General features: G+C 44.8%; 1 protein-coding gene across 2 annotated transcripts; it reads right to left on the bottom strand.

Moving 5' to 3' along the window:
• Positions 1–47755: 47755 nt before the first annotated feature.
• LOC147722575 (putative thiopurine S-methyltransferase) lies at positions 47756–139469 on the bottom strand. Of its 2 annotated transcripts, XM_086966861.1 has the most exons (8): positions 139215–139441; positions 104096–104188; positions 85440–85572; positions 81889–81941; positions 75038–75109; positions 72188–72273; positions 64751–64795; positions 47764–47947 (listed from the first exon to the last, which is right to left on the bottom strand). In XM_086966861.1, exons 1-8 carry the CDS (start codon positions 139343–139345, stop codon positions 47823–47825), a joined length of 738 nt encoding a protein of 245 aa, XP_086822987.1. In that variant the 5' UTR covers positions 139346–139441; the 3' UTR covers positions 47764–47822. The 2 variants fall into 2 exon arrangements, with proteins under 2 accessions (XP_086822986.1, XP_086822987.1); XM_086966860.1 differs by lacking the exon at positions 104096–104188 and having other exon boundaries at positions 47756–47947; positions 139215–139469.
• Between the last annotated feature and the right edge of the window lie 4710 nt (positions 139470–144179).

Below are 144179 nucleotides of genomic sequence, written 5' to 3'. Positions count from 1 at the left end.
TAGTGTCTATTGAATAAACATGTGCCCTCTATTGTGAGCAGAAAGAAATGCATACTCTTTTTTACACAACTTTATAGGGTATGCTGTTTGAAACACAGGTATTCAAGTGTTTGTATGTTTATTTTCATTTAGCAGGTCACTAGGTAAAAGCATAGACACGTATGCATACCTTCACAAACTTGGTCAGACTTAAAACAGTGATATGCTTAGGATTGCTGTTTTATATTTGGTAGGCCTAACATTCTGAGCAGTCGATTAGTAGTAAACTCTCAAGAGAAAAGTGAGGTTTAAGACATATTCGGAGAAGGATTAGTGATTAGGGTACTTTGTGTGAGTCTGTTGTAAGGTACAGTCAAAGTAGGCCTCTTTCTGCACCCATGTTGGTTCTTTCGGCACATCTCTTGCTTCCTTCTTCACCGTTCTTCCTATTTCTGCACATGTCCTACCTATGTAGGCATAGTTAGAAATTATCATTTAAAAAACCATAGAAATTCCCTGAAAAAACCACAGGTTTCAGGAACGTTATAGTTAGTTGGACATTTCAGTCATACAAAGCCAGGGAAATTCGGCTGTTATAGTTAGTTGAGCTCAAACTCACGCTCCCGCAATGTACTGCTGATGACATCACATATTACATCACTCATGACATGGTCAGTGACATCACTGATGACAACACTGATGGCATCACTGATGGCATCTCAAATGACATCACTGATTACATCATCCATGTGATAGTCTGATGCACCTCCTCACAGCCTAATATAAGCTTTGATAGACCCACTCTAAAATACAGACTGCCATTCTCGAAACCATGGACACACCAATACCAGTTACTAAATACCCACTCACTGATTCCTAGGTCTACACACACATCCACTCCCTCATCCATACAGTCATTCATACATGCAGTCACTCATCAATACAGCCACTATCATATGCATTCATACACCCATACAGATACCCACCACCACCACTCACGCATAGAGTTACTCACGCAGCTAGTCAGTCATGCAAAGAATCAATCACACTGCCATTTACTCACCTACACAGTTATACACACATCACCTCATGCCATTTACTCACCTACACAGTTATACACACACCACCTCACTTATTTATACAGATACTAACACATACTTACTCTCTTATACAATCACTGACAAAAGCACACATTCATCCACACAACCACTCTCACAATCACTCACGCTCACATATAATTATTTATATACTCCAACACTCACATATACTGCCTTTCACATATGTAGTTACTCACAAATGTACCACTGAGACATCCATTCACTCACCAACACAGCCATACACACATTTACCCACCCATACAGTCCCTCACAGATGCACACTTGAACCCATACACCCAGTGAATCACCCACTCACACATCCATGCAGGGAGTCACACACATCCCACCCACCCACACAGACACTCAGGCACCTATTCAGGTACGGAGACAACCAATCAAAAACCCATATAGTCACTCATGTAGCTACTCACCAACCCAAGCAGCCACTTACACACCAACTAACAGACTGCTAAAGACATTCATACAGATTAGTCAGTCACCCATGTATTAGTAAGACACGTTTAATCACTCACTTATACAGTCATTCATTCACCTATTAAATGATCCATTCAGACACTTTGGTTACTGCGCAACAACAACAACAACAAGGGGCGCATTGAGACAATAGCCTAGATATATTGGGATGGACAGTTGGTGTCAGGATGCCAGACCAGGAAGTGGGTGGAGGGAGGGGGGAGGAGTTGGTATAGTTTGCAATATAATTTAAAAGAACACGATGCAACCGCGACCTGCGGTTCTATTACATGTTATATATTAAGGATGCGTCCAATATCTACCATCTGTACTGATTGTTTCTGTTATATTAACTGATGTGATGTGATTTAAATATGTATCAAATTGATATCTGTAAAAACTGGATAACAGGAGGCAAAAATGAAAATACCTTGAGTACTTGCTATGATACATGTACTACTAACTGTGGTTTTCAATAAAGTTTGTTATAAAAAAAATCATCCATTCAGACACTCATACACCCACTCATTCTTCAATACACCTTGGCATATGTATATATATAACACATATTTAAACTTTTTAGAAACACTCAGTCACTGGATGATGTCATCAGTGAGGTCATTTGAGATGTCATCAGTGATGTCACTGACCATGTCATGAATGATGTAATATGTGATGTCATCAGCAGTGCATTGCAGGGGTGCGAGCTATAGTTAGCTCAACTAACTATAATGCCCGAATTTCTCTGGTTTTATACGAGTGAAATGTCCAACTTTCTATAACGTCTCTGAAACCTGCTTTTTTTTCAGTGAAAACATATATATTCTCTCGTTTTCCTCGAGCATTCCTTGCCCCTCCAAACCGAGAGTTGCGTTGTTGCTTGGACTCCTCGAGCCGAGTCTCAATAATAATTGATAATATATATATACACACTGTGGGTAACAGGAAAATTACCCGGCGCTTAACGTTTCTCAGATACTGGTTCCCAACAGTACTTTTTTACATTAGTATTTCAAAAACCATCACTGAGATGTACACACATAAGACATCAATAAAAATCTAATTTTCTTAGTTCATTTCTTTTTGTTGTTATTTATTTTTCTTAAGCAGTCAAAACATAGCTGCAGTCTGTACAAAGCCAACATGTGTTTCGCGCTCCACTGAGCTTCTTCAGGGCTGTTTACAAACATAGAACATTACAATTAGAATCTAAACAAAATACAACTTGAAATTCAGCATAGTAAATCTATTTAACAAAACACATTGATGTGAAATCTATACAAATACATATTATATTTGCCTCCATGTTTTCTATACCTTTTCCTTTAGGAGCTACAGAAACCATTAAACCAATTAAAGGCTTCTGACAGGATTCCCCCAGGTGGCATCTTGCTTCTCTACATTGGAGGGGTATTGTTTGGATTTTTCGCACGCTGCCAGTGGCGTGCTTAAGAGGCCCCGTTCTGTTAAGTGGCGGGAGCATCGCTGGTTCAGTTGACGCTGTTTTCTACTTGCACCGAGGATTTGGTTACTCCAGCCCGCCTCGTAGTACAGACGTGGGATAGGGCTTCTGCCGGGAGCAGCTTGTGACTTCACGAGTTGGCGGGAATCACTATATCCCGCCCTATGGCCCGCCTGTTGTCTGCACGAGGGACTTGAACGTCAGTGGGAACCCAAGGAAGCCTGAGGACATGTCATCCAACACAGGTCCATCCATCTGGACATTGCACACCTTACCCTTACTGTCCAATATGGCTTAAATATTGATCGCAAATTATATACTTTAATCTGATAGAATAGACTGAATTCAGAAGAACACATCTATCAAGGTAATGGTATTCATTCGGATCATGAAAAGTATTCACTATTGAAGTGTATAGATAAGCGCAGGCTTAACAAGCTCACATTCACAATTGAGAAACCAGAAATAGGAGATAGAATGCTCTCCCCTCTAAGAAGACTGAAAGTAAAAGAGTACCTATACTGTTTAAGGAAAGAAATAATCATGTTGAGGGAATTAGCACTAGCCACTAAAGAAGTGAAATGTCTGCATACTATGGGGGTTTGATTCTGAATAATGTAACAAATTAGTAATCACATTATTATTTTCGTTCGTAACACTTTGAATAAAGTTGCAGAACTAAACAATTGAAAAATAACCTAAATGTTTATATAACAAAAAACCAAAGGTTCGCTTTAAAACATCTAAAGATAAATATTACGCCTTATAATTGGGCAATATTTTAGTAATCACTTAGTTCTCATAAAAGATTCTAGCAATTGTGAGAAAAGAAAGTAGCTTAATAGCTTAAGGAAAGTGGTTATCTTTCCAAGTGCTGGGAGTTCGAAACCCTGCAATGCCAGCTATATATTTAAAAAGCATTTTTCTTCTGTTTGAAGATTAGGCACTAGAAGGAGTAATTAACTAATAGGAATTTCGAAATTATAGAATATAGATATTCTGGATACTGTCAACCATCTGAGGAGGAGGTAGCTCAATAGCTTAAGGAACGTGTATACTTATCCAAGTGCCCAGAGTTTGAATCCCAGCCATCAGCCATGCCAGGGTTCGGGAAATAATTTCCTTTTTTTTCTTTTTTGCACCCGAATAGGTGCAGATGATTAAACAATCTATAGGGTATTTAAGGGTAGGAAAGCAAAGAGCTCAGCACGCGCTAGGATTCAGAAGCAAAAGGACAGGAAGGCTTCCAGCCTGAATGGAGGTAAGAGTGCAGGGTGGGGATATAATGTATCCACTATGGGTAGACTGCTACTATTAAAGATAGAGGAACCTAATATATTCTCTAACTTGATTGACTATAACTTTCCTGGGGAGGGAACTGCTGGTTTTAAGGGATGTATAAGTGTGAGGACATAATCTCTGCCTCTAATATAGAGTGTATTAAGGAGATGGTAGAGTGGCTAGTGAATTAACTGTCAAAAGAGTACTGACAGAAATGTAAGGTTAAGGGAATTTATAAGCGTTCTATTTACTCTTCACAAACCTTATCAAGGGAACTTAATACATTAAGAAATACAGCCAATGACGAACTTAGAACTTAGAGATTAAAATCGTTATACGGTGAGAACTATGGAATTACATAATAAAATAAATAAATATTTAAAGAAAACTAGTTGGATTCCTTACTAGAGTTTAAATAATGGAAATATTTTTTCACCAATTTAGAATTGTTTTTGTGGAAGTACAAGTGCTGACTTTGGAAGATGAAAAAAGAATAGCAAAAACAAGAGACTATAAAAGGTATATGAGCTTTTTTTATTTGCTTAAACAAATAGATAAATAGATGTATAGGTATGGTAAAAGAAAAAAGTGTTAGGCTAACTGCTTGTGGAGAAGGAAGATATGTGCTCAATTGATTTCTGAAACTAAGCAGGGTTGAGCCTGGTTAGTACCTGGATGGGAGACCGCCTGGAAATACCAGGGGGCAGATTTATGTTGGGAATGCGCCACGTTTGCGTCACGCAACTGCGGCGTAAATGTGGCGCATCCCTATGACCCATTTACAACGTGACGCATCTAGGCAGATGCGTCACGTTGTAAAGCCCTGCGCCACTTGTGGGCGTTCCGGCGCAGGGTGGGCGTTCCGGGGCAGGTGCGCCTCGCAAAAGTGGCTGAATGAAATCTATAAGATTGCACTCAGTCACTTTCAGGCCAATGCTGCGTCAAAACCCTGCGCCTGCTTGAAGCAGGCGTAGGTCTTGACGCAGCATTGTAAAGATGGGGCACCCCCGAGCCTTGCTGGAGCTGCGTCACGCTTGCGACGCAACTCCAGCAATGCGCCACCTTTACGGCACAGATGTGTCACGCATCTGTTCCGTTTTTGCCCCATGGTGCGCCGCATTGTAAATGCGGCGCACCATGGGTGGCGGAGCAGCGGCGCAAAATAACTGGCGCATCCCTGGGGATGCAGCAGTTATCATAAATCTGCCCCCAGGTGTTGTATGGTTTCTATAATCCCTAAAGGAAAAGGTATATAAAACATGGAGGCAAATTACATTTTTATTTCTATAGATGTGTATAGATTTCACATCAGTGTGTTGTTAAATAGATTTACTATGCGGAATTTCAAGTTGTATTTTGTTTAGATTTGCTTTCCCCAACTACAATTTTTCCATTCATTGGGACTGTGACTACACAAGAAATGGAGAAGTGTGGCTTAATGATTAGAGTGGCAGACCTTGATAAAGACCGCTGGCCAGGGACCAGGGTTCGATTCCCGCCTCGGCGGGATCGGGCTTAAATTCCTCTGACCGGATATTCTCGCCTCAGTGCCGAATCTAAGCATGGGCCCCACGCTGCAACTCTGGGCAATAGCTTGCTTAGTCTCCACAACGGCCCCCGATACACAAGGGATGCCTGGTTTCACCATGGGATGCCCAGGAGTGGACACCTCACAAGGAAAAGCCAGGAGGGGTTCCCTTGTGGTAGGAGTACAAGCGCCGGGATGCTTATGGGTTACTGTTCGCGCTATACTAATACAACACATTTACAAGGAAATGTCACTTACCTAGGGGATGTTATCAAGTTGGATTTGGGACCTCTGTGGCGGGGTGAGGGTGCAGGACAGCCACTTTTTTCCACAGCAAGATTGAGGTGGAGTGGAGAGGAAGCAGTCACCGCCCACTGGGGGAGCACATGCGTTGATTGACTGCTTGACAAGGGACTCAGAGTAGCGGGTTTCTGGACACACCTCCCTCTACCTGCCATGATGCCTCGTCCAATCGTAGCAAGGCATCTGTGTTCCTAATGCGGACACCTGAGAATCCTAATTTCATGGCGGCATTTGAGAAAGTCATTACGACGAAACGCATCATGCCGACGCCTCGATTCTCAATAAAGCGAGTCTCCTGATGCACCCGCGTGGGCTCGTTCTTTTCAAGGAAAGAGAGCATGGTTCTATATATTGTGTGCGGACGGGTATGCTCAGACGTGAGTCCCGTGCTCTCCACGCCACTGGAGTCACGCTATCCTGGCTGATGACGGCTGATAGCAAGAAACCGGTCCTAGGATGCTTGATTTCGGTCCAGGGAAGACATGGCTTGGCAGTTCGGGCTGGACTGTTCCCATGAGGCACAGGGTCAAGACTGATTTGCATATGGCCATGTCTGAACTGGGGTGGTGTGGTGAGCAAAAAAACAATGGATTTAGGCACAGATCTCTGTACTGGGGTGAATGTATGACATTGTTCTGCATTCTGTCCATCAACTGTTGTTTTTGCATTTGTCACCCCGAGTGGGACGGGTATGCTCAGACGTGAGTCCCGTGCTCTCCATTCCACTGGAGTCAAGCTATCGTGGCTGAAGACGGCTGATAGCCAGAAACCAGTCCTAGGATGCTTGATTCCGGTCCAGGGAAGACATGGCTTGGCAGTTTGGGATGGACTGTTCCCATGAGGCACAGGGTCAAGACTGATTTACACATGGCCATGTCTGAACTGGCGTGGTGTGGTGAGCAAAAAAACTATGGATTTAGCCCCAGATCTCTGTACTGGGGTGAATGAAGGACATTGTTCTGCATTCTGTCCATCAACTGTTGTTTTTGCACAGCGCACTTGAGCACCCACCCCAAAAGCAGTTTGGCGGTAAAAGTGGCAGCTTTGTTTTTATTCCTAATGGACTTGGGAACCACCGAACCGCCGCTTTCCCCAGCTACCATTTTTCCATTCATTGGGACTGTGACTACACGAGGAAATGTCACTTACCTAGGTGATGTTATCAAGTTGGATTTGGGACCTCTGAGGCGGGGTGAGGGTGTAGGACAGTCGCTTTTTTCCGCAGCAATATTGAGGTGGACTGGAGAAGAAGCAGTCACCGCCCACTGGGGGAGGAAATGCTTTGGTTGACTGCTTGACAAGGGACTCAGAGTCGCGGGTCTCTGGACAACACCTCCCTTTATCTGCCATGATGCCTCATCCAATCGTAGCAAGGCATCTGTGTTCTTAATGCGGACACCTGGGAATCCTAATTTCATGGCGGCATTTGAGAAAGTCATTAAGAGGAAATGCGTCATGCCGACGCCTCAATTCTAATTAAGGGAAACAAAAGGGGATGATGGACGGAGCGTTTGAGCAAATCAAACACTCACCCCCAGTCAACTGAACTGGGTTTAATCCATCACCATTCTGTAGCTCACTCAGCCACCCCAGTTCAGACATGGCCATATGCAAATCAGTCTGACTCTGTGCCTCATGGGAACAGTCCAGCCCGAACTGCCAAGCCATGTCTTCCTGGACCAGAAACAAGCATCCTGGGACCGGTTTCGGATTCATATTCCTCATCAGTCAGGCTATCTTGAATCCAGTGGCCAAGTGAGCAAGGGACTCACGTCTGAGCATACCCTGCCAACTTAGGGCGAACAAAGCGAACAAAAGCGGATGATAGACGGAGTGTTTGAGCAAATCAAACACTCACCCCCAGTCAACTGATCTGGGTTTAATCCATCACCATTCTTTAGCTCACTCAGCCACCCCAGTTCAGACATGGCCATATGCAAATCAGTCTGACCCTGTGCCTCATGGGAACAGTCCAGCCCGAACTGCCAAGCCATGTCTTCCCTGGACCAGAAACGAGCATCCTGGGACCGGTTTCGGATTCATAATCCTCATCAGCCAGGCTATTTTGAATCCAGTGGCCTAGTGAGCAAGGGACTCACGTCTGAGCATACCCTGCCAACTTAGGGCGAACAAAGCGAAACAAAAGGGGATGATGGAAGGAGCGTTTGAGCAAATCAAACACTCACCCCCAGTCAACTGATCTGGGTTTAATCCATCACCATTCTTTAGCTCACTCAGCCACCCCAGTTCAGACATGGCCATATGCAAATCAGTCTGACCCTGTGCCTCATGGGAACAGTCCAGCCCGAACTGCCAAGCCATGTCTTCCCTGGACCGGAAACAAGCATCCTGGGACCGGTTTCGGATTCATAATCCTCATCAGCCAAGCTATCATGAATCCAGTGGCCAAGTGAGCAAGGGACTCACGTCTGAGCATACCCTGCCAACTTAGGGCGAACAAAGCGAAACAAAAGGGAATGATGGACAGAGCGTTTGAGCAAATCAAACACTCACCCCCAGTCAACTAATCTGGGTTTAATCCATCACCATTCTTTAGCTCACTCAGCCACCCCAGTTCAGACATGGGCATATGCAAATCAGTCTGACCCTGTGCCTCATGGGAACAGTCCAGCCAGATCTGCCAAGCCATGTCTTCCCTGGACTGGAAACAAGCATCCTGGGACCGGTTTCGGATTCATAATCCTCATCAGCCATGTTATCTTGAATCCCGTGGCCAAGTGAGCAAGGGACTCACGTCTGAGCATACCTTGCCAACTTAGGGCGAACAAAGGGAAACAAAAGGGGATGATGGACGGAGCGTTTGAGCAAATCAAACACTCACCCCAGTCAACTGATCCGGGTTTAATCCATCACCATTCTTTAGCTCACTCAGCCACCCCAGTTCAGACATGGCCATATGCAAATCAGTCTGACCCTGTGCCTCATGGGAACAGTCCAGCCCGAACTGCCAAGCCTTGTCTTCCCTGGACCGGAAACAAGCATCCTGGGACCGGTTTCGGATTCATAATCCTCATCAGCCAGGTTATCTTGAATCCAGTGGCCAAGTGAGCAAGGGACTCACGTCTGAGCACACCCTGCCAACTTAGGGCGAACAAAGCGAAACAAAAGGGGATGATGGGCGGAGCGTTTGAGCAAATCAAACACTCACCCCCGTCAACTGATCTGGGTTTAATCCATCACCATTCTTTAGCTCACTCAGCCACCCCAGTTAAGACATGGCCATATGCAAATCAGTCTGACCCTGTGCCTCATGGGAACAGTCCAGCCCGAACTGCCAAGCCATGTCTTCCCTGGACCTGAAACAAGCATCCTGGGACCAGTTTCGGATTCATAATCCTCATCAGCCAGGCTATCTTGAATCCAGTGGCCAAGTGAGCAAGGGACTCACGTCTGAGCATACCCTGCCAACTTAGGGCGAACAAAGCGAAACAAAAGGGGATGATGGACGGAAAGTTTGAGCAAATCAAACACTCACCCCCAGACAACTGATCTGGGTTTAATCCATCACCATTCTTTAGCTCACTCAGCCACCCCAGTTCAGACATGGCCATATGCAAATCAGTCTGACCCTGTGCCTCATGGGAACAGTCCAGCCCAAACTGCCAAGCCATGTCTTCCCTGGACCGGAAACAAGCACACTAATAACCACGCACTTGGTCTCATACTGTGTTAAGAGACTTTCAGATTGGCAGGGTGCCTCTGCCAATTTGGTTCCAGTTTCCTTTTTTCAGATGTTGTGGTTACGAGTGTGGTGAGGGTATGAATGTGTGAGAATGTTGTGACGGACTGTTAGTTACCAGGGGTATAACTATTTGGGTGAATTGACTCTTTTGTATATAGCTATGTATTATGCTTACATTTATGTGTCTTTTTCTTCTTTGTATGAATTATGAAATTGTTCATGAAAAAACTTTTGTAAAAAAAATTTTTTTAAAAGAAAATTTCCCATTTTTAGCAAATATGAGAAAAAATCACTATTAAAAGAAATGATAACTTGGAAACAATGAATAAACCTTTATATTTTTTTAGGAAAGCGAATAAGATTGTTGTGTATTTGTCACCCATATTGCATTAAATATTGGATATATATCTGCATTGAAATATTGTGGCCATTGAGGGAAAATTGTTCTTCCTGCTGTGTTCTTTCATTCCCCTCCTTTCCCTGGCCGAATTTAGTTTTGAGGGGGTCCCATTAAATTTGCTATATTGCAGACTATACCTCACCCCAACGGATATTCTTAAGCCTCTGCGATGGCGTCACATTTAGATGCGTTTCCTGTAAGAAACAAACATCTATGGCATGTCTCACTAAATACGCATTGACTAGTCGCGCCTTCCTGCCATCATTTAAACCTCTGACGTTCCAGGAGATAATGTTCAAAGGTTGCCCTTGAGGCAGCATTACAATAGATTAGCTGTATAGTTCTTACCCAACGTTATGCAACATGGTACTGGTAGCACTACTTTGCCGTGCATAATGATTTGACTTCTCGGCTCAAACAAAAAAACAATCCCGTCCCAATCACGCCCACCACCCACACCAACCCCCCAATTAGGTTGTAGTGTAACCCACCCATGCACAACTTTAAATAACATCAAACAGGTCTTAGGGAACCTTCCCAGGTGGGCAAGGGTAGACCGGCATACTCCCCCACTTTTATTTATTTATTTATTTGCATGTTTGTATGGCGCTGTGAATCACTCCCGAAGGAGTATCTCCGCGCCTCTGGCAGCAACTAAAGAACAGGAACTAGTCATAATTTAGTAAATAGCCCTGAGGCCAGCTAGAAATTAAAGAGGAACGTTTTGAGTTTTTTCCTAAAAGGGAAATGTTCCCTACATACTCTAATTTCCTTCGGGAGTTGGTTCCACAACTTGGGGCCAGCTACAGATAGGGCCCTGCCCCCCTTTCTTGCCTTCATGGCCCTGGGAACACATAGCAATTCCTGATCTCCTGATCTCAGGGATCTGGACGGAACATAAGGGATGAATTTTTCAGTGAGGTAGCCAGGACCTTTTCCAATAAGGCATTTGTGGATGACACAACAGATCTTAAACATCACCCTCTGCCTTACTGGAAGCCAGTGCAGTTTGGCCAGCAACGGTTTTCAGGGAGTACGAGGCGGGACATTTAGAACTAGTCGTGCAGCTGTGATTTGCACAACCTGCAATCTAGCAAAGATACCCTCGTTGGCAGCTAGCATCAAACCATTGCAATAGTCCAGCCACTTTCACAGGGTGACCAGGGTGAAAGCCAGTGCTTGCCACGCAAAAACTATAAAAGCATTTTATAAATATCTCATCCGGTATTAGGGAGAATAAAAACCGAATTCTCATCAGCGAATCACAGCACAACTTATCCAATCTCAAGATAATGCAATGCATGCAATCAAACAACCCTCCAATATCAGCCCTATCAACCATACAGAAATCCAGAACAATCATTGTTTCAATAGCAGTTCAGTCATTGTCACTTAGCCTGCCAGATTGGGAACCACTTTCAGCATTCTTCTTCTTAGACCCCTTTCCAGCAATATGCTTGGCAATTTAAAGTGCAGATTTTGCGTCCGTGAAAACGTGAGTAGGACCATCATGGGACACTTTCAGTTTCGCCGGGTACAACAATGAATATGGAATTTGCGCTTGCAATAGGAGTCGTTTGGCTGGTAGGAACTCCCGTCTTGCCGCCTGCACAATCGGGGTAAAGTCTGGGTAAAACGAGATGGAATTGCCTTGGTGCGTAATCTGGCCTTGTTCTCGCGACAACCGCAGAATGGTGTCTCTATCCTGGTAGTTTAGCAACTTTATTAATATTGGCCGAGGTGTACTTCCCACTGGCGGTTTTGGGCCTAATGTTCTGTGCGCTCTTTCCACAGTAAACACCGCAGAAAGGTGTGGGTCAAACAGCGCATGCAGCATGTCCGTCATGCAAGTTTCCATTTTTGACATGGGTGTCGTCTCCGGTATTCCCGTTACGCACAGGTTACTCCTACGAGAGCGGGCATCTAAGTCATAATTTTTCTCACGTATGACTCCCAGCAGTTTATACATATGCAGGAGCTGCTCCTTGGTTTCCGCCTGAAATTCGTTAAATTCCACCTGTCGGTTCTCCAGACTATCTAGCCTCGTTTCATGCACTGACACTTGGGTTTTCACTGTGTTCAGTCAGCGCGTCTAGTTCTGAATTAATACTCTTGAGACTGGACCGCATTTCTAGCAGCAGGGCCTTTACAACTTCATCTCCCGCTCCAGACTGCATGTCCATGTCTGTGCTGCCCTGCACCTGTTTCGTTCTGCCTAGTCGAGCGTCTGGAGACAAATGTGATCTTTGGCTGTCTTGGAACTTGTTTGCCCATAGTGCCCCCAGATGGGCCCTCGGGTGTCAATTGATGTCACCAGGAGGGGGGTGATGTTTCGTGAATTCAAATGCTGTGTGCGCTCCTGGTATCACCCAAGGTGGTCGCCTAACCGGTGTGGCGTCTCGCAGTAGGCAAGTCTGGAATCAGAGCCCGGACAACTGCACACACTCCCTGCAGTGCGCCTGAATTCAACGGATATATGACGTTACAACGCGTCCTTTTACAACGCATACCATGACCACGGATTTTTTACAACGCAGGTCATGTTACAACGGATCCCTTTACAACGCTATTCACTACAACGCAGGTACTATTACAACGCATACCATTACATCGTAAGTATAATTACAGGTAAGTAAATAAAATTAATATTTAATGTAAATAATTATTAATGTATTATTAATTTTAATTATTTATTATTAAAAAAATAAAACATATATTAATACAATTAATTTTTATTTTTTAAATTGTAAATATATATTAAAAATAACCCTGTACCCCAAAACCCAAACCCAGCCCTAAAACCTAAAAATACCCCTGTACCCCAAAACCCAAACCCAGCCCTAAAACCTAAAAATACCCCTGTACCCCAAAACCAAAACCCAGCCCTAAAACCTAAAAATACCCCTGTACCCCAAAACCCAAACCCAGCCCTAAAACCTAAAAATACCCCTGTACCCCAAAACCCAAACCCAGCCCTAAAACCTAAAAATACCCCTGTACCCCAAAACCCAAACCCAGCCCTAAAACCTAAAAATACCCCTGTACCCCAAAACCCAAACCCAGCCCTAAAACCTAAAAATACCCCTGTACCCCAAAACCCAAACCCAGCCCTAAAACCTAAAAATACCCCTGTACCTCAAAACCCAAACCCAGCCCTAAAACCTAAAAATACCCCTGTACCCCAAAACTCAAACCCAGCCCTAAAACCTAAAAATACCCCTGTACCTCAAAACCCAAACCCAGCCCTAAAACCTAAAAATACCCCTGTACCCCAAAACCCAAACCCAGCCCTAAAACCTAAAAATACCCCTGTACCCCAAAACCCAAACCCAGCCCTAAAACCTAAAAATACCCCTGTACCCCAAAACCCAAACCCAGCCCTAAAACCTAAAAATACCCCTGTACCCCAAAACCCAAACCCAGCCCTGAAACCTAAAAATACCCCTGTACCCCAAAACCCAAACCCAGCCCTAAAACCTAAAAATACCCCTGTACCCCAAAACCCAAACCCAGCCCTAAAACCTAAAAATACCCCTGTACCCCAAAACCCAAACCCAGCCCTAAAACCTAAAAATACCCCTGTACCCCAAAACCCAAACCCAGCCCTAAAACCTAAAAATACCCCTGTACCCCAAAACCCAAACCCAGCCCTAAAACCTAAAAATACCCCTGTACCCCAAAACCCAAACCCAGCCCTAAAACCTAAAAATACCCCTGTACCTCAAAACCCAAACCCAGCCCTAAAACCTAAAAATACCCCTGTACCCCAAAACTCAAACCCAGCCCTAAAACCTAAAAATACCCCTGTACCTCAAAACCCAAACCCAGCCCTAAAACCTAAAAATACCCCTGTACCCCAAAACCCAAACCCAGCCCTAAAACCTAAAAATACCCCTGTACCCCAAAACCCAAACCCAGCCCTAAAACCTAAAAATACCCCTGTACCCCAAAACCCAAACCCAGCCCTAAAACCTAAAAATACCCCTGTACCCCAAAACCCAAACCCAGCCCTAAAACCTAAAAATACCCCTGTACCTCAAAACCCAAACCCAACCCTAAAACCTAAAAATACCCCTGTACCCCAAAACCCAAACCCAGCCCTAAAACTTAAAAATACCCCTGTACCCCAAAACCCAAACCCAGCCCTAAAACCTAAAAATACCCCTGTACCCCAAAACCCAAAACCCAAACCCAGCCCTAAAACCTAAAAATACCCCTGTACCTCAAAACCCAAACCCAGCCCTAAAACCTAAAAACACCCCTGTACCCCAAAATATACCTTTAATAAATGTTTTTAAAAAAAGATAAACTTACCTATAATTATACTTACGATGTAATGGTATTGCGTTGTAATAGTACCTGCGTTGTAGTGAATAGCGTTGTAAAAGGATCCGTTGTAACATGACCTGCTTTGTAAAAAATCCGTGGTCATGGAATCCGTTGTAAAAAATCTGTGGTAACAGTTGTACACCGAATTCAACAATTCAGCAGTGTACACCACCGTTTCTCAGGGTTGCCACCATCTGCAACAGGAGCACCAGCGGAATGTGTGTGCAACAGTTCCCAACCACGTCTTCGGTTTCACAGCTTTCTCATGTAGTGGTGTTGCAAACATTAACCATCAGGGCCCCAGGCAATGAAGGGGTATCACTCCAGCAGTTAGCTTTTAGCTTCTGGCGCCCCAACACTTCTTCCCCGACATGCGCGCACCGTGCTCCAAATCCAACCAGCAGCCGCGGGACGTGCCAGTATCCGTGAGGCGTATTTTATATCCAACCCATATAAACAAAGTATATTATGTGCCCACTGCACATGCAGGGCAGTAGTTAGTGGTGCTCGCCCTTTCACTGACCACCGTCCGGACGAGATCTAGCCAGACGCGCAACTTCGCAATGGCGCGTTACCTCCAGGCAGTCCTAAGCAGGCCAGCCAAGCCCGTCGCTCACAGCTCCTCGTATTCCTGGCTTGTGGCGCTATCCTCAAACCATCCCTAAGGGTTCACAATGAGGGCGGCTTGATTGCAGAAGTGCCATTCACATCAGCGCACTGCTCATCTGCAATCATTAGAAGACTGGTCCGCCGGGCGCCGCCATTTTGTCCAAGTTTGGGCGTATTAAAAAATTGTTTTACATGTACCTTTTCTGCCTTAACTGCAACACTTCACTCAGTTTCCACAGTCAAGTCAAAAGATTTATTGCATAATTAATTAAAATCATTACAATTTCCATGTGATAATTTTATAATACAAAAGACAAAATGCTTGCTAAAAAAAATTGCAAAATGCTTGCTTAAAAATTGGACTACTCGTTTGTTAAAATAATGTAACACAGTTTAAAAAAATAATAATAATAAATAAATAAATAAATTTCGTCCGGGGATACTCCCGCAAGTTTTGGGATCAAAATGTTATTACGTGAGTAGTGCAAAATTTACCAGTTAATGGGATCGATGCAGCTTTGGTGGCCCGCTTCATTAACCCTGTCCTTGTTCCACAAGACTCAGGCATTTTTTCACTTCTGCCAAGAATTTTATTCCCTGGCAAGCAAAAATGATTGAACTCCCTCCCAGCCAACGAGTTACCATTTGCCTGCAGGTGCGGATTTTTAACTCGTTGCAGGTCTGTTTTAAGAATCGACGACGTTGTGCCAGGAGAGCCGGACAAACACACAAAAAGTGAGCCAATGATTCTGTTTTGCATCCACATAGTCTACAACTCTCCGTCTGGTAATTACCTTTCCAGGATGGTGCTAGATCCTTCGAAATGTGCATCCCCATCCTATAGTCTGTGAAGGCTCTTTTTAACTGCACATTGAAGTGAGAGGATAAGTATGCATGCGGTAGGCCAGCTTTAAAGGAGTTAATTATGGTCCAACCATGTCGCCGTTTGAGAAGTGACGCTTTGTCATCTTGAAAAGATTTCATCCTCGCTGCCTTGTTGGCTAATCTACTTATGGTTGCTTTGTCCGTCACGGACTCCCATGTGCCTTCCAACCCCAGCTCTTTTACACAGAATTTCAGATGTTTTCCCCAAGGGCACAGGGTTCCCTTCACTCCTTGATTTTTTATAGCTTCCCAGTTTAACCAATCCATTGAATCCGGATCTGCTGATCTTAACTTATGACACAGTTTTACGAAGCCGCTCATGCTCCTATATTTCTGATTTTGCAGACCAAATTCCAGCCTAACTTGCGAGGCTGAAGCACACTTTGGAAGGTTAAAAACTGCTTTATAGATTTTGGTTTGAAGCTCATTTAGTAGGTCTATTTCCTTGCCGCACCAGGTGACGAGACCGTAAGACAAAGATGGTAAAATTTGTGCCGACATAACCTTTAGGAGGTGATTGTGGTTTGGACAGTCCATTTTTGTTTTTAGCAACCGATAAGCAAATATTAGGCTTTGGGCTTTTTCGCGTACTGCAGTTATATGCTCAGTTTGTTTTGCTCCCTGGGAAATTGTAACTCCAAGGTATTTATACGAACCTTGTTCGTTCACCTTTGTCCAGTTGTACGTCCATGTGTATCTAAGTTTTTTTGGGTCTGCTAGACGGACCACTTTGGTTTTTTCTTTGTTTAGATCCAAACCTTCTTGTTTTAAGTACGCTGATAGTATGTTTAAGGCTCTTTGCAGACCAACTGGGGTTTTGCTCAGCAGGACTATGTCGTCTGCAAATTGCAGGCAGGGAATTCGAGAGTTTGCCAATGAAGGTGGGTGCACTTCATCTGTGTCCAGCACTGTTGCGAAGTCGGAAAGAAAAAGGTTAAAAAGGGTGGGCGCTAAAACGCAGCCTTGTTTTAGGCCCTGGTGTGTTGGTATGTTCCTCGTTGTGTAAGCTCCGTTTCCCAATTTGACCTTTGCCCATGTGTCTTCATGTAAAGCTTTTATTGCCTCTATTAGTTTTGTTGGCGTCCCCCAATGCTGCAATTTACCCCATAGACGCTCTCGGTTTACTCTGTCGAAGGCAGATTTAATATCTACAAAACAGGCATACAATCGTGCGCCCTTTGCTGCTATTCTGTCCATTAATAGTGACAGGCAAGTCAAGTTGGTAATTGTCCCCATGTTCCGCCTAAAGCCTGTCTGAAACCACGGGATTCTGTGAGATTCTTCAATCCAGTCTTGCAGCTTTAGGAGGATACAAGAGGCGTAGAGCTTTGCTTCGACGTCTATCAGCGATATAAGTCTATAGTTTGTTGGGTTGCCGTGGTCGCCATGTTTGAATATTGGATGAATCACGTTGCCCTTCCAAGATGCAGGTACCTGTGTGTCTTGATAGATTTGATTAAAGAGTGGCGTTAGGATTTCTGCCCAGAATTCCGAGTCGTGTTTAAAGATTACGTTGGGCAGCCCGTTTGGGCCTGGCGCTCCTTCAGCCTTTAGCCTTGTGATGACTTTACGGAGTTCCCCTCTGGTGATTAGGTCTGGGATAGTCGTCTCCTCTTTTGAGCTGTCCTTTAACCCCGGTCCTACTGTACCTGTGTTGTACGTTCCCAAGTGGCCATTCTCTACTGGATATGTTACCCGTGTATTGTTCGGGAGGCCTGCTGTTGTTATACTGTAGAGGGATTGCACGTGTTGGGTCCAAGAGTCTGCTCCTACTCCCGCTTCTTGGTGGAGTTTTGGTCCTTTATTTAGGTCATTAATAATACCCCAAAATTCACGACTGTTGGGGTGTTTTCCTGCCCTTAGTAGTTGATGCCAAAGCTTTTCCTTATAGGCGGATTTTGCGATGTTTAATGACTTCCTATAAGCGTTTCTGGCTTCTATCAGGTCCCCCTTATTTGTTTGTAACCCCAGCTTTTTTTGCCGAGCTAAGTGTCGGACCTCCTTCGCTACCCTCCTTTTTTTTGTTCTTAATTCGTTGGAAAACCAGGGCTCCTTTTTAAGGGTAGACTTACTTGGAACACATGAAGTTGCTGGAAATTTGTGAAGAAGGTCCTGAACCAATTGCTCCCAATTTTTTACCAGGTCCTCCTTTTTTTGATGCCTTAACTCGAGTTTCCGAGCTGTTGCGGCGAGCTGGATTTTGTCCAGCATTTCTCCTCGCCATTTTAGTTTCTTTAAATTGAATATAGAGGCTTGGTGTAGTAAACTTGATGTTTTCGGTGCCACGTTGGGCGCAGAGTTTATGGAAGTGATTTGGGGGAAGTGGTCACTTTCTGGCCGTTGGACAATTTTAAAGGTCTCAATGCCCGGAATTAAGTCATCACTTACTATTGTGTAATCTATAGTTGAGTGGACCCTTCCACTCAGGTACGTGATGGCTGCTGGCCAATCCCCCGATGTGTTGCCGTTCAAGATCGTCAGACCCAGGACTCTTAGATCGAGGGCTAACCTGGGGCCTCCTTTGGGCTGTCGCATGGCTCCTTTTGCCTTATTTTTGCCAATTAGGTCGCAGTTGAAGTCCCCTGCGATTAATAGTGGACATCCTAGATATGTTTTTTGCATCGTTTTAATCAGCGACGTCAGGCTAATTTGTTTTTCTTGTTGTAGCTTCCTGTCCGGGTGGATATAAACATTGAGGGTTATGATTTGCCACTGTTTGGGCCCAACTGGCGTCGATTCAGTGATTCTGGTCACTTGTACCCAATTGAGGCCTACATCCAGTACTTCAGATGACCAGTTACATTTTTGAGTTATGTGAGTTGATAGCCCGCCCCGGGGGTGCCCAAAGTTTGAATGTCTTTCTGCCGGGATGTGGTGGGTCTTAAAGCCTGGAATTACGCTTGGTGCTAGTTTCCATGATTCCTGAATCAGGATTATATCTTGCTTGGAAAAAAAGGATTGTGTATCATGGTCCAGCTCCATTTCTTGGAATCCGTGTACGTTCCATGCGCATACTGAGATCTTTGTTGAGGTTGTTTTGGCACTCTGCGTTTCCTCCATCCTACATGGAGACGGTGAGAAATGTTTCTTTATGTTAGGGTCCCTTTTTGCACAGGAACGTGGGAACCCAGGACCAGTCTGTTACATCCCGGCCGTGTAGTCTGCTTGGTTGCTTGGTGTCTGTCACCCTTTCCCCGTCCGCTAAACTTGCAACGGCTGGTGAAGTAGCACGTGCTCCTAATAGACAGGAGAACGGAGGACGCTTTTTTCCATTGCCCTTTAATTCGTTATGGGTGTTTGTTTGCAACGGAAATGGATATCTTGGGCGTTTATTTCGTACGAGCGAGATGCCCCATGTTTCGAAGTGATCATTTTTGGCAAATATCTTGTCGGCGATGGCTTTTGAGGCCCACGTTGTGATGGTGACTTCAGACTCTGTATGATGGGGGCTTCTTTTAAATTCGACTGTCAGGAGGTCCTGTGATGTTATCTCGTTTAGCTCCTCTATTTCCTGGAACAATTTTAGAAGGTTGCCTCTGTTTATGAAATCCTGAGGCCCCTCTGATGGGTATTCCGGGATGAATGTTAGGATGTGGTGTGTAGTTTCCAGATGGTCATTGGAATCTTTAGACTGTTGGGGCTTCGTAAATTCGTTGAGTTTGTGAGTTGTAAAGGGGGGGTCTCGTTCTCGGTCCGTGTTTACTGACATCGTCTGATCAGTTGGACTTTGGTTTAGACCTGGGTTATGATGCTCCTTTAAGGGAGGGTTTTGCCGAGCTTGTAATAGGGCACAGGTCCGCTCATTTTCCGAAATGGTTACACGCATGCGGGTGGATACGATGTTTGGCTGTGGTCCTAGATTTCCTCCTGATTTATTTTTTTGGAGGGATACCGGTATCAGGCGGCTGGACTGTATTCCGATGGAGTTCAGGCTGTTATTGTCGGCCAGTTTTGACGGGCATTGTCCCGCTATATGAGCTCCCGTGTTTTCACTGTTCCTTATTAGCTCTGGTCCTCCCTTTTCGGCAATCCGGGTAAAATTTGGAGTTCCTTCACTGTGAATCTGGACGCTCTTTAATACTGGTGTTTTTTCCTTTGGGCCACTGGCAACTTTCGCTGGTACCAAGTTCATTGTGCAGGATTGGTTGATGGATGTTATTTTCACTTTCTCCCTAGGATTCACCTCCCTTAAGGGAGTTTCGGACTCTTGTTTTACTGGCGGCTGAATTGGACCCTCTTTGCCGTCTTGCGGCATGGTAAGAGAATCGAAGTTGGAGACCTGGGCGGAGTGTGCATTGAAGATCGGAAACAGCTTGCCTGGGTCTATGGTTTGTTGCTGCTTGTACTTTAATCTGGCTTTCCTGGCCTTTTTCTTTTGTCTCTTGGTTGCTAATTTTTCCTCTTTAGAGGCAGTTTTTTCCGCTTCAACTGATATTTGGGGGGGTAATGATGTTTCCTGGTCTTGTGCTGATCTTTCTGGTCGCGCTTCCCTCAGGAAGTGTTCTAGATCCTTTGGGTAGTTACTGGTTAAGTGCTCCTTTATGATAGGCCTGTTGGAGGTGTATGATTCTTCCGGTGAGAGATTTGTGTTTTTTTCAGCTGGATTATGAGGGTGTCTTACCTCCCGTAAGATGTCCATTAGAATAGCCGGCAAGCTTGCTAATTTTTCAATTATTGAGCCACAACCACAACAAAGCTGTTGTTTATTAGAGCCTGTTTGGGCCTCTAATTTCCCCTGATTTTTTAAAAGTGAGGTAAGTACGTCCATTTTTGTGTTTAAGCCTGCAATGTGGCCTGCCACTAGGGTGATGAGATCGATTTGCACCTCCATTTTATTTGATTGAAAGTTCAGAACTTTTATGGCTTGATCTAAAGAGCTTAGTAAGGTCTTAGTCCAATTGGACGACTGATCTCCTTGAGTCATATTTGGAGCTTTAGTATCAATGTCCATCGAACTGCATGACGAGATGGTTATTGGTGCAGTTTGATTTGCGTAAGGATCGTTTATTGTCAAGATGTTACTGTCATTTATAGTAAGGTTTTGATTGATTCTTTTTTCTACTGGCCCACGAGGAGTAGACATCGCCAGACCTATACTTGGGTGTGGATTTTTCGGACTTGGCTCAGATCGTAAGGCCCTCCCTTGAGTTTCTAGGTACATTGATATTCTTTCCGTAAGTTCCTCCAGTTCGAAGTCGTTTGACAAAAACAATGGTTTGTGCCATGGGTCACTATCGCACGGGGAATCTGTGTATAGGTTGCTAAGGCTTGTCGGACCCTCATTGGGTATTATAGGACCTTTAGGATCATTTACTTCCTCCACATCGGTAGGTGTTGTGCTGTCAGGAGTTTTCCGGCTGCAGTCCTTTATGGTGGCGTCCGCCAGGGTATGCTTTCGAATTTCTGCATGGTCGATTTCCCCTACGTTGGGGTTTGGATGGTGTACTTGTGCGGTTATAGTCAGTGTACTTCCCTTGGGTGTGAGGCCCTTAGGTTGTGTGCAGGGCTTTAGCACGTCGCTCATGCTTGGCTTGTTTTTATCCAGAGAGGATAAATCATTTATTGGGGAAATTGGATTTGGTAAGTTGCTGGCTTCTGCTGTTGGCGTGTAGATCGCTGCAATTGGATCTTTTAAATAAAAGAATTTTAGGAGCCCCGACTTTTTTGTGAGATTTGATATCGATTCGGGGGTGGGCGCTGAGACCAACCTCTCCCTTTGGCCGGCTTGAGCCCCCAAAGATGTGTCTGCTACGTTTGGCTTTTTTGAGTTTTTCGGGGGTTTTTTGTTTTCCAACGGTCGTCGAGTTCTTCCTGACCTCATTTTCCCCCAGTTAGGGCTGTCAGCCACTTCTCCGTTCAGCACGACCTTTGGGGACCTCTGCTTCCTTACTTTTGGCTTCAGGCTCGTTTTTTTTTTTGGCATTTATTTATTTATTTATTTTTTAAAGGTAGAGCCACTCAGGAGCAAGACAAGCAGGGCAAGACAGGCAGGCACCCCTTCTGCCGTGGGGCTCAGCTCAGCTCTCACGCCTACCTCCCTCGATTCGACGGCGGCTTGGACTGGCGGGGACTGGCGTTGAACTCTTGTCGCTCTCGGAGCTTTTGGGGTAGCTATGATTGAAGTAGCACTCGCCCCCACCTTTTACCTTTTGCCTTGGGGACTCGTGGGGACTTGTGGCTCGTGGTTTAGGTTCTTACGGCAATTGAGGAGGAGATGGCGGAGGCGGTGTTGTTTTCTCGGTGCACTGCTGCGCTCACACCTGCCTCACACCTGCCTGCAACTCGCCTGCTACTGCGGAGCCTCGCCCTCCTTGACTCATACTCGCCGATTACGTCGCGGTCAGGCTGGCCGTTAGCCCCGGCCCCGGACCCAGGCCCCGGTGCTCTCGCTCCCGCTCCACTGCTTCTCCCCTGATTTCCTTCTTGGGCACAACGGGATGGAAACGGAGACGGCGGACAGCAGACGGCAGCCTGCTCCAGCTGATGGAAGGCGAAAGAGTGGCGAACTGGCGTCTCAGCGTTCAGTAACCCTCTGGCTCCCTCCTGTGGCACCTTGCAGTATCTCATGCACTCTGGCCCGGCAGTTTCCACAGTCGCACATCCCGTTTGGGTTTCTTTGCGGGTTTTTGGCGAGTTTGTGCAGCTTCTGGAAGTCAGCGCCCCTGCGGTCTACATTCAACCATGGCACACCGGACTCGATTTTGGAGGCAGCGCCGCTTCCCTTACTTCTGCGTCCGCAGCTTCGCACGGGCTTGCCACTCGTTCCGCTGAGTCTCTGCAATGCAGCCGCGTCGTTCACCTCCGCTCCACCAGTTTGTGCACAGTTGTCTCCCCCACCGGTTTGGGCGTTTAGCACATCAGCAGTGACTTCGTATACAGGATAATTTTAGGATTATTGCTCCGGTCGGCGGAGCACGCTCAGAAAGCGGCCATCTCGCAGCACATCTAGCCACGCCCCATGAAGATTTCTTACTTAGATTCCGGAACACTACTCCATACACGAAGTGACCTTCGAGAGTAACCACACTGACTCCACACTGCAACGCTGCTCACAATTTACTTTTATTTTCCTCAAGAACCTTTCTGAGGAGATTCAGAAAAGAAACGCTTCTTTTCAGGACAGATTTCACTTGAAGTGTGCAGCACGGACTCCGCGCATGCGCTTTAACAAGAGGCATTGATCTCACAGCCACAACTACTAGACCACGCTCCTTGGTGCAGAACGGTGACAGCCATATTAGAAAGATCTCAAAACACCGGGTTCAGATTTTGCAATATTAACCTTAAGGCTCGTTTCCACAGTGGGCTCATATTGCTCCAAAATGGGTATTTCCTGAATTGGGTAAGATTTGACTAAACAAGTCTTCTTGAAAAAGACCCAGTTGCACACTGAAGCATTCCTGACAGTGCCCTCCTTCAAAGAATAGCCTTCCCCAGTTGGTTTCATGGGGTCGGCCTTATGAAAGGCTTGCACTAATTATGGAGCATGAACATTAGAGTATGGCTCCCAAGATCTTTCCTCAGGAACAAATCCCTTCCAATCGATCAAGTAAAACAATTAGCCTCTTTTCAATTTTGAATCTAGAATTTTATTGACCTCAAAGTCTTCTGTAGACTCAGCTTGAATTGAACCTGGGAGGTGAATTCAAACTCAAATAAGGGGGACTTTTTTTTGGTAATAAAACTTGGAAGACTGGGTGGACCTTTAAGAGAGGAGGTAGATTAAGTGTTATTGCAACTGGACTGATCATCCTATCTACTCTAAAAGTACCCACGTACAGGCCCGGACTGGCCGTTGAGGGCACCGGGCAATCCCCCGGTGGGCCGCATGGTTGGGGGCCGGTTTTGGGCCACTGGGGCCGTTTTTGTTACAGGGCCGTTATGCTGCAAAAACGGCCGAAAACCGGCCCTGTCACAGAGCGCGGTCGCACCTCTCCCCCCTCCCCTCTCCTCCCGGAGGGGGAGAGGGGGGCCGGCCGAGCACTTTGCCAGGGCCGGTTCTGGTTCCCAGTCCGGCCCTGCCCACGTATCTTGGTAGGAAATTCTAATTTCCCTTCAATAGCAAATGTTTAGTTGACAACCTGACCTTATCTCCCTTTTTGAAGGTTGGATTTTCTTTTCTTGTCTGCCTGTGCTTTATAGCAATTCTTAGCTTTTTTTTTTTTTTTTTTTGAACCTTTATTATACCTTCACATAGTTACACAGCAGTTTGCCTACAACCCCGAGGGGCCGGCCGCTAATAAAAGATCAGTGATAGTCATGCATAAAGGAAGTCCACACTGTAGTCACGCTGCTACTGGCAAAAGGCACATCATACGATCAAGTGAAAGGTATATAGTCAATATCTTGTTGCAATTCAAGAATTCTTAGCTTTTATGATATTTTTCTTAGCCAATTGTATGTTTTCCTGAGCTCCTTTAACAAATTCTTCAATAGTGAGGACTGACTTGTTCTCTTTTTGGAAGATTACACGTGGGTGTCTGCTGTAATTTAAATAGAAAGGGGAAAGTATTGTAGAAGAATGCACTGCATTATTATAGACAAATTCTGCTGCCCAAATAAATTCCGACCACACTTGTTTTTGATCTAAGAGGTAGAGACATAAATACTGTTCCAGCTCCTGATTAACTCGTTCCATTTGCCCGTCGGTTTTGGGTGGTAGCTAGTAGAGTAGCGTGTCAATACCCAATTTCTTTGTGAATCTCCTCCAAAAATGGAAAATGAACTATGACACTCTATCTGAGATTATGATATTTGGAATTCTATGTATCTCACTATGTGTTGAGTAATCAACTGCGCTAACTGTCAAGCTTTAGGTATGTTTTTCAAAGGAAAGAAACATGCCATTTAAAAAAATGTGTCTAGCATTACCAACTGGTGTTGTAACGTTGACCAGGAGTCAAGTCTACAATCAAATCCATGGAGACTGTGTGCCAAGGAGGAGGTGGGGTTGGTAGGGGTAAGATCAACACTTGGGGGTTTAGTCTATTGGGCTTTCCCTCCACACAACTCTTGCAAGTGGAAACATACAATCTTATTTGGGAGTCCATGGTTGGCCACCATAAATTTGTTCTTGCTAAGTCCAAAGTTTTCCATACTTATTACCAGCGAGAGGGCTGTCATGACAAGCTTGAAGGGCCTTTTCACAAAGCTCAGCGGAGGGTAAATATAGCTTTCCTTTTTGATAAGGCAAGCCATTCTTGATCTCTCCTCAAGGCATTTTTCTGGACCAGGTCAAAATTGCTTTATCTGACAGGGTTTTTCGAATTTCTGTCTTGAAGTTCGAACTTTGAATTGTCAAAACTAATTTATTCTGGGGAATGATAGGCAATTTTTCTGTTGTTCTGTCAGTGAATTCAGTGTTTATCTGAGACAGAGCATCGGCCTTACCATCGATCACACCTGGTCTGAAAGTAATTACAAAATCAAAATCAGCTCAAAACAATGACCAACGTAATTGTTGTGCTGTTAAAGTTTGTGCTGATTTAAAAACTGTAAGTTTTGGTGATCGGTGTATACCGTGACCTTGTGCTGCGCACCCAACAGATAGTGTCTCCACTCCAAAATGGCAAATAACTCCTTGTCACCAATAGAATAGTCATTTTTTGGAGGAGTTAACTTCCTCGAGTAAAAAGCTACAGGAGGAAGTTGTCCTGTGTCCTTATGTCGTTGCGAAATTGTCCTCCAATGGCCGTATTAGAAGCATCAGCTTCTACAAAAAAGATTCCTCAGTATTTGGATGCAAAAGAATGCGAGCTCTCGTGAAAGATTCCTTCATATACTTAAAAGCTGCATCTGCCTCAGGAGTCCTATCATACTTAACTCCTTTTTCAAAAGGTGAGGTACCGGGTTTTTATGGACCCGGCGGTGCCAGGGAGAACACCCAAAGACCTTGAGTCCTTCCTGTTTCGGACCACAGAAACACAGAGTCTTCTAGGTGATGTCAAAGATCGGATTTATTGGCTGCAACCAGTAACAGGCATCCTAGAAGTACAACGACATGTATGTTCTCAGGAGACTACTCGTTTTTACAGAACCAGCCTTCTCTTTTTATACTAAATAATAGGCTTCAGGCAAGAATTCTTTGTTTTACAGTTGGTCATACAAATATTTCTACTACAAAGAAAAAGCAGAGTCATGATGACAAGCCCACATTTCAGTTTGTCCAGTTCATGATAGATTACCCGGCAAGGCCCAGAACTTTCATCAGATATGGACGGACCCCTAATAAAATCGCGCACCTCCTCCTTGTAAAACAGGTCATATAGAAGAAACAGGGACAGGTGTGTGTGAGATAAAACATAGCTTGTATGCGATGAACGGTTTATGACATGTTGTGCCTTGATACTAATCTCGCTCGGCCACTGGGAAAGGAACTGCCCGAGCAGGTTTTGGCTTAAGGCAGTGGAGTCAACTCGCCCAGGTCACAGAGGAGTCAGCAAAGGTGTACGTGTCCTTTCAGATCGAATTCGGCCTTAGTCAATTGACTATGTAAGGGCAATCACAAAATGGACGCCGCTCACAAAATGGAACCCGAGGGTTCAAGACGAGAACTACGATTTCAGGGTGATTTCGTCACTCAATCATGACGCAAATGTTTATGTATAGTATCCCAATCATTACCGGTCTGCCAATACCAAAATCGTCATGGTACGATGATATTTATGACACGAGTGCAGAGCTTCGGTACCACATAATAGCGGGGTCCAGAATTTTCAGTACCACAGATCCTCCTTTTGCCCTTGCATAGGCAATACCCTACACTCATGCTAATCTGAGTCTAGGTCTGTATTCGCAAAGTCATTGAAATGTTGTTGTAACATCATCCTATTACTTAGTTCGTCTCTTGATACATGTTTCCTTACACATGATGTAGCACAGAGGCCACATATTGCAGGAGCACACTGCACGCACAGACAGAACAGGAAAAGGACGGCTAAGACCATCCCAATGACTATAAGAATCTTCCATCCCCAGGCAGATATCAGTTTCCAGAACCACCCTATTAAGGACCAGTCTCCTTCATCCACGTGAATGGACTCAGAGATCTTATGCAGTTTGGAGATGGCCTGGTATACTGTCGGAGTGTTATCTGGGATGAAGATGCAGCAACTGGATTGGATCACCTTACATACCTCACCACGATCTGCAAGTATGACATCTAGGGCAACCCTGTTCTGAAGAGTCATAAGGCGGTCCGACTGGAGCTCCGCAGTCAAGTTACTAAGGGCAGAAGCCGTTTCGATCACGGCGGATTCAACTACCCTCGTCAATTGGCGAATGTTCCTGCTGTTCACCAACGGCAGAAAACCTTTTGCGAAATCCCCAAACTCCTGTTCCGCAGTGTCGTCTTTACTCACAACACCCCTAACTGTCCTTGTCCTATGGTAATCTGCCGCGGCCGTATAGGTGGGTGGCAACAGGAACGAGATAAAACATGTGCCCGAAAAGTCAGGGAGCAGCCATGTATATGCTCTATCATGGCAGATGAAGTATGTACCCTTAGCTGTTGAGAATGAAGGGGAGGTCTGAGACGAGAAGACATATGTTTCGGTACAGACACTCTTTCCTAACTGAGCTCTGGGGTTTTTGCCATTTCCCTGCAGACATAGGTGACCCTGATGGAGTACTATCCAGATTGGGGAGGACTTTCTTGCTCGCTGGCTCTCACTCAAGGAAATTTCATATTTTGTTACATTCCATCTACTGTAAGCCTTCAATTCGTCTCTGGGAATCGTTCTATACGTGTCGATATCTCTGCTCATATTTGTGATTCCCGCCACTAGCTCCTTGTTGCACGAGTTTCTTCGTGGGGGAATATGGTTCGAGGGCAAATAGGAACATTGTTTGAAATGCCCACAAAGAGCCATGGTAGCTGAATGGCAAGACAAAGTATGGGATACCTTTATCTGTCGTGTGTGGCATAAGTCCACACACCCAACAATTTGTTGTGTTCACTACAACCTGGTGTTGGTGTAGGAGCTGAACGAACAAGTTATTTATAAATTCTAATCTCCTAGAGGACTCATGTTCAGGCAGGGGGTGAAAAGAGTGCGAGGAAACAGTAGGAGGAGGTATGGGCTTTGTAGTGTGCGCAAATGAAACTCGAAAGGTGTATAAAGCATAGCCAATTAAAAACATCATTATACTACACAACATGAAAATGCAGATTATTAAAAATCGTGTTTTTGCCATCACAGTGCATATTCTGGTTTCAAAGTTCGTTGATCTGGCAGGTCTCTCCATCTTGGGAAACTCCATCCTCTCTAATTGCTGACCGCGGTGGGAGGTTGTTTCTGCTAAGGAGTGCTTCTGTCGGTCCAGGGTAACTCCCTTGAACCAGCCAGAACTGTCGACCTAACCGTCTCCAGCCGCACTCCAAAGACTGTGGCAACCGCGGCTCTAGCAGCAGAACCGGATGGCCGTTCAAAAAAACAAAAATGAGCAAGTTTCTTGGATGGGAGAGCTGCACAAATAAAAATAAAAAATAATTTATTTGTCCATAGTCATAGGTCTCGGCCTCGAATTATAACAATTTGTACCGGGTGCCTTTTGGTCCTGAAACAAAAGTTCGGGCTCTGCAGTGTCCAATCGCATTGACGGTGGCACAGATCCTTGCAGAATGTCGTCACTTTCGCGTATAGAGTTTGTTCCTTTTATACGTGCATCGCTAAAAAGTAGGAAACGAGGCACAGTCTCGGCTTCAGAGTCAGCGATTCCCTCCTGGACCCACCGGTCATACGGAAGAGGCAGTGGGACCCTCTTACAATGGTTGCCGTGGACTCAATGTTTCTTTCCCTCCACTCGAACGGCAGATCTTGTCGAGAGGAGGACTAGATGAGGGCCGGTCCACCGGGGCTGGTCATTCTTTGTTTGCTGGAAGTTTTTGACCAGCACGTAGGATCCAGGATCGATCGGATGCCCTGGAGCTTCAGAGGCCTGAGGTAGAGTGTCGTGGACCTGTTGGTGTAAAACACGCAATTTAGCCGTCAATTCATACAGATAGTCAAGCAGTACAGGATGCTCTATTTCACTAAACCTAGTGGGCCTTGGTACTCCCCGTATGTTGGCCGGGCGGCCGAACACAATCTCATGTGGACTAAGTCCCACTCTAGAGTGAACAGTCATTCTTGTTGATAGGAGTGCCAAGGGCAGGGCGTCAGGCCATTTAAGACCCGTGCTCTCTTGAATCTTGGCCAGTTTCAATTTTAACGTGCCGTTGTAGCACTCTACTAATCCAGCTGATTGGGGGTGATTTGCAGCGTGGAACTTCTGTTGTATGCCAAGCCCCTCACACACTTTCTTCATCACTCGACCCACAAATTTACTCCCATTATCACTCCAAACCATTCTAGGCATTCCAAATCTGGGGAAGAATTCTCTGACAAGGGCTTTAGCTGTGGATAAGGCAGTGTTGTCCTTAAGGGGATATGCCCCTCCACCCACCTGGAGAAGGCACAAACAACAACGAGCACATATTTTAAATTGTTGCACCTTTCCATGTGTATTAAATCTAGCTGCAAAACCTCGAACGGATACGTTGGAGGCACAAAATGACCAGCTGGAGTTGGGGTTCCCCTACCAGGGTTGTATTTCAGACACACCATACAATTCTTGACCACATTCTCCGCACACTTAGGGATTCCACTATTTTGCCATACTGGAGCCAACAACTTACAGATCCCTTTCACGCTGATGTGAGCCATTCCATGAGCCATTGTCACCACGGCAAGCACATACGCATCGGGTAACAACCATCTCTGATGCTCTGACAATTCAATCCAACAACCATTCGCATCCAATTTACCCTTACTTTCTCTCCATTCATTCAACTCTTGTTCTGTGGCTTCGGCTTGAATGGACTTCACACTCTCAATCGTATCTTCCCACATACCAACGTCACCAATCCATCTCGCAGGGCCTGCAACATACATTCGGCTCATTACGTTTCTTGCAGTTTCTTTTGCAACTTCATCTGCAAACGCGTTTCCACGACCAACTTCATCCGTCACCTTTTTGTGTGCACTGCATTTCACAATCGCAACTTGTAGCGGCAAGGTCAGTGACTCGAGAAGCTCATTCACCAACTGACCATGCTGGATCTTAACACCATGCGAAGTCAGGAACCCACGTTCTTTCCACAATCGTCCAAAACTATGAGCCACGCCAAAGGCGTATTGGCTGTCCGTGTACACATTCACTCGTTTTCCTTTCGCTAACACACACGCTCTTGTGAGTGCAATCAACTCTGCTGCTTGCACTGAATTGTGGGGAATACGTGCAGCTTCAACAATAGTATGCAAAGTCTTCACAGCATATGCTGCAGTCGTATCACCATTCGGCAACTTGAAACACGAACCATCAACCCACAAAGTACCATCACATTCAGGAAAAGGAGTGTCCCTAAGATCTATTCTCCCTTTCGTCTCTTCTTCTGTCCTAAGACAACAGTCATGTTCTTCGACCTCATCTGTCTCTACTGAAATGGGCAATAACGTGGCTGGGTTCAGTGTATCGCACCTCTTTATGTGTACATGACTCGCTAACAGTGTCAGCTCATAACTTGACAATCGGGCACTAGTTAAGTGCTGTGTCCTTGTTCTGTTTAGCAAAATGTCTACTGCATGTGGGACCATGACAATTAACATATTATTCATTACTAATCCAGCAGACTGTCGAATACAGACAGCTGCTGCCGCAGTGGCTCTTAAGCAACTTGGCAATGCCTTAGCTACCGGATCTAGAGTCACCGAAAAGTACGCGCATGGACGCTGTTTGTCCCCAAAAGACTGTGTCAGAACTGATAATGCACAACCTTCTTTCTCATGGACATACAATGTAAACGGCTTACTGTAGTCGGGGGTACCCAACACAGGAGCCGAACACAATGCATCACGCAATTCGTAAAAACTTTTCTGACACTCTTCAGACCACGGAATGGGTTGCGGTGTATCTTTACAAGTTAATGCCACCAAAGGTTTGGCCAATAAGGAAAAATTCGGTATCCATTGTCTGCAATATGATGTAATGCCCAAGAAAGCATGCACTTCTCTCTGTGTCCTTGGGACAAATTTTGCAATTGCCTGAATTCTTTCTGGGGTCAGTTTCCTTCCCTCCTTCGATAAGAGGTGACCTAAGTAGGTCACTTCTTGTCGACAATATTGCAACTTTGAAAGAGAGACTTTGTGGTGCAGATCACATAAATGACGCAACAACGACAATGTGGCTTCCTTACAAATATCCTCAGTATCTGCAGCTATTAGCAAATCATCGACGTACTGAATAAGAGTAGCGCCATCGGGTAAAACAATCATGTCAAGCTGTGATTTCAAGGCCTGACTGAATATTGATGGACTTTCACAGTAGCCCTGAGGAGCGCATTTGAAGCGGAAACTTCGGCCTCCTAAATTGAAGCCAAAAATATCCCTGCTCTCCTCGGCAATTGGGATGCTGAAGAAAGCATTATTTAAGTCAATCACTGAAAACCAAGTGGCTTAGGCTGGAATCATAGTCAATAGGGCAGTGATATCAGGGACGACTGGAAATTGTGGCACAACAATCTTATTGACCTCTCTAAGATCAATCACAAATCTGTAAACAGGTGGCTGGGAAGGATCAGTACACTTCAGAGCCGGCAGAACAGGACTATTACAGATGTTGCCTCTCGTCTCCTCAATGACATCTTTCTCAATCAGATCATAAATGATTGCTAACAACGCCTTTTCACCTTCACTAGAGATCTTGTATTGGGGAATACGTGGCATTCTAACATTGGCTTTCAATGTTATAACATATGGCGCTATTTCCAAGAGACCCACATCATTAGAGCCAGTAGCCCAAAGTATATCTGGAAAAGAAGACAATTCTGTTGGAAGCTTTTCCCTTGACAGGTACATTGGAGAAACCACTTTCTTACCTAGAGTAAGTTGTACTCCTGAAGGAGAACAGTACAAAGTCGCATATAATCTCTTTAACAGATCCAATCGCAACAAGTTTTCACCACAACCTGTTGTAAGAATGAGGGGTGCTTCTAATTCACATGGCCCAACAGAAAGGGACATAGGACTAGAAATCGGGTTCTTAACCGGGGCACCAGAAAAACCAACTGAAACGTTCATTTCGCCAGACAAAGGTGCGCCAGGGAGTTTTGAGTGCATAATAGAACTCTTTGTAGCACCAGTATCCCACAGAAAATGCTCTGACACGCCGGATGTAATCACCTCAACATAAGGTCCACTCTGATCTACTGGAACTGAAACAACTCCCTCTCTTTGTCTATGGCTGTCCTAGCAATGATTACCTTCCATATTCTCGTTTTCTGCATAGTAGTCATCAGCATAGTACTGAGCTGTCCTAGCAAACGTGTTATTCTGCTGATCAAAACTATTCATGGAATTCTGAGGCGGGATGGAACGAGCGTTCTGGTGGAAATTTCCACAGACCCTACCTCTAGGAGCTTGTTGAACGCCTCAACCTCTCGCACCAGATGCACCATTTGTGCGCTGTAACAAAACCGGACAACTACTCTTGAAATGACCCTCTTCCTTGCAATACGCACACTGATTTGGTCCATACGGTAAACGTTGCTGAGAAGACTCGTTTCTTTGCGAGTTTCTCGAATACTGCTGGGGTCGCTGATAGTCGCGCTGACTAGTAGTGCGAGGTGGATAAGCTTGCTGCAGAAGGACTTTAGTTTTCAATTCCTTAGTCTTTTTGTACGCTTTCTCTAGCTCATCTTTGCGCCTATTTTCATAGTACTGGGCCGTAGCTAAAATCTGTGCTGACGTGGAAACAGCCCAAGCACTCTCAGAATCCTTCAACTTATTACATAATTCCAGAAGCAAATTATGTACAAATTTGCCAACAAACAATCTCTGGCCACCCTCAGTAGCCATATCCTGACCACTATGATCGACAAAGGTCTCTTCGAACCGCGTGAAAAAGTCAGACACAGTCTCATCTTTCTTCTGCTTGCACGCAGACAACTTGTCCCAATTCACACGCAATTCGGGCATTAAAGTCTTCATATACGCAATAATCCTACCAGGGAGTTCTGCTACTAAAGGCTCAGGTTTAGCACCACCCACTTGTCTAGCATCAGCAGCAGCAATATTAACCCATGTGTCACCTAACTCTTGATCATGATCTGTATGACGAATCTTTCCCCATAGAGGCTGTGGAACAACATTTCCAAACAGCATGTCTATATCAGCTAAATTCATAACACAGGAGCTTGCAGTCTGTGATAACTCCTTATAATACTCAGCTGGATTTTTACGGGGATCAGGCAATGTCTGTTTGAGAGCCAAAACTTCAGATCTCTTCCAAGGAACATGTACCCACACACGCTGAAAATGCGGTGGAATGGCTGGAACAGCATTTGCGTCACCTTCCCTCCAAACTGGGGGAACCTCTCTCATGGGATACTGTCGCGCCTTTTTCCTACCTGGTGCGTCACATTCAGATAGTGATCGGGAAGTGCCCCCTTTACTCCGATATGACAACAATATCGCAACCGCTCTTTCAACATCGGCGCCTACAATCATACCTTCCGCAAACTTAAACCGTACACGGCACAACTCAGACAGGTCGTGCTCTGGATCATTTCCCTCCAAATCTTCATGGAGAAGTACACACATTTGCTCGAAAACATATCTCTGTTTCGGTGCTTCCCATTGACGGAAGACTTCTATGATAGACTCTTCATCATATCTTGCAGTATCGATAACCCATTTACGCGCTAACCTATTCAGTAATTCTCTTTCTCGATAGTCAGGCAGCTGACTCCGCAACTGCCTTCGTTCCATGCTAGGGGTCGTATTAGGCGACACAAAGAAAGGTGAGAAGAGACCAGCAACAGTGTTGGCCACTCTCTGTCGAACAGAAGGAGAGACTGACGGAAAGGCAGAAACGCCAGAAAAGACAGGCTGGTGTAAAGCAGAGGTGGGGGCAGTAACAGAGGGAGTATTAGGATAAGCAGTTGGAGCAGTAGGCGAAGTCGTAGGAAAAACAGATGGAGTAGGTAGCAAAGGCGGCGGCCCTTGAGAGGGCTGCGCCGGAGGAGTAGGAACCAGCTGAAGAGGAGCTGGTGGTTGCGGTAGAACCTGTGGACCAACAATGGGATGTTGCACAACCAAAGGTTGCTGTGGTGCTGTAGCACTCTGCGCGTAAGGAGGTGGTGAACTCAGTAAATGAGACATTAGAGGATCCTTATCAAGTTCTTCTTTTGATCCTCGTCCTTTACGTGGCAAAACTGGGTAACATTTGTCTACGCTAACTTCCTAATTCTAAGCATTTGTTCATTCTCTTGCTCTTCCTCATTATCCCTGAACGCAACGGCAGCTTGTACCATTGACATACCTCGTTTATTTTTCTTTGCGAATTTCATTTCTTTCTGTTTGGCTTCTTTGCGCCATAGGCGAAAAGAGTCAAACATCGCCGGCCGGGCTTTCTTCTTAAAAAGTTTAACCTCCAGATTATCTAGGATTTCTGTGTCGAAACTACCATATTGGGGCCACTTTAGAACACCATTGTTTCTGGTGTATCGGACCCATACTTCATTATATGTGATAGGGCCTACACCATGCTTCACATAGAGCTCATATGTTGGAGTTCCAATTGGAGGAACCGGACACGAGTCCTCCAACCGGGAATCCCTATTACAACCAAGACAAAACAAATTTCCAAGTCTGCTAAGACCAGGCATCTTCGCTCTCTAGTCTAGCTTCAAACTTCAAAGGATTATCGAATACGATAGTCTCGTGAATACACGAGTCCTTCGGCTTTGGCGCTTGCAAGTTCCAAATCAAAGCGTATCCCAAAGGATACCAAACTAAGAACCAATCTAAGGACTGGGAGACGCTCCACTTATACTTAACTGAAGTATCGATGATCGATGACGTCACCAGAAGACTCGTCTATCGTTTCGCTCTACCAATCATCAAGGGTCCAAAATAGGGCGATAGTCAGGGCAGCAGTCCTTCGTAACTGTCGGGACGCGGGGAACCTCGCAGCAAAGACCTTCGGAACCACGTCGACATACAGGGGTCGCTGAAGTGGCTGGCCGTCCTCTGGAATTTTCACACGAAGCTCCTCACAAACCTCTGGCTTGCACCGGTACCGCTTGATACCGCCCCGAGTTGGGCGCCAACTAAGGTAACGGGTTTTTATGGACCCGGCGGTGCCAGGGAGAACACCCAAAGACCTCGAGTCCTTCCTGTTTTGGACCACAGAAACACAGAGTCTTCTAGGTGATGTCAAAGATCGGATTTATTGGCTGCAACCAGTAACAGGCGTCCTAGAAGTACAACGACATGTATGTTCTCAGGAGACTGCTCATTTTTACAGAACCAGCCTTCTCTTTTTATACTAAATAATAGGCTTCAGGCAAGAATTCTTTGTTTTACAGTTGGTCATACAAATATTTCTACTACAAAGAAAAAGCAGAGTCATGATGACAAGCCCACATTTCAGTTTGTCCAGTTCATGATAGATTACCCGGCAAGGCCCAGAACTTTCATCAGATATGGACGGACCCCTAATAAAATCGGGCACCTCCTCCTTGTAAAACAGGTCATGAAGAAGAAGCAGGGACAGGTGTGTGTGAGATAAAACATAGCTTGTATGCAATGAACGGTTTATGACATGTTGTGCCTTGATACTAATCTCGCTCGGCCACTGGGAAAGGAACTGCCCGAGCAGGTTTTGGCTTAAGGCAGTGGAGTCAACTCGCCCAGGTCACAGAGGAGTCAGCAAAGGTGTACGTGTCCTTTCAGATCGAATTCGGCCTTAGTCGATTGACTATGTAAGGGCAATCACAAAATGGACGCCGCTCACAAAATGGAACCCGAGGGTTCAAGATGAGAACTACGATTTCAGGGTGATTTCGTCACTCGATCATGACGCAAATGTTTATGTATAGTATCCCAATCATTACCGGTCTGCCAATACCAAAATCGTCATGGTACGATGATATTTATGACACGAGTGCAGAGCTTCGGTACCACACAATAGCGGGGTCCAGAATTTTCAGTACCACAAAGGCGAGTTATTGGACTAACCATCTGTGAAATGTTGGATATGAATCGTCTATAGAAGTTAGCAAATCAAATCAAACTTTGTATTTCTTTCACAGATCTTGGGACTGGACAATTCTGCACTGCTTTTACTTTAGCTGGATCCATACTGATTCCACTAGAAGATACAACATAGTCAAGAATTTCAATTTACTCCACATAAAAAGCACACTTTTTCCAATTTCACTTATAGATGATTCTCTTAATAGCCTTTCAAGAAAGCATCTCACACGTTGAATGTTTTCCTCATAATTGTTTGAGAAGATCAAAATGTCGTTGATATAGACTACTGCACATCGATCAAGGAACTCCCGTAACACGTCATTAACAAAATGTTTGAATGCTGTTGGGGCATTGCAGAGTCTAAACTGCATCACTTTGTATTTGAAAAGATATCGGGTGTGAAATGCTGTCTTCCATTTGTCTCCTTGAGCTACCCCAATCAAACGAAGGGCTCTAAAATCCAATTTCGTGTATATCTTGGCATTCTTTGCTTGATCCAGTAAGACTGAGATTAAAGGTAATGCATATATTCGGATGCAGGGTAACACTCCTCCCGGTTCCAGCTCTATAGTACAATCGTAAGGTCGAGGTGGAGGGAGCATCTCTGCTTCTTTTTTTAAATCAAATACTGCTGACAGATCTTTATATGCGCAGGAATCTCAGTTGTTTCCATGTGCAAATCAAAACTGAATTAGAAGCCAGTCTACTTGCATGGGATTCTTCACATAAATCAGAGTTTTGGCCAAAACAATTTTCTCAACAGTATGCAGAATCCATCAATACTGTTCTTTTACTCCAATCAAAATGTTTTAGGATTATATTCGGTAAGCCAGTGGAGGGTCAGAATTAACTGAAATTGAGGGGTATCTATTACTTGAATACCATTAGCTCCTGATGACCATTCAATTCTGACAATTGAATTTGTTCTGTTTCGTGGGTAATTGGACCAGAAGAGAGGTTTGTGCCATCAGCTCTTCGAGCTGCTTCTACATTAGATTTTTTTACAAATCTAATTCCTGTTCTCCAAGAGTACTTAATGTCACATGAATTACCAGAGTCCATGGATATCTGTATTTCGAAATCTTGCCAACATGGAGACAATGAAATGTGGTTCTGCACACTGCAATGTATTTGCCACTTGTTGTGAAGTTGGAGTTGATTTTTGACTCACTTCCACAAGAGCAAATTCTCCTACTGGTGGAGCCAGACTTTTCCCATCTGATTTACCTCTGGGTTTTTTGGGCAATCTCTCAAAAAATGCCCAGCTAATCCACAATGTAAACAAAAATGGCCAGGTGTACGTTTTTCTTTTTCTTCTTTAAACAGTGGTCCTCGAACTGATCCAATTTGCATGAGTTCTTCTGAATTGTTCTATGCGGCCTTCTGACTCTCAATTCTGACTCGATCATAGCATGGAGAGATTGGGCAAACTTCCCTTCTGTTATCATTCTTTTGCTCACTTAATCAATAAATCGATTTGTAAGACCAGATCATTCAAATCAGAAATGTTTGTAGGTCTCTTAGGAATTTGGGCATAGGCGTCCTTTAACTCATCTTTGAGTCCTCTGTAAAATAATTTGCTGCTCTCTTAGATTCTGGACAGTTTGTCTCCATAATCAGTTTGTTAAAGTGAGCTAAGTATTCGACCAAGTCTCTATTGCCTTGTTTTAGTTCTAACAATTCGTTGTCAGTCGACTGAGTTGCATATCGTCGCTCAAAAATCTGCAGAAATTCAGTTTTAATATTTCTAAATTATATAAAACTGGATCATTTCAGGTAACCAATGACATCAACCAATTGGCAGCATCCTTATTAAGATAAGACAGTATGAATGCCACTTTTAATTGCTCCCCAGAAAAAATAACTGGTCAGCACAAGAAATGCATTGAACCTTGAGTTAAAAAGATCTGTGCCATTTGGGGCTCCCGACTAAACCGTTCTGGAGGGGCTAACTGAATTATCGGGGAAACAGCATGACTAACTTGCGTGGAAACTTCTTAAGGGGAGGCACTAGTCGGTAGATTCTGCGACTCTCTAATCCCTGAACGTGAAACCAACCCTAACACTAATTCATCCAACTTTTATTTATTTAGTAATGATTCCTGATTCGCCATTCTGACCTCCTCAGGATTTTGTTCTCTTCTACAGTATTATTCATTTGTTTCTGCATATCCTCTAAAGGTTGCTAGAGACTTTAATTCAATACCCTCAGCCATCCTGCCCAGGAGGAAATCTAATTTTCCCTAATAAAGGGAGTGTGGCACTTCAATCTGTCAGGATACCAGTGGGTCGATTTCCTCAGGAGCAAATGACTAGTCCTCAGTCCTCTCCACTACTACCTGCAATAACCCAAACGGGTGTATTACATGAACCAGCAGGGGGAAAGAGGAAGTTGATAGAGAAAGAGAGACTGCCTCAGAAGGCTGGTGCTCGTTCTTGAATGTTGGTTGATTGGGAAACACCTTTCTTCTCTCTGGCACCTAAGAACAAGCATTTACAATGCAATGGTCTCGGCAATATTATAGGTAGAGCTATTGGAATTGCTCATTATTTTTTTATCTTTTTTATATCCCTAAATAAATGGCATTGTCATTTGTATTGGCATTAGCTTTGTATTTTGCATATGTGATACCTATTGCATTAGCAGAGAGAGAGTGAGGTAGTGAGATAGAGAGAGCGAGTGAGGTATTGAAATAGATAGAGAGTGAGGTAGTGAGAGAGAGTGAGGTAGATAGAGAGTGAGGTAGTAAAGAGTGAGGTAGTGAGGGAGAGGGATGTTGTGAGGTAGTGAGATATAAGCATAGAGTGATGTTGTGAGGCAGTGAGATAGAGAAAGAGGTAGTGAAAGAGAGTGAAAGTGAGTTAGTGAGATAGAAAGAGTGAGGTAGTGAGATAGAGAGTGATTGAGGCAGTGAGTTAGAGAAAGAGAGTGACGTTGTGAGGTTGTGAGCTAGAGAGTGAGGTAGTGAGAGAGTGAGGTAGTGATGTTTTGAGAGAGAGAAGTTGTGAGATAGTGAGATAGAGTGGAATAGTGAGGTAGAGAGTTATGTAGTGAGAGATAGGTAGATAGAGAGTGAGGTAGTGAGAGACAGAGAAAGTGAGGTAGTGAAAGAGTGAGGTAGAGGGATGTTCTGAGGTAGTGAGATAGAAACAGTGAGTGAGTTTGTGAGGTAGTGAGATAGAGAGAGAGTGAGGTAGTGAAAGAGAGTGAAAGTGACTTAGTGAGATAGAAAGAGAGAGAGTGAGGTAGTGAGAGAGAGTGAGGTAGATAGAGTGAGGTAGTGAGACAGAGAGAGTGAGGTAGTGAAAGAGTGAGTTAGTGATGGAGAGTGATTTTTGGTGGTAGGGAGATAGAAACAATGAGTGATGTTGTGACGTAGTGAGATAGAGAAGGATTGAGGTAGTGTAAGAGAGAGTGAAAGTGACTTAGTGAGATAGAAAGAGAGAGAGTTAGTGAGATAGAGAGTGACGTAGTGAGTTGGAGAGAGAGAGTGAACTTTTGAGCTAGTGAGATAGAGAGTGAGTCAGCGAGAGAGTGTTGTAGTTATTTTTTGAGGGAGTGACTTGTGTTATAGTTAGGGAGTGAGAGTGATATCGAAATAGAGTGATGTTATGGAGAGAGTTAGTGATAGAGAGAGTGAGATAGTTTTATAGATATAATTTGAGTAGTGATGTAGTTATTTTTGTTTTGTGGGAGAGTGAAGTAGATATAGAGTGAGGTAGTGAGAGATAGAGAGAGTAAGGTAGTGAAAGAATGAGGTAGTGAGGGGGAGAGTTGTTGTGCTGTATTGAGATAGAAACAGAGCGATGTCGTGAAGTAGTGCGCTAGAGAGAGAGTGAGGTAGTGTATGAGAGAGTGAAAGTGAGTTAGTGTATTTGAGAGAGAGAGAGAGTGCGGTAGTGAGATAGAGAGAGTGAAGTAGTGAGTTAGAGAGAGAGTGAAGTTGTGGGGTAGTGAGAGAGTGATGTAGTGAACTTTAGAGAGAGTGTGTCGTGATATAGTGAGAGAGAGATAGTGAGATAGAAATAGAGTGAGGTAGTATATAGAGAGAGTGTGAGGTAGTGAGATAGAGAGTGAAGCAGTGAGTTAGAGAGAGAGTGAAGTTGTGAGGTAGTGAGAGAGTGTTGTAGTGAATTTGAGAGCCCTCTCTCCTCCTCCCTTCAAGGGCTTTATTGCCATGGAGATGCCTTATTCTAGCTGTAACATCCACCACTACCTCAGATATAACAGGAACACAGACAATATAAATTATGCACAACCCTCCTGGACGCAGGCTGGCGAGCAATTCTTGGAAATCGAAAAACCAAAACCCTTTTAAAATGGCATAAAATATTAAGTGGTAAGTGCTATCAAGCCAACAATTCAAACAATGCCACAAAAGGCAAAACATGAACAGAAAAAAACACACATAGAACAGCGGCCTCTTATCAGTGTTATTTATGGGCGTGGTGTAGCCATATTTTTTTTTCTGCCAGTCACCTTCTAAAAAGAAAATAGTTTTCACTAGCTTCTCTTATGTCAATTCTAACATCTCTTCCTTGTTACGCTGAAAGCAGTGTGCTCAGACTTGCACTACCAACACTGTGGGCCTGATGCAGGACCTGTCAGCATGTGAAGTTCCTTCCTTCATAAAGAGACATAGCATGGAAGTGTACTATTGGGAGGGTGGCGTCTGCTGTGCAACCATTCCTAGAGCACAGCCCACAAATGCCAGGATTATTAGCGCTGGCAACTGACTCAGGATATAAGAATACTACCATATAGAGAGGGCACAAAATACCCAAGAGTAAACAGTGGCTTGGTACACGTTTGTTAGCGTTAATTTTCTTATAGAAGCACAGCATATGACTTATGCCAAAGGGCGATTGCATTTCCAGGTTGGATGTTTAGTGCACCCACTTGGAGTTAAATATAATTTGACGCACACACTTGCATGAATGGTGTAGATTTACACACACCCCCACACACGTTTCAATGTGCGCACAAAAAGAATTTCAGAACGGTTCAGAGACAAAAATAAACTACGTAATTTCTGTTCACGTGTTGCACCGAACGTTTAAGTCTACACAGAAGCTTAAAAATTAGATATATTCTCATCGTAAAGTCAACACCCGAATCTCTCGATTATGTCTGATCATTTGTCTGTGTCACACGCACGTACAGACCTTTTAGATATTTTGCGAGCTGTGCAATTTCTATTATTTTAAAGCTACACACCTATATGAGCTGTTGGCAGCCGATTAAATAGGGAGGAGTAGTAGAGTCAACCTGCATACATGGGCTAACGGTCAGTTGATGTAGAGTATCAGTGGCTAAAAAAAGAGTTTGCACTTTAAGGTAAACATAACCCAGGGAACACTGTTCGCGGGAACCGAGATTCTAAACGCCTATTGATTAGCGCGTAAACAGCGTTCTCGTTTTAGCGGGTGGGGTCCCCCGTCGCTTGGAAAGTGATCATATGAAGGGGGTCAATTCTCAGAGGGATAGGATTGTCGTATGAAGCGTGACCTGAGCACCCAGGGAGTCCGGATGAAAAGGCTCTTGTAAGAATGTAAAACAATTATTTATCAGCGCTGGAGGAGCTACTGAGGATATTGAGGTCACTAAAAGCCATTAAAGAAGCGAAAAGAAGGGGGTAATGCATGTGGGTATGAAGATGAAATCTTACAAATAAGGAGGAGCAGCCGAGGCGCTCAAATACACGGAGAGCGGGAAACAGACAGGGGGAAGAAGGCACAAACAGACACGGACAGCGAAAATACACGGAGAGGGGAGGGGGGCGGGAAACAGACAGGGGGCGGGAAACAGACAGGGGGAAGAAGGCACGGAGGGAAGCAAACACGGGCTTATCTTCACTGCGAAGGATAGAAAATGGCGGACACAAGCTTCCGGATTTTGAGGATTTGTGGGCGTGGCTTTGCTGTCCTGAGTGAAGGACGACGTCACAGGGCTAAAGAATGCAAAACATCACGCCCCCAAATCCGAAAAAGACGGGGCTTCTTTGGAGGGATGGCTCTCTTCTCCAATGGCTGGCCTCTGTTTAGGAAGCCAGCCAATGGAGGAGAGACAGGGCAGGGAGGCGGGACCTACAGCGCTACTAAGAGTCATTAAATCTCCGGCCACAGACTGCGCAAGCGCAGCTTTTAGGCCTTCGACCTAAAAAGAACATTAACAAATAACACCTCTATCTCAAATGTAAAATTAACTTTATTTTACTGCAGTATAACTCTCCTTTACCCTGTTCTTATCTAAGGGGCAGCTTCTCTCTATTTCATTTAATTGAATTTGTTTGTTTGTAATATTTCTCTTTGGTTTTTCCTTGCACTTGAAGTGATTAGCAGGAGATGACCATTTGCTACTGGCAACTTAAACAAATCTATCAGTTTCTTATAATGGTTGACTATTACATTGTTGATGTGTATATATATATATATCAACAATGAGAGAGAGAGAGAGAGAGAGAGAGAGAGAGAGAGAGAGAGAGAGAGAGAGAGAGAGAGAGAGAGAGAGAGAAGATGATATTGTGTTCTTGCCATAGGTTTTTATCTTTACCCTTTTGGCTAAAGAATTCTTCGTTCTTCTTCTCATATGCAATTTAGTCTCTATTACTCATACACCTTCTTTGAACTATAATACTCAACTCTTACCAACATAGAAGTGGTTTCTGAGACACTAGCCTTTATGGAGAATTCTTACTGGAATTCCGGATCCGGAACAGTTCTCCATACATGAAGTGACTTTCGAGAGTAACGTCACAGACTCCCGATTGCAACGCTGCTGACACTTCACTTTTATTTTCCTCAAGAACCTTTCTGAGGACTGGAGGGGCGGAAAGGACACGCTTCATTTTCAGGATAGATTTAGTTGAAGTGCGCAGCGCGGACCTTGTGCATGCTCATTGACGGGAGGCATTGATCTCACGGCCACAACTACAAGACCACGCTCCCAGGTGCAGAACGGTGACTGACAGCCATATTAGAAACATCGCAAACAGCAGGTTCAGATTGTGCAATATTTACCTTAAAGATTGTTTCAACAGCGGCCTCACATTGCGCCAAAATGGGTGTTTCCTGAATTGGGTAGGTGTTTGACTCCGACAAGTCTTCTTGAAAAAGACACAGTTGCACACTGAAGCTGCTGACTTTTTCCAAGCAACAAGACCGCTTTATCTTCAGTATTCACTACAGGTGATAGAATTGGCACAGGCATTTATTACAATTGCACTGGTGTGTGGTACATTATATATTGTAACGAGTCTGTGGGTGTACCATATTTACCTTTTCACTGGGGCTGCAGGTAGCTAGGATACCTTAATCTTGATACTGTACTAGCAGTGTTGCGATTACCAATGTAGATATGCACAATTATTAGGGGACTAGTTAGGATCTCTCTTTCTATGTATTGTTGGTATTTATGCAGAAGTGTTTATGGCATCGGTTTGATTTGGTCATAGGACATTCGGAACGTGTGGATCGTGCAATTCATTTACTAGACATACCTTGTTTCTCCAGCATTTACAGCCATATTCATCAATCTCCCGTTTTGCGAGGCCCTAATAGCGAATTATAGCGATTCGCTATTAAGGACTCGCAAAACGGGATTCATGTAGGATTAGCAAAAATTATTGCGATTCCTACTGATTCCTTATTTGCGATTAGCAAATTGCTAATCGCAAATAAGGAAAAACTCCCCATTCATTCCTATGGGCCAAAAGGCCCATAGGAATGAATGGGGAGTATTCCTTATTTGCGATTAGCAATTTGCTAATCGCAAATAAGATTGCGATTTGAAGGGTGCCAGGGGTGTCCAAAGGACACCCTGTAGCACCCCTCAAATGCACATTTTAACAGGTGTTGCGCACACACATGTCCAGAGGACATGTGTGTGTGTAACATGCAAAAGAAAAAAATGCACTAAAGTGCTTTTTACTCTTTTTTCGCAATTTACCACGAAGTCAGATTTCGTGGTAAATTGCGACCAAATATTGCGAATTCGCAATTTCAAATAGGGTGATGAATTGGATTTAAGGAATCTCTATTAGAGATTCCTTAAATCCAATTCCTCGCAAATATGCGATTTCGCAAATAGCGATTTTTGCATTTGGGATGATGAATCCCAAATGCAAAAATCGCACTCGCAAATGGCCAGATTCTCAGAATCTGGCCATTTGCGAGCGCAATTCAGGTTGATGAATATGGCTGTAAGTGGGTTATAGTCCAATGCGGATTGAATTCCTTATGACTGCATATGGTCTGTTAGTCTGACTCAAGTTATTTCTGCTTTTTGTTTCAATATGTGCAGGTGTACCAGTAGGATGACTATCAGCCTGATTCATCAAAGACCCGTTTTGCGAGGCTATAATAGCGATTCTTAAGGAATCGCTATCACAGACTCGCAAAACGGGATTCATGTAGGAATCGCAAAAAGAATTGCGATTCCTACACATTCCTTATTTGCGATTAGCAAATTGCTAATCGCAAATAAGGAATAACTCCCCATTCATTCCTATGGGCCAAAAGGCCCATAGGAATGAATGGGGAGTATTCCTTATTTGCGATTAGCAATTAGCTAATCGCAAATAAGATAGCGATTTAAAGGGTGCCAGGAGTGTCCAAAGGACACCCTGTAGCACCCCTTAAATGCAAATTGAAACAGGTGTTGCGCACACACATGTCCAAAGGACATGTGTGTGTGCAACATGCAACTTAGAAAAATGCTTTTAAAAGCATTTTTCTAAGTTTTCGCTATTTACCACGAGGTTTGACCTCGCGGTAAATAGCGGGCTGAAATTGCGAATTCGCAATTTTTAAATGGATGATGAATTGCATTTAAGGAATCTCAAATAGAGATTCCTTAAATGTAATTCCTTGCAAAATAGCGAAATCGCTATTACCGATTTTTGCATTTGGGATGATGAATCCCAAATGCAAAAATAGCGCTCGCAACGGGCCAGATTCTCAGAATCTGGCCCTTTTGCGAGCGCATTTCGCTTGATGAATCTGGCTGATAGTCCTGATGAGACCCTATGGATGGCTTGGTGTCAAAACGTCAACAATTGCCCCAATCAGATTAATGAGTTACGGGACTGTTCCTTCATTTGGACTCCCTTCCTCCCCTGACTGTGCTCTCACAATTTTACAAACATTGGGCTTTGTACAGTGTCTTGTGTATTATATGTTGTAAATATCATTACACTGCGAAGTGTGCACTTTATTCACTTTTATCTCTGTATATTAAATTGTACTGCACATGGATTGTTTTAATACAATTGTGATATAAATCCAAATGTGTTTTCTTTTCTACAATTCAGTTGGAATAGAACTGCATTTTTCATTTGTTTTTGGATTCCTCTTAAGTTCAGGTGAGGTCTCCTTATGCGAATGAGTCCCACATGACTATTTGTTAGTCATATATATGAGGGCAGACAGCTTTATTCAATGTGTGGAAAGTTACTGGTGGTAACTTTACACTCGAAAGTTCAGTCTTCGACTTCTCCAGCCACTCAACTGACAGGGTGGAGATATGCAAGTCTACACTTAGGTATAAATCTACATTAGCAAATGGTGAATGGCAAAAAAGTGTATATTTACACGTGAGTAAAACTACATGTGTAAACTTACCTTTGTGTATAGAGCCGTTATAGTCCAATTACTTGGCATCTTAGCTGCATCATCTCTTGGAGCAGCAGACATATATACCAAGAAGAAAATATATCTTGTGAGTGGCTGCCATAGGAATATAGAACTGAGGTATCAGTTTCTAACATCACCAAAGGTGGAGAAGTGGGTCTGGCATTTGGTGTCCCCCAAAGCTCTAGATCTGGGAATGGGTAAAGATGATACTCATTGTGTATAGATGCCACTGTGTGGACTGAGGGAAACTCCAGAACCTATACCCATGGTAAGACAAATGTCACAAGCTGAGAGATGTACAGTGGGGAGTCACTCCGCACTCTTGTAGAAACTAGAGCACAGATGGGTATGAAGGCTTGTCATTTTCTGATATTCGCTAGACTAACCAGGGTGACACATATTGCATTGGAAACATTCCCTGGTAGATCATATGAACCAGCAGCGCCGCTACAATGTATATCACTGACCTAGGGAGGGTGTCCATTACCCTCTCTATTTACAGAGCGCTCCTCAAGGAGAGGCCAGGTGAAGACCTACCAATAAAAATAAAATGGGAAAGGGCTTGCAGTGTCAGCTTTTGGATGCAAGCTGAGATACAACCCTGGCATACATAAAAGAAGGTGGTAAGTAACACTGGAATATGTACACTCAATTCAAATTCTTCCATAGTACGTATCTTACCCATGCTATTCTACTAGGATACACTTTCACAAAAATGCACATTCAGGGAATTCAATGAAGTTGATGTGTTGCACATGGTCCAATCCTGAGGTCGGAGCATACTGGAGACAGGTGGTGCCCTATCAGGAATGCAGTGAATCGGCTGCTTTACCATCTTCCTAAGCATTCTTTAGTTTCTCATTTTCTTCGGTACTTATACTGGCTCCTAATTGGCAAGCAAGTCCAATTTAAGGCATTGTGCTATATGTTCAAAGCCCTGTCTAATTCGGGACCATTCTACCTTAGGTCACTGGTGTCGACCTATTGCCGCAAGCAGTCACTTTGTGCTTGCTAACTTAATTATGCCTTTGTCCCTAGGATTCCCATGGCGAGGCAAGGTGTCGCTCCTTTTCTTACTTACGCCCCACACTTTAGAACTCTCTGCCTGCCTTGCTTAGGTCCTTTAAGTCTTTGGACAAGTTTAAAACACTCCTGAAGATGCGGCTTTTCTAATCTTTCTTCCATAGTCCCTCCTGTTGCACCAGCACAGGGAAACCCTTCTAGGTTACCATGCACATTACAAATCCACATTATACTAAAAATCTGAAGAGAGTGTTGAAGGTATGCTAGAAATAGATATCCTACATTTTATACTGCTGGCCTTCCCAAACTATCTGAAAAAATGCATGCAATATCGTAATGGGTTTTTGGCCCTCCTAATAGTGAAAATAGCATTACTTCATACAGCATGCAGGACAGAAGCCCTAGGTTTGATGTAAGAAGTAAAGGCCATGGGGAAAAGGTGGGTGCAGATAATCTATGTATGGCTACAGTCCGAACTGATGATAAACTGGTGAAATAACTGTAAGAGAGGAGGAAACTGCTCATGACTTTACACGTTCCACATGCAGAGGAATACTCTAATTGAAAGCTTGTGTTTCCTTTATTGAATATTTTCGGTTAGAGATGGTTGCCTCGTTAAGTTGCGCCCTGCTTGGTGTGAAGAACTTCACAGCTTGATATTCTCAATTACGATTTTATACCGCTTCTATGTTCTCTCTTTTTTTAAACTGTGCTATTCCACAATATATATATTTTTTAAGAATCGATTTTTAAATCCATCCATACATACACCTCAAATATACTTAAAGGCCAAGAGCTCAACAGTATCTCAGTCTCCAGCAAGCACCATTTGTATTTTGTGAGTAACACAGACAATATTCATACACAGATGCACACAGCATTTGCCCTTAAAAAAACCCTTGAGTAGATGAGATTTAGCAACATTATATTTCATACACAAGTATAATTTTTCAATATTTTTTAATACACAGTGTTCTCAAAAATAAAACCAGGATGTTGAACTGCATAGGAGTGCCTTGTCGTTTAGCGAACTCATTCTCACGCAGTATTAGCCTTTAGTGTGAGCAAGTGTATTGTCTCCCAGAAATAATCCAGGCCCCACCCTCTAGTTCGGTCATCGAGTGCATCGACTTTCTCTAGTAACTTGATGTTACAGGATTCACCTAAAAAGCAAAAGAGACTAAGTAAAAGTTTGGAAACAAATCATCAGAATCATAAATACTGAATACAAACCTCAAAATGTTTGACTCAATACCAATGCTAAACAATTGGTACACCGGAATTTAAGTAAGGTAGTTCATGAGGTTTGTTAGCTGCGGATGTAGAAGCTACTGACAATACACAGTCTTCCCAGTTACCTTCAACATTTAGGGAGACCCGATAGACCTCTATCTTAATGACTAGCTCACAAGATCACCTCTCTTCAGAAGACTGAAATCCACGTCAGCTACAGCCACAGATTCTATCCCCTAGATGCATCATTGTAACATTTTGCGATTTCTTAATTGCGAAAATTAAGGAATCGCAATTAAGAAATCGCAAAATGCTATGCATCAAAAAATCGCAAATTATATTGCGATTCGGTAATTTTCCTTAATTGGGATTCACAATTTACGAATCGCAATTAAGGAAAACCCTTCCCATTGATTCCTATGGGCCAAAAGGCCCATAGGAATCAATGGGAAGGCATTCACATTTTGCAAATTTCAAATTGCGATTCGCAGAATGTGAATTCAATTTCAAGAGTGCAGGGGGGGTTCAAAGAACCCCTCCCTGCACCCCTGAAACTGACCTGTAAGTGCAATTTACACACACACATGACCCAAGGACATGTGTGTGTGCAAATTAAAACTTTCAAATATGCAACTAGTGCATGTTTGAAAGTGTTCTATAAATTAGCATGAAGTTCAACTTCATGCTAATTTACCCCTTCCAAATTGCGAATTCTCAATTCTAAAGTAATCATGCATTGCATTTAAGAAATCGCAAAATTGCGATTTCTTAAATGCAATCGCAATGTAAGAAATCGCAACAATATTGCGATTTCAAAAATTGCGAAAATACCAAAATGCTTGATGCATCCCAAAAACTGGATTTGCATTCGCAAACGGCCGAATTTTGCGATTCGCACCGTTTGCGAATGCAAAAACCCTTGATGCATCTAGGCAAAAGTTACTTCACAGTAGCCATTGAGGACATTGAATTGTTGTGAACCTTTTCATAAATGAAAACCTTTCTATAGTATATTCAAGCCACCGTTTCAGGTTGGTGGCCTGAGAGAGCAACATGCCTGTTAGCCAACTTCCTCTGCATGGGTCCCATTGGTTTCCAGTGAAACTTTACTGGCAGTGTGTACCTGCTCTACTATTCTCCTTCAGCCGTTTATCACTATGGGATACCGCTTCTCCGCTGCAAGTTCTCCAATTTCTTCTCAGGAACTATTACCTATGGAGCCTTCCAGCAGAACAGTAAAGGTACCTCTAAATTATGAATTCATTTAAGTAGGCCGAAAAATATGTAATGTATAGATTATGAGGTAGAAGGCAGTGCAGAGGCTTCTTACACCATCACACTACCTGGGTAAAAATGCTTCCACTAAAACTGATATTTACAACAAGGGGTGGTGAGGGACAGAGCCTCTCCCTTTGGTTATCCAACACCGCCGACACCTTAGCACCACTGAAAAAACGTCAACACAAACTTGGAAACAAGAAGGCCTCATGGTTCAACGAGGATCTCAAGAAGTCCAAGAAACTGTGCCGCTCCCTTGAAAAGGCCTGGAAAAAAGACCCATCCGCCAGCAACAAGAACGCCTTCAAAAGCGCCACCCGTACTCACCACCAACTTATCCGTAAAGCCAAGAAAACGGCATTCAAGGATCGACTTGACAACAACGCCCACAACAGCAAGGAACTTTTCAACATCGTCAAGGAATTCTCCAACCCCTCGGCCAACTCCAACGACATCACCCCCTCTCAAATCCTCTGCGACTCCCTAGCCTCTTTTTTCCACAACAAGATTGCTGACATCCACAACAGCTTCGACAACCAATCCGGAAGCCACCCTACCACCCTACCATCTGCTGACCATCTTCCCCCCGCAAACATCCTTAACGCCTGGAACCCAATCTCCACTGAGGACACCATCCGCCTGATGAACTCCATCCACTCTGGATCCCCCACAGACCCATGCCCTCATCACATCTTCAACAAAGCAGACTCCGTTATAGCTCCGCACCTCCGAGACGTCATCAACTGCTCCTTCAACTCTGCTACCTTCCCTGAAGACTGGAAACACGCTGAACTCACCGCCCTTCTGAAAAAACCAACAGCAGACCCCACCGAACTCAAAAACTACCGTCCCATCTCGCTTCTTCCATTCCCGGCCAAAGTCATCGAGAAAGCCGTCAACAACCAGCTCGCCGCCTTCCTCGAAGCCAACAAATCACTCGACCCCTCTCAATCTGGCTTCCGAGCCAAACACAGCACTGAGACCGCCCTCATCGCAGCAACAGACGACATTCGAACTCTACTAGACAATGGAGACACAGTCGCCCTCATCCTCCTCGACCTCTCTGCAGCCTTCGACACAGTATGCCACAGCACCCTTTTACAACGCCTCAGAAACATCGGAATCCAAGGAAAAGCATTGGAATGGATCACCTCGTTCCTCACCGGAAGAACCCAGAAAGTCCGCCTCCCACCATTCAAGTCAGAGGCCACTGAAGTCATCTGCGGTGTACCTCAAGGATCCTCACTCAGTCCCACCCTCTTCAACGTATACATGAGCCCCCTCGCGGCAATTGCCCGCCAACACAACCTCAACATCATCTCTTACGCGGATGACACTCAACTGATCCTCTCTCTCACCAAGGACCCCAGCACCGCCAAAACTAACTTACACGAAGGAATGAAAGAAGTCGCCGAATGGATGAAACAAAGCCGTCTGAAACTGAACTCAGACAAAACAGAAGTCCTCATATTAGGTACATCCCCCTCTGCATGGGACGACTCTTGGTGGCCGGAAGCCCTTGGAAAAGCACCCATCCCGACAGATCACGCACGGAACCTTGGCGTCATCCTGGATTCTTCACTCTCAATGAACAGACAAGTCAACGCCGTATCCTCTTCCTGCTTTAACATTCTTCGCATGCTCAGAAAAACATTTCGCTGGATCCCCACCGAAACAAGGAAAACAGTCACCCACGCTCTAGTCACGAGCCGACTGGATTACGGAAACACCCTCTACGCAGGTACCACCGCTAAACTCCAGAAGAAACTACAACGAATCCAAAACGCCTCAGCCAGGCTCATATTAGACATCCCACGCAACGAACACATCTCTGGTCACCTTAAAGACCTCCACTGGCTACCCGTCAATAAGAGAATCACTTTCCGACTGCTCACCCACGCACACAAATCACTCTACGACATTGGACCAGATAGCCTCAACTCCCGTCTGTCCTTCTACACCCCCTCCCGCCAACTTCGCTCTTCCAGCCAAGCCCTCGCCACTGTACCTCGCATCAACAAGACCACCATGGGAGGCAGATCCTTTTCATACCTGGCTGCCAAAACATGGAACTCACTCCCCGCTTACCTTCGCCTCACCCAGAATCACCTAGCGTTTAGAAAGCAGCTTAAAACATGGATATTTGACAATTGATCCTCCTCCCCTCCTAAGCGCCTTGAAACCCTCTGGGTATGTAGTGCGCTATACAAATCTTGTGACTTGACTTGACTTGAATTAAGCAGAAAGCTTTCACCCAGTCAAGAGATCAGGGCTAGATCCAACACCGTTTTTTAGCTCACTGCACCATCCCAGTTTCAGAACCTGGCTGTATGCAAATTAGTCTGTTCCTGTCCCAGTGCATGATGGGAACAGGGCAAACCAAACTACAAAAGCCAATTCTTACACTGGGAAGGAAACAAGCTCCCGGGGACCGGTTTCTGGCATTACAGCCGTCTTCGGCCCGGTTTGCTTGAATCCTGATGGTGCAATGAGCAAGGGTCTCACATCTGAGAATACCCTTCCACGCTTAGGGTGGGCAAAAATATTTACAACAAGGGGTGGTGAGGGACAGAGTCTCTGAATTAAGCAGAAAGCTCTCACCCAGTCAAGAGATCAGGGCTAGATCCAACACCGTTTTTTAGCTCACTGCACCATCCCAGTTTCAGAACCTGGCTGTATGCAAATTAGTTTGTTCCTGTCCCAGTGCATGATGGGAACAGGGCAAACCAAACTACAAAAGCCAATTCTTACACTGGGAAGGAAACAAGCTCCCGGGGACCGGTTTCTGGCATTACAGCCGTCTTCGGCCCGGTTTGCTTGAATCCTGATGGTGCAATGAGCAAGGGTCTCACATCTGAGAATACCCTTCCACGCTTAGGGTGGGCAAAAATATTTACAACAAGGGGTGTTGAGTCCCTTTCTCACTGCTCCATCAGGATTCAAGCAAGCCGGGCCGAAGAAGGCTGAAATGCCAGAAACCGGTCCCCGGTAGCTTGTCTCCTTTCTGGTGAAGAATTGGCTTGGTAGTTTAGTCTGCCCTGTTCTCATGATGCACTGGGCCAGGGACAGACTGATTTGCATATAGCCAGGTTCTGAGCTGGGATGGGGCAGTGAGATAAATAACGGTGATGGATCAAGCCCTGATCTTTGGACTGGGTAAGAGTGGTCTGTTTAACTCAGACACTCTGTTCATCACCACCCCCTTTTCTAAATCCACTAAAACTGAGTCATCTTGACCAGGAGAGGACAACATGCTATATTCCTCTGTAATAATGAATGCCAACTGAGCTGATTCTGCTATGTGGAAAGGATAATTCATACTAAAGTTAGACCCAAATTTCAGAGAGTTGGCGAATAACACGGCTGGGTCAGTGACCATGGCAATATTTTCTGATGAACACTTTGAGGGCGAGGTGGACAAGTATGTTCAAACTATCACTGTGCTGGAGGCCCAACCCTTTATCCAGACAAGTTTTTTCTAATGGGGATTTTGAAAGGACTCCATCTGTCAAGCCTTCTTGGCAGACCCTCATTGTTTTCAACTGAGCCACAGATTCTTCCTTAAGAGAAAAGTCAACATATTCAATCAAACAATCAATCAGGAGTTTTAGAGCACACTACTCACTCGTGAGGGTCTCAAGGTGCTGGGGGGGCAGGGGTTGCGAGCAGCTCCGTTAATCATTTGAAGAGGCAGGTCTGAACTGGTGCAGTGTCAGGCTTTGTCGGATGCGGGGGTTGGGGGGGGTAGATTGGTCCAGGTTTTGGCTGCAAGGTAGGAGAAGGATCTGCCACCTGCTCAGACGTGTGGATTTAAGGGACTGTGGCTAGGGCAAGGTCAACAGAGCTGAGGTTTCTCTTGGGGGCGTGGAAGGAGATTTGTTTTTTGAGGTATTAGGGTCCGGTGTTATGGAAGGCTTTGTAGGAATGTGTAAGCAGTTTGAAGGGTATTTTCTTTCGACTGGGAGCCAGTGGAGGTCAGGCTGGTGCTGGGTGATGTGGTCATGTCGTCAGATGTCGAGGATAAGTCTGACTGCGGCGTTCTGGGCGATCTGGAGTTTACTGAGGAGTTTTTTGTTGATTCCGGCATAGAAAGCGTTTTCGTAGTCCAGTCTGCTGGTGATAAGTGCGTGCGTGGTGATGAGTCTGCTGGTGGTGCGTGTGTGAATTCCTGGAGTCAATGGGGATCCATTTGAAGGTCTTGTGAAGTATGTGGAGGGTGTTGAAGCATGTAGAGGACACAGCGTTGATCTGGTGGTTCATGGTGTGTGAAGAGTCGAGCAGGATGTTGAGGTTGCGTGCATAATTTGTTAGGGTGGGTGGGTTTCCGACGAAGGGGGGCCACCATGTTTTCCCATGCGGAGGGGGTGGAGCTGAAGATGAGGACTTCTGTTTTCTCTGATTTGAGCTTCAGGCAGCTGTTGCTCGACGTCTTTTATCCCTTCTTGGAAATTGCGCCTGGTGATGTCGGGTTCCTGGGTGAGGGAGAGGATGAGCTGGGTGTCGTCGGCGTTTGAGACTATATTGAGCCCGTGGTTTCTGATGATGGTTGCGAGGGGGGCCATGTAGACGTTGAAGAGTGAGGAGCTGAGGGAGCAGCCTTGAGGTACTCTAAATCTGATCTCTATTGGTTCTGATAGGGAGGATAGGATTCTTATTCTTTGTGTTCTGCCTGCGAGAAAAGATCAAATCCATTCCTTGGATGCCGGCGTCGTGGAGCCTAGAGGCTAATGTGCGGTGGGAGACAGTGTTGAAGGCTGCTGAACGGTCCAGAAGGATGAGGGCTGCTGTGTGGCCTTGGTCGAGGAGGGTGCGGATGTCGTCGTTGGCGTCTATGAGGGCGGTCTAGGTGCTGTAGTTGCTGCGGAATCCAGATTGAGAGGTGTCTAGGATGTTGTTGGTTTCTATCAAGTGTGCTAGCTGGGTGTTGACAGCTTTTCAGATGACTTTGGTGGCAAAAAGGAGCAGTGAGATGGGCCTGAAGTTCTTGAGATCCGTTGGGTCTGCAGAGAACTTCTTTAGGAATGTGTTGACTTTGACGCGTTTCCAGTCGTCGGGGAATGTGGCAGCCTCGAGGGAACAGTTCAGGTGCGATGGCAGTGGCAGTCCTGTGTAGGATGCGCAGCGGGCAAGGGTCAGTAGGTGCTCCGGAGCAGATGCTTTTCATTGTCTTTACGGTGTCTTCTGTGGTGGGAGGGGTCCAGGTGAGGAGGGTCTGTTGGATGGGGTCGTTGGGGTGGGAATTATGGTGGTGCAGTGGTCTTGGTCGTTGAAGTTATTATAGAGCGTATTGATCTTGAAGTGAAAGGAGCTGAGTTTGTTGCAGAGATCTTGGAAGGGAGGGACGTCGATTGTTTCGCTGTTGGGTCTGGCGAATTTTGGTATGATGGCGAAGAATTCTTTAAGAATTTTGGGAGTTGGAGAAGATTCTATCTTGGATGAAGTTTCTCTTTGTTAATTTGATGAGTTGGTGGTGGGCCGTGGTGGCTGCCTTGTAGGCAGGGCGTGCTTCCAGGGTTTTGCTGTTTCTCCACATCTTCTCCAGTCATAGGCAAGAGCGCTTGGATTCTTGGAGGTCCGTGGTGAACAAGTTGGCTTTTCTCGTGGTGTTCTGGAGGATGCGAGAGTGTTGGTGATCCATTGCTGGAGGTTGCTTGCCGCTGTGTTGGGGTCTGTCGTAGTTAGGGGAGGAGTGTAGTTGATGGCGGAAGTGAGGTGTTCTTCTGAGATTTTGTTCAAGCTTCTGTATGGGGGCGGGGCATGCGCTTGTGTGCGGTGGGTTTCGAGAAGGAGAAATTGATGCCGTAGTCTGCCAGAGCAGTTCCATGGTGTGGCAGAAGCAAATGTTGTTCTCTCCGGTGCATATGGGGTTGAGTGTGTGTTCTGCTGTGTGAGTGGGGGTGGAGACAAGTTGCTTCAGTCCTATATTGGTGAGGTTCTCTAGGGGGGCGGTGGTGTTGGGATCACTGTGGTTGTCTAGGTAGATGTTCAGGTCTCAGAGTAGTATGTAGTCCGTGGAGGCATGGGCATGGGGAGCAATGTGGTCTGTGAAGACGTTGGTGAAGGGGGTGCGGGGTCTGGGAGGTCTGTAGGCAAGTGTTTCTCGGCGGGTCATTCTAGGGTTGGGCTGGATCTGGAAGTGGATGTGTTCCATGAAGGGCGAGGTGTATTCCGAGTTGGTGGTGGTTAGTCGCAGTGAGCTTTGTGGACGATGGTGAGACCTCCTCCTGGACGGTTGGGGTGGTCTTTCCTCAGAATCTTGTATTTGTTGGGGATGGTAGTTGCAATGTAGGGTACAGAGCTGGTGTTGGTCCCTGTGAGGAAGGCGAAATCAGGCGAGTAAGTGTTGAGGAGGTCTCAGATTATTAGTGCGTGTCTGTGTACAGAGCGTACATTGAAGAGGATGCAGTTCAGTGGTTTGTGTGCAGTGGCATCCAGTGGGTTGGGGGTGGCTGCGTGGGTCCGGAGGTGGGTGAAGGAAAGGCTGCAGTGTTGGCAGGAGATTGGGCACTGGGTCTTGCTTGGCGTTGAGAGCTGTACAAAAGGGGGTGGTGATGGACGGAGCATCTGAATCATTCAAACACTCACACCCAGTCAAAAGATCTGGGTTTACTCCATCACTGTTCTTTAGCCCACTCTGCCACCCCAGTTCAAACATGGCTGTATGCAAATCAGTCTCACCCTGTGCCTCATGGGAACAGTCCAGCCCGAACTGCCAAGCCATGTCTTCCCTGGATCGGAAACAAGCTTCCGAGGACCGGTTTCTGGCATTCCAGCCGTCTTCAGCCCGGTTTGCTTGAATCCAGTGGCAAAGTGAGCAAGGGACTCACGTCTGAACATACCCTGCCACACTTATGGCGGCCAAAAGCGGTACAAAAGGGGGTGGTGATTGACGGAGCCCGAACTGCCAAGCCATGTCTTCCCTGGACCGGAAACAAGCTTCCGAGGACTGGTTTCACTGGATTCAAGCAAGTCGGGAACATGCGAGGGGAGGGGGGGGTGTGGGGACAGCAGCAGAGGGGGAATCAGAAAAGGCAGAACAGAAGAGGAAGACACACAGATTAGACAAGCAGAAGAGCAGGCTCTTCCACTAGACCACCAGGGATGAGGTGCAGGCAGGAGCCTGTGGGTGTAGGAGGGCCTCGAACACCTACCTGAAGCACAAGTTGACTCTAAGGGCAGTGCCTTAACGCTGGAGCTGCACTGGGGGAGGGCCGTGACTCCAACCAGGAGGTCAAAGGTCTCTCTCAGACAAAGGAGGAAGTGAATGTGGAGATAGAGATTTTTCCATTCATCAGGCTTCAACAGCAGAGCTTTTTTCCCTGGTTTCCATTGGAATGAAGACATTATAACTGTCCCCAGCACTCAGTGTCATGACACCTCAGGGTGACTGGGCACATCCACATTTCTGTAATACAATTTATCTTGAGGGTCTGGGATTGAAGACCTGAATACAGACTTTGGCTGGATAACATAAGTAGATTTTGGCAACATAGAATAATATGAAGCATAGGACCTTGGAAGGTCTCAACGCACTACTCTCTCTCCAGTTCACACATGACATACACATGGAAAGCATATCCATCAACAGAAAACCGTGTTTACAGGAGATATTGACAGGAGGAGAGATGGCTTGGACCTTCAGAGATTTCATATTGATCTTGATCCTAAGCATTACTTTATATGCATGTGTGCTGCACAGCCTTTTTTATTTCAATTTTTTATTTGTTTTGAACCACCACACAAGACAAAAACAACAATTGTATTTCACTGTCATTGTACAACCAGCCACGAACAAGTCACAATTCAAATCCATAGTATGCTCCACACCTCTCCCATCGCTTGTGTTTACACGGGCAACCACAGGTAAGGTAAACAGGCTTTTCAAGTTGAGCGCACCAGTCCACTCCTGCCCTCCATTCCGCCAGGTCGCGCGCAAGGAGAATTCCAGCCCAGAGCAATGCCTGTCTTAGTCACCAATGTGGCGACACCCACAAACATCTGTTCTGCCCTAGAGCCCCCATCTCGTCAACCAACCCCAGCAGGGTGCCTATAGGGGTCAGGCCAAAATGCGTTCCAGGACCCCTGTAAGCTCGCCAAGTAGCCACTGCCAATAGACAGAGATAACAGGGCAGGCCCAAACAACATGGTAGAAATCTTTCGGAGCTTTGGAACACCTATAGCAAACCGGATGGGGAATTTTGCCAGGTTTATACAAGTGGATCGGGGTAAAGTAAGTTGTGTGCAAGTAGTTCAATTGAATGAGCCGGAGATGGGTAGAGATAGCAAGCATGCGCTGGGCCATCCAACACTCCCTCCAATCCGCCTCATCAAGTTAGCCAACCCAGCCCACCCAGCGCAGGCAGAGGTTCTCAAAGGCACATGGGCCGTTCGCAAAAAATGACGATAAACCTGGGAGAACGCGCCTCAGATAATGCCACCCATCAGCAACTTGGCTTCCAAGGCACAGAATTCCGGTATCACAGTGTCTGGAGGTACGTTAGCCATGAGTGTGTGACAGGGCTGCAGATACTTATGGAATTGTGTGCAGAGGAGCTCATAACAATCCTGCAGTTCTGAAAAGGGTAAAATATGTTTCCCTGCCCAAATAGCACCAAGGAAAGAGATGCCAATCATATCCCACTTTTGAAAACCCTAAAAGCCAGCAGAGTGGTGCCGCCAGCGTCCCCTCCATAGGGGTGTTTTCCCTGTCAATGTACCATTCCAGCTTCAAATGCAACACAGAGCACCAGCAATGAAAAATCAAGCGAGTGACATCAGGTAAACTGCTGGGAAACGGAGAACCATACACCATGTCCAGAATGTGTTCGAAACACAGGATAGAGAGTTCCCCCGGTATGCTGAGTTGTCCCACCCGCCATTAAGCCAGTCACTGACCACAACCAGCTGGGAAGCCTGGTAATAACAATGAAGGTTCACCATCCCCAGCCCGCCTTCATAGGGAGACCATTGGGAACGCTATGAGGGATCAGCCGCCCGAACAAAGAAAGCAACGGAGAATGGATTTAAGGGCACAAAATCAGCTCAGAGGGGTCGGGAGTAAGAAGTGTTGAAATATATAACGGGAGCGGTGGAAAATCATCATTTTGAAAAGGGCAACACAGTCAATCACATGCAGGAGAAGCATCAGTTTTTATTTTGGACACCGATGGGCACAAGTTAAGGTGCTTCATAAGTTCGGGAATCAGGGAAATATGAACTCTCAAGTACTTGAAAGAGAAGCGTTGCAAAAGGGATATCAGGCCGCAAGAAATAGGTGTCTGCATCACCTCCAATTGGAACTAATAAGGATTTGGGAGGGTTGAACTGGAGGCTAAAGGCCTCCTCAAACAAGGTAAGGAGTTGAAGACAACGGGGTCCGAAGTGGAGGGGTCAGATAAAAGCAATAGAACGCTGTCTGTATACAGCAAAATCCTCTCTTCCGGCCCTCCATCCCAGGATCACCCACTGAACTGGGTGTCACAATGGATGAGCCACACCAGGGCTCAATCTTGAGGGCAAACAATATCGGGGGCAGGGACAACCTTGCAGCGTGCCCTGTTGAATAGGAAACAGATTGGACAGGGAGCCATTGGCCTGAACCTTGGCATGGGTTTTGTAGGATAGGGCCCAAATGAGGCACCTCCAGTGCTTTCCAAAAACCGCTTGCGCAAGGAAAGTCTCAAGAAAGGACAAGACCACCCTGTTGAATGACTTATCAACGTCTAAAAGATGCAACATCACGGGGGGATGTGTCGCTCCCATCCTGGAGAGGGCCACTTGGACTCTCTAGATGCAGTGTCTCGTACTGCACTCAAGCATAAAGCCACATCGGTCTGAATGGATCAGGTACAGTTAAAGTGGGTTGTAGCTGATTGGCCAGAATTTTAGAATACAGACATAGGCCAACATTAGGAGCACTTCTCAGGGGTGTCCTGGCTTTGGGCGAACCACTATTGAGGTCAGGTCCAATTCAGGGGGGAAAGAGACCTTTTCAGTCACTCCAGGATAATGTTTAAGTAGGAAGGGACTGTAAAGCATGTAACATGAAAAGGGACAAATTAGGATTCTTTATTAAGCATTCCAGAATTCCAATAGAAGCCCAAGTTAGATGTCCTGAACATCTAACCTGGACTTCTATTGGAATTCTATAACGCATATTAGCAAGCCCATTATCGCCGTTTTAGCGGCAGTTTCCTGTCGCTAAAACGGCAATAATTTTAACGAGGTTCTTGTTAATATGCCCCATAGTGTTGCTCTTTCTTGCCACTGAAACTTGGGCAGCAGATCTATTCTCAGAAAAAGAGGGGGTTGCTCAAGAGGCCTGTATTTCTCTAGAATATGTCAGACCTGCATTTGCAGTGGCAGGAAGCAGGAAGAGCTGCTCTATGGCTGGTCCTTGTCGATCTACTTAACATTCCACAAATAACAATCATATAACTCACTTCTATTACATGTATTTAAAGTTGCTGCTACACTTCTGTTGTGCTCCTTACATCTTATTTAGCAATGAGGAACAATCAAACTGAAGATTCAGTTTTTGTTCGACCTAAATTGAATTATTTTTATTTCTCTTAAGCATTATGTGTGATCTTTATATATTCCACTCAGATTTGAATGTATCAATCACTCAGCAAGTTTCAGCTGTAGCCATCATCATCCTCCAACAGGAGTTGAAAGACTTTGTCTACTAAAATAAAAAATGACATGCTTGTATACAAAAATGTGTAACAGTTATTTTCAATACATTTTCATTTTCTATTACACAAGAATGTTTGGTCAAAGTAATGTTCATCTTATTTGCGGCATCACCTGTTTAAAAACACAATTTGGCATGGTCTGCCTCATGGATGCCTGACACATATGTCAACTATCAACTAATGATTTAACCTTCTATTCAGAGTCACAACACCTAGGTCTAGACCACATTTTTCCAAATGACAGATCACTAAATTTAGTAGTGGTTGTACCATATTTCAGTTCTCACAAAAATAAAACCATATGCTTAGATTCTACTCGTTTGTGCCTTGCCCACTTCTAGCACACCTGATAACAGAGGGAGAACAGGTCTCAAGAAACTGCGTTGGCAAAGCCTTGAAAATTATTGAATTGGTTGCGACTTTGCTTGCCATTGGGATAATCAATGTTGCTGCATCTCTCATTATACCTTGAGCAAGAAGTTAAAAGTCATCCATGAGTAAAACGTGTGCAGATGGAGAATCTGAGAGATCTGGGGCCTCATTTATGAAAAGTGACGCATCGCTGCGTGAAAACAGCGATGCGTCACTTTTCACTGCGCACTCCTTGCGACATTCCTGATGCGTCATATTTAATGTATGACGCATCATGTCACAAGGAGTTACAGAAACGTCAGTATTTCTGACGTATCTGTAAGCGCAAAAGTGACGCATTGCTGGAGTGTGTCACAAAAGTGACGCAACTCCAGCAATGCGTCCTTTCACATGGGGAAAGCCCCATGTGAAAGGGCTTGCGTCAGTCTTACGCCTGCTGTGAGGCAGGCGCAAGATTTTGACGCAACAGCGTCCTAAAAGTGACGCAGTGAAATCTCATAGATTTCACTGCGTCACTATTACGAGGCTTAATGTGGCGCAGGGGTTTAAAAAGTAACGCATCTACCTAGATGCGTCACTTTTTAAATATGGCGCAACAAGGCGCATTTTTTACCCGGCTGGTGCGTCACAAAAAGTGACGCACCGGCGGCGTAAAACTGACGCAAGGCCTTCATAAATAAGGCCCCTGGAGTATATATTGTGACAGAAGATGATGACAATAAGGAGGGAGCCTTATCCTGGACATGGCAGCTTTTAGCTGATGCAAGCTGTTCAATCAGCCACTATGAACTCGTAAGCCTTTACAGTTTTGGTGGGATCCAATCAGGTTCAGCTGCATCTTGCTCAAAGTTCAATTTGGTCTCTTGGTAATACATTTTCCATAATGGTCTAAATAGTTCTGGTGCTATGGCAATGGCAGGTAACCTTTAGTAGAATAAGTTATTCTGGATTTTACAGCCGAACATGTACTTTGTGTTGGTCTTCAATACATTTCTGCAACAGCTGACCACAAGAAGAGGGAATGGAGATACTCAGCATATCTTCTTTGTTTAGGTGGTAACAGTGGCAATCCTCTTAGCGTCAATTGTTTTCAAGGCAATGCTTCACTGTAAGCCAAAGGTGAACTATTTCGAACCCCAACACACAACTAAATGGCTATAATGCACAGTGCATAGGGAGGAATGAGAAGTGCTGACGTCTGTGGGCAACTTACTTAAAAATTATTTAGAGCGCTTGCCCTGGGAATTGGGACATGAGCCCTGTGGACCAAGCATAACAGGTACGTTGGAAATTATGACACCAGGAGCAGGACATAACAGTGCGACCATGACATTCAATCCTACAGAAGGAAGGTCTAAAGCAAATTGGTACCAGTATATGGAGACATCTATACACTGCTCTCCAAAAGTAAAGAGTTTGCCATATGCTGTATGAAACTGCAATATTAAAAAAAGGGAAAATGCCTGACAAGCTCCTGGTTTGGACAGTTAAAGGTGAGTTATAAGTCCTAAAGCCATAAAATCATCACTTTGGATGTGAAATGCAAATACATAGGAGCGGACACATTTGTGGTCTTTAAGTGTTTCCTTCAGGAGCTGTACACCCATGGTAGTGGTGGCAGGCTGAAATGAGAAATATCTGGATAAAATAGTGCTGTCCCAGTTACTCTTGGGAGGTGACAGTAATTTAGAAGGCATAAGCTAAAACAAAAAAATCCTTATGGCAAATTGTGTGAAAACATGCAACAAAGCAGTAGAGCTTAACAGCTTTCCTTCTAACTGTCATATTTTTTTTACTCTACTGTGTCTACTACATTAACTATTCAACGATCTTTGGAACAGAGGGAAGAGAAGCCTGACTATAGGTTAATTCTTAGAATTATTAAAGTGTGCGTGCTGCACACTTTGTACAAGTTTGATTACTCTCCTGAATCTGAATGTGAAGCTGTAGAGAAAAATGCCAGCAACATGGCTTGAGGCGCTTCTCTAGGATTGTGAGAGGTAGGCGTGGGTGGGGTGATGCCATAGCGTGCAGTAAATCAGTAATCTCATATACAATGCTAACTGAGGCAGCATACCAACATCCTGATTTCTTTCCTTCAATGCCAAAAAGGCATTTGCCTCGGCCAAATAGTCTTTACAACTCATAAACTGCCTAGATTCAGGCTGGTTCCAAGGTTTATCAGACCTAAATTTGCAAATAATACAGCCACTAACTTGATGGTTTTTATGTTATTTTCCGCAAAGTGTATTGATGCTGTCGCGGTATGACCTGTAACTTCCACTTGGGCGGGGGGTCTTGCTCTGAGTAGACTTCGTTAGCTTTCATCCACTGTTTGATTCCCAGGTTGCCGCTGTGTTCTTCCATTATTAGACAATGACCCCTTAGCTGGGCCTTTGCCTCTTGACCCCCTGAGGGGTGGTGTGAACTTCCTCTCTGATGTTGCCTTCTAAGTCTTTCTTAGGCAGTTGCTATGTCCTCATCACATAAGTGTTTGAAAAATTTCGAAAGCTGAATCTACTTCCTTTTTGCTGGGTCTTAAGACTGATGGCTTATTTTGCTTATTATACTGACGCTTTTTGTTACCCCCCCCCCCCCCCCCACTCTTGCCCTTCATTCTTTGCGGTATGTGTAATTTTCTAAATGTTTGTATTCAATAAACAGATAATAAAAAAATAAAAATGAAAATGTGGTACTGTGTATTAATGTCCTCTTCCTTCCTTTTAATTTGGATGCGGATCCTCTCACGATGATCATTAGAAAGAGTGATGACATAAGAGACATCTCCCCTGGAAGCAGGGAGCACAATATCACGCTGTTTGATGCTTAAATTGTGAGTATGATTCTTGAATTTGAAGCGCTGATGCCTGTCCCCCATTTTTCTAAGCATCCAACGAATTAGAGCTGACTACAGCTTTAAAGTCAATTTAACTCGATCAAAAAACAATCACAGTTTGGATGGAGCTCTTCCCATTTGCAAGGAAGCCTAACTTTCTGTGGTATCTGAAGGAGAATATCAATAGTCATGCTGTTTTAATGTTCAAGGATTGTCACCTCAAAATACGAATACAAAAGAAACCATGGAAGACGATATGAGTTTCCGGTAGACTCATCAATTGGAAAACAAATGCACACCAAGGTTATTGTACCAATTTTAAGTTGTACCAACCACTGTCTCCAGTTAAGCCACCAGGGGCTCAAACATGTACTGTGGTTCATTTGGATGACCGCCATACCAAGAAAGAAATGCAAAGCCCCAATGTCACCCAGAAAGTAGGTGTAAATCAAAAAATGTACTGGGGTTCATTTGGATGGCCGCCTTACCAAGTCAGTACTCCACTTGAGAAACTTGTAGTTTCGCTTGGGCCTAAGACATCTAATTGTAGAAATCTGAAGGCTGGTGTTGTCCTGGAATTCATCAATATCCCCTATTTACATTAGGGCTTGGCATATAAACACAGAAAAGGAATTAGAAGGTGAAAGATGATGTAAACTAGGAAAAGATATGGCTGAAAACTGGGTCTTCATCAAGGTACACGAAAAGCAGAGAACAGGATTACAATTTCTCATAAAGTTGTAAAAGATCAGGTAAAGATCTAAACGACTCAAAAAGAGAAACACATGTCTGAATTTGAGAGGTCCTGACACATTCTTACATATTTGAAGATCTTGATCAAATCTCTGAAGACAGTGTTACCCTAGAAAACTGTATGCTCTAGGATGTGATATTGTCAAGCTGGCCACCAGTGTTATCATTAAAGCCCATGTAAATCTGGTATTTCCACTATCTTTAAGGGAGAGGGGGCTAAGTAAGGATATGCTCCTTGTAAAAGAAGGGAGGAAAATAATATTTGTGTGAATCTGTTACCTTTTTATGAAGTGATTCAAAATGTTTACACTGTCTGAAGAGGAAACCTTTTCAACACGAAGAGGCTAAACCCAAAAAAAGCAGTGCTTAATCTTTTGTTACTCTGTCTTTATAGGCTCCCTGCTTTCACGATGTTAATAGTAAACTGTTTTGTATGGTGAGGGCTCACTAACTGTATCAGGCCTCTGAACCGGTACCTATTCCTATGTCACTGTTGTCTGATTTACAAGACGTAAAGGGCTCCGCCTCCCTCAGACTACATTACAGAAAACCGCATAACTTAAATGTTTGGCTTTACATCTGGATCACAATAGATAAATGCATTTATATATGGTAAGGGTTTGTAATACACACTCTGAAAACCTTATTACTGGCTACAAGAATAACCGAAACAAACATGTAAACAAAGCTGCAGACCACTTATTTGAATATAATGATTTTTCAGGCTTTTTTGGTGTGAAATGGCAAATAATCCCTCATCCAAACAATGCACAATAAGAATTAAGAAAACAACTCACCATATAACTTTTCAATTACAGAATCAGGGACGTAAAATGGTGGGCCTGAAAAACAGACATACAGAACACAAGGTGTATGTATGGTGCAGTTAGAATTCAAATGAAATGATCATTGCTTGCTTGACAATGGTTATTATACCAATATTACATTATGTCATCAGCCGATGAGTATATTTTACAAGTTCAAAACAAAAATCAAAATACTGCCCACTCACTGCAGATCAATTAAGGGAGTCTTTATTTCTAATGACTCATGCCATCAAGTCAAATGTGAAACAAGCATTCACTAGATGTTTTACTCTTCGTTCAGTCAAACTATACACTTCATCCCAATGTATACATTATCAAAAGGTTTTTATTGAGTCCCATGTGGAGCTAATTTCCGACTTTTGAGAAATTCTTAGAGAAGCACATGAATACACCTGGAAAACTATGTTACGGTATTCCAGAAATATTCAATTCCGTAAAATTAATGCATGCAGAACTTCCACAAGTGGAAAATGTGAATTGTCAATTTGCATTTATGACAAAATATTATCTCTGTGAAGGAACCAATTTTCCTATACCAAATTAATTTCGGGGGTGTTCTACCACACTGCTACCTTGGGCATAATAGTTCAAATGCATTTGTTAGTGTAACTAAGTTGAACTTAGGTACAATTCTAACAATGTGACTTGAGCCACAGTGAAGAAATGACATGGTGTGATAGGAAAAGCACACCAGATGTAGGGGTTGGACACTGGTTTCTCTTCCTCAAAAGACTAGGCTGTGCTCTCCAGCATAATCACTTGCCATAAAATTTCAACACTCTATAAGTTGCATGCCACTGAACAAGGATGACCTTGATTAAATTACATTACAAAACACACAATTCATCTTAGAAGAATACTGACCTGGGCAAATTTTTAATCTACATATAAACAACACAATCAATCAAGTAAGGGAGGTTTTGTGAACAAAATATACACAAATAATGTTAGACTTGAGACAGAGTGATACCTAGATAGACTTCCAAGCATCCTTTCTACCGACCAGGGAGCCCATGGTTTAGAAAAGAAATATAGAAGTCTGGAAAAAAAACAAATGATCCAAAACCACAGTGGAAAAAATCTAACCACTGTCATGATAAAATACGCCTCCAGTCACATACCATGATCTCAAAATCCATGAAGGGAAAATGACTCATCTCGGAGTGGAACTTCCAAACTAAATGCCCATTCAAGGAAATAAGCAAGACCCTCAGAGAATTCCACAATCCAGACTACACTGCCTATGGTTGCTACCTTTCTCTGAAAACAATACCGGCCATTTGTTGCTATGCTGGAAGGGATAAAAGTAGCAGGGGAAAACATGTATGTGCAATTCTCAGTATTCTTTTGTAACATGGCAATTATCTATCTATTTGCTTTAATAAACATTTAGAAATAACTGGACAACTCTCATATACCTCTAACTGATTTCCTCAAGTGTTCGTTCTTTAAGGTATTTATTACAAAAGGTGAAAGTACCAGATTTCCTTGCTTTGTCCAATATTTTACTGGCATGGATAGAAAACCAGAAGCCATGCCTGTAAACTACCGACTGGATGTCAGGCCTCGCACCACCAAAAAGACCCCTCACTCCAAGCCTTTAATTTCATCATCATAAACTATCTTGTCTCAAAAGGAAAGATCCTGGAACACACATCATAAGTAAGACATGCAGCAACCTTCTTCCACAGACCAAGATAAACAATACGACCTACACATGCAAACCACAGACCCAGTTCTCCGTCAACCAAATCTACGCTTTTCTGGTTCAAGGATCTGATTAAGGCAAGCGGTCCACTGATTCCCCATTAGACCTCAGCCCTCCACACACATTTAAAGAGAACATACTTACCACAAACACTGCCAGACCAGATTGAACCCTCATTAAACCCCCCAAAGCTCAAGCACCTGGCAAACCAACTTCAAGACATCGTACATCAGGCCAGCCCCCAAGTAGAGCCTCGATCCAGCATACCCAGAGAGCTACTTTCCAAACACCAGCGTCTGTTTTTAGGTAAAGTAAAAGAGCACATTTAAATCATATCTCCAACTTTATGGAAGAAACCAATCTTCTCTCTGACCATGAAACTCATTTCCAGCCTGGCAGAGGTAGTAAATCTCGCATGACCTGAAGACAATCTCAAAGTGAATCCACCCTGACCTTCATCTTGGATGACCTGCAGACAACTGCAAAAAGAAATGGAGTTAATATTCTACTACTGATAGGACCTGTTTGCCACTTTTGACTAAGTTCACAACCTCTCACTCTTAATAAACCTAGAGGAACATGGCTCCTAGACTGGATTTCCTCCTAACTTTCTGACAGATCAAGCAGTATGTCGCTCACGCCTTCCATATAAGCTCCTTTGCACACTGAAGCCTTAAGGGTTCAGCATCTGAAAAATGTTGCAGCCATACAACCACTACACCTACATGTACATGACTCCATCACCGCAGTCCTCCATGTACTTAACTGGCCACCAGGTGCTGACTGATACTCCTTTCAGGCACTCTGCATTACCCACACTGTACAGAATACAACACTTTGTGTTAGAGTACCTCCTTCCGCTAAACACCTGCTCTACAAGAAGTCATGCATCAGTGGAACCTCCTTCTGCATACAGGCCCCAAACTATGGAAGTTCCTCCCAACAAAGACAAAAAATCTTTTTTTTAAAAGTACCTGGAAGCAGTAAAGACTGTACTCTTCCCCAACACATGAAGTTGGATCCAGGGGCAGCTACTCCGCTAAAGAGGAGGAGCGTCGCCCGCTGCCTTTCAGCACTGCATAAAAGGAAAAATAAAATGATAACACCATGTTATTATCATTTTATTTTTTTGTGCTGAGGCAGATTTGCGGGGTGGGGCTTGCCTGGGAAGAGCAAGTGGGAGGACTGGTGGCACTCTCTAATTGCGCATGACTGTTTGGCCGGCCGTCTTGGGCCGGCCAGTCATGTACACTTTGCATGTTCTCCATTTACATATTACAGCTTGGGTGGAAAACATGCCCAGGTCCCCAGTCCCTGTCTGAGAGCCGAACCACGGAGCTCAGACCAATCATAACGCTGCAAAGCAGCATTTTGATTGGCTTAGGGGAGCCTGTGTGCTTCCTGCTCACACAGAAGGAAGATGGAGGAGAGGCGGTGGCTGGTAAGTGATCTTTTTTTTTCCCTACTCCCACAACTGCTACCCGTGAGCAGCCGTCACTGGTTAGATCGCATCCACCAAACAAAAAGAACTGTTAGAAAATGACCCTCTCTGAACGGTCACCCTAAACTTTTTGCCTTTTTCCTACCATTTTTCTCACCTCGTTCTTATTGGCTTTGGGACTCTGAGTACTTTACCACTTAGCCGAGTCTGGTGGCTTAGTGGACTAATGGGTCCACTGTAGGGGCCTGTGTTCGACCTCATGGTCACCTGTTCAAATTCCAGCATGTCTACTCGGCCTTTCATCTTTCTGAGGTCGATAAAATAAGTACCATTGAGTTGGATAACAATAAACATTTGTTATTCAGCGCCAAGATACCTTTGGGTGAAGATGCGCTTTACAAATACATGGTATGTTTTGTATGCTACTGCTAGCCAGTAATAAAGTGCATGTGCTTTCTTCTCTAAACATGGTATAGTTGGTTTCCACCTGTTTGGCATATTTAAATAACTTGTAAGTCCCTTGTAAAGTGGTATACAATATACCCAGGGCCTGTAGATTAAATGCTGATAGTGAGCTTGCAGGACTGACTGTATTATTCCCACAAGTAGCCTTTAAAGCCTGTCTCAGGCCTGCCATTGCAGGGCCTGTGTGTACAGTTTACTGCCACTTCGACTTGGTATTTAAAACTACTTGCTAAGCCTTAAACTCCCTTTTTATTACACACAAATCACCACTAAGGTCGACCCTAGGTAGCCCATACAACAGGGTGCTGTGTAAGTAGTGGTAGGACATGTTTTGATAGAGGACGTGTTGCATGTCCCAGTAATGACAACTGCTAAATTAGTTTTTCACTACTCTGATGCCTATTCCTCTCATAGGCGAACACTGGGAATTTATTAAAACACATTTATGCTGTAATTCCTGAATAGAAAGCAGTAGCTGTTTCATATATTTAGAATGGTAATGATAAACCCTCTTTAATGGAAAAGTTGGATTTAATATTACTATTTTAGAAACACCACTTTTAGAAAGTGGAAGTTTCTATGCACTTACTCCTGTGTACCTTGCAGCCTGTCTCCAATACAAGCCTGGGGTGGGCGACAGCTACACTTTGTGCATGCCCTCCAGACAGCCACAAACACAGGAAGGATGGATGTGACAGCAAAATCATCTGCATATATCTACATTCTGATATCTCTTCCTGGGCAGGAGGGGGGGGGGGGCGCTGACACACCTGACTAGGGAGTGTTCTGTGTCCCACACAAAGGGCTGATTAACCCCACAGCCTGGCAGACAAGAAAGGGATGAAAGAGGACCTGTGCACATGAAGGGCCTGCGTTGAAGTTACTTCTACTTCAAAGGCACAACTGGGCATAAATACTGGGGCTCTGATCCTACCAAGACAGTACACTTCTGGACATGTGAAGAACTTTGCCGGGCGTAAAGACTCCTATGCTACCAGGATTGCCACTTTACCTGACTGCTACACTGAAGGAACTACTTTTTTGCTTGGCTGAGATGCCCTAATGCCTGCTGATTTCTGCCCTGCTGAGGACAAGGTCTGGACCCATCTCACTTGAACCCAGAGTGACGCCTAGGGCTTGCCTCCTACTTCTAAAGTTTCAGGCCCATCAAAGACTTCCTACAACCCTACCGGACTCTGCAATATGTGAGTCCTACCCTGCCTGGGGGGCCATTCAAGTCCTGGACCTTAAATGTGGGTTATGCAGCTTCCAAATCGGTGCAGTGATGCCTTTGCACCAATCAGAATCAAAGCAGTGCCCTTGAACACCAGGGCAGTTCAGATCTGGGGACAGCCCTGCGTGGTTTGAGTATGGCACAGGATCCGACTGCCAGACTTGATGATGACTCAGAGCCTGCATCGTAGAAGTGGTCGACATTGAAGCCTTCTCCAGCTGCATGGATTGGAACCGACGCATTGCCTACATCCTCGAGATCAACTATGATGCATCGCCTCTTCAGCTCCTCGCATCAAGTTTCTGATGTCAATGCTTGCTCCATCCAAAGTACGTTGTCAGCGGGACCTCGGTGAGTCCTTTAACCAGCTGCCCTCAATTATGGCCAGCTTAAACTCTGGATTTTCCCCCGTCAGGTATTAAGTGAAGTAACTCCTTAGTGCTACTTGACTTTTAAGTACAATTTTTTATATATTCTTTAAAAGTTCATAACTTTGGATTTTTGTATTAAATTATTGTCGTTTTGAACTTGATTTTTTCATAAAAATATTCTCTATTTTTCTAAACCCAAGTGGAGTATTTTTGTGGTGTTTTCATTGTGTTACTGGGTGTGTGTATTGCACCAATACTTTACACATTCAGTCTCTAGATAAGCTTGACTGCTCCATACCAAGTTACCAGAGGGTGAGCACAGGTTACCTTTTAGAGTGTATCTAGCTTACACTGAATAGAATTGTGGTACCTACTTGGACAGGGTGCATTCCTAGGCCAAGCAGAGACCTAATTTCTAACAAGAATCTAACACCCAGACAAGGATCATAAGCTCAATCACATGCACAAGCTCAGCTACTTGCCTGCAGTAACATAACGGAACTGACACAATATGACTATCTCACTGATCATCACACAAACCATGAAAACTCTTCCCATATAAGCCATACTGCTACCCCCCCCCCCCTTTCAACTGAACACAACTATGCTATGAATGCAGAGTTCTAGTTTACGCTCTTCTTTGCTCCACTACACACTCAAGTGTAGGCTAATTTTATAGGAGCATCACCAGCATCACACTTAGCACACACTAAAAACTGACACCTGTCCAACCAAGCACAACATAGAAGTAGGATGCTATTTGCCCACCAAAAGTATTTTGCAACCTCACTGGACCCTAGAGATGGCCAGTCTGACACATAAGAATGCTGATCCATTGGTCACGCTAGGGAGATTGATCATTTTATCTGGGGAGGTTTCATTATTATATTTGGGTTAGTTTACCCACTGCAGTACATTGCAAGGATATCATTGCAAGTTACTAACAACTTCCAAGTCCATAAAGAGGAACAGGGCTGAAGGCCATGTCCCTCTATAAGGTAATGGATCTCTGAGGTGACTTGTAGTATTGTTTTTATGTGCAATAGAGGATATTTTGTTTCTTAAAATACATGGTCAAACCATCATACTTCCTAAACCCAATTAAATACTTGTTGTCTTGCTCTTTGAAGTTCACTACAGAACAGAACATTTTAATTAGAGCCTGTAATGCACAATTAAACACACTAAAAAAAGCTAGAAAGTTTTATTAGAAACAGTTTTTTACAAATCAGGTTAAAAATGCAGTGGCTCGGATAGTGTAGAAACATGCAGAGATTCTATGTTTCTTTCAATGACTTATATGTATGCGGTGATAAATATCTTTATCACTTTTCCTTTTTAGATAAAACATATCAAAAGTAAAAGCCATTTCCTATTTTCCTTGTTTTAAACTGTAGCTATAATTATGTTCTGTTACATGCCTTTCACTCTGGTTACTGCTTTTGGCAGTCGGCATAGTGATGTCATAACATAACTGAAATAACTTATAACAATTTAGCAGTTATAGCCTTTCTTTCTTACAGGTAACTAGAAACGTCTGTGATAAGGACGTCAGAGACAGACTTTATACAGGGATTCCAGGCTCCTATGTATTTTATGCTGTAAATTAGGCATACATAGTAGAATAAACTTGGGAAGGTGAATACTGTGTGGTTGATCTTTCCCTATGCCTGATGAGTCTTTAACAGAGTTGTCTACCTGGTACATATTTGAAAAAGAACAACAAATTGATTTTAACAAAGCAAATATCTTCCAAACATTTTGAGGATCATCTGTTACACCTTGGTGTACTTCAAAGATATTTGACTGACTCAACTGATTTATCCACTTTTGTTGTTGAAGGGCCATGGCATAAAACCCTTCATGATTTTTAAATGTGCTGTTTTCGAGGGAGGTTTTAGTTAATTTGCTTAGTGTATGTCTCAAGTTTAGAAGTGCTCTTTCATTTTAATTAAAGCTAGTATTTTTTAAATATACAGTAACCCCTTACAATTAAGCACTTGCACATTTTCTGTCTGCGCTGTCTAATGATATTGGTTTTATGTATGTAAAATTTTATTGCAGCTCGTAGGTATTCCAGCTTTATTACTTGTTAAGTAAACCTTTATGGCTTGGTGCCACTTCAAATAGTGCAAAATAATTTCGTGTAGGTTTCCCAAAAATATAAATAACTAAAAGTGAACTATACCTTCAATCAAATCTGGATTGTATGACACGGTAATTAGTAGATAACAACAGTCCTGCTCCATCAAGGAAAGCAGTGCCTTGGCGTAGCTAACAAAAAAAAGAAAAGAGGCACAATTAAAAAGAAATGAGAATACATTTTCAGCACTGCTAGGCCATATAAAAGTCAAAACAGTGTATACAAATTTCTGCTAACATACCATAGGTCCACAAAACAATAATTTTATACTTTTAGAACCATTGCTTTGACGATATGTGATAAAAGACCTAATATTTTCACAGCAGTTTACTGGAAGTATGGGATGGAAGTGTTCTCCAGATATTATGTTTACATAAAGGTTGGTATTAACATCATAAGTTATGACTGCTCTGCACACATTTTTCTTTGGCTTTCAAGGCTCACGGCATGATGCCAGACTTGCTTTTTATAAATGAAGGAATAATGCCACGACTCACAATCCAAGTTAACTAATGTCCACAAGAAAAAGGTGACCCTTCTTCCACTCCAAATAAAACACCAGGAAGTTAAACATCAGAGCAAGAGTATATCAGATAACAGACTTATAACTACTCTTTCTTAATGTACAAGAGAAACCCATGCAGGCTTTCCTGTATCCTTATAAACTGCAACAAAAGTGCCTTCGACATTGGGTGCATTGTGAAAGCAGAACCATGATACTGAAAAGCACACTGGTATACTTGACACAATCCCAGGTATGAGGTACCGTGTATTGACATACTAGTCTGGCATATTGATCTCCAACTCTGCTGGAGAGTGGCTACTGACTTACTGTACACTATACACTAGCCTAGTGAGCAGCTGTACTCTGACACACTGAGTAGATCCCTGCCACGTTGGGTAGGCCTCTAGTACGCTGGCATACTGAGCTTCATGCACACTGTTTGCAACCCTGGAATAATGAGATTCCCCAAAGTCATACTGAATAGCTCCTGGGAGAATTAAGCAATGCAAGGCACATGCCATTTGTGTGGCCCAAAGGAATCAGTCACACTGCTCATATATTTTGAGTTGCATACCCTGGCATATTTGACAGCCCACTGACGCACAGAGGAGCATCGACAGAACACTAACCAGCTGCTTACTGGCATCTTGCATAGGAAACTAGACCACTGGCAAGCATCCCGACATATTGGGTATGACCAAGGAACACTGAGCAGCACATGGTCTATTCAGCACACCCTTGGCATACTGGATATCACCTTGACACCTTAAGCAATCCTGAAGAATAAAGAGCAACCCAATGGCATAATAAGCAGCCCCACAGCACATAGAGCAACCCTTTTGGAATAATGTCCAGCCTCCCTACCACATTCATCTGCCTCTAAAATGCCTAGCAAACGTGAAGCCACAGGCCTACCGGAAGAAATCTTGAACATATCAATAATATTGTGGCATGTGATGTCAGAATCATGACATATAATGGCAACAATTCTGGTGTGATTTTTGATATTGAAGTAGAGAAGGTATGATGAAATAGTCAATGGCATAGAATTAGTAATGGACAAGGACTAAACGTGGACAATAGTAGGACCTTATGCAACCTTTCTTGACACAGAATGTCCCAGTACATAAAAACACTAAGGTACACACGCATCAAAGAATTCAATAGCGATTCTTTAATTGCGATTTTTAAGGAATCGTAATTAAAGAATCGCTATTGTCTATCCATGTAGGAATCGCAAATAAAATTGCGATTCCTACAAATTCCTTATTTGCAACTCAAAAATTGCAAGTCGCAATTAAGGAATTGCTTTCCATTCATTCCTATGGGCCTAGAGGTCCATAGGAATGAATAGGAATTGCATGCACAATTTGCGAGTACCCAATAGGTACTTGCAAATTGCGCATGCAATTTCAAGGGTGCCAAAAGGATACCCTGTTTTTCAAAGTTTTTTTTAATTACCGTCAAGTTTCATTTGACGGTAATTTGCATCCCCTAATAGCAAAATCACTATTTTCCCTGGCATCATGTAATGCATTTGAGGCATCGCAATTCGCATTTCCTTAAATGCAATCGCAATTTAAGTAATCGCACATTTTGTGATTTCTTAAATTGCGATTTTTGCATTTGGGATGATGCATCCCAAATGCAAAAATACCAGTCGCAAAGGGGCAGATTCTGAGAATCTGCCCATTTGAGACTGTTTTTTCTTTTGATGCATTTGGCCCTATATCTGTTATGGGACACACAGCTGTCTTATGTGTCTACAGCTTTTTTACAGGCTACACAGATTTTTGATAGTCACATGCATGCTGTTGCTGCTTCAGAAGAATAATGCTTCTGGGTACAACGGCAGACCTACCCTTTTTTAGGTGCCCTTTAGAACTCATGGATATCAGTGCAACACTTTAGAAAGATGAACTGTAAAATACCCCTTTTTTCAGAAAATTCTAAATTAAATAACACCCTTCCACAACATCATTTATGAGAACATCGAGATTTTGGCTCATGTAGCATCAGTGGGATTATCTACAATACCAATAATTTGGCCAAATTGGAGCCACTGTCTGTTGAGCACAATAAATGAAGTGAAGCACTTATTGCTGATCATGGTATTACACATTACCTGAACAGCATATGTAAGCATGCCATAGTTGGAAAATACCTTTTTTGGGGGGATCCTTCCATGTAAATTTTTTAGGGTGAGGGGCATGTACTGGGATGGTAATTCACCATAACCTTCATGTCAAGCGGCTAATAAAAATGCAAAATGTTATGAAAGTAGAAACACTCAGGCGAAAGAGTCTGCTATTTTCACTGGTAGTTCATCTGCCAAAACATACAAATAAGTGAAAGGGGGAGCAATTACTCTCAAAAATAATCTTACTCACCGCACTCTATCACGTGGGTTAATTGAAACCAGAGATCCTCTATCCCAAATCCCATCATACTTTGCGGGAATTCTGTCACAAGAATAAAAGATATATTTAAAATACATGAACAGACTTTACAAAACTAGGACGCATACTCAAATGTTTTTGTATAATGTTTAATGTCATTACAAGACATAAGCATTAACTACCTGAGAAGAACCCAGAAACGTTTCAAGCTCTAACATGGAGATGCATAAGTTACTTACCTTCAGTAACGCCTTATCTGGTAGAGAGTAGATCTAGCCACAGATTCCTTCCCTTTGAATTGTCCCTAGGTGACAGACTGGATCCGGAATTATTTCTACAGCAGTACCTCTGTGAGTCAGTAGAGGGCGTCGAGCCACTCTGTAACGACATGGTTCACCAGATAATCCATGTAAGCCCTCCCCTGATGCGCTGACGTCAGTTTCTTCCGCAACTACTTTCTGTGCTAAAACACTGAGCCATGTATAGTAACTGCTATGGACACAGTGTGCCCAACAAGAATCCTCTTTTTGAATGATGCTTATAATAATTATTAGTTGTTGGTTTGTCTTCTCTCTTTTGTATCTTTTACCCACGAAAGGCATGAGGGGGCATACAAGGGATCTGAAAGAAAAGGAGAATCAGTTCGCAGAGCAGGGAGGATAGGTGAGTTGGTAAGGATTCTGCTGCTAGATCTAGTCTCTACCAGATAAGCTGTTACCAAAGGTAAGTAACGTATTCATGTGATAGAGATGTCTAGCTGCAGGTTCCTTACCTGTGAATGAGATACCCAAGCAGCACCATCCCGGAGGATGGTTTGCAAACTGATACCCTGCCTAGGCTATCCGGTCTGCTTAAGGCAAAGAGAGAGAGAGAGGCAGCTCACCAGGAAGGGAGGGTGAGGATGAAAACATCCCACCAGAAAACTCGGGGAGAGCCCTGTATAGAACCAAATCTGCAGCTGTGCAAAAACATGGGGAAACACCATGGCAGAAGAATAAGACCAGTGGGAAGAACACTCCATATAAACATAGCACTACAACGCCCTCGGAAGGTCAAACGGCCCACGAGACCGAGGCGGAAGGCTAAGGACAATAAGTAAAACAACTGGGCCAAAGCTCCTAGCCATAGAAGTTGGTAATACAGAGAGCACCAAACAATAGCTTAAGAAAAGCATTGCAAGCAATAACAACAATCATGGCCATAGACCACGTGAGGTAGAGGAAACACTTCAAGAGAAGGAAGCCCTCTGGGAATCCCAGAAAAGAAGGCATACAACACACACACACATATATATATATAGATACAGATATATAAACATACACAGTAGTTACACTGTACAATAAAATGTGCCCACAAAGGGAACATACAAATGACCACAGCAGCAGCCATGGGCTGCAGGTGAGACAATGGTAAGCTAGAACCCAGCCACATGGCCCCATCTAAAGGCAGAGGGTGGGGTGGAATTCACACCCCAGAAAACCAAGTAAGCAGACAGAAATATCACTACTGATTGAATGGGCACAAATAGGCAGTCGATAGACAATTGAAAAGAAAACAACAAGGGAGAAACAACCCCTCTAAAGTAAAGAAATAAAGACCACAATGGAGGACTCGAAAAAGGGGTCGAGATGAACAGGGCCAACAAAGGGGAGGCCTATTCAGATACCTAGTCCTCATCGCAAAAGAAAATAGTATGGGAAGACCAACGCCAGAAATATATAAAGTATAAATAACTTAAGTAATAGATGGAGAGGCAGTATCCACAGCCAAACAAGTATAAAGGCCACAAGCAAAAGAAAGTCCTCGTGGGCACGGGGCAACCTGTGCCCGGCCAACAAGCCAGGGAACAATGTGAGTGAGGATGTTGACTTCACCCAAGATCCTACTTGATATGCGTATTAGTACAAGGGAAACAATCTCCCAAAGGGGGTAGAACTGCAACCGCTCTCACAGGAGGTGGAGGAAACTCCCTAGAAAATAATCACAAGGGATCACAAAGCACCGTAAGAGCCAACCCAGAGTCGGCCAGTAAGGACGCCATGTCCAAGAAGAACAGAAGAGGAAAAATAGCCATACACCCTGAAAATGGTAGAATACACATGTGAAGAACATCCAGGCCAGTAATGAAACTTTGGGTTTGGTATCGGAGGTGTTATGGACATACTTCCAATCAAAAAGTAAAAGCAACCGCAGATTCGCGCAAAGCCGAAGCAGAGAAAAAACAGGCCATGCAGAGGAATAGAAGAGGTAGGGCGGCCGAGCATACATACTTTTGTGAACCAACCTCTTTGCTTTGTTCAATTAGTTTCACTGGCAGATTTTTGCCAAGTGCCTTGGAAGGGAAACAACCATTACAACGCAGTCATTACAACGCACCACCTTTACAACACAGCTGTTACAACGCAGCTGCCATTACATCGCATGACATCGCAACGCATGCCATTACAATGCATGTCACTACAACACATGCCATTACAACCCATATCATTACACCGCATGCCAGTACAGCGCATCATAAGGTAATCAAAGGGAATTTTTTGGTTTTAGGGTGGGTATGGGTTTTGCGGTACATAGGGATAGTATTTTGACCCCTAGGCTATCCAACACTTACCCTACTGTTGCACTCACTGGAGTGAGAGTAACAATTTTTACCCCTATACTATCCAACATTTACCCTACTGTTGCACTCACTGGAGTGGGAATAATCATTTTCACCCCTACACTATCCTACACCTACCCCACTGTTTCCCCAAAAGTATTATGCGTTGAAATGGTATGCATTGTAATGGTATGTGTTGTAATGGTAGTTACGATGTAAAAACCGTGTTGTAAAGGCATTCGTTGTAATTGTTTGCATTGTAACTTCATATAAATTCGCCTTGGAAGGTTCTTTGCTCCCTCCTTTCCTTTGTTGCATCAGATCTTTTCAGATGATTAATGGCCTGGCTACTAATAGCTATGCCCAGATGTCTGCCGTGCTACACTCTTTGTAATTTTACGTGAACTGCACCTGTGATCAACTGTCTGTCTGCTCTATGGCTACTGTTTGCTGAACTAAAAATTGTTTACAAAATCATAAAGTTATTTCATATAGGTTTACTTATATGACTGGAGTGGATTTACGTATGCATTCTCAAACCACTGAGAGACACCCATAAATCTCTAAAAATTGTAGATTGTATATGGATAACTCAATGGCAGGAAGTTTGTTAATGAACGTAAACTTGTTTTTAGCCCAGGGGGCTGTGGAGGGCAAGAGGGTTTTCTTGTTCCTTATGAAGAAACCTGTCAATCTGCACCTGCAAAAATTGGGTGTCATTGAGAACCTAATGCACCCCATTTACACGGATCACTGACATAATATCGAATACAAAAATACAGAATTACCAAAATATCGATGACAAAATATAGAATGCAAAAATATCAAAATCCTATCTACAAACAGCTAAGTACAAAAATATCGAATCAAAAATATCGTTAAAAAAAATACAGTTAGTCAAAATATCGCTTTTTTTAAAATGTATTAAAAGTAATTTAAAATTAATGAAATAATGAATATAATTAACTAAAACATAATTAAAAATACTTAATTAACCTTAAAATGAGTAAATAATTAATTTAAGTTAGAAAAAAACATACCATTTTTTTAATACATATATATATTAACGTAATAATAAAAAATATACAATATTTTTACTGTAGGATAGTGGTAGGGTAAAATGTACTATTCCCACTCCAGAGAGTGCAACAGTAGGGAAAGCGTTGGATAGCGTAGGGTTACAAATTACTATTCCCACTCCAGAGAGTGCAACAGTAGAGAAAGCGTTGGATAGCGTGGGGGTAAAAATTACTATTCCCACTCCAAAGAGTGCAACAGTAGGAAAAGCGTTGGATAGCATAGGGGTACAAATTACTATTCCCACTCCAGAGAGTGCAACAATAGGGAAAGCGTTAGATAGCGGGAGGGTAAAAATTACTATTCCCACTCCAGAGAGTGCAACAGTAGGGAAAGCGTTGGATAGCGGCAGGGTAAAAAATATTATTCCCACTCCAGAGAGTGCAAAAGTAGGGAAAGCGTTGGATAGCTTAGGGGTAAGAATTACTATTCCCACTTCTGTGAGTGCAACAGTAGGGAAAGCTTTGGATAGCGGCAGGGTAAAAAATATTATTCCCACTCCAGAGAGTGCAAAAGTAGGGAAAGCATTGGATAGCGTGGGGGAAAAAATTACTATTCCCACTCCAGTGAGTTTAACAGCAGGGAAAGTAATGATTTAATATATTAATAAAAATAAATTAAATATCAATACCAATAAAAAATTAATTAAAATGAATTACCAATTTAATATTATGTAATATTTAATTAATTAGACATACAAATCCCTATTCATAATTAATTAACAACGAATTAATTTTCAATAACAAAAACTAATTAATAATAAAAGTAATACCAATTAATAATTAATTAACAGTAAGCTAATTATCAATACACAAAAAGTATTTTTAATATGTAATTAATTACAATTAAATTACTTCCCACCCTATTCCCCTATAAACCCACAATCCGCTACAGAAAATAAATTAATACAATTATCATAATTATCAATTCATCAATTAATACAAATTAAATTCCAATTAATAAAAAAATTACCAATTAAAAATTAATAAACAATAAATGAAAAATAAATACCAATAAATAAACAATATTTACTTAATTACAATTAAATTACTTCCCACCCTATTCCCCTATAAACCCACAACCTGCTACAGAACTAAAACACAAAATTAAATTAAAAATAATTATTAATTTCTAAAAATGTATATTTAATTTAATATTATTAAATTACTTCCCACCCTATTCCCCTATAAACCCACAACCTGCTACAGAATTAAATTACGCAAAAATTAAATAACATAAAATTCATTACTTAAAATAAATTACAAAACTATTATATACACTTTTCACACATATACTAACATACAAAACACTTTAAAAAAATCGATATTATTAAAAATCCAATATATTTTAATACCTATATTATATACTTCGATATTTTGACTCTCTATATTTTGAAAATCGATATTATATTACTTACCTTCAATTCGATATTTTTCACCACTATATTGTGTCCATTCGATATTTTGTCCATTCTATATTTTATCTTTGATAATATGGCTATTCTATATTTTGAATTCGATATTATGTCTAGTTACCCATTTACACATTACACCAATCATTTGAGGTGAGTCAATAGATCGAAAACTCCACATTTCTAATGGTCAATGCCTCTCTGTCCAGGGAACACCCATGTTCTACTATTAAAAGGGCAAATTGCATTTGCTAGATTTCAGTAATTCTGATTCTGTTATTCAGGATAAGACGCTACAGAACACATTTTGCACACAAAAACGGCCCCATTTTAAGCTGCTGCAAATGTATCACAATTATAGCAGGTTGTAACTGTCTGAAAATTACAGCAGGGGGAGCACAGCTCCCGATGCAATAAGTACAATAGAAGAGGCTCCCAACAGGGTAGATTTCATTAGTGAAGCAGGTGCAGTGGCACTGTGTCCCAGAGAAGGGAGGGGCCACTGCACTGCAAGTATTAATGCCTAGTACTATCGAGTTGGTGTCAGAAAAGTCCATATTCCTTACTTGCTTTAGGGCTCATGGCCCATTTACCACGCCAGTGGAAGCTGCTGGTGGAGAAGGAAGTTTCGGGCACCTGCAAGAGGCTTATGGGTTCTCAGTTAGAAAGAAACTGATTATTTGGGACCTCAAGAGTGTTTAAAGTAAGGCTCAATCTTCTATAAGATCCACCTACCCTCCTGAAACCTGCTGTATCTGAGAAAACATGGCAACAGTCGATGGGCAAAGGAAGGGTAAGCTACTTGAAGCTGTGGGGTGTTTACCATGCTCTGAGACTGCAGTGAAAAGGGGTTGCCTTTTTAGAATGTTCTACTCTCAAAACGAAGAATGGTCTCATTTTGTTAGTTGATGCTATTAACGTACAGATAACTAACCTTCACGCTTATTTCCTATTTGTTTGATGCACTTCGAGCATGTTATAGGAACAAACTTATCACAAATAGTGGTTGAACATTATGTACCGACCATTTGGGACCTATTTCTAACTTTTGTGACACAACCTATGCAGTAATAAGTTGTGTCACAAAATCTCCAGTTGCAGGGGTCGCATTAAGATTGCCTAATGATTATTAATAAGGCGGTCACTATTTGCAACCCCAATGATAGGCCATAAACACAATAATAGTGGCCTACAAGGACAAACAGACCACATTGCAACCTATAAAAATTTTGGGAACATATTGGGGAGTCGTCCAAATATTACTGTGTACGATTTTCAAGTGGGTTATCATCTCCTTTGTGAAGTAGTTAACTTTTCAATGGTTATGCAACAGCAAGTGAGGAAACAAACCATTGATACACCTCATTTCGATTTGCAAAAGGAGGGAAAGTACCGTTATACCCACCTCTTCCAAGTAGTGAATCAGAACGAGTCAGTAAACCCATTTTGCAATTTGTAAGGGCTTTTTTGAATCACATAATGGGTTTAGTAAAATGCCATTTTGCGGTTTCAAACCATGTGATTTTGCAAATCACAGGGTTTGCAACCACAAAATTATTTTACATCAGGTCCTGCAACGTATTTCCAGTTGCAAAGATGTCAACAAGCATAATTTAGTAACAATAGGCAGTTTAAGCTAAGAGACATGCAATTTAGATGAAACACCACAGTTCAAACAGAAGAAAATCACAAGGAACAGAAAGCATGACCTAGATATTAACACTGCATGCTAAAAGAAATATTATAGATTCTTACCTGATGAAATCATACAAACTGCAACAGTAGAGTGAAATATTTCCAGATGAGCTCTGCAGTAATCAGAAAAATGAAATCAGTCCAACTACTAGCAAAATTGAGACCTTTTTGAAGTGATAGAAGAAAAATGTTACTTACCTTGTAAACATCTGTTTGTAGCATACAGTACTGTAGATTCACATGCTTCGCATACCCCTACTATCTAGTGTTGGGCTTGGACGTTTGGAAGTTGTTTTTCTTCGAAGAGGTCTCTTTAGTGTCGAGATGTGATATGACTCCTTCTTTTGGTGGAATTGCGCATGGGCACCGACTCCATGTTAGATTGTTTTTGCACAATGGTATGGAGTTTCCAGTGAACATAGTCATGGTGCACAATGTGCAATGTGATGTACTAAATCTGCAAAACACACACTCACGGTGAAGAGGGCGGACAAGTGAATCTACAGCACGACAGGCTACAAACAAATGCTTACAGAGTAAGTAACATTTTCCGTTCGTCGAATGTGTGCCTCTAGATGCATATGTGTTGTATTTCTGCAAAACAATGCCCTACAGAAGGGGTGGCTGGTGTGCGGTAGTTGCAGATGTATGGAGACTGTGTAATCCACAATGGCCTGTAGGCAGGCTATGACGTCCACACAGTAGCAGAAGTGTGTGATATTCACCATACGGCTGCTGTGCAAGTATCTGCTAGCAGAAAGTTTCCTAAGAAGGCCACGGTCAAAGCTTTCTTACTTGTGAAGTGCCGGGTAGGACTCTCTTTGCTTTAATATAGCAGATTTGGATACATTTAACAATCCATCTAGCTATGCCTGCCTATCTTAGAGATGGGATGACTTTTGTGAGGTTTTGCAAAGCCTATGAAGAGCTGATCACGTTTGCCAAAAGGCTCGGTCTTGTCGCTGTAATATATAAGAGATCTGTTGACATGTAAGGTGTGCAGCACTCTTTCCACTACCAAATCTGTTTGTAGGAAGAAGACTGGGAGCTCTATGGTCTGTTTGAGATGGAAGGGAAAAACCATCCTAGAGAACAACTATGGATTGGTTTTAAAAACAACCATGTCTTTATGGACCTGAAGAAACGGCACTTGTAGTAAAAGTGCTTGCAGTTCACTAATGAATCTGAGAGAGGTAATGATGACTAGGAAGCCCACCCTCCAGGAGAGCAACTTAAGGTGCATGAGTGCAAAGGTTGAAAGACAAAGGCCCATAAGGTCCTGCCTGAGTGGAAACCCCTCAAGAGAGCTGATGAAATCTCCCGGAGCGTGGAATACCAGAGTTGTCTGACCATAGTAGGAGCTACCAGTATGAGCATAAGTGATTGCCTCAACTTCCTCACCATCGAGGGAAGTAGTGGGAAATTAGGAAAAGTGTAGGCAAATGTCCATGACCAATTCATCTATAGTGCATTGCTCACGGACTGTGGGTATCTGGAAGCAAAGATTGGGCATTGAGTGCTTAAAATAGGATTTGGAGTACCAAGAAAACCAAACTTTATTCTGGGGGTCTCCTATCCTAAGTACAAATAAACAACAAGGCTCTCGCCCAAGCATAATGACCCCTACCGGACCCGGTAGGAGTGGGTAGGTCGTGGACAATGCGCAAATCGCAGAACCTTAGTTACACATAGGAGCAAAGCCTCAATGCGTCACCTACCGGATACTGTTGAAGCCTGGTTATTCTACAGAATTGGGTAGGTCCAGGTTCAAACAGGTACACTAATAAGTAGACATTTGTTGTGATGAAAATTCCATTCCACAATTTTTTAAGTGTAGATAGTCTCACCTTTCCAGTCCTGAAGAATCGTAAGTAGAATACACTTAGAGCGAGAAACATGTTGACCTGCACTTTTCAATAGGGACACTCTAACCCGAGACATTACGCTTGGGCGAGAGCCTTGTTGTTTGTTTTTACTAAGGATAGGAGACCCTCAGAATAAAGTTTGGCTTTCTTGGTACTCCGAATCCTATTCTAAGCACTTTCCTACATCTACACAGTTCTGGCCCCACACCCGCACTTCACCATATGGCTATTGGATAAAAGATCTCCAGTAAAGTGCCCCTACTACTGGCAGCCCGTTGGATATTGCACCGCCAACCCAACGAGGAGCAGCCCAGATGATGAAGCATGACAACTGAAAGGATGTGTGAGGGCATTAAAATCCAATATATGGATTCCCAACTCTAAACCCCTGCTGGGGCGTAGTTGGTCCCGGTCTCCCTGACTCTCAAACCCTGACATTTGAGGAACAGCATAATCTTATTTTTGAATCTTGACATTGGGGCATTTATGCTGGACCTCCCACTCTTGTGAGAGAGTAAACAGCCCCCATGTCCCTTACTTTGTATACAGTCTAGACACTCCAGCCTGCTGCTCCTCTTGATCAGCCAATCGTTGAATTTGGGGGAAGTCATGAATTCTCCATCTTCGCAGATGCGCAGCCACCACTGCGAGGCACTTCATAATCAACCTTGGTGACACCAAAAGAAAGATGTTTGGGGGCTTCGCTTGTTGTTACATCTTGTGGTGTGCCTAACGTCAGTCCCTTTGGTGCCTCAACATCTTTTGGTATCGGAAGGCATGGCACAACACATACGAGGCTTAGTGGGGGCCGGAAGACAAGCACATATGCACACATTGTGATGGTCTGCCAACATGTATATATTGAATTACAGCGAGGTTCAATTTTGAAAAGGTGTCCATACCATCACCAATATGGGATCAGCATTCTCTAATGTTGTAGGTCTGGAGATGACACTGGCCCCCAAGCAGTGCAGTTGGATGCCAAGGGGATCCGGTTACCAAAAGAGTTGAACAACGGGTTTCAGGGTCTCTGGAGGTATTGATGTGTCAGAAGGAATGGTGACTAGTCCTATCCAATGCACCAGGATCAAAAGGGAATTGTTGAGGCTGAAGAAACGTGTTCAGCGCACGAGAAACTCACGCCCTCTCGGAACACATCCGAACCCTGGGAGCAGAACAATCTAACATGAAACCAGTGCCCATGTGCAGCATCAACAAAATGACATGAGACCCTTCTTACAAGAAAAACAACTTGCAAATGCCTGAGCCCGACATTAAATGGCAGAAGTATACAAAGCATGTGTTATCTACCACCAAACAAGTACAATCATAGATCTTCTCTACTAATGTTATTTTACCTCGGAAAATTAAGTCACACAAGTATTTGAATACAAGCATTGTACTTAATTTACATTTATGGGGCATATATGATGTTGTGGAAGGGGTGAGCCAGAAGCTAATTGCTGCATCCTTCATTCATTTTCAGATGCTTTGAGAATCAGTTCCCATTGCCATCACAGATGGTATCATCAGTATACCACTGTTTGGGAATAGTAGAATAAGATAAAGCAAACTGTAATGAGAATCAGCCTCTGAAGGAGACTTTCTGGTGCAAAATGTGTTTAGTGTTTAATGAACACTTGCAGACCAAATTCACTGTTGCAATCTTAAAACACTAAGAGGGGAAACAATCAGAGGGTTACAAGGCAGGTGAAGGGAGCTATAATTTTAATGTACAAATCAAACCTTAAACAATTTGGCCCCCGGTATTTCAGGAACATCTTCTTCAACATATGGAATATTTTGTTCAGTGAAGAAGCCTTTTAGTCCAATTTCACTAACGTCCACTCCAGTAATCATGTGTCCCATATCTGCTAACCTAAAGAAACATTAAAGAAGGTTAGCATTTAAATTCTTGTGTTATTAGACGTCACACAGTGACATGATATGCAGCCATGATATACTTATGGGTGTATGTTCTTGAGCACAAGGATTCATTTTTAGCAATTTGCAGATCTTTTCTCGTGGAGTCTATTGTGATACTATTTTCAAATTCATTTTGTCACAGTTCTTTTATTGTTATCCTCTGTTAAAAAAAATATTTATCGTTTTATCGTATTTTTCATAATCAAAACATAACCATGATGAACCTTACAGACATATTAGCAAAACTAATTTTTGCTTAGACAGTGGTTCTCTCTCCATGTCTACCCTCCCTCAAATCTAAAAAAGCACACCTCTCCACCAAATGTAAAAGCAACAGATCACACCACAGCCATACAACATTGATGCTCGCTACCCCCACAACCCTTGTTAGTCTTACTTTTTAATGTTTACTCAGATACTTTTTTGCCTCATTATTTTGTAACTTTTTTCCAACTTTTTATCTTTGCTTTTAAACTTTTTTCTGGGGTGCACATGATTATTTAATTCATTTGACACTAGCCCTTGATTCGACCCTAACTTCCTCAGTCTCCTTGGCCTCCACATCCGTCAGCACGAGGGCCAAAGCAGATACACCTATTTCATTCTCCTGCAGGATTATTTCAATTTCTAATATCTTACTTAGCCGACAGGTTGAACTTTCAATAATGTACACTTGAGAAGCCTTTGACCAGTTGATGGAGGAGAAACCTTTGAGGTGCCTGTGGTCTGGAAAGGAAACTTCTGAAATGCAAGGAAAGGAGCCCTTACGGTGATGTTGAACAGGCCTGTGAACTTCGTGGAAGGAGCCTATGAGGGGAAGAGGAAAGATCCTTGGAGGTGCCGAAGAAGGAATTTGTGTTGTCCCAGTGATGGAGGCTGCCAGATGTAAGTTGTTGGAGATGGAGGACGTGGCTCACGGGGATGTATGACGTTACAAGGCATACTTTTACCACGCATGCCTTTACAACGCGGTTTTTACATTGCAAACCTTTACAACGCATAGTGCTTTGGGGTGCTGGATAGTGAATAGTTTAATTTACTATTCCAACTCCGGTCCCCTTGGACACTAGGGAAGGTGTTGGATAGTAAATTAAACGTATTCCCTATCCTAGAGCGCCCCCCAGCGCAATGCGTTGTAATGGTTTGCGTTGTAAAAGTTGCGTCGTAAAGGCACTGCGTTGTAAAAGCTGCGTTGTAAAGGATGTTTCCCGGCTCACGGGGCAGAAAGCTGCAACATGAATGCTATGGAGCCTTTGAGGGCCGTGCAGAAACATTTGAATTGAAGGGGAGAGAGCTGTAGTAAAATACTCGGGAACAATCTTCAAGTTGAATAGTAGTTTTATTGGTAATCTCTTCCAGCACAAAGGCAAAGCTGTGAATGCCTCCTCTGCTACACCACTTCTGATCCTAACATTCTACTACTCAGGAATGAAGAATACAATAACATTCTACACCCTTTTGCTTATCTCATTCACTTATCTAGTTATTTTACACCCAAAAATAATGTATCACTTTATTGGGCTGGAAACTTTTATGCACTGGACCTGGAACAGTGAGGCGTATGAGAGGGCAAAAGCCCAGGGTGTGAACACCTGGGAAAACGATTTGGATGAGCAGAGGTCCGCCTTACGTGGGAAGACACCTACAAGGGATGGCCTGTCCCTGGGAGTGCGCACACACCGAGCTCCCAGTGACACATGGGAGAGACAGAACCTAAAGAGGCAGTCTCGCATCTGAGTCCCAACAAGGCAGATATAGTCAGAAATCGTGGGATCAAATCCGCGCAAACGAACAAGCTCGATAAGTACACTGTGCCCACAGGGGCGTGGCCTGACAAGATGGCCGCGTATAGGTCTCTACCAGCATTCCTATCGACCTAGTATTAATCCGGCATCATCATGGAAAGCATTATTGGTAATTTTCCTTCTTAGATCCAAGGAATGATTGGCGTCACCCTGGCACTGGCTAGTTGGCATGGCCTGATGATTAGATGAAGTGCATGATACGGAAAGAGAGGTGGTGTATTTAAGTGCCGGCCAGCATCTTCCCGGCTCCGCACTGGCTGCAGAGGTGTACTCACTAAACTCAACACAGGATTGGAGGACTGGAGCTGAACAGAAACCAAGCGGCCTATTATGATGGCAGTCGGATCTCCACCGTCTTGTGGGAGGTTGCGATCCGCCCGCCATCTGTACCTGATTTACCCCCGCCATATTACTATGGCGGGGGTAGCGTGGCGGATGGAAAGATCGTCACTGCTTTTCCGCCGGCAGGCAATTGTTACAATTGCATATCGTGCTGTTCTGAGGCATAATATGGTGGCAGTGCCAAGCAGGCACCGCCATCCACATTATGATGTGCAAGATTAAAGGTCTTTCCACAGCGGCGATGCCGCCATGGAAAGGCCGGCGGAAAGTGCTTTAGGGCCGGTTACGGGCCCCTGAGGTGGTGGGAGGGCTGCACTTTGTACCCCCCTACATTGCCATACACAAGGTGCCAGGCACTGCGCATGTCCTGTCACGTTGTGCATGACAATGTAAACCATGCAGTTTTGACATTGCGGTCGGAGCTGCACCCAGCAGCACAGAACGCAATGTTAAAGGCCAGTTAGCGCCCACCAGTGTGGTGGGCGTATCCTAATTGGCCTCGTGAGACCGCCGTTCCCATTTTCTGTTACGGTGGCGGGTGGATGGGGCCCCAAGTTCGGAATTTCCAGGAGCTGTAGGTAGGAGCACAAACGGAAACAATTGGGCACAGGTCCACTGGAGAAGTCGATTCTGGGCACGTAGTAAATGGGTGTCTCTTGCGTTGGAATTCAGACGAGGCAAGTGAAGCGCAAAAGAGGCAGTGTGCTGGGATACGGAGCTGAGGCCTGCACCTGCACTGCGATATGGCATTGAAGAAGGCACCACCGATCATAAGATGCAGTTCGCGGTGCACACCCCGTGAGCCAGTCCAGAGGGAAGTGCTTGGTCTCTGGGGGTGTGCGCTACAGTACCGAGCACCCTGGGTAGTGGAGCTCCGCCCCACAGGAGGAACGAACCAGTTAATAAGGGCCGATAGCACAGCAATAGGCGACCCCGAAGTGGTGGAGGCCCATAGAGAAGCAGTGGAGCAGGGAGGACCTTAACTGCGGAGACCGAGAGTAGCGTATGACACAAGTCAACAAAGTCCGACGAGCAGGGCTAGTGAAGCTGAGGCGCACTCTGCAATACCCTGCGCTCAGGACTCAGGATATTAAGGTAAGCAGCACGAACCAGCAAGGCAGTCTGGAAGTTGGACACTGCAGACAGACAAACTCTGGCTGCCACATAAGTGGAAGATAACCCTGACTGCACTGGGCAAGGCCGCAGGGGCTGTGTTGGGACTGTGCTGCTGCACATCAGTGGCCACACTCAGGTGGGAGAACATGCTGCGAGCAGAATTTAAATTCTAATTTCTCACATTTAAGTACTTGGGAGTGGTTGGCGCCAGAGGGGGTGGTAGCAGCAAACTGCGCCTAGTGACCTCCTGGATCCACAGATATTACAAGAGGACATGCTTGAGGGGGTAAGATCTGAACATATGGTCATGGAATGTCAATCGCCTAGGGAACAAAATTAAACGAACACTAGTACTACAACTATTAAAGATCCAGGAAACTCACCTCAGTGGCACACAATACAAAGCCCTTGACCGACTTGGATATAAGATGATAGCTCACTCAGGTTACACCACTGGCTCCAGAGGGGTGGGCATACTGCTCAAGAAGTCGGTGCCATTGTATTGTACACTCCACATGGAAAGATCCACAGGGGAAGTATGTGGCTGTTACCGGCAGTTGGGAGGGTCACGCAATCCGTTTTTGCTCTGTTTATGTCCTGCCTCGTCTGCATGCATAAACCCTTTCAGGTGTGAGTTCTCCGCTCTTAGCAATGCTGCCAAAAACACTGGTCTTGAGAGGGGACAGGAACAACGTGATTGATCCTGAAGCAGACAGAATGGGGGGGGGGGGGGGCAGCACAAGGGAGGGAAAGCCCATTGTTCTTTGTAGGAGCGTTGGGACTGACTGATCTTTGGAGGTTACACAATCCAGCCCACATATAATACATGCTCCTTTTCTCAGCACATAATAGCTTTTCTCGTCTTGACTACATCTTTTCGCACACCACAACGGCAGCGAAATTCACAGCGGACATGCACTAATCTAGAGGCATTTCTGATCAAGCTCCCATAGGAGTTCTCTTACAAGCAGGCCTCAAAAAATCATTAAAATGTTATTAGACCTGCAGGTCTAGTGACTTAAATAATCTACTCAACCTATTAGTAATGCTCTAGACCCATAAAGTGATTTCAAATGATGTGATTGTGGGTAACCTTCAAATGTGTGAGTTCAGCATGTCTGTTGTACAAAAAAATGTTGTTTCATTTAATACACTAAATATTCTTTCCATATATAATACAAATCTAGCCATATATATGATACACATGACCCCTGATTTGCCACTTAGTTAATGAACAGCATTTTCAACAGGGAGGGGGCAGGAATGTTTTTTAAATCATGTTTAAAAATGTAATGTTAATAAATGCATAACTAAAGCAGAAAGTAGTAGCACACTGTCATGTGTAATCAGCAGATTTTACATTGAAATGGCTGCACACTTTCCGACGGACATGCAGCTTTACTGATAAAACTATATAGTGTACAACGAATAATGTTTGGAAATAGAGTTTCTGAAAATATGTGTCACTTGCACATCACCAAGAGAAGCGTTCTGGTCTGTTTTGCTCATATTTAACTCTGTTTGCATCACACTTCTTAATCACAAAAAAAATTGCTTTCGGAATTCCTGATATATTTTGAAAAATGTCTAATATTACTTTATAGGCTATTTAGTTCAATATTGTGTTAGGTGTTTTTGTCAAGTGAGCTAGTTGCCTGAAGATGTCAGTTATTTTTTCTCTAACTCTACTAAGAGAGAGACAATTAAGCCTAATTTTCCAAGCAGCAATTAGTTAAAAGACAAACTTGACATTTGACCTGTTTCCTTGAACAGACAGGAAATGTATCAAGATAAAATACGATGAAATGGCATCTTTATAGCCATTCACATTTTCAAAGAACAGAACACCTGTTCCTTCCCAACCTGAGTATACTCGCCAGATTGGACTAGTAGGAGCTAAAATGGGCGAGTAGATTTTTCAAGGTTTCACAAGCACTTGGTACCTCCGAGACTAGGGCATGAGTGACAAAATACGGAAAGCGGCTGAGCTATATTTTAAAGAAAATCAGGGTTCAGTGGAGTCGGCTTGTGATCTTTGGGAAGCTTTTAAGTCTGTTCTACGAGGCTAGGGACAGTCCCTGATAGGAGGTAACAAAGAGGGACCAATGGTTGTAGTGCAAGGCAACAACAAAAGGTACACTGGCCCTGGCTCATTTACTGAGGCTTTAAACAACATAAACTCAGAGCCCTGGCAGAAAATATGGCAAGGAGTCATGATTTGGCGACAGAACGCCAACTGTATGATGTGGGTGACAAAGCTGGAAAATTACTGGCCTGGTCAGAAAGGAGAGATCAGACCAGGTCATGGGGGCTAGGGATGACAGACAAAGAGGGATCAGTCCAGACATCCAATGCCAGAATAGCAGGTAGGTTCGCTAGTTAATATTAAGGGGTGTATACTTCAAACACGGTTAGGACGGAGGAAGAGTGTGAGTCTTTCTCCAAGGAACAGGCCTACGTGCTCTTGCAAAAAGATGACCGGAAGAGGTTGGACCACGATTTAACGGAAGAAGAAGTGATAGCTTCTATCCATAATTTGCAATACGGCAAGAAGATGTGCCCACACGGGCTGGCAATAGAATTGTACAAACTTTGTGTGACCAGTGTGGCCAAACCAATGCTAGATATGTTCTAGGCAGTGGGCGTAGCAGGTTGCCTACCCAAAGGTCAAAGAATGGCTATGATAGTGGTGCTTCACAAGACCGTTAATTTCCAATGGAGTGCAACTCCTATAGACCGATCGCACGTTAAATCTAAGGTACTAGTTAAGATTCTAGCTACTGGGCTCCGTGAGGTGATTACCTCCCTGGTGCTTACCGACCAATCTGGTTTCATGCCTCATAGAAACACCGGTCATGGATAGGAAAGAAGTGGAGAAGGTAGTGGGGATAGACCATCTGCAAATACATGTGTCAGATCATGCGGCATTACTTCTAAAAATTCAGAGGAGGGACACTCGTAGCATTGGGACATGGGCAGTTAATAGAAAGATAATGCTGCAGACCGAGATATTGGCACAAATACAGCATAATACTGAGGAATTGTTTTCCTGGAAACTGCTGTCCGCTCCCTTGCATTCGGTATGGATGCATACAAGGCCTAGTTAAGGGGACTTATTAAAAAATTGACAGTGAACTAGGTAAAAGAAGAGAAAAAATACTTTACTAGTTTAGAGGAGTAGATAGCTAAAACAGAGGGTTTATTAAAGGCCAACATATTACAAGAAGGAGAAAGAAAGGAGTGGTCAGATAAGTTGTATTAGAACATTGGAATGTTGGGAGCTCCATTGCAGACAATGGAGTGCTCCCTGCTTCTACGGGCCGGTAAAAGCCCGCAGAGCAACATTCCAATGTTCTACAAAGGCTTCTCGAAGTTCGAGGGGATTTATATCCCCTCGAGCTCGAGAACCCTTTGTTTAATTTGTTGGAACATTCTGCCCTCTAGTGGCAGAATGTTCTAATAGCCTTATAGCCCTTCGTAGCAGGGCTATACCGGATATTAAAGTCCCGCTGTTTCGTTAAAGTCCCTCGCCTTCGGATCGGGCCTTTAACGATTCAGGGGGCCTTTAATAGCCGGTATAGCCCGCTACGGCGGGCTATAAGGCTATATGATATGCAATTTAAGTTTAGAAGCAAAATGGAAGAGAAAGTGACACATCATTGGGAGGTTAGCAGAGCAAGGGACATTTTACAAGGGGAATGTAGTGAGAAACTTGTGGCTTGGAAGTCAAGGTTGGAAAGGAACCAAAACTATGTAGGGATGATCATAGATGGGAAGACAGGCCTGATGGTTGAAGAGATCAATAAAATTAGAGCCGAGTTTACAAACCTCTTTTTGGGGCTATACACAGAAGATTTAGAGGTCATAGAGGAAGAAATAAAAAGTTGGCTCCAAGAAAAACAGTTTCCCAAATTTACAGAAATTCTATCTCAATATTTAGGTCAAGAAATTAGAGGCAGTGAAATTGTGGATATAGGGAAAAAGCAAAAAAAGGGAAAGCCACAGGCTCAGATGGGATTCCCAGTGAGTTGTACTCTGCATTACGGGAAGAGATCGTCCCCATTAGGGTAAAGTTATTTAACTCTATACTGATAGAAGGTATGTCAATCCCCTCATGATGAAATGAGGCAGTAATTTCCCTAATCCTGAAGCCAGGCAACAACCCGGTACATTGTCAATCATACCGCCCAATCTCCTTACTCAATTTTGATTATATGATCTTTACTAGTATCCTTGCGGCCTGTCTGAACAAGGTGGTGGGGCAATTGATACATCAGGATCAAAAGGTTTTTTTACAAGGGAGGAAAATGAGAGAGCTGAATCATACCTTGATAGGTTCTATAGACCAAGCTCCAACGCTAGATGCTTCCCTCGCGATTGTGACTTTTGATGCGTCAAAAACTTTCGACCTTGTTAACTGGAGATATCTTAGGGCTACACTAAATCATTTTGGTATAAGTAAAATTTGATAGATACAATGTTTAAAATGTACAGTGTTCCAACAGCCAGGATCTTGGTGAATGATAGTTTGTAATCTCCAGTAAGAATAGAGTGGGGGACAAACAAGGCTGCCCTCTTTCTCCCATATTATTTGATCTCTATATAGAACCTTTTGCCCAAAGTTTTAGATTAAATGAAGGGATTAAACCTTCCTAAATTGGCGCATATACAAGGAATATTTCACTTTATGCAGATGCCTTAACGGTTTTCACCTTGGATGTAGCATCTGCTTTGCCACACCTAATGGCGGAGGTGAAGACATTTGGTACATTGGCAGGATATGCAGCGAATGAAGAAAAAACGGAGACAATGATTTGGAACCAAGATTATGGAGAGATAAATAGCGTTCAGGAAATTAGATACTTGGGGATTAAAATAACTAAAGACATTGGGAAAATCATAGCTGTTAATCATTAGAGAGTGGGAAAGGAGATAGAAGGGTTATTAAAAAGATGGCAGAACCTTCCGCTTTGATTTATGGCCGGATTAATCAGGTGAAAATGCCTATCCTTCCTAAATTTACCTTTCTTTTTTATGATGCTCCTTTACACTACGAAAAAAAATGCTCCGGAAACTGCAAGGGAAAATAATGTATTTTATCCGGACTAGCAGAGGAATACGTCTTTCATGGAAAAAGTTGAGATGGAAAGCGGGACTAGGAGGATTGGGTCTTTTAGATTTACAACTTTATTTATTCATTTATTTGTGTATTTTATAAAGCGCGCAGCTACCCCAACTGGGTGTCCCAGCGCTAATTGAACAGACAACAGATGGTCCAAAGCAGAGACTTACAGGCAGAAAAGGAAGGTTTTAAGGGAGTTGCGGAATTCAAGCTCCGACTGGCACATGCGGAGGTAAGTCGGAAGCTTGTTCCAGCACTGGGTGGCACACACTTCGAAGGTTTTACCTCCAGAACTCTGGAATTACTGTATGGACGGAGACTAGACCTAAGATGGGCTGGTCCTTTGCCTTTCGTAGAACGATAGGCCAGGGTCATAGCTTTGAACTCAATTCTTTTAGAGATGGGAGCCAGTGCAGTTTGCGAAGGTATGGGGAGATGTGTTGCCTAAGTGAGATGCCCCGACCAAATGGGCAGCAGCATTTTGCACTGCCTGGAGTCTGTGGCACAGACCTGCTGTCAAGCCCAGATAAAGTCCGTTGGCATAGTCAAGATGCGAGGTTATAAGTGCATGGACTATGGTTTTACGGTTATCGCTGGGCAGATAATTGATGAGTTTTTTTATGATTTTGATTTTAAAGAAGCAGGCCGCCGAGACTGTTTGTACCTGATATACAAAGGATAAACGGTTGTCCCATCGGACCCCCAAATTTCTAACCGAGTCCTTATGGAGAGGAGCCTGGCTCAGGTCTTCTGGCCACCATAAATTAGTGTCTAATGGGGATGGTTGGTTGAAGAACAGGACCTCAGTTTTTCCCGCATTGAGTCTAAGAAAATTTAAGTCCATCCATTTCGCAATATTCCTAAGGCATAACTTCAGGGGGCCGAAGGTGGTGGATATTGGCTCATCAAAGGAAAAAAGGAGCTGAATATCGTCAGCATATAATGTAATTTTAATGCCCGATTGTGAGATCATTTCGGCCAGAGGGGTAAAATATACATTAAAAAGGAGGGGAATCAGCGAAGAGCCTTGAGGGGCACCCCATTTAAGTGGCCTAACTGAGGAGGTATAGGGGGGAGTATAAACCTGTTGTTTACGGTTCGAAAGGAATGAGGCAATCCAATTTAAAACCGTACCCTGGATACCAATGGATCTCAACCGTCTCAGCAGGATTGAATGAGAGACGGTGTCAAATGCTGCCGATAAATCCAGCAGCACTAACACCGCCCTCGAACCCCGGTCAAGAGTCCACCGCACAGAGTCTTCCATTTCAATCAGGGCCGACTCTGTGCTGTAGCCCGAGCGAAATCCATGCTGAGAATCATGAAGAAGACCTTGGGACTCTACAAAGCTGGCAAATTGTTGATGAGCCAGTTTTTCCAGGATCTTGGCCGTGTCTGGAGGAAGGGAGATCGGCCTATAGTTTCCCGGGGTCTCTGGGTCCGCATTGGCTTTTTTCAAAATAGGGACAAGAAATGCGTGTTTCCAAGCTTCGGGAAACATGCCAGATCTTAGGGAGGCGTTCCATATGAGGTTAAGATGGGGGTTGAGGAGTGCAGCTAGTGCTTTATATTGTTTTGCTGGCCAAGGGTCACTGGGAGAGCCAGATTTGCATTTGAGCAATTCCTGGAGGGAGATGTCTTCAGATATTTCAGAGAATTCCGCGAGGATTGGAGCCGAGGATTTATAAATCTTCTGTTCCTCCTCAATGTCAGAGATATCCATTGTAGGAAAAGAGGCATAGATAAGAGCGATTTTCTCTTCAAAGAACTCAGAGAGTTGAGTACAGAGAGACTGAGACACAGGCTGATGCCGATTCAAAGCCTGTGGATCAGTGAAGGATCTAACAATTTTGAAGATCTCTCTGGGGGCATTGCTAGCATTATCTATTCTGTCTGACAGAAAACTTCTTTTGTGTTTTATAATAAGTTTAAGATATTCTTTAAGGACTGTCCGGTACTCAATCTTGCTTTCTGTGGAATACTTCAGTCTCCAGCAGCGTTCTAATATTTTGCAAGCGGACTTTTTCTGTCTCAATTCCTCCGAATACCAAGGGGCTGCAGGAGAAGACCTGTAGGTTTTAATTGGTCTAAGAGGGGCCAGTGAGCCAATTGCCTTGCCCATCCAATCATTATGGTTGGCAATACTTTAATCCAGGTCAGAACCTGGGGACGGACAGGAGTCTTTTAAATACTCTTGAAGGGATTCTAGGGAAATTTTGCTCCAGTTTCTACCGAATTCCTTAGGGGTTAAAAAGGGTCTATCATGATGGGTCATGTGAATAGAAAAGGGAATAAGATAGTGATCAGACCATATAACTGGTATGGGATCCTCAACCAGAATGTCAGGGAGATTAGAGCAAATTAGATCTAGCGTGTGACCGGCTCTGTGTGTGGGGAGAGCTACTAGTTGGACAAGATTACAGGCAGCCAATATCGAGCATTGTTGGGAATTGCAACTTAAAAACAATAAAATGCTTCTTTTACATCCAGATGAGTCCCCAATAGGAGTCATGTTCAAAACTTTGTTGGTGGGCCTACCTGAGGAAGGATTTTCTTACAAATACGGGGCTCCAAAATGTTTTAATAAGGTCACATTGAAATTCTTGCAGAAAGTGGCAAGAACTTGGTACGAGATAAGATCAATTCTGGGTATAGCTTATTATAGCAGGTTGTCCCCTATATGGGACTCTCCAGGCACTCCAGAATGTTTAATTGATAGTCTGGCGAAACCTCTGAAGCAGGGAGAAGTTATTCGGTGGGGGCAGCTGGTGGACGATGGACAAAAGTTAACATGGAGCTTTTGGAACAATGAGACAAATGGGGCTATTTCTAGATTTAAAATCTGTCAAGTTAACACATGGCTCAAAAGTCAAAACTTGTCGGAAGCGAATTCTGGACAAATGGAGCTTGATATTTAGGATATAGTGGCAAGGAAAATAAAAGTGGTACATTGGTATCAATATCTATTGGCAGCAGAGGAGGCAGAGATGAAAATACCACACACCACATGGGATGGATACTTGCCGGAAGTGGAGATGGCGCAGTTATGGCAAATATCTTGTACTAAACTTTATTTGGTGGTTAAACCTACTGCATTAAGACAAAATCATTTTTGTACCTTGCATAGAATCTACTGGACCCCTAAAATGCTGGAAAAGATAAGCAGAAGTGTTGACCTAAAATGTAAACGGCGCTGCAACGGAGAGGCAGATGATGTGCATAGGTTTGCCACTTGCCCAAAGTTAGAAGAATTTTGGTCAGCAGTGGGTAAGACTATCTCTCACTCTGTGGGAGTTACCATAGAGGTAAGAACTGATTTAATTATGTTTGGGATAACTCAGCTGGATAAAGATATACGTGATCTGCAGGTAAATTGCCACCATCTGACCGATTTGGTGCCAATCGGTGGTGACATGAGAACCAAACAAAAAAAAGAATGAAATATAGAGGGGGGCGTGGCCAAGCGTTCCAACATGGCGGATGCGCCTTAGCCTGGCTCCTATAGCCCGCAATATCCTTGAAATATCCTGATGGTAAGCAGCAATCATACACCCTGACCGACCAACGCTGAGGCCGCCCAAGACCTTGAGACATATAGTGGGGCATTTTCATGGCATTGGCGTGCGTGGGGCGGCACAAACGCTGGATCGAGGGCCCGGAGGAGGCGAGGCCCAGGTTGGATGGTGATGCCACGCCCTGCCATGCTCACGACCCTGGGGCTGGGCGTTGCTGAGAATTCGACAGGTTGGTGTGTCGGTGTGGCGGAGTCCAGTGGATTCTGGCTCGGAAGGGACTCTAGATCCTGCAGCCCCGCCGTAACAGCTGTGAGGCAGGCTTCCACACAAGATCCCCCACCCGGGCCGGCAGATAGGCTGAAGCATTCGGCTGGTGACCCGGAGGAGCGTGATCCGTTACAAGATGCTTGTTTCCGGTCCAGGGAAGACATGGCTTTGCAGATCGGGCTGGACTGTTCTCACGAGGCACAGGGTCAGACTGATTTGCATATGACCATGTCTGAACTAGGATGGCGGAGTGAGCTGAAGAATGATGATGGATTAAACCCAGAGCAGTTGACTGGGGTGAGTGTTTGCAATGTTCAACACTCCGTCCATCATCTCCTTTGGTTTTGCCATGGGGAACAAAACGACGAACGCCGCGAAACCAGCCTACAATCCAATTAGCCCTTGGGCATGCAGAGCGCCGCCGGTCTCTCATCATCAAGCAATATCTATCCTACTGATCAAACTCTTGCGCTAGACTACGACCTCCCTGGGTCTTGCAGCTGAACAGGGAGATACAACGGAGTGCACCCGTTAGAGGTGGGGTTGTTACCTCTTCTGCGGAAGTGGCCCAGCTAGGTTCCGGTGCGGCTTCCGGATGGGGATGACCCCCGTTGCACCGACCCCAAACTCGCCAGCCTTGAGATCCCTGTAGGCGCCATCGAAATAGAAAGATCTTGCAGCCATCCTTGCTGCTCCCAGAACGCATACAATATACAGCCATCATGTCTAATGGTCAGCCAGTCGGCTTCTCCACAAAACAGAGTACAATGGATAAATTCACGAGCGGGGGCACTAGTACTGCCACCTCCAACAATGCTGCCATAACTACACCTGACACTGCCACAATCCTGGCCGCGATAACCCAGTCGCAAGATATGTTAGATGACAAAATTGATGCTGTCGGAGCCGATGTTATGTTGTTGCACCAGGATCTGCGCAATGATGTGGAACTCGTAAAGCAGGCTGAAACCAGGATCTCGGGGGCAGAAGACGACATCATCATCCTGAAAGGGAAGGTAGCTACTTTTGAAACGCTTACAAATGGCCTGGCCACACATGTGGAGGACACAGAAGGGATGGCCTGCCGTAATAACGTGCGCTTCGTAGGATTTCCAGAGGGTTGTGAGGGCTCTGACATGTGTGAATTTCTGAACCAATGGCTCAAATCTTGGATTTCAGATGGAAATCTGTCTCCCTGCTTCATACTGGAGCAACCCCACCGAGCCCTCGTGACCAGGCCCCCACCGGCCGCCCGGCCCGACCTGTAATCCCACGGATCCTGAGCTATCATGACCAAGACACCATCCTGAGGCAAGCCCGGGACCAAAATCTCTCACCTATGAATCTCAAATAAAAATGATCCTTCCCGATTACACTAAACTGATACAGCAGCAGAGACAATCCTTCCAGGCCACGAAATTACATCTTCGGGACTTGCAAATACCATATATGCTGCTCTTCCCAGCCCGTCTTCGACAAGAATAACACCCTTTTCTTTGATGCCCCTGAGAGACTGCTTCACCCTTTACACCCCTTTGAGGGGAGATCTGTTTACACTCCACAACAGATATGTCATCATTCTTTGAGGTATTGGGGAGGGAGGTGGTGGGAGAGGGAGGGAGTTACAGTTATCAATATTATTGGACCCGGAGCTCCGGAAATGCCCACAATGTTTTACTTTTACTGATATACGTATGACACATAAATTGATGTGTGGGGATCCTCACCTGGCACCCTGGCATGGATCAGAGTGGACTAGAACAATGTCATTTACCCTGACCATGATAGACACCGCCCCACAGCCACACACCACATACAAAGAGTCACACTTAGGGCCAATGGTGGATGTGTTAGGATGGACCGACACCTGGAGGGTGCTTCAGTTGGCAGAGGCGGGCTTTACATACTTCTCAACAGTACATGGGTTGTTTTCTAGACTTGATCACATTTTTATCACTAGGGAAAACGCACATTGACTGGTCATGGCAGATATCCTAACTAGAGACTTTTCAGACCATTCCCCCATCCAGCTGCAGGTAGAGATAGGGCCTAGACGTCCACCGCTTCATTGGAGGCTATCGCCATGGCATCTACACAACTCGAGCTACCAAATTAACTTACATAAAGCCCTGAAAGAATACTTCACATTAAATGAGGGGACGGTAGAATCTGCCACTACATTATAGATAGCCATGAAACCAACCATCCGAGGTTTTGACATTAGTCATTGCACCGCGGGCAAACATCAGAAAAGGCAGACTTTAACACAACTTCAAGCCCAGATCCTACAAAATGAATTGTTAGCGCAAGAGCAAGATGGTGGTAGTGCCGCCGACAATTAGGAACACTGCACAAGCAAAATCAAAGCATCCAGCTGGATGAGGCCAAACACTTACGGCATGCTACACAAAGTAGGATGTACCAATGGGGGGACAAATCAGGGAAACTTCTACATGGACTATGCCTATACTCTCTTAAATCAGTACAACTACCTATTATCAAATCAAGCACAGTTGAGATGATTGCCAATCGAACGCATGTGGCCAGATCCTTTGATGAATTCTACCAAGCATTTCATTCTAAGCGCGAAGTCCTATCAGAATCGCAGATTGAGAACTTTTTCCGTCAACAACAGTTGATGGACAGAATGCAGAACAATGTCATACATTCACCCCAGTCCATCAACTGTTGTTTTTGCATTTGCCACCCCGAGTGGGACGGGTATGCTCAGACGTGAGTCCCTTGCTCTCCATGCCATTGTAATCAAGCTATCCTGGCTGATGAGGGCTGAAAGCCCGAAACCGGTCCTAGGATGCTTATTTCCAGTCCAGGGAGGACCTGGTTTTGCAGTTCGGGCTGAACTGCTCACATGGGGCACAGGGTCAAGACTGATTTGCATATGGCTGGGTTCAAACGGGAATGGCATGGTGAGAAAAACAAATGATGGATTTAGGCCCAGATCTCTGTATGGGGGTGAAGGTATGACATTGTTCTGCATTCTGTCCATCAACTGTTGTTTTTACACATAATTACAAAGCATGCTCATGTTTCTGCACATTATATCCATATTCATGTGCTTATCTGTAACAGACTATCTGAATTTTTATATTTCTTTTCCTTTCAAGTCTTGTACGATTCCAATGACTTTACAGGCAGGAACATGTGATGCACATGGAGACCTTATCTGTATATCATAGATTTTCTTTGTAGCCTTAAATATGTGTGTGTACTTTTAACTAAACTTTCTTACTCTTTTTCTTCCAGTCTTCTTCATGTTTTTCCTCCTATTCCTTCTCCTCTCCTTTCTCTTCTCTATTTTCTCTCTTTCTATTTTTTCTTTTCCGTTCTTCTCCCACTATGCCCCTCCTATTTCCGTTTTCACACTGTTATCTATACTTGACTCTCATCACTCAATCCTATGAATACTCATGTTCCATTTTACACTAATACTATTCTGTTACTTCTTATGCTGTGACTCCCTCTTTTTCCCTTTACCTTCTCTGACACTTCACTCACTCAAAATCCCCTACCTTTCTCTCTCTCAATTTAATAGCCTTGTAAAACCACGGCCAATGGGCCACTAGGGCGAAACACGTGTCTCTCACTAGCCTTTTTCTAATTTCACATATGGAAATTCAAATAAAAAATAAGCAAGTGGAAAACAAAATAAAACTATTGACATTTATTCCATACTTCTTTTGACAAATCAAGAGGGCAAAATCCTCCATCGCTCTCTATACTTAACCCTGCAGTGGCTCTTGGGTGTAGCCATTTAAGAGGATTTGGGCCTTAACCATTGTAGCACCAGAAGTCCAGAAATCTTCACCCGCACAGTTATCTATACCTTAAAATGCAAGTGCTCCTGTTGTAAATTGTTATTATGGATTGGTGTTTCCATGATTGGCATTTTTGATTTACTAGTCAGTCCCTAGTACCGTGCACTGTGTGCACCCAGGGCATGTAAATCAAATGCTGCTAGAGGCCTGCAGCTGATTGTGCCACCCACATAAGCAGCCTGTAAATGTAACTCAGATCTGCCACTGCTGTATCTGTTTGCAGCCTAGTACTGCCATGTCGTTTTGGCAAGTGCACCCACTTGCCAGACCCTACCCTTCCCTTTTCTTACATACTAGTCACCCCTAAGGTATGCCCAATGTACCCCTGTGGACAGGGAGCTATGTATTTCAAAGGTAGGATATGTACTTCTGTTGATGACATGTCCTGGTGGTGAATTACAGTGTATTTTATTTTTGACCACAACAAAGGCTATCTGTCCCATAGGAAGGAATTGGAGTTTTACTTATACATCTTATACATCTTATAAGCATAACTTCCCATTAGGACAAGATAGGGACATTGAGTTTAGTATGCCTGGAATGTAAAAATGCATTTTTTAGTAAAGATGATTTTTATGTTCTGTGTTTGAAAATACCACTTTCAGAAAGTAGGTATTTTCTTGCTTAGCCATCCTGTGTGTCTCTTCTGAGTTTGTGGATTGAATGTCTGGCTTTGGAGTGCTAGGGGCTGGGGATGTGCAGTGAATCCAGAGAGTCTGGATGAGTCAGGGCTGGGCTAATTAGACCTGAGCTGCATTAAGAGTAGGGGAAGGAGATTTCTTTTCACCTGAATGGGCCTGGTCTGCCTTCCACAATGCTGTCTCCACCTCCTACCAGGAAGCTGGGCCAGAGAGGACAGCACTGGTTTGGACTAAGCACAGACACTCTTTGCCTGAGAGAATAAAGCAATTGTGGGTGTAGATACTGGGGCCGAGATCCCAAACCTTTAGAACTCTTTTGGACCAAGAAGAAGAACAGGAGGAACTGTGAGGAGGAACTGCCACTTTGCTGAGTGCTTTGTTGTGTTGGCCAGCAGTGTCCACTTCTGTCTTGGTCATTGAAAGGACTGAACTGAACTTTCTGCAACTTCTTTATTGAGTTTCTCCAAGGGCTTGAGGTAGAGATTGCTCCCTGCTCAAGAGGTTTAATGAACAGCAAAGACTTCAAGTTTTTTTGCCATCAGTACTGGGGACTGTGTGTTTTGTGATGCAACAGAAGAAAAAGCAACCTGACGCCGTCTACAACACCGCTTCCGACTCTGTGTCCTGAAGGCACCACAGAGAGCACCGCCAAACCGCAAACCCTGGTCTCACCAAAGACGCCCCACCCAGTCGCTGCGTGCATCACGAACTGTGGGCACTTCACTTCGCACCGCCTCGCTTCACAACACTGCCGTGGCATCCCCAACGACGATGCTCCACGCCGACAACGACACCGCGGCTTGCACCATGGTTCGAGGGCACCGCTCGTAAGTTACATGATGCACCATCCTCATCACGCACCGCAGCCTTGGCCTAACGACACCGTTGCCATCGACTCCAGTTTGTCAGCTGACGGCAGCGCTTCAGCAACGACGACGCCGCTGCCAGCACCACGACGAGCACTGCATCACTTCGCACAGCAGTCCTGTTCTCACCGGCGCCGCTGAACGACCGTCACTGAGCCGCTGCCTGCACCACGACCTGAGGGCACGCACGCCACACCGCTGCCCTTTGCACCGCAGTACAAGACACCTGCCTATGCCTGCCGATGCCGGCGTTCCCTACTTCAACCACGAGGAGTTCAATCTGCAACGCATGTGATTGCAAGGGCCCGAAGACTCCTGCACCGGCTTCCGGAACTGACGCCAGCTTACTGGAGGTCAACGAGAGGTCGCCGACACCCTACATTTCTAAAAGTACTGTTTTGCTAGTCTTCCCAACACCGTAGCTGGCCCACGATGCCACGGTCAGCCAGAACTGTTTGGATTTGGTGTTCACGACACTGTGGTAGCCCCGGACGGAGTTACCGAATTCAAGGAACTGTATTTTTCAAATATTTTTGCAAAGCATACCTTTTTAAGTATATAAAATATTGGATATTTCTCTAAAACTGGTGTGGTGTCCGTTTGTAGTGTTTTCACTGTATTACTGTCGGTTATGTGCAAATGCTTTACACACTGCATCGGAGATAAGCCTGACTGCTTGTGCAAAGCTAGCATGGGGGTGAGAAGGGGTTATTTCAGGAGTGTAACTCCCTTATCCTGACAAGGAAGAAGGGTCCCTACTTCGACTAATGTACCCACCTCTGCCAACTAGAGACCCCCATTTCTAACACTCATATTTAACCAGATTTTAAAATTTCAGTAGATATTTTACGCCATATTCTGGTTCATGCTGTTAGAATAAACATAAATCAAGTATTAATCATAATTCAAGCAGAAGAGGGAGCACACACTATTAAGAGTATGCGAAAATAGATGATGTTTTATTACCACTTCATGTCAACAACTTTGCCACACAGTGGGAAGAATATCCTGAGTCCAGTTCTATTGTTCAGTAGAGAATTCAGATGTGCCTGTAATAATCTGTGAAGAAAAAAAAAAGGACTATGAAATAAAGTATGCTGATATAATGTGCCAAAAAATGATACTTTATTTTAAGGAGAATTATTAGAATTCCCTACATATTATTCACTTTCACAAATATATGCTGCAAAGTAGGTGACAGAGACTCTTTAGTTAAAGAGTTTTCATTGAAATGGCGAGCTCTGATATGCTTGTAACTGGCCACATGTAACGAATCTGCATAAAACGTTCCAATCAAATAGCGAAAACGGCCATGTTTTGGCATGCTAAGATACCTTCAGGGATGTAAAAAATAACGGTGACGGGGAGGCAGGGTCTTAGAAAATGAGCATTTTTCATTTTCAATTTACAGTTATACTTCAATTTAAGCTTTATTTCAACAGAGATGTCATAAAAGTTCAAATTAAAATACAATACAATTATTTAAAAATGAGAGTACAGATCTACAGCACATTTGGTTAACATGGATGTCAGTACAACCAAGTGATCAATTGAGCCCTTTGTACTATAATGCATATATTGTGTTAAAATTAATAGAAAAAGAGCGAAGTAACAACGGTAGGTAAATACGTAATTGCCTTAAAAACCAGTATAAAAACAGTCAATACTTAATCTTTATAAGCGTTGATACAATACTAAAAAGGCATTAAGTTTGCCTAGACATGACAGCGGCGATTTAAAAAATAAATTGCTTATGCATGGTAATTCTAGCAACAATAATGTTGTAGCCTTAAAATCCCAAATGACCTATATACAATAAACACTATGTCTGTCTTGAGAATGCTTTCCACCTTATGAGCTAGGCTTGTCCCAAAAATGTTGCTACACAGCATACAAAAAAAGGCCTGAGGGTACGCAGTGCTGTGTAGTGGTCCTGTGTGCTCAATTGCTGGCAAAGCGGTTTCAGCCATCTAGCCCGTGATGTTTTATAGGCCGGGCGAGCATACATTAAATGGGCAAAGCTTTCTGTCGGGGTCTTGCAGCTAGGGCAATTTTTCACATTGCTGGTGCACCATTTCGCGGTCACTTCGCAAACAGGGAGGGATCCATACCTAAAGTGCATGTACAGCGTTCTATCTCTTGGTACCTTGATTAAATCAAGGAAGGGCTCATAATGCCTAATTTGTCGATGAGAGTAGAATTCTGTTGTCAGTTTACCCATGTTGGGTTTGTGATTCTCTCTTTGGTCCACCCATTCCCAGTATAGGCAATTAAGTTCCTCTCTCCTCAAGGGGGTTCCTGACTGGCCCAGCAACCACAAATTCCTATGGCTGACAGCGTTCTTTTAATGTCACGAAGCCAGTCTATTTTCCCGCTGGTATCTAGAAGGATGATCTCGGTAAGGGCTTCTGCTTAAGAAAAGAGCTCAGTGGTCCGACTAATGCGAGCCCAAAAAAGTAAGGGGCGTAGCCTAGCTCCTATTGACCGCCTACCCATGTCCAGCAGCAAGGGGGGTGAGGGGGACATATTTGGGTGCCATACCCTGACCTGCAGAGCTCATCTAATTCATCAAATCTCCAGACTTCTGCTCCGTAAAGGGCAGCGCTAACTGCTTTTGTGTCATATATTTGGAGGGCTGGAGTTACAGGTCTGGAGTGTGAAAGGGGGTGTTCTTTCCCTATTACTCCAGCCAATAATTTATGTCCCATCAGCATCTTTGCTAGGTGGGGTATTCAAGACATTTTATTGGAGATTCTTAAACCTAGATAGTCAAAGGTGTCAACCTTTTCAAGGGGAACTCCACCTAGCAAAGGGCCATTCCTACATGCCCTATGGCAGTTAAAGGCCATGAATTTGGTTTTAGCACCATTTATGACCAATCCACAGTTGTCGCAGGAGAGTTGAAATCTATTGATGAGGCGCTGTAACCCAGCTGGGGTTTTAGATATCAGCAGGGTGTCGTCCGCGAACAACAAAGTTGGTGTCTTAATGCCCCCCAGGGTGGGCGAATCTGCTGGCTCCTCCTGGGGGAAATCAACTACCCCATTCACATATAGAGAGAACAGGGTTGGGGATCAGTAATTTAAGAACAAAAGGGGGGATACCCATTTCGCCGAGCGTCACCCACAACCTGGATCTGGGAACCAGGTCAGTGGCCGTCTTAAATCAATTAATGCAAGGTAGAGACTACCCTTGCCTAGCACAACAACCTTTCAATAGAAGGAATCTGAACACTTGATCTATTGTCCCAGTCTTTGATCTAAATCAGGCCTGGAATTGGGAAATTATTCTTTGTCTTCAGACCATGACTGAATCCTATGCAGAATCATCTGGCTGAAGACCTTCTGCATAGCATCAATCTAACTGATTGGTCGGTCCCTAGCTCCCTTTTTAGGTCTCGCTATTACAATGAATAGCGAGAATTATAGGGTTGCATCAGGAAAGCTAAACCAGCCGGCGATTTCTACAAGTGCATGTGGTCTCGTGAACACGCTCCCATCTGCCTGCTGGTTTAGCTTTCCTGATGCTCTCCACATCAAAGCAATCAGCCTCCCTCCAACAGGCTTCCCCATCGTGCGCAGTGCGCACTGGCCTCACTTCTCCTCCCCCCTAATTGCTCTCACTTTCACGGCCCCCAAGCCGTGAGCTACTTAGGCTCAAAAATACTTTGGAAGTAAAGCGACAGTGACGCCACTGCTTGCAATACCGTGTTTTTTCGTGTTACTGTGTGCTGACAAGGCTACAAGGAACTGGTCAGAAGCAGCCTAAAAGCTGCATGTTGATGCTACACAGCCCCCTCCTCCCCGTATTTTAAGGTCGATGTAAACAATGCTAGAATCCTGACAAGTCCAACTTGGCGTTTGTTTCCTCCAAGGGAGAACAAGTACCACCAATTTCGGCAATGTCTGTTATTGAAACGCATACAGGAATTCATTTAATAGGGTACATTTTAAATATTTTATTTTGGGGACAAACGCCTGTTTAGTTTAGATCCCACAAAACTATTAAACACTCATCTAAATCCTATGTCATCTAAAAAACGGCCATATGGAGTGCAAAAAAAACATACAACAGAGGAAAGGTGTAAAAAGTTCATTAGCACAGGCAAGTAACTCCCGACCGTACTGGTCGAATACTGAACTGCATTCAACAAATTATTTTATTCAACAAAGTCCATTTAAATATCAGTTATAAAAATCAAACTGGCACCGTGTGATGGGAATTTTGTAAATTAAATAACCATTTAATGTTTGCGTACGATCAAATGTAATTTACAGACAGTCGGTATTATCACGGATTAAAGCCTGGCCTGGGCACCCTTTTTTTTTTTTTTTGTAAATCTTTTTATTATTTTAAAACAAGGAAAAAGGAATAGACATATCTGGTGTCATACATCGCAACATAATAATAGGGGGACAGGTACAAAGACAGGATATACTTGCAGTAACAGAAGAATCGCTGAGATGCCTGCACTAATAAGCACGAAGCAGGATTAGTAGCATTACAATCGACATACAATTTAAGCGCCGGCCTTCGAAACCTGCCCACTCATAAAATCAGAATTGTAGACAAAGCATGGCAACCAGACACTGGAAGGTAAACAAGATCAGGATATTTTGCCAATATTGCATATAAGGGAGATACCTAAGAGAAGATTGGAGAAAAGAAAACCATAAGAATGAGAACCGAAATAAAATGATAAACCCATCCCCCCACCCTGCACCCCTGCATATGGCTATCGCCTAACCCCAACTAGCAGTGTGCCTGTCGCCCAAACTAACTAGATTCTAAAAAAAGAAAAGAGAAAGACATGGAGGAGGGCATTTCCGTATGGGCTCCCGGTCCCCTTCCCCCCGCCAGATAAAAGCACCCCCTATGATGAAAATACAATGTTACAGAAATCAGGAAGACAGTAAATTAGGGGGAGCTATAATACACCGCCCAACCTTCCGTTAGATCAACAGTCGTAATTCTCACATCCATTAAGGCCAAGGGGCGTCCCAGCCAAGCGCCGGGACGCCCCTTGGCTGGGGCAGCTGTGCGCGGTACAAGTCCAATTAACATTAACATTAACATAGTAACAACCCCGGTAATCGAACTCAGCCTTGGCCCTTCCGAACCATCATGCGAACCCCTCCCGGTAGGACAACCACTTCTACAGGATAATCAAAACGTAGAAAGAGTCCAAAAAAATTCAGTCCAACAAAAATCAAAGTCAGTGATTCGAAACACCGTTTTCAGGATTCTCCAGAATACCGACCGAGGGCTTCAGCGCTTCTTGTCGCACGGGGTCCTCGTCCAAAGTCAAAATGGTCGCCTTGTAAATCGCAGCTGGCAGTAGTTCTTGCGGTGGAGTAGGGTCCGGTTTCACACACTCCTTCTCTGATATGCCCGTAATCATTTTGTGAATCCGGGCCTCCATATTTAAATGAAAAGCCCCGATGGCTGCCAATAATGTCCTTAGCGACGGCTCACGCTCCATCCGGTCCATTTCTCCCCGCACTGCATCGATCATTTTCACTTCCCCCAGAGAGCCCGGTTTCTCCAGGGGAACAGACATGGGGGGGAACGAGCGGCGTCGGAGGGTGACTGTTCTGTTCCTGCAGCAGCAAGCTGCACTTCGCTGCCGCGAGCAAAGACCCCGACCCATCGAGCCCCGGCGAGGTGGAAACCGGGTCCGCGGGACAGGGGTCCCCATCCACAGCCACTATCATGTCACGTCACTCCTCCCTCGATGTTAGTCACTCAGAATGATCGCCGCCGAAATCGGGCAAAAAAAAAAAAAAGACCTCCACTGCCGTAGACCGGACCCTGCTTGGTTCTCACGGCCGATATTGTTCAATTGCAACCCGGCTGGGTCAAAACTCGAGTCCCCGGCTCTCCTGTTGGACTAGGCCGCAAACTTCAACTCGACACAACTCCGTCAAACAAGCCAATTCATCTGTCCAGAATTGCTCCACAGGATACGACCGATGCTTACAAAGTTCCACCTCCAAACGTCACAACGCCTCTCGTTGAAAAAACACAGAGGGGTTGAGCCATTAGGTGAGGGATAAATAGAACCAGGAAGGGAAAGGGAAGGGTCAGCTGGGAAGGGATTACCTGTAACGACAAAAGCAAACCACTTAGATATATGTTCTTAAACACATGGCTACACTCATAAATCTCGCTAGAAGAACTCAGTATACCTTGTGATAACCTGGTCGCTGCTTTTGTGATCATACGTCTCCTCTATCGCCTTATGGCACCTGACTGGCCAGGACAACAGGCGAGAGACGTTATAACTGGATACAGGCTCAACAGCAGCTCTCTAACGGAAAATAGGTTCACAAGGAGTAAATGTAAAGTAAAGAGATTCCTCTTCTGTCAGAAACGGCGGTGTGTGGGAAGCAAGAACCACAACACTCCGCTCTGCATCAAAACACAAAAGAAACTGATATGAAGAACTGACCCTTTCCTACAGGGTCAAAGAGGTTCAGAGCAAATAGTCAGTAATTTAGTATTCAATGTTCCAATGTCCAAACACAAACTGTGGTGAGCACGGAGACGCGTAGTTTCGACCACCACCGCGCCCCACCCATACAAACGTCCAAAACACGAACTGTGGTGAGCACGGAGACGCGTAGATTCGACCACCACTGCGCCCCGCACACACAAACGTCCCACGAGTGTCCCCACAGCAGGGCACAAGCACGCTAAGGACTGTTCCTAATCTCCAAAGTTCTCCTCCGTAGTTAAACTCACTAGGGGGAGGCTTAGATCGGTAACGCGTGTCGGACTACCACTGCGCTCCGATTCTGTCAGCAGACTGAATGAACGCGCGGCGAAGCAAAACGCTCCCGCCCGCGCTCGAGGTTCAAAACACAGATCCTACCTGGATCTCTTCCTCCGGTTTCTCCTACGATTCTCCCTCCAGTCTCTCCTACGATCAGCCGCGGCATGCAACGGCTCCCGACTCCAATGGGCGACAAGACGAATTACACGCAACAGGATGCGTGTAAAGGCTGCCTTAGTACTTCCCCCTTCCGGGGATTCTGGGAGTTGTAGTTCAACTCCGATAAAGATTTCACCTGTTCGGTTTCTCTTACACGCTTCCCTCGTTGTGATACACAGACAATGCAGGCGCAAGGACCTGAGACCCTGACATTATGTCCTCCCTCCTAGCGCCTCCTAGGGCCAGGTCGCTGAGGGAACCTGCGATGGAAGGAACGGATGGCTTCAGGGGCGCGAAGGTTCTGCACAGGCTCCCAGGAGTCATCCTCCGCCGAATATCCTTTCCAGGACACCAGATACCACAGAACCCCCCTCCTATATTTGGAATCCTTGATGCTCCGTACCACGTATTCATAACCACCATCACAAATCACAGGTGGAGGGGCACGCCTCCAGGCACCAAGAGCAGGCTTTAACAGATTACAATGGAACACAGGATGTATCCTCAGGGTCCCCGGTAGCTTCAGCTTGTAGGCCACAGGATTGATTTGTTTCAAAATAACGTAGGGACCAATGTATCTGGGGTGAAAGATGCTGCGCAGTTTGAAACGGATATTCCTAGTGGAAAGCCACACCTTATCTCCAACCTCGTAGGAAGGACCCGCCCTCCGATGCTTGTCTTCATTCTTCTTGTACTCGATCTTAGCCTTCTGTAAGTGAGCCCTGATCGTTTTTTGTACAGCCTGTATGTTCCGTATCTGTCCCAACACTGCAGGTTGATCAGCAACCCCCTCCGGGATGCTGATAGGAAGTATTCGGGCGTCAAAACCATATGTGGCGCAGAAGGGTGATACCCCCAGCGAACTGTGCCAGGCGTTATTATACGCCACCTCGGCCATCCACAACAGGGAAACCCATGAGTCCTGGGCCTCGGCAGCGTAGCATCTCAGGTATTTCTTTAGGGTTTGATTGAGCCTTTCCGTCTGCCCATCGGTCTGGGGGTGGAAACTAGTGGAAAGAGAAGACTGAATTTGCATGGCCTGGCACCAGGCCTTCCAGAACCTGGCGATGAATTGTGGACCCCTATCTGAGATTATGACTTCGGGCACCCCGTGCAAACGGATGATGTTGCTCAACAGCAGCTGTGCTGTCTGACTGGTGGTGGGGAGATTCGTGCACGGAATGAAATGTTCCATTTTAGTGAGATAGTCTATCACCACCAGGATGGCCGTTTTACCTTGATCCGGAGGAAGACCTGTGATGAAATCAAGGCTGATAGTTTGCCAAGGCCTTTTAGGTGTGGGCAGAGGCATCAGCAGCCCTTTCTTTTTTCCTGTCTCGTTCTTTGCACGGGCACACTCCTCGCATGTTCCAACCCATGTGCTTACATCATTCTTGACGGTCTCCCACCAAAAATGTCGTTGTAACAACTGTATGGTTTTGCTTACCCCTGAGTGACCTGCCAACAAAGTATTATGACACCACTCGAAAGCCTTTTTCCTCAGTTCCGTATTGGGTAGGTACAATTTGCCGTTCTGCATAGGTAGTCCTTGCTTTAAAATGCGGCCGCTTCCCAGAGTGGCCCACCTCACCCATGCATCCGGTGTCTTTGCTTGGCGGACCAAATCCAGAAAGGTGTTGGCCTGAACAACACAAACCACCTTCCCTGGATCTATAATCGCCTCTTGGACTTTAACACCCGGGAGGATGCCAGCTTGATCCTGTCTAGATAGGGTATCGGCTTTTTTGTTCTCTACCCCTGGTCTGTAGGTAATAATGAAATCGTATTCTGAAAAGAATAACATCCACCTCATCTGTCTTTGTGTGAGGTTCCGGGCTGTTTTCATGTATTGAAGGTTCCTGTGATCAGAGAACACTGTGACCGGGAATGCAGCCCCCCAGAGATGTTGACGCCATTCCTGAAAAGCTTTCTTTATTGCTAGCAGCTCTTTCTCTGCTATGGTGTAATTCTTTTCCGCTGAACTCAATTTCTTGGACATATAAGCTACTGGATGCAGCTGCCCTGTGGTTTGGTTCCTCTGTGATAGAATGGTCCCTATCGCTACATCTGATGCATCCGCCTCCACTATGAATGGATGTTCCGGTTTAGGATGAGCCAAGATCGGGGCAGTGGTAAAAGCCCGCTTCAGAAACACAAAGGCACTTTCGGCCTCGTTAGACCATAGAAAAGACACACCTTTTCTGAGTAATTTAGACAAGGGAGATGCTACCTGGGAGAACTGAGCAATGAACCTGCGATAATAGTTCGCGAATCCCAGGAAGCTCTGGACGTCCTTTACACTGGACGGAACCGGCCAATCCTGAACTGCCTGAATTTCTCTCTGACATCTGCAGTCCAGAGGGGCTCAATATAACTCCCAGGAATTCCACCTCAGTCACACTGAATTCGCACTTGCTCAGCTTGCAAAACAGTTTGTTCTCGCCTAACCTCTGTAGTACCTGAGATACATGGTGCCCGTGTATCTCCGCCCTGTCTGAGTAAATGAGTATGTCGTGTATGTAGACGACCGCACATACATCCACAAACTCCTTCAAGACATCGTTAAGGAAATACTGGAATGCCGCTGGGGCGTTGCACAACCCAAACGGCATAACCATATATTCATATAATCCATAACGAGTCTTGAAGGCAGTCTTCCACTCGTCCCCCTCTCTGACACGCACCAAATGATACGCGCCCCTCAGATCTAGACGGGTATAGATTTGGGCATCCCTTACTTGATCCAGTAGGACCGAAATGAGGGGTAACGGGTATTTATTCCGTACCGTATTTTTGTTTAGCACTCTGTAGTCTATGCAGGATCTCAGGTCTCCATTTGCTTTTTTAATAAAAAACAACGGAGAGGCTGCGGGGGATCTGGAGGGTCTGATAAACCCGATAGCAACATAATGATCCAGATATTCTTTTAAATGCGCTGTCTCGGGTACAGAGAGTGCATACACACGACAGGAAGGTAGTGAGGCCCCCTCCACCAGATCAATTTGACAATCATAGATTCGATGTGGGGGCAGTTGTTCTGCTTGCGTTTCACTAAAAACGTCCATGAAACGCCTATATTCAGAGGGAAGAATTACATTTTTCTCCACTGCAGTAGCCACCACTACCGGGAGAAGTAAGGCGGCGGCCTGGGATGACTTGTCGGTGTTCAGATGCCCTTTGCATTCCTCTGACAAGAACCGGACCTCTTTAGTTTTCCAGTTAACCATCGGGTTATGGTAGCTCAACCAAGGCATACCCAGAATGACCTCGTATTGCGGTGCTTCTATTATGTTGAGAGTTAGTTCCTCACTATGCACCCCCTCCTTTCCCTTGAAGGACAACACTACCACATCTGTCTGTTCGGTTATAAGTCCTGATACCAAAGGTTTCCCATCAACAGCCAGTACCTCCTCAGGTGTTTCTCTAGTTATTCTGTCTAAAGCCAGTGCGGATACTAAACTGCTATCAATGAAATTTCCCGTGGTATAAGCACAACCCCAGTGCTCTACGGTTCTCCTTTTCTTCTTTAGACAAAGGAGCTCTTACTGCTCCTATCTCCATGGGTTCTGAGCTAGCTTCAGAGGATGACAAGGCCTTTCGGGGATTAGACTCCGACCCAAAAGACACCCTGTCCCACCTTCTTCTTTCTCCACCTCTCTCGCTTAACCTACCATCCAATCGCAGGGTTAGATTAATCATATCCGTGCATGTGACCGGTTGAGGGTCTATCTGAGCAATGATATCCTTTAACCCATCCCTCAATCCCTGATAAAAAAGCGACATCCTCTTCTCCTCTGGCCACGATGTCTCGGCCACTAACCTGTTGAAATCAGTCAAATAAGACACCAGATCCCTCCTACCCTGTCTAAGAGTGAGCAGTTCTCTGTCCGCACTGAATGTAGTAGCGCGTCTGTCGAACACTCTTTCGAACTCCGCACGGAACGCAGCCCAATCGGACAATATAGCATCATTGTTCCGTACCAGAGGCACAGCCCAATTGGCTGCGTCTCCAATCAAGTACGATATGGCAAAAGCAACCCTGGAGTGATGGTTTGGAAACGAGGCCGGTTTGCAAGAGAAATGCAACATTATTTGAGTCAAAAACACCTGAGTTTTATTTGGATCTCCTGAGTACCTCTCAGGACTGGCCAAAGGAATAGGGGGTGGGACTGTAACCTGCACTTGAGAAGTGGATGCATCGAAGGGGTTTCTACTTAACCTATCCACCTTATCTCTCAAGTTTGCGGCCTCAGTTTTGGAGGCAGCCAATTCCTGCTGGACCAACAATAAGGCCTGTAAAACATCATCAAGTGAAGCCATTGCAAGCACGATCGGATCGGGAGTAGCAGTATTTTGTGGGCGTGTAATTCTGTCCAGAATTGCTCCACAGGATACGACCGATGCTTACAAAGTTCCACCTCCAAACGTCACAACGCCTCTCGTTGAAAAAACACAGAGGGGTTGAGCCATTAGGTGAGGGATAAATAGAACCAGGAAGGGAAAGGGAAGGGTCAGCTGGGAAGGGATTACCTGTAACGACAAAAGCAACCCACTTAGATATATGTTCTTAAACACATGGCTACACTCATAAATCTCGCTAGAAGAACTCAGTATACCTTGTGATAACCTGGTCGCTGCTTTTGTGATCATACGTCTCCTCTATCGCCTTCTGGCACCTGACTGGCCAGGACAACAGGCGAGAGACGTTATAACTGGATACAGGCTCAACAGCAGCTCTCTAACGGAAAATAGGTTCACAAGGAGTAAATGTAAAGTAAAGGGATTCCTCTTCTGTCAGAAACGGCGGTGTGTGGGAAGCAAGAACCACAACACTCCGCTCTGCATCAAAACACAAAAGAAACTGATATGAAGAACTGACCCTTTCCTGCAGGGTCAAAGAGGTTCAGAGCAAATAGTCAGTAATTTAGTATTCAATGTTCCAATGTCCAAACACAAACTGTGGTGAGCACGGAGACGCGTAGTTTCGACCACCACCGCGCCCCGCCCATACAAACGTCCAAAACACCAACTGTGGTGAGCACGGAGACGCGTAGATTCGACCACCACTGCGCCCCGCACACACAAACGTCCCACGAGTGTCCCCACAGCAGGGCACAAGCACGCTAAGGACTGTTCCTAATCTCCAAAGTTCTCCTCCGTAGTTAAACTCACTCGGGGGGGGCTTAGATCGGTAACGCGTGTCGGACTACCACTGCGCTCCGATTCTGTCAGCAGACTGAATGAACGCGCGGCGAAGCAAAACGCTCCCGCCCGCGCTCGAGGTTCAAAACACAGATCCTACCTGGATCTCTTCCTCCGGTTTCTCCTACGATTCTCCCTCCAGTCTCTCCTACGATCAGCCGCGGCATGCAGCGGCTCCCGACTCCAATGGGCGACAAGACGAATTACACGCAACAGGATGCGTGTGAAGGCTGCCTTAGTACTTCCCCCTTCCGGGGATTCTGGGAGTTGTAGTTCAACTCCGATAAAGATTTCACCTGTTTGGTTTCTCTTACACGCTTCCCTCGTTGTGATACACAGACAATGCAGGCGCAAGGACCTGAGACCCTGACATCATCAGTTCATCCACACGGAGGTCGGGCGTAAAAACAGGATTAACGACAGGATTATCTGGCAGGCTACGGAGGTCGGCGGAGCCGGGAGCCTAAGCAGCCATCTTGTTTGCTAGCGTAGCTCCTCCTCCTGGGCGCCCTTTTTAAGGCTCGTTGCAGGATTAAGTTTACCAAAACAACAAGCCCCCAGATTAAACACTGTGTAGACGAATGGTTAATTATTCAGATGGTAAAGTAGTTTTCCAGGAAAAATGGCTTGCTTTTGAAATTTCCCAAAATATGTCCACCTCTTTGAAGATTACAAATTGGGCTTCTGGTTTTCGAAAGCAGAGGGAAGCCAGCTGAACGGCTTTAGTTGTGGACAACATTGAAGCCACTTACACGCCACTCTTCCATAAACAGAACCCAGGCCCGCATCTGTGTTTACAAACAAGATAGCGGGTTCAAGGGGCCTTTAAAATTCAACACAGACTAGGATATGGCATCCTAAACAGCGCCCAACTGCTTTAAAAAACTAACCACAACATCGCCGGAGCTCTGTAATAGAAAAGTACTACACACAGTGACGGCATTAATACTTCGGGCGGGTAGAAAGAGGCTAGGCCGGCCATGATTACTGCGGGCCACATGCGTGAAGTATGTGAAACTCATTAACTGAAGAAGGTGACAAGTGCCTGCAGAATCTTTTTAATACCTCCAACAGGGAGCTATTTGTAAACGTCACTGGGAGTCTTTTTGTTTCACAGATTATTTTAAAGAAATGGGTAAAGGCTCCGATTCTAATAAATCTTTTTAGCAAGCAATAACATTTAATAATCTGTAGATATTTGCATTTAAAGATTATATGCACTTAAGTTATCAAACACAATTTAAAACACTAGATGACCAAAAATTATATTTTAAACAAAAAGTGTGCGTTTATTTAGCAGACAGCCGGGACACCTTAAGCACACATTGAAAAAAAAAAAAACAAGTCAGCAGGAGGTACCCAGTGCTTTAGCGCATTCTAGGGCGGAGTAATGGGGACGCAGTGTCTCTTTTGGCAATGAACTAATAACTCTTTGTTCCAATGGCCTCAAACATGCACTGTTACAAAATCTCCCCTCAAAGTTACCTGTTCTAATCCCTCAAGGCAAATTGGCATTAGTGATGGCAAGAGGACTCTGTTTTTCAACTTCCCTATTCGACAGGCTCGCACATATGATGGTATGACTTGTTTTCACATTGTCGAGGAACTATTTTTACTATCATGTCTTCAAGTTTGTAATGTATTTAAATTACGCGAGCTGTTGAGCACAGGCTGTGTTCAGTTAACTTTCATTGCATCCCTACCGGTCTCATGTTGTGTATGAACGGCCCATCCCTTTGTTTGCCAATAAAAATGACCTTTTCCAAATTCGAAGTTTAATTATTTAAAAGGTTATATATGTTGATGTCTGTTCGCTAGTTCAGTTATAAATCATGTTGTTCCACCAGTTGTGAATATTCCATATTTTAATGCTCTGTCTGATGTGCTTTTAAGCGTGCAGATATTTCGACACCCACAGACACCACAAACACTTGTAGCAGCAAATCAAAACGCAGGTAAACATTTTATTCTAAAGCGTCAGGGATTTTATGGGGCAAATAACATTTTTTTTTTCATTTTTCCAAATAAGAGGTAAGACTGTTTAATTTATAAGTGTATGTCAGGGAATTTGTATGTCAGGGTCGCTGTTAATGACATTAATAATTTAACAACATAATAACATTAAGAAAACAGTATACGGCCGAGTAAGTTTGACTCTGCACAACAGCAACTAGCTGTAGAGAAGTTGGGGAAGTTACCAGCAAATGCTGTATAGACTTCCCACGAGCACGCCGGGCTCATTTGTGTTATGCCACACGCCCACTAAATGTAGAACATTTAACTTTAACCACGCGGATGAATTTTTCAGGCGCCAGTGGATCAGCCACCTAGATTCGTCAGGCTGTTGCCATCCGTACACGGACTGTGTCCATGACCTGCTCACAGTGCACTTTAAAAAAAAAAAAAAAACTATCCCAATGATCGCCTGAATCTCTGGCTTCCCCTTTTTTGTTTCTCATATTTGTTGACACTCTTACGTTGATTGCTATATACACAGTGCACTTTAACCAGAGAAACTCATTGCCTGACGACCCATTCTCCTTGATTGCATAAGGCCCGTGGCAGGCATTGCATATACAAGTGCTACTGCCTACTTGTTATTAACTGCTAGGAGTGATACGGCTAATGACATAGCAGTGTGATAAGTTTGGAAGATGATCTTTTTATGTTTGCATTTCTGCGCCTGTTACCTACAGCATGACAACTTATGTTATGACATGTTATTTTATCAGCGTTTGTGTAGCGCTTTCCTGTCGTGTGCAAGGCCTCAAGCCACACTACTCAAGAAACAGACCAGTGACGAGTTGCTTGTTTTTATTGAATGTCATTCTTCAGGAAGTGACATAAAATCGTTAAAGTGCTACTTGATTTATAAGCTGTACTCCTCCGGTCTTTGGGCCTGCCCTCTGAGGAAGGTCAGCCGCGTAGAATGACAGTGTGTACATTATTTAGGGACAACACACGGCCCATGAGCTTCTGCAATCGCTTAACTAGGTTCTTGTCCTGCAGCCCAAAATCAGGCAACGCTAATTGTTTGCGTTTTTAATTATTCATATAGGAGGAAATAAATCAATAACAAAAGCCCTCTGCTTGCATGCTACTTTTGCGGCTCCTTTGATGTGCGTCCATTTGCCACCAGCCACTTAGCCACTTTGTGTGCGCGCGCCGCCTCTGCTGCCAGGCTTCAGCACACCAGGCTGCACACCCCTCACCCCCAGTCACTTCATCCGCGCCCACTTCACACGCCCTCTGCAGGTCATAAACAGGACCATCTGCTCCACTCCCAGCGCTGCATGACCATCTTCAAAGCAAGCTTGTAACACGAGCTGCCCTCAGACGTTCCAAGACACACACTTTTCATGCTTCTGAGGTCGATACCATGAGCCCCGTTGCACTGACACACACTGTCCTCACACACACACAAGTTACTGTCACACACACAATGCTCTCAGACACACAGGCTGCTCACACACACAGGCACTGTTCACACACAAGCACTGTTCACACACAGGCACTGTTCACACACACACAGACACTGCTCACACACACAGACGCTGCTCCGCTGCTCACACACACAGGCACTTCACACACACACCGGCACTTCACACACACACCGGCACTGCGCGCACACACCGGCACTGCACGCGCACACACAGCCAAAGGTGCCAGGGAAAACGTATAAATAGCGATGGTTTTAAAAGAAATTTGCACTTGTTGTGCCTTTCTGCCCTCTGCATCACCACATCATCACTCAGCGCTACCCCAGCATCACTCAGCACCACCACATTTTTCACTCAGCACCACCACATTATCACTCAGCACCACCACAGCACCACTCAGCACTACCACATTATCACTCAGCACCACCATATCATCACTCAGCGCTACCCCAGCATCACTCAGCACCACCACATTATCACTCAGCACCACCACAGCACCACTCAGCACCACCATAGCACCACTCAGCACCACCACATTATCACTCAGCACCACCACATTATCATTCAGCACCACCACATTATCACTCAGCACCACCACATTATCACTCAGCAGCACAACATCACTCAGCACCACTACAGCACCACTCAGCACCACCACAGCATCACTCAGCACCACTACAGCACCACTCAGCACCACCACAGCACCACTCAGCACCACCACAGCACCACTCAGCGCCACCCCAGCATCAATATGCACAACCATTCAACAACAACTGGTTCAAATATGTTCTCTCAATGTTTCAAGCTTTATTACAAATGTCACAAAAATATGTTATTATTTCACTTCTGTTCTTGGATTTTCGTCACAATAAAATACACTGAACATAATCTTCACAAAAGTCATTTACAAAAGTTTAAGGTATTGCCATTATAAATTACAATCACTTTTATTTAAGTATTATTTAAAAAAATTAAAAGCCATTGTTATTTGTAATATCAATACATCTAAGTCACGCAAATACAGAATATGTTGCATTACAAATGCTATAGGTGTCACATTTGCGAAAGTTTTAACTATTGGCATTGTAAATGACAAAGCTATTAATTTAGCTATTTTCAAAACCAACACATAAATAAAAAAATTGTCATTTACAAGACCAATAGCTCAAACTTTCCTAATGCGGGACCTATTGCATTGCAAATGCTTGTTGTGTATGGGGACTACTTCAGCGGTCTTCCATGACACCGGGACTGCTGTTCCATCGGCGATAGCGTTTGCTAATAATAAGATATAGCGTGCCCAGTGACTAGGATCAGTCAAAAAAAGGGAATCAGGCAGGTCATCAGGGTCTGCCACTTTTGAGGGTAGAATTTTGTTTATTGCAGCTTCTACCTCCAGAATGGTTAAGTGCTCCTCTTCTGTCAAGTGCCCGTTAGCCCGGCTGGTCCCCCTTCCATCCTAGCCTCTGCTGCTGAATAGAGTCCTTTAAAATGGTAATGCCAAGTCTGACTGGTGATATGATTTGGGGGTGAGCATGCACCTGTCCTACTTCCCCAGGTGACTCTTTAAAACCTTTCGCCAAAGTCGATCTTTTTTCCCTGTCATCTTAGTTATACTAAGAGTATGGGTCCTTGGTAGAGGTGCTAGGTTTTTTGTTCTGATTTGGAACCTGGAAGTATGCATTAATTTGGGTAACAATGTGCATATGGGCCCTAGGCACGTCTATTGGTCTTGTTACACTATGTGCCGCATCTTGGAGCTTGGCCGTGCCTACAATTAATTCTAGTTTAATGCCAGCAATCTTTGCCTTACTCAAAGCTAACCCTCTTCCATTTCAAAAACTTTTTGCAGTTTGATGGGACTATCTCTCTGGTGACTGTCAGGATTGGTTGTTCACCTGATAATAAGTTGCCCCCGAAAGGGGATTCAGAGTTAAGTACAGGGGCTTATGGTCACTCTCTGTTGTCGAACCCACTTGCATTTCGACCCAAAGCCCCCAAAATTTAACATCGGTTTGAATATAATCAATCCTGGATGGAAATCTGGCTCTGTTATAGGTGTTGGCGCCTTGTTTATCAGATGGTGACCTACCGTTGGTTGCCCTTAGTCCATGATCTATAGTGATGGAATTCAGTTGGAGTACCTGTTGTGTCCAGTTTTTAACTTAAGGAAGATCAAGTTGAGGAACTGCCCATCTGATATCTTGGTCTTCTGTTCCCATTAATTTGTCTATGGCCAGAGGTTCATAGGTACAATTAAAATCTCCTGCGACTATTAGTCTTGGGTGAGGTGAGCACTTATCTAGGCATTCGTCTAATGCAGAAATGGTAGTCGAGGGTCTACCTCCTTTTGTCCCTCTTGCTTCAACATTAAAGAGTTCGGTTAGGGGTCCACCCCTAGGTCCCCTGATGCTTAGCCACAGGATATCTAGGCTTGAACTTGTTTGGAGAGTAATTCGACAATCTAGTGCAATACTTATCCAAACAATCAAGCCCCCTGATGGGCGCCCTCTCCCAACAGAAGTTGCGGGTGTATGAAAACAGGTGTAACCAGCTTTGTGTAGAGGGACCAAGTTCCGCATCTTCTGAAAAATGCAAATATCAAAATCATCCTCAAATTCATCCAAATGGGGGAAGTGGAAGTTTGCTGTTTAGGCCTGCCAAGTTGCATGACACAATCTTCAGCTGTTGGCTCAGTATAGGACTTGCGGCAGTACTTTGTGTAGGAGTGTGCTAGGCTAAGTGCATGGGAGGGACGGGAGTGAATTCTTTGTATACAAGGGTGGTGGATGCACTTGTGCTGACTGGGCACTGGGAACTTTGCATAGTATGGTTTAGGGGATTAAAAGTGGTCAGGGTGACAAAGTCCTGTAGTCAGTCATTGGCCTTGAGAGAAGAAGTGCCTGCTAGATGTGACAATGACTGTGGGGTTAATGTTCTGCCCAGCTCGTGTGTAGGAAGATGCCTGAATTGGATGGACGACCCATCAGGAGGACAGGAGCGAAATTCCACTTGAAGGATGTTTTCACCCATCTTGGTTCCCTTTAGGGTAATCTCGATATTGTCCAGTTGAATAGTTGGGGAGGGGCACCTCCGTGCTCTTAGAAAATCGTATCTGATCACTGATCGAAAACCTCTAACAAGACGAATCCAGTGCGTCACCTTATTAATTAGGGATTCCTCACTCTCATGGGCGTTCTTAATGTTAATTCATCGTTTTGTGAGAAATTAACGTTATAAAAAGGAGTCAGGCATGGTTCAAAGCACTACATTTGAGATATCGTGATTGTTATGTTACTGATACTCCCTAAAGTTACGAATTCCCTAAGGGCCGACAGATTAATTTAAAACGCATAGAGGCACAAAATTGGAGGCGGGAGCTTTTGCTATCATTGTCCAAACTGTATCTGTGAATCTGTGCACTTTGACTGGGCTGTCACATAAAGATTTCTGTAGTGGGCACTATTACACAAAGCAGTTGGGAAAAATAACAAAATACCATGATTAGAAAAATAAGGCATAAGGGGAAAGGGTGAGCAAATCCTGACTCCCACGCTCAGTCAATATGGGTCCCTCTATTAAAATTAAATTATAAAATGTATATTTGCCTGCAGGACTAGAGGATCATTGGCCAAATTAAGATATCTTGGAGCCTCCTTGACTAGAGTCTCAGTATCTGCAAACCCTGATCTTTTTCTTTAGAAAACTATTTTAGAGTGCCGAGGCCAACCGTCATGTGCAGAGAGGTATGGACATGTGGCAGGGTTGGTCACAAGGCCTTTCAGTCAAAGACAGCTGTACTCTACCTTCTGCCCTGCACAGAGGGGGTTGGCTGCCCATAGAGGGTTCAGATCAGGCCTTGTGGTAAAGCTTCCGCTGAGCGAGGACATCAGCCACTCACAGATGGGATTGACTGCCCACTGATGGGTGGGCGCAGCAGAAGCCTCTCACAAACCCCCACAGCATACAAGCAAAGGACGTACACAGCAGAGGTTGGCCAATGGCAGAAAGGGAGACACAGGTCAGGGTGTGGCCACCAATGCAGCACATGCCTATAGGCCCTGTACAACACTAGTTCACCATCAATGGAGAGGGCTGCTTGTACACCAAATGCAATGCTTATGACAATACAACACTAAGTATAGGGACTTCACACCACATATTTAAATTACAACACAAACTCAAATAATTAATACGTTGTCCATAATATTACCGTTCACAATGTTAAAGACAAGGTGATATGTAATGTCACTAGTGAGATCATTTATGAAGTGCCTCATTCATTCATTATATATATATATCTATGATCAAGAAAGTGCTCGATAGCTGTTTCAAGGGAACACACAGCTTGCCGACCTCCGGCCTCTTTTCCCACTGGTTTGTCCCCAATGCCAGGCTTGTTCATGGCCGATGCGTTTCGAAGTGAGAAATCCTCTTCTTCATGGGCACTCTTTCAAACAAGCAACACTTTCGCTTGCGCTTGCTCCATCCGGCAATATTTATTTGTTTCAAGGCCCCCTTGTGGGGTTGCTCATTAACACACATTTTTTCCAAAACCACATTGGGACATGTTGTCCTAAGCGAATGTCATTCATCCCTGAGTGGGGGTGTCACCTGTTCAGTTCTTTTGAATATTTAATCCTTTAAGTTAGGTCCAAGCATTTAAGGGCAGACATTATTGTCACTGGTTTGCTGCACTGTTTTCACAAATTGGAAGGTTCCAATTCTCAGTTTCTCTACAGTAGAGACAGGGGCGGCTCTAGGCTCATGGTGGCCCTGGGCAGGGAGCGTGGGCAGGGGGCCACGGAAGAGGGGGTCCGGGCGGGGCGGAGCACGGAGGCGAGTGAAGAGGGGGTGAGTGGTGGGGTCAGGGTGTTTGAAAGTGGAACAGAGCCAGAGGCCGCCAAATCCTTGCCAGGGGCCACCACGCACATATGTTTCTATCCTCAGAGGATTATTATATTAAGGATATACATTAGCGTGGTGGCCCCTGGGGTTTGGTGGCCCTGTGCAGGTGCACAGCTTGCACATGCCTAAGGCCGGCCCTGGTAGAGAGACGGTGCTCCTCATCGCGGTCCGGCAACCGTACAGTTAATAAGATCAACAAAGAGCTTGAAAGCTGTTTCGAGGGTACACACAGCTTGCCGACCTCCGTCCTTCTTTTCCCACTGGTTTGTCCCCAATGCCAGGCTTGTTCATGGCCTACGCTTTTCGAGGTGAGAAATCCTCTTCTTGAGGGGCACTCTTTGAAACAGGCAACACTTGCGCTTGCGCCATCTGGCAATATTTATTTGTTCCAAGGCCCCTGGTGGGGGTGCTCATTAACACACATTTTTTTGAAAAGCACATTGGGACATGTAGTCCTAAGCGAATGTCAATCATCCCTGAGTGGGGGTGTAACCTGTTCAGTGCTTTTGAATATTTAATCCTTTAAATAAGGTCCAAGCATTTGGGGTCCAAGCATTTGGGGGCAGACATTATTGTCACTGGCTTTCTGCACTGTTTTCACGAATCGGAAAGTTCCAATTCTCAGCTTCTCGACAGTAAAAAGACGGTGCTCCTCATCGCGGTTCGGCAACAGCGCAATTAATAAAATTAACAAAGTGACTGAAAGCCTGCCGCTGTTTGTGCCCAGCGGCAAGCTGGTCGAGACACCATTGTCACAACCATTAGGATTACGCAGGAAAAGACTATCACATTTTGTAACACAGGTCATCTTAAATAATGTGGCAAGAAAAGGCACATTCTCTTGCAGTATTAGTTGAGGCACCTGAGCTAGAAACAGATTTTGCTGCAGAAAAATCTAAATTTTCTGGGTGAGGGCTGGATTTCAGACATCAGACTGCTCGGAACACCGGGGGTAGCGGAGGAGCATACTTTCGGAGAAGCAGGAGACCGAATGGTGTAATGAGAGCCGTTTTCGGAGTTGGAGGTACTGCGTTCAGACTACAAGATGGCGGCCGCCCCCAGCTGAAGAGAATGAACAACGAGGTGCGAAGGACCGCGGCTGGGAAATAGTGGAGAAAAATATCTGAAGGAGTGAGCGGAGTCGGGTTCATGCCACGCACAGATCAACAGATGAGGCTGCGATAAAGTGCACTCTCTGCCACCTCAGAGAATTACGATCGAGGTGACGATCCCCGCTACCTAAGATGGCGACCGTGTGAGGAAGACCTCGTTTCCTGAACGCGTCCCGAGACGATTGCTGCCGCTGAGAGTCCGACAACGGCGGGCCATAGAGGACTTGTGAAGAGGTGCACAACGGGGAAGGAGCGGAAGTAGGGACGATTAGAACCTCAACCCGACCTCATGGCTGGTCGATAGCACCAAGCAAGAGCCCCGACAAGGCTTCGCTCCCTGAGTAGAGGAACAGATCACGAGGGCGATTGCTGAGCTGAATGAGGAGTGAGCACGGGCGGGCTTCACCCGTTGAACGCGGTGGCACGGGCCGACGACTGATGACGAGGTCGGAGACCTGCAGCGGCACTTTGGCACGGCCACACAGGAGGCGGTTGTGTAGAGATCGGTTGGCGCAGAGGGTCTGCACGCCGGATCAATACGGAGTAACACTCCACAAGAAACACCAATCTGGCTCAACACAGCATTTACTTGCTAAACCTGGAGTGCACTACTGGTATCTCCACAATTACATAGCAGCCACGAAGCTATTGTATTGGGACTTCCTCGACTCTTCTGTCAAGTGGGCATGGTGAGCCCACACAGAGGGCGACAATAGACTGAGCAAAGAGAACCTCTTGGGCCACCAGGTCCCTGCAGGAGTACTGTCTGGTGTGATCACTGCCCACCCGGAGAGAGGCACAACGGATAGTGAACGGCCATTTTTGACACGGATGTGAGGCCCTCAGGCTGACTGAAGCCGACTTGACCCCTGAAAGTGGTAGCCACTACTCGGGAGGAACACTAAGACTACTATGCGGGGAGAAAGATCGAGGGGCCAATATTACTCGGCGGATGGACATAGGGACCGAGAAATCCCCTGGAGGTGAAACTGAAACGGCGCTCCCAGTGATCAAGATGGCCGCCAGTGGTCATGAACTGAAAGTGAAACAGGGGCATGACCAGGCGAAAGGGCCAGAAACAGATAGCAGGACCCACACCGACTCAGAAGGTTCGGCGCAGGAACAGAGACTGAATAAAAGACTAGACGGGATACTGGAGGCAATAGCCGCGACCAAGGAGTCCCTGCATCAAGGTATAGCGTGGGTCGCCACGGGACTGGGTCTCTTGAGGGCGGATCATGCTAAACTAGCTGACAGAGTGAAAGAAAATGAGCTACTGCTTCAGGAACTCAAACCGGCGGTGGTGACTGCAGAGCACAAACTGACGGATATCATTGATCGCCTGGCGACGCTGGAGAAGCGGGCAGAAGATTCCGAAAGCCGAAATAGGAGGAACAACTTGAGGGTGGTGGGCCTGCCGGAAAAAGTTGAGGGGGATGACGTAGTAGCCTACATGGAGAACTGGTTTAAAACGGTTGTGGCCCCAGAGGGACTATACCTTTCTTTTCCCTGGAACGAGCGCACAGGGTCCCTGCCCGCCCGCCCTTGCAGGGCCGCCCACCCAGACCAGTGGTGGTCCAAGATATTGCATTTCAGAGACAGAGACCTGCTGATACAAAGGGCGCGCTCGACGAGTCCCTTCCAGGTGGACAACAGTTCGGTCACGATCTTTCCCGACTACACGCAGGAGGTCCAAAAACGCAGGGCCTCATATCTGGCAGTGAAAAAAGAACTGAGGGATGAGGGCATACAATATTCATTGCTGTTCCCTGCCAAGTTGCGAGTGATCCTGGACGGGACGACCCATTTCTTTCAGACTCCCGACGAGGTGTGGTCATGGCTCGAGTTATATCGTGCTGGAACGGACCGAATGGGTAAAGTAGAGAAAGAGAGACAAAACCCCATCCAGGTGCGAAAGTCACAGCGCATCCGCAAGCGAAATAGACTCAAGAGAGCGATGCGGGATGATCAGATGGCGGCGGTCATAACGGGCTCGCAAAAGGAGGGACAATCGATAGGTTCGGACTCTGAAGAGGAAGGAGGAAAATCTGGAGGAGACATTTCGGACGTTGATAGCACTGGGGGCCCGGCGGTCACCCCACAGACGGAAGATGAGATCTTTAATGAATGACATTTTGAGTAAAGACCATGATCACTAATCCTGTTGGGGCAGCTTAACCTGGTGTTCTGCAGAGTAGCAGGTATTGTGTTGAAACACCACATGGGGTCGTGGGCTCGGGGTGAGGGCCCTGCCTGCCCCCGGTCGGCTCTGAATCACCCTCTCGTTGCCCTTAAGTCCTTCTGTAGTGACGACTGCAAAGTAGTAGAATGTGTGTTGTGTTACAGGTTTGGATGGGGGCTGATGTCGCAATATTAGGTCCTGTTCTGGGGAGAGGGGTTGGGGGAGTTTTCCGGGGAGTTTTGAGTGGGGGGTTTTGCTGCAATGATGTGGGTGGTCGATTGATACTGTTGAGGTGGTTGGGGGATGGCTGCAATGGGGACGTTACCTAATTTGAAATGCCTTACATGGAATGTCCGAGGACTTCGAACTATGTCAAGACGATACAAGGTGCACGCCTATCTGGTGAGGCGTGGTATTCAAATAGCGCTGCTGCAAAAAACTCATTTAACCAAGCAGGAATGCACTGCACTGCAGAGGAGGTGGCATGGCCAGGTATTTGGCACATCGTACTCGGCGTTTGCCAGGGGGGTGTTGATATGGGTGAGAGCGGGGGTCCCTTTCCAGGCCACGAACCAGCTGGTGGACCTTGAAGGTCAATTCGTAGCAGTGGAGGGAAGGCTGTATGGCCGTGACGTGGTTTTATGTAGTGTATACACCCCCAATGCTGATCAGGCCCGTTTTTTTGATAGACTAACGGGCTCGCTGGCACATTTCCTAGCGGGCCCCATAATATTGGGAGGCGACTTCAATTCGATCACCGATGTCTTACTGGACAGATCACACCCACCATTAGCCGACTCCCCAGTGCGCAGGTTAGCCTCACACAGGAAAGACTGGCAAGAGAGGTGGGGCCTTATTGATGTATGGACAGAGCAACATCCTGATCTTAGGGACTATTCCTTCTTCTCGGCGCTGCATGCATTACATGTTAGGATAGACTCCATCTTGTGTAGTGGCCCCCTGGCCGCCATGATAGCACACACAGAATACCTGGCTAGAACCATTTCGGACCATAATCCCTTACTGATGACTGTTCAGTGGCAGCAAACGAGGTCGGCGGTTCCAACATGGAGACTGCGGCCTGATACATTAGAGGACCTGGTGTTCAGTGATACGGTCCACCAAGGCATCAAGCGCTATTTTGATGAGAACGAGGGCTCAGCCGCCACGAGGTTGATAGAATGGGATGCCATGAAGGTGGTAGTGAGGGGCATCTGCATGGGCAGGTTTTCGAATGAGAGAACAACGGTTTTGGCCGATTTGGGGAAGGCGGAATGTGTGTTGAGAGATCTAGAAGAGCGTAGGCCTGAGCGACCAGACTTACAGGACCGGCTGCTAGAGGCGAAGGAATTGGTCGCGACGGAAACAGAGCAACTGCGGTGTTATGACTATAAGTTGTATATCACCAAGGTGCATGCGGAAAGAGATAAGGTGGGAACCCTACTAGCTAAACTTGCTAATCCTGAACCTAGAGGTTGCCCGATCATGAGCATAAAGATGGAGACGGGAGAGATAGTCTATTTGCAAGCAGCAGTTTTGACGCGCTTTCTGTCGTACTGTACGACTTTGTATGAAAGTCGGCTAGAGGTGGACGTCCCTGCAATTGACAACTACCTGGAGAGTGTTCATCTCCCAGTGCTGGACGACGCTACTGCGAAGGACCTGGGCGGTGCCATAACGGTGTCGGAGATTAGGGTGGCCATCAAGCAGATGGCTAGAAATAAGACACCGGGGGTGGATGGCCTACCGATTGAATTTTATGTGAAATATATTGATGTTCTGGCACCCAGGCTACTAGAGGTATACTCTGAAGCCATGGAACTGGGGCATCTACCCCAATCGATGAGGGAAGCACTGGTGATCCCGCTGTTGAAACCTGGTAGGGAGGCCACCGACGTGACATCTGAGTCACATTTTGGGCACTAGATTGCTGCTGCACATGACCATGCTGATCCACAGGGACGAAGCCGGGTTTACACCTACTAGGAACACCTCAATAAACATCCGCCGACTGGTCCGACTACTGGACGGTACCTTGGCAGCAGATCAAAAACCAGCAGTATTGTCGGTGGATATCGAAAAGGCGTTCGATAGCCTAGAGTGGAGGTACCTTGATAGGGTGCTAGAGAAGTTCGGACTAGGGGGCGGATTTGGGCGCTGGACGAGAGTTCTCTACTCTTCCGCGACAGCCAGGGTACGACTGGGGTCTATTATATCCTCCGACTACCCGGTATGTAGGGGAACGAGGCAGGGATGCTCGCTGTCTCCCCTGTTGTTTGCATTAGCGATGAAACCACTGGCAGCACAGGCGAGGACGGGGGCGCGGTACAATGGGATTGGAATTGGTGGGGAGTTTCATCACATATCACTGTACGCAGACTATCTGTTGCTGTACCTAGAGGATGCGGAAAGGGCACTAGAGGGGGCGGTAGAGATGCTGTCAAGTTTTGGTAGGCTGTCGGGCCTCAAGGTAAACTGGAATAAAACCTGCGTTTTTCCGTTGCGGGCGGATACGCCGTATCCCCCTCTTACAGTAGATGTGGTCTGGGAAGGAACTTGTTTTACCTATCTAGGGGTCCGTATACACCACGATGCCATGAATCTGCTGGAAGGAAATATAGGGCGCTGCATAAGGGCTCTGAGGGGGTGTATGACCTTTTGGACCTCCCTACCTTTATCGGTGCAAGGCCGGGTAGCATTATTGAAGATGGTGGCTTTCCCCAGGTTGCTCTATTACTTCCGTACCTTACCGGTGTGGGTTCCTCAGCGGATCTTTAAAGAACTGAGAACGATGGTTATTGACTTTCTTTGGGGGCACGGGAGGCGCAGGGTGGCATTGAATACTCTGATAAGACCCAAACTCGAAGGAGGGATGGCGGTTCCCGATTTTGAATTGTATTACCTAGCGGCACAATTACAGATATTAACCCAAAGCATTGCTAAAGAATTTAGAGGCCCAGACCAGGAACGGGGGACAGGTATCCAGAGACACATCTTATCGTATATAATTATGCAACAGAAATTAGAGTTGAGAGGCTTGTCCATGGAAGAGAAAACCCTACGGTTGTGCTGGCATAGGAGCTTGAAGAGAGCGAAAGCGGCAAGACCATACGCGCCGGAGATTCCTCTGGGGATGTTGACGGAGCTGCCGCATGGAGGCGATTGGTCTCCACTATTGGAATGGGAAGATTTGGGCTTACAGATGGTGGGAGACTTATATGTTGATGGGATGCTGATCCCCTTTAGGGTGTTACAAGACCAGTTTGGTCTCCCGGATGGGAGCTACCTCTTGCATGCGGCAGTGGTCGCGGCGATGCAGAAACACTGGAAAGGGGGGCTGGCGGAACCCGACACGACCATGGCCTGTCAATATGTAGTGATGGCTGCGGGAACGATTAAAGCGGTTACCTGCCTCCACTCTAGAATGCTGCATGAAGGACTAGAGCCGCTTACTACACTGAAAGAGAAGTATAGGCAAACCTATATCAGACACGGTCTGGGGACATATTCTGAAGAGGACATGGAAGGGTTGCAGAAATGCCCGCTTCCAGCAGGTGCATTTTTTTGTACTACATAGGGCCTATATGACCCCAGGGAAGATCAGACGGTACTTCCGGGTACAAGACGTAGCGTGCCCGAGATGCTTAGCGCCTGAGGTAGAGCTTGACCATTTATTATGGGGTTGCCCGAAGCTAGGGACGTATTGGCCTGAGGTGGGGGAGCTTCTGAACGCAGTTACTGATCGTGAAGCGGAGTTTGAAATGGCGACATGCCTACTGCTTTGGTTCCCTCACACGGCCAGAACAAAAATTACGAGTAAATTTATTGACCTAGGACTCATATTAGCCCAGAGAGAGATCACCTGGCACTGGAAATCCAAGGAGGGCCCATCAGTTAGGAGATGGATGAATGAGCTGCTGAAATGGTCCAGATGTGAAGGTGTGATTAGGTTGCGGCAGGCCGCTAGGACTGCTAACGTTAAGGGCTTGGAGATGGCGAGGGCTTGGGAGACAATAGTGCAGGCTTTGAAAAACTATCTGACAGAGGATGAAGATTAGAGGCATCCGGAGAGGGGGGTTCCATGGGTAAGAACGAATGCATAGAATCATCATGTGGTGAACTCTTGAGTCAGAACCTACAATTACAACCCACATCAGCAGCAGTTGGGGGAGGGAGGGGCGGGTGGGGGGTTACTAGGGACCCGCTATAACGACAGGAGGGATGCCCGCGGAAGGGAATTGTGGCTATAAATGAAGGAAGAGTATATACGGGCCATGACACTTTGTGTAAACAGGGATTGGTTATTGATAGTCCCCAGAGAATACCACCACAGGAGGGCACTAGAATGTGACTGGAAAGTGCGGACACTGATGATACTGGCGTCACTCACAATGGGTGGCTGACTATAATTGGCGGTGAATTGGGGGGGGAGTTTGGGGGGTATAAAATGCAGATACTAAATTGTGTTGTTGACCAGTCATCTCTATGAGGTGGCCACCATGACATCTTTGCTGGAACGTACTGGTACGCCACCCAGCCTCCGGGATGTGGGCTGAATGGCTGTGTGCAATTTTATGGCAAGAATGTGCTTTCAGATGTCAAGAGTGAGAAGGTTGACCTACTTTGATGCTTTGTTTATAACTCTTCAATAAAAACATATTTTAAAAAAAAAATCATGCCTATGGTTTTGTCACAACCAGGCACTCCACCCATTGCTTGGGATGACTGGATAGAAATGCTAAAGAACTACATTACTGCCCTTGTTGGTCAAAACTTTAACTCTACTAGAAAAAAAGCTGCTTTACTTAGTGCATTGGGTAGTGAGGGACCTAGAATTTTCAAATACTTACCTGTCACCATGGGACCTAATGGTCAACCAATGGATGATGTATACAAGTATGCTGCCAAAAGGTTAGAAACAAGGATTGCGAAAGAAGTAAATCTGGTAATAGAGAGATATACATTTTACACTCAGCCTCTATTGGCAAATGAATCTATTGAAGAATTTGTAGCTAGATTGCGTGAGCTATCTGTTAAATGTTGTTTTGTGGTGATGAGGGAGGAGTTAATTTGAGATCAACTTATTGTTCATTGTCGTGGGAAAGAAATTCAAGAAAGACTTTGTGCTGCAAAGGATCCATATCTTCTTTCATCACCTCTGAGGGAACTTACCAATTTACTCGCATGCCGTTCGATTGGCATCGGCTGCCAGCGTCTTTCAGAGGATGATGGCTAACACGTTCATGGGTTTGGAGAGGGTTGTCTACTTTCAAGATGACATTCTAATTTCAGGGAAGACTGTCGAACAACACAATATCATTCTTAGGCAAGTTTTGAAAAGGTTAGAAGATGTTGGCATGACTGTCAATCGTGACAAGTGTATTTTTCTCACAGAGCAAGTAGAGTACTAGGGTTACACTATGTCTAGTGGTGGCATAAAACCAAAATGTTCTTTGTTGGAAGCCATCAAATCTGCACCTGATCCCAAAGACAAAGACCAATTGAGATCATTCCTTGGTCTTGTAGAATATTCTTCTAAGTTTGTGAAAGGTTTTGCTGACAAAACTGAAGATATCAGAATGTTATTACCGAAAGGCAATAAGTTTGTCTGGGAAGAGGTTCAACACAATTGTTTTGAAAACTTTAAGAGGGAAATTTGTGAAGCAGGAATTTTGGCTTTGTTCGACTTTAAGTGTCAAACATTCTCGACAGTGGATGCCAGCGCTACTGGTGGATTGGGTGTAGTTTTGTCACAAAGATAAGGTGGCTCGGAAAAGACAATTGCGTTTGCTTCACGCACCCTCACCCAAGCTGAACGGAATTACTCCGTTATTGAACGTAAAGCACTAGCTGCAGCTTGAGGTGCTGAATATTTCAGGGTGTATGTCTGGGAGATGAAGTTTGTGTTATGGACAGATCACAAGCCCTTGATTAAAATGTTGTCAGCCGAAGGTGCTGACAAAGGCTCAGCGAGGCTAGCTAGATTTGCTGAACGTTTGCAAGAGTATCTCTGGGAGGTTGAATTTGTTCAGGGTTGGAAAAATGTTCAGCCTGATTGCCTTTCTCACTTGTCTTTGAACTGGGAAACTGTGGATGAGAGAGGTGTTAAAGATACTGATTCTGAAGAGCCTGTTGCATTTGTTCATGATGTGGTGCACAACAGTTTGGGTGCCATAACAAGAGTGCAGTTTGACGAAGAAATGTGTATGGATGAGGTGTTAAAAGAAGTTATGGTGATGATCAAAAAGGGTGTGAAGAGAGAGAACACACTATCTATGCCTCCTAGACCGTTCTGGAAGGTAGTAGCTGAATTATCTATAAGTGGTTTGGATATTGTCATGAGGGGTGATCGCTTTGTACCGCCAAATGGGCTAAGATTTCACATCCTCAAATTAGTGCATGAAGGGCAATTGGGCCATGGAATGACGAGTAGAAGGATTAAAGAAGAATTTTGGTGGCCTGGGTTAGATGAGCAGGGTAAGAGATGGGTTGAGCATTGCAATTTATGCAAAGAAAGTGAGAAACGTTTAAAGGTTGGCAATCAGAGTGTGGGTGGTCATATCAAGGACCCTGGTTCAGCGTGGCATACCTTTTGTCTTGACTTCATAGGTTCCATGTCGGAGATGCCTGGAGATTTCAGGTTTGCAGCTGTAATAGTGGATGTACATTCTAGGTGGTTGATTGTAAAGTTTTTGAAAGATATTACCACCAAATCTATCATCTCGATGTTGGAAGAAATTTTAATTGAGGAAGGTGTTCCTACTGTTTTGATCAATGATAATGGTACTCAATTGACTTCCAATGATATGGGTAATTTTTTTGAGCAGAGTGCGATCAAATATTCTCTCACTTCCTTATACAATCCCATGGGGAACGGCATTGTTGAGAGGGCCAACAGATTGGTCAAAGGGACCATTCAACTAGCTTTGTCAAATCATTAGCCAGTCAGAAAACATGTCTCTGACATGTTATGGGCATATTGATCTGCTTTACACAATGTTGCATCCAAAGTTCCTTTTAATCTCATGAGAGGGCATTCCCCAGGTACCAGATTGGTTCCAGTTTGGTTAAAAACTTGGGTAGTGTCTGATGGCAAAATTACTCATGAACAAATTCATCCAGTTCATACCAAGATCTGCAAGGGTGACTGGGTCAAAGTAAGATCCAGAAAGGTGCAAGGTGGTTTAAGTAAGTTCATGGGGCCTTTACAAGTGGTTAGTGTTGGGAAATACTTGGTGCTGATTAAGGGAGGTGAAAGATGGACTTTCAGGAATATTGCTTTGTATCAGAGGGGTTTGTTTAAGGAGAGAAGATGATGAGGGTTGTTCTGGTGCCATGTTTATGTGTGATGATGAAGCCAGGTGTTGTTGTTGTGATTCTGAAGAAGGACTACGTGTTAGTAGTTCCATGCCTCCAGTTGAGGTCAGTTCCATGCCTCCAATTGAGGTCAAAGTTTGCAGACCTCCTGCTTACTTACAATATTATGTCAGAAAGTGATGGGTGCTCAACCTCATTTTCTTTTGAAGTTAGTTGGGATGGAGTGATTTCCATTCCTGTGTTTTTTAAAAATATGCTCCTGACTCCTTGAGGTGGAACGAAGCTAGGTTGTTCTAAGATATAAACTTGATCTACATTTGATTGTTTCCTGTGATTTTATACGTTTCAGGTTTCAACAGGGTGCAGCAATGGAGTTATGGTGGGTGGGGGAAGAAAAGTAGCAAATGAGTGAGAGAGCAACACGGGGGACGAGGGGAGAGGTACCCCATAGCTAGAACTAATCAGAGAGCCGGGGAGTTGGGCGGGGAAGCACACACAAGAGAGAGAAGTTCAGAGCGCTGGGTGGGGGAAGAGTAGTTGGAGCTGTTATTTGGAGGGGGTAGAAGCATGCGAGTGATACAGTGGGAACACACACACTCATAGAGTGCTTAATCAAAAAGAAAAAAGAAGTTCCCAAATAGGGGGCAGTGAAAAGGTACAAGTCAACCAATCAAAAGTTTAGCAAGGAGGAAGGGACAAACAGAAGACGTTGAAGGCAAGCCATTGAATAAGAAGTAAGAAAATGAAAGTAACAACAAAGCCAACCTTTAAGCAATAAACCATGATGTATGCCCACTCAGTAGACGTTCACAATGGGTCTTTTGCAACCAGAGAGCTTGCACTGTCTAGTAGGTGTGATCCAGAGGCGCAACTAGAGCCACATATCTCGGGGTGGGGGTGGGGGGGGCTACTGAAAATTTCGGGGGAGGTGGGCTGACTCTTCCAGCAATATGCAGAGTGTAGATGCAGGGGCTCTAAGAAGGGGTGAAACATAACAAAGAAGCCTCGTTAACAAGTAACTGGTCTTTTAAAGACCAGTGAAAAGTCTCGGGTGCGGCGGTAATAAGACAGTCGCCATCCCGGGAAGCTGTCTCAGCCCGGGCTGACACACACAAGGGGGAAGGGGGGGGGGGGGGGGAGTGAAGCCCTTTGAGCCCAATGGGCGTTGCGCTCCTGGTGTGATCTAAAAACAATTTACAAATGTCCACGCCAGACACTAAATGGTTGAAGTATTCTGAGAATTTGTATCAATGATTACACCTGCTATGAACATACTTTTCTCTAAGAAAGACTAAGGCTGCACAATAAAGAGTGCAATCACAAAACAAGGAAATACTGTTCAAAAAGGAGTGTGGTTATAATACAAGTCAAGTAGAGAATGTTAGCTAGGACAGTCTCAAAGTCAGTACAAAAATACGTGCGTTTTGTAATTTTCAAAACATTTATCACATTAAAAAACCCACAGATGATGAGATTTTCTTTTATTTCATCATACAGACGATCTTATGATGTCAAGCTACTGGGATCTAGTCATCATGCAAGTCAATGCTTTTCGAACCTGAAAAATTCTACCTTCTTCTGATCACAGAATATTGGGAAAGTATACATGGGTGAGCGGAGCTCAACAGTGGCATGTACAACAGGGCACCGTTCCTATATTTCAATCGACTGCAAGGAAGTGTATTCTCCACTTAGCAGAAAAGATTTTCTCCTGGAGAGAAAATGTACAAATAACTTGGGAGAAGTTAGACTGCGTACATAAAGTAAACACAGCAGTCTCACTTCCAGGGCCCTTTCTAGGTGTTTTGCCGCCCTAGGCGAGGATTGAGAAATGGCGCCCCCTCCCTTTAACTACCATCACTCTCTCCCCCTGGCATCCAGGCCAGAAGAATTAATGCATTAGATATAAAAGAACTTGTATTCAGGCGCTGTTTAAGGTTGCACCATCTCAGCATTTAGGCTTTCGCCTCGAGGGATAAATGTTCATAGTTTAGGATTGTTGGCACAATTTGTATAAACTTTGTTTTACTGTTATGTATGTATTCATAAAGGCTCAATGTCCTTTCCTTAAACTCCTTTCAAAATTATTAATATTTGATACAAACATGTTTAATTATGTGATGAAAAAGGTACTCTTGCTATTTTTATTTGTGTTTGTTCAAAACTTTGCCAAATTTCTTTTCAGAAAAAATGTGCTCTCTGCTTTCCAGAAAACTCACTTTAAATACTTACTTGCAATACTTATTTATACAGGTTTTAACCCCTTCCATGCTGATGACAGAACGGTTCCGTCATCAGCTGAGCTGTGCTGATGACGGAACCGTCATCGGCTGAGCTGTGCTGATGACGGAACCGTTCCGTCATGACTCCGCCCGCGCAAGGCGGAGTCAGCACAGGCGGGGAATACGCCCCGCACGCAAGGGGTTAAACAGTTAAGTTAACTTTATAGGAAACATTTACTCCAGGCTTAGACTCCCATTCACATTGTAAACATTTCCTGCAAAAATAGTGTCTAAAGATGCTGCTGTTGTCACTTACTTGACAGTCTCGACATGAAAAGCAGTAATTGGAGTGGATTATGGGTGCCATTGTTTACTGCTGAAGCGCTAGCCTAGTTTTCTGCCTTTTTAAAAATAATTAATACAACATTAAATTAAAATGTCAGCATTAGGCCACTTTTTAAATATATTCCTTTTTATTGTTAATCGCATTTTGGAATAAATTATTGGGACAGAACCTCAGCACTCCACCTAGTGACTATCTGAGTTGCTACACTTGTATATCTATTACTACTCTTCAGAATATTTACAACAAACCCTACTTAGTAAAACTACATTTTGTCAAGGTCCCTCAAATGCAATTAGCAGCTAAAATGTTTAATAGTGAACACAGTATACTGCTGGCCTAGCATGTAAGAAGTTAGGGGAATTGGGTAGGTAAAACCAAAGCTAGCAGAACAAACATGATATTTAATGGTACAAGCCATGGAAGTTCCATACCTCGCAGACTACAGACCCACTCTTAGGTGGTCTCTGATGGACAGGCACGCGGGATAAGCCAACATTTCCCCAAACCTCATAGACCTGGCTCTACACCTACCACAAGTCAAATCCTCCCCTGACAGGACCTGCCTTGAAGTGACTATTCCTCATTTCAGACTTTTGTGAGGAGACAAAATTCTGCTTACGTGTACATGACTGTATACATCGCCCTTAAAATCAGGCATTTTCAACATAAGACATTATCCATATATATGTATGTGTGCTAACTTTACCCTTTAATATAACTGGTCCATTTTGAGTTTTCCCATGTTATATTAAACACTTGGGCCTGAAATATTCTCTAAGACGTTGTGGCTTTAAATGCCGGGCACCTTTGTCGAGAGTCTTTCCATATAGCTGTGAGATTTTGATGGGGACATTCTCGGTTACTTCAATGGTTTTCCGGGAGCTCACACCATAAATGTGATATATTGACGAGTTTTTCAAATCTATTGCGTTATTTTTAATACCATGTATGGTTCGACACAACATGCAAAATTTTTATGCAGTATGCTGCATTTGGGGGAGGATGTTTCTCTGTTGTGCGGCAGCGTCTAAAAGAATGCTTCCCCTCACCTTTTGCAGAGACAGTTTTTGTTCAGTCTGCACCTTTTCATGTGGGGGTCACTAACGTATGACATTTTTGGCACATTTTGACAGGTTTCATGGCGCACATATTAGGCCCCAAACAGCGCGGGCACTGCCATGTTGTGTGCAGGAACATCTGTCAGCATTTCCCAGGGCTTGCAGGGACGTGGACCTGTGCAGGATGCCAGCCCAGTATGACTTTCTGAGACAGGCCTGTCAGGGTCTGGGCGCCTGGACCATGATAGCTTTGAGCGTGAACATGACCCTTATGTTCTATGTACCCTTTTCAGTGTCTCCAGAGAGGATTGATTCATTCCTCAGTAGTGACATTCACCTAAAGCCCCATGTTGTGACAGGGTCTAACCCTGGCATGCAGGAGTTTTTGCGGACATCCATAGAGCATGCCACAATGGTACTGGGTTTTCGCCAATATGCAAACCCTTGATGTGCAAGGTCAAAGACAAGGATTTGAGTAGACCGACAACCCCATATGCTGCTGGGCATCTGCTCTCTTTAGCAAGACGTTGTAGGGGCCTTCTCACAACTGTCACTTAACTCGGGCTGGGTTGTTTGTGGGGCTACCACTACTATAAAACAAAATGTGTGGGACGTGCCCCCTAATGTATTGCCTAATGGCGTGGGGCAAGCAGAACACCAGAATTAAAAGCGTTGCAGATTGTGTGACCGGCAAGGGGGGGCACGACCATGGGGTCTCTTTTCACAGAGGTTTTCTCTCCTGTTTGTTGTCGGGGTATGCGGTATGCAGATCAGTTCTGCTGCCACACTGGTGATTTGCAGGGCTGGATCAACTAACACAGAGTCAAGGTTTGCAGTGTGTAGGGCTTTCCAGGACACGGCTCGATTTAGAGGGTTCTTTCCAACAAAATTACTGGCAGAACATGCATGAGCCCAGAGCCACATCTTGTCTCGATTAGTAGAACTACAGCGCACTAAAGCGCTTAGTGTCCAATCACTAGAACAAGCTAGTAAACACTGGAGTGAAATCGGAAGATGCATATTTATAGCGGCGCACACTCATGATTTTTGCCGCCCTCCCCCTTTTGCCGCCCTAAGCGGCCGCCTAGTTTTGCCTTATGGTGGAAACGGCCCTGCTCACTTCCACATAATTCCCTCTGGAGTCGGGCACACACTGAATGAATTCTCTGACAGGTGTGATTGTACAACGTAACTACCTACAGGCTAAATTGATGAGCCACTACTAACCCATTAAACAGCTACAAAAAAGGCCTGGATATTCAGGAGAACAGAACAGGCAGTCCACAAATCTACAGAGTAAAACTGTCGAAAAACGAGCCTAGGCACCATGTCTAAACTCTTTACGAAATTTAAGACGAACTTACCTATGTACGTGATCCTTGTGAAAACTGGTCTTTTTTTGCTCCCATTTCTTTTTCCATTCTCCCTCGTCGACAACTTTATCTTGTTGCCTCGGAGCATTTTCGTCTCCCAGTGGAGTTCTCGAACTCTCCATTGTGCCTTGAAAAAATGAAAAATAATTTTTAGAACACAAAAGAGATTTAGCTTTTTCCCTCTCCCAGACTAGTGCGTGACACAGCAGCTTTGCTGTTCAGCGCACACCTGAAACGTAGCAATGCCACGAGTGAACTGAAACTTTTATTTGCGAAAGAACTGCTGACTAACCAGCCCTACGGCAAGTAGGTCAAAGAGGCAGAACCAGTTTTGTCGGTGAAAGGAAAGTACAGACTAAATGCATCTTACTCTGCTGAGATTGCCAACGAAGTTGTCAGTTGTGATGCTAATCAATCGACACTTACCGACATGGAACAGCCCAGACACAGCAGTGGTGCACAAAAGTTTTTGTATGGTGTATGTATTTTTTTTGAAAATCTGTTTATTAGCATAGTGAGTAGAGCAACAGTGCAGAATTATTGTTGTATGACTAAACCAGAATGAGGCGTGCCCCTGTAGACATGATAACAGCAGTTACATTATACATTTTGATTTTGTTTTATTTCTGTATAGGTGAACAAACCCCTTAAGAACCGGAAAATCCCACCCTCCGCCCTCAGAAAACCCCCCCCCGACACTCTTACTATATGCGTGTATAAACCAGATTGTACTCGGCTGAGCCCATAGGTCCGTTCTTTCAGAAGTATTATTCCATACAGACAGTCAGAGGCATAAGCAATAACATCACGGGATATCCCGTATCATTGTCCAGTGCACCATGTTTGGGTACGGTACATGAAAGCCCATTAAGGTAGGACACATTTCACGCTGCAGTGCTTCACCCTCCGCTTTGCCCCAATGTGCCACTTCCGTTTTCCATAGTTCGGGATCAGGTGGCTTGGGTGACTTCCCCCTCATCGTAATTGCCCGTTTCGCCAGCAATATGGCCATGTCAGTAAAGCGTGTTGCCACACTCCTTGTACGCGCCGTTGGTCCCAGCCCCAGGAGCGCATATTCTAGAGTGAGCGTTTGTGGTAAGGCACCTGCACCGGTGAGCAACTCGTTTACAGTGGACCAGTAATAGCCCAGTTTGGGGCAGCCCCACAACATGTGTATCAGTGAAGCATCATCTGCAGCACATCGGGGGCATGTGTCGGCTGCGTTAGGGAACATAGCGTGTATGCGGTGTGGTGTTAAATAAGCCCTGTGTAGAAGCATCAGTTGGATGAACTCAAACTTGGGGTTCCTGGCTACTTTTTTGGGAAATTGGAGGATACGTTCCCATTCCTTGTCCCTTAGTGGCCTTCCTATATCTCCCTCCCACTTTGTCCTGAGGGGCGACAGTGAGATCGCTCTCCCTGTTCTGATGCTAGCAGTGAGCCATTTAGTTAGGTGGCTTCCCGTCCCCATGAGATACTGCACCGTCGGCAAGGGGTTCGTGGGTGGTTCTACTCCCTCATGCGCCCACCTTCTTGTGACGTAATGTCGGAGGCCAGCATGCAAAAGGAACGATCCCCCGGGGACACCATGCGTGGCCCTGAAGTCCTCAAAGGACAGCATTTGTCCTTCAGCGAATAGGTCTCCTATATGTGTCACTCCAGCGTCATGCCAAGGCATAAGTTTGTGTGTTGTGAGCGGGCCCGACTCTAATGGGATACCCAGTAGTGGAATTGTGGGGGCATAGGATGTCGCCGGGGCTGTGTATTTCAACGCCTTCCGCCAGTATTGGACTGCAAGCCGGAGAAGCGGTGGGGCGTTTCTCGGCAGTTCCGAGCGGGGCAATAGCAATACATGGATCTTCCCCTTAGAGCGATCTTCCTCTGTCATGTCAATCTCTTGTAGGTTCCGACCCGCTAGCCAGTAGGCTAGCCATTACAGTTGACATGCAAAGTTGTAGGCCATGAAGTCTGGTACTCCCATGCCTCCGGTTCCAGAGGTGAGCTGCAGTTTGGCAAGGCCTATGCGCCTCCGCCCCGGTCCCCATATGAGTTCCGTGAGGAGTGTATCTAGTGCTTTAAATGTTGTTGCAGGGATCAGAAATGGCAAGTTAGTGAAATAGTAAATGAGGCAGGAAGCATTACCATCTTGGAGATGGCCACTCTGCCGGCCAACGATAGGGGCAATGACAACCAAAATTGTATTTGTGATTTAAGTGCTCTCATAGCTCTTCCAGGTTGCCATCTATCATCACTTCGGCATCCCTGTAAATTTGTATCCCGAGATAACGGAAGGTGGTGTCTGCCATTTGAAATGTATGTGGCGTGAAGAGTAATGGCGTGGAGGGGCCAGTGGCAGCAAAGGTGAACCCGTAGGACTTGGGTTCGCTTATGGTGAGGCCCGATAATGACTTGAAGTCCTCGAATATTTTAGGTATTGGATCCAGGTCTCCCCGCAAATTATGGAGGTACAGGATAATGTCATTGGCATAGGCGGACACTATATGAGTCGTCGCACCCCTCCGAATGCCACAGTGAGGAGCCGCCGTCCGGAGTTTACAGAGCAGCGGTTCAAGGGCCAGGATGAATAGGAGCGGGGAAAGCGGGCAACCCTGCCTGGTGCCTCTTGCTATGTCTATGGGTCCTGAAATGTATTTGGAAGTGCGCACCCGAGCCATAGGGTGGGTGTAGAGTAGTTTGACCCAGGCAATATATTCGGGTGGAATCCAGAATTTCTTAGCGTAGCAAACATGAAATCCCATCTGAGGGAATCAAAGGCCTGCTTCAGATCCAACGAGATGCAGCCTTCGGAACCCATGTCCGCCGGGTCTCGTAACATCAGTTGGGCTAGTCTTCTAAGATTCATGGCCGTGCTTCTTCCCGGCACAAATCCGCACTGGTCGGGGTGGATCAGTTGCGGGATGTATTGTGCCAATCGTGTCACTAGTACCTTGCTCAGTATCTTATAGTCGGTGTTAAGGAGAGATAAGGGTCTGTAGTTAGCTAGGTGCATTCCATCTTTAACCGGTTTTAAGAGAGAAGTTATTAAAGCTTGTAGGGAGGACTGCGGTAAGGAGGCAGTCCGCAGCTCTTCCAGTTAAACAGTGTGTAGGCGTGGGGCTATGAGGTCTATGAACGTGGCATAGAACTCTGCCGGTAGGCCGTCCGTTCCAGGGGTTTTGCTCCTCGGGAGAGCGTGTATTGCTTGTCTAATCTCCGCGATAGTGATATTACGCTTCAGGTCGTCGCTTTGCCTAGCGGTGAGTTGGGGTAGTTCTAAATCCCTCATAAATCCCTCTAGTGCGGTCTCAGAGAGGCATTGGTGGGGGCCATATAGTGTGGTGTAATAGTCCTTGAATGCGGTGTTGATTCCTACTTGAGTCGAAGTCAGCAGACCTTCCTGATCTAATATCTCCAAAATTGGATGGTTCACTGGAGAGTCTCGTATAATACGGGCCAGCAGAGGGCCCGACCTATCCGCCTGTGTATGCTGTCTATTAGTGTATTCCTTGTAATCTATTAATCTCAAGTCTTCTAGCAGTTCAGTGTGTTTAATGTGTGCTTCCTGCAGTGGGGTGAAGTGTGTGTTCGTGCCCGCAGCTTCGCTCTCTAACATTGCCAGTTTACCTTCCACTTCTTTCAGATCACCAATCACTTCCCTCCTCCTGCCCACCCGGGTGGCCATCGCTTCCCCTCTGATGATGACTTTGAAGGTGTCCCACTCTATTTGTCGGGAGCTGGCGGTGTTAGCGTTCGTGTTGAAGTAGGTTTCAATGGTGTCTGACATGGACGATCTGAACACCGAGTCTTCAAGTAGTTCCGTGGGTAACCTCCAAGTCGGGATAGGGGTCAACAGCCGGCCCCATTGCCAAGTGAGTTTGACAGGATTATGATCTGAAAGGGTCTTCCCCATGTGCTGGGCTTGGACAACCGACCCCAGTAGGGAACGGGAGCAAAATATACGGTCTATTCTGGTGTGCAGTTGGTGAGGAGGGGAGAAAAAGGTATATTCCCTGTCCAGGAGGTGTGTACTGCGCCATGCATCCGCCAAGTCCCAACCCTCCGCCCATTGTGCTAGCGCATCCGCCTGTCTCCTGCTTTCCGTGGCGTGCAGTGGGGGATGTGACCTGTCCAGAGCAACATCTAATACAGCATTGAAATCACCTCCAATCACCCATTGATGATCTGCCCAATCCGCAAGGATCCCATTGACATTTACCAAGAAATCCGATTGTCCTGAATTCGGTGAATATACACAACCAATTACAACGGTATCCCCATCCAATAAGCCCCTTACAAACACATATCTACCCTCCTTGTCAATTCTCTGCTCTATCGGCTTGAAGGGAACAGAATTACGGAGCCAAATAGCGGCCCCCCTAGAGAATGCTGAGTAGGACGTAGTGAAGAGTTGACCCCTCCACTTCTTTCATAGTTTCGTGTTTTCAGCACAGTTCAAGTGTGTTTCCTGTAGGCAAGCTATCATAATTCCCCTGCGGTTAAGCTGAGCCAGTATCCTGTGCCTCTTGTGGATCGAGCCCTTGCACCGCACATTCCAGGTGCACAAGTTATAAACATTAAGCGGCCCCATGACTGATCTTGCAATACGGCAATGCTGAGACCGTGGGTGCCCATGCCTGGTACGTCTTACTACAGGATAGGAGTGTCGTGCAAACAGTTAACCCCTTAACATTAAGGTCCCCGGGCCAATGGGCTCCGGATCCGAACCAGGATGCCCAACGTGGGCATAAGTTAAACAGTTCCATGTGCATACGGTGAGGGGAATAGACCACTCGTCGTGCCTGACTTGTACTGGCTTGAGGTGGTATGGCAGCCCTCTGTGAACCAAACCCTTTGGCAACCCCTCTTTGTGTAAGGAGTGATATAGTTCATACATTACCACCCGGATATCGTTCAACCTTCAAGCTGTTGATGCTAAAATTCTTCTGCTGTCTGCGC

The sequence above is a fragment of the Lissotriton vulgaris genome, chromosome 4_1 (assembly GCF_964263255.1).
Source record: "Lissotriton vulgaris chromosome 4_1, aLisVul1.2, whole genome shotgun sequence".
Taxonomy (NCBI): domain Eukaryota; kingdom Metazoa; phylum Chordata; class Amphibia; order Caudata; family Salamandridae; genus Lissotriton; species Lissotriton vulgaris.
This window is presented reverse-complemented; position numbering and strand designations above follow the sequence as displayed.

Excerpts from the sequence above, each read along its gene's own strand:
- LOC147722575 (XM_086966861.1), bottom strand. The coding sequence starts at position 139,345 with ATGGAGAGTTCGAGAACTCCACTGGGAGACGAAAATGCTCCGAGGCAA. Across the intron at positions 104,189-139,214 it reads CACAAGGATCACGTACATAG|ATTATTACAGGCACATCTGA; the intron begins GTAAGTTCGTCT and ends TTTTCTTCACAG. Across the intron at positions 81,942-85,439 it reads CGGGGGCCAAATTGTTTAAG|AGCTCATCTGGAAATATTTC; the intron begins GTTTGATTTGTA and ends TGATTACTGCAG.